Source organism: Capsicum annuum, chromosome 2, assembly GCF_002878395.1.
Source record: "Capsicum annuum cultivar UCD-10X-F1 chromosome 2, UCD10Xv1.1, whole genome shotgun sequence".
Lineage (NCBI taxonomy): Eukaryota > Viridiplantae > Streptophyta > Magnoliopsida > Solanales > Solanaceae > Capsicum > Capsicum annuum.
Genome location: NC_061112.1, coordinates 3,939,636 through 4,083,814, shown reverse-complemented (window position 1 = coordinate 4,083,814; position 144,179 = coordinate 3,939,636). Strand labels below are relative to the sequence as shown.

At 36.7% G+C, this 144,179-nt stretch overlaps 2 protein-coding genes and 1 long non-coding RNA gene across 5 annotated transcripts; 1 reads left to right on the top strand and 2 right to left on the bottom strand.

Moving 5' to 3' along the window:
- The first annotated feature begins 51,631 nt into the window (after positions 1 to 51,631).
- On the top strand, positions 51,632 to 112,351 carry LOC107853230 (cationic amino acid transporter 4, vacuolar). 3 transcript variants are annotated; one of them, XM_016698226.2, is made up of 15 exons: positions 51,637 to 52,025; positions 68,972 to 69,173; positions 69,382 to 69,466; positions 71,236 to 71,370; positions 71,484 to 71,602; positions 71,676 to 71,772; positions 72,964 to 73,136; positions 73,225 to 73,291; positions 79,730 to 79,888; positions 79,977 to 80,089; positions 80,172 to 80,242; positions 96,666 to 96,765; positions 110,960 to 111,072; positions 111,833 to 111,908; positions 111,993 to 112,351. In XM_016698226.2, exons 1-15 carry the CDS (start codon positions 51,902 to 51,904, stop codon positions 112,141 to 112,143), a joined length of 1,785 nt encoding a protein of 594 aa, XP_016553712.2. In that variant the 5' UTR covers positions 51,637 to 51,901; the 3' UTR covers positions 112,144 to 112,351. The 3 variants fall into 3 exon arrangements, with proteins under 3 accessions (XP_016553713.2, XP_016553712.2, XP_016553715.2); XM_016698227.2 differs by lacking the exon at positions 111,833 to 111,908 and having other exon boundaries at positions 51,632 to 52,025; XM_016698229.2 differs by lacking the exons at positions 71,236 to 71,370; positions 71,484 to 71,602; positions 71,676 to 71,772.
- Positions 112,352 to 120,267: 7,916 nt separating this feature from the next.
- On the bottom strand, positions 120,268 to 126,238 carry LOC124895915. The gene is made up of 10 exons (XM_047406461.1): positions 126,225 to 126,238; positions 125,933 to 126,186; positions 125,559 to 125,635; positions 124,848 to 124,924; positions 124,503 to 124,653; positions 123,114 to 123,271; positions 122,816 to 123,022; positions 122,082 to 122,214; positions 121,909 to 122,013; positions 120,268 to 120,646 (listed from the first exon to the last, which is right to left on the bottom strand). The coding sequence occupies exons 1-6, from the start codon at positions 126,236 to 126,238 to the stop codon at positions 123,197 to 123,199; spliced, it is 648 nt and encodes a 215-aa protein (XP_047262417.1). The 3' UTR covers positions 120,268 to 120,646; positions 121,909 to 122,013; positions 122,082 to 122,214; positions 122,816 to 123,022; positions 123,114 to 123,196.
- A 71-nt stretch (positions 126,239 to 126,309) lies between these two features.
- On the bottom strand, positions 126,310 to 128,010 carry LOC107853232. Its single transcript, XR_007050749.1, has 3 exons — positions 127,640 to 128,010; positions 126,499 to 126,626; positions 126,310 to 126,425 (listed from the first exon to the last, which is right to left on the bottom strand). It is a non-coding gene; the product is annotated as an uncharacterized LOC107853232 (long non-coding RNA).
- Positions 128,011 to 144,179: the final 16,169 nt, after the last annotated feature.

The following is a 144,179-nucleotide window of genomic DNA, read 5'->3' as shown; positions in this document are numbered from 1 at the left end:
CGTGATCGAGGTAACTGAGGCTGAACTGCTTTAGGTCTCAAGATTCACTCCATTTTCTTCCATTTGATCCCTTTTTGAGATTGAGACCTAAAGCACTTAATAGATACCTGCAAAATGTGGATTTAAATGCACAAATATCCACATTTTCTTCATTTCACCTTCTTAATAGATACCTGCAAAATGTGGATATTTATGCATTTAAATCATGTTGATATCTTATTTTTTTATACAAAACATGGTAGTGTGCATAAATGTTTGGTTCCAATGAGTGTTGAAATCACCACTCATCACTCATAATGATATAAGATGTAAAACACAAAATTAGAAACAACACGAAAACAAGTACAACAAAGGAAAATGAAGCAATAACGTGAAGGACATATAGAATGACACAAGAGAAGGAATACAAGCAAACCACAATATACTAAATTGAGGTCCTTGAACTTAATCTGACTACAAGAACCAATTCTCCTATGAATACCGAGAGGGACATTGAACCCTCATAACCTCCGTTTCTAGACAATCCGTAAGCTCCCAACAAACTTAACATAAACACTCGCAAGTGTATTCCAAAACATATCCAAAATTATCTACCTAAAAAGGAAAGAAAACTAGCTATTTATAGACATGGGCTATTTATTACACAATGGGCCCAAAAGTGACCCCAAAAACTATTGGTCCCCAAAAGGGACCTAAAGCCTAAACATAACAAAGTAGTATTCATTCTTATGATCTCCTCATGTGGGATCGCAATATTCCTCTTTGTCCCTAAACCGTGGCCATGATGCACTTTCACTTGTATCATTCTTTCTTTCTTGAAAAGAATTTATCCTCAAATTCAAGAGTTCATCATGTTCAAGATAAAGGAATTTCGAGGAGTTCTTAGAAGTGGTAGGGAGTATAACATATGTAGCCAAGTAAAAAGGAATGCTAAGCTCAACTTCTTGAAACTAAACTTCCTCCCTCGGCACTTTGTTGGCTAGAAAATATTTAAGGGTAAGATCCCTATTACATGGATTCACATCAATCTCCACATTTTCATCAAAATCACCAACTTCTTCCTCATGTTCCACTTCATGTTTATAGTATGGATCACCTTCTCAAAGTATGATGGGTCATCTTATTGGACACTCACTCATTTGGTGACCCCATCCTTGACATTTAAAGCATTGAGTACCCTTTAGATTAGGATTACCTCTTTCTCTAGGTAGATACTTTGGATCACTCTTCTCAATGGTATTCTTCTCAAAAGTTTTCTTAAAGTCGAAGCCTTGGCTCTAATTAGAGGAAAATTAATTCCCCACATTACGCTTAGTTGCCTCCTTATCCAGCTTGATATCTCTCTCTACATCAATAGCTACATCTAAAAGATCATCCACCAGGTAAACTTGTGTATTGACATTCAAGAGGTAATCTCTTGATTCAATCCTACCTTAAACCGAATCTTGGTATGCTCTTCATCCTCGTTGTGATCAAGATTCAAGAGTAGATTTTGAAATTCATTATAATATGCTTCAACACTCTTTTCTTCTTGGCTCAAATTGTACAACTTGGAAAGCAACCATTGTCTACATCCCTCCGGTACATACTTGACTCTCATAATGGCCTTCATAACATCCCATGGTTGATATTGAACTCCATGAAGGATCCCTTGTGTTCTCTTAGCCAATTCCCACCAAGTCAAAGCATATCCTTCAAATTGAGCAACGGCATAGGTCGTCTTCTTAACATCGGTCAAATCATTAGCTTGGAAGATCCTATCACATTGTGACTCATATTTGAGGTACCCTTCAAGATCACCACCTCCATGAAAGCTAAAAAGAGTGACCTTGATAGAATTAAGATCTATATCATGACCTCCATATCTACCTTAGTCTATTGGGATATGCCCTTGTTCACCATATCCATATCCTCCATCAACATGTCCTACAAACTATCTTTGAACTCCAACGGCTTGGTTTGGTGGCATTTGGTATAGTGGAATTTAGTTAAGTGGAGCTTGGTGTGGTGGATTCGGATTTGGTGGCCTTTGGTAATATGGTATTTGGATCAAGGGTACTTGATAAGGTGTGTAGTAGGGTGTATTGAGGCCTTGTGGGTTCAATCCTTGAGGAATTTAGTAGTTTAGAACTTGAATTGGGGATGTTTGATAGGGTGAAGTGAGGATTTAGGGAGCTTAGGTGGTGTTTTGGGGCGTTTGTTGGTTGAATTGTAGTTGTAGGGCTACATGTCATGAAGTTTGGTCGGTAGTGGTAGTGTTAGGCAAGGGAGCACTTACTTGTGGGGAAGGGTAGAACATATGGTGGAGAGTTCTGGGAGAAAGGATAGCCGAAGTCTCTTGAACTTGTGAACTTGAGGATGCTCGAAGGTGGAGTTGAGGAGTAGCATTGGAAGAATTATTGTTTCCTTCCACACTCACCATCCTTCCATCTAAATTTGTCACTTTCTTCTCCAAAATGTCAATTTCTCATTCATGTCTTGTCGCATCCCCATTATTGCCTCGCCCAAGGTGTCAAAGCATTCCCCACTTGAATTAGGTAGGATTTAATCATTTTCTTCCATAGTACCTATCAATAAGACACTCAAACACAACTAGCAACAAAGTTAAAGTTAGTGGAATTAACACTCTCAATCAAAGTGTTTGGTTTGGCTCACAATTTAGCTCAACTTATTGGTCTCGGTTGCTTAACGTATATGACTCTATTAAGATGTGAAGGACTTAAAGAACTTGAATTTCAAGTGCTAAACTAAGTAAACAAAAGATAAAGAACGAAGGTACACAAGAAACGAAAACACAAAAGAAGAGCAAACAAGAACTAATTGAACAACTAAGTAGATTACAGTTTAGTTGTTAATTAGTTTCAATTAAATAGTTGAGCCTTATTTAATGGACTTTTGAAGTGGTGAAAAGTGTTTTATAATTTGAATTGATGTTGGAGAAGTGTTGAATTGTGTTCGGGATGCGTTAGGGCTGATTTGCGCTCAATTTGAGGTGTTCTGTGTTGAGGTGTGTTTGGGGAGTTGCTGTTGCAGGTGGGGTGCATGTACATCACACCTTGGAGGCAGGAGGACCTCACCCTACTGGTTTGAGGTGTGTTGGACCTACTTAAGTAGACCAAGAACACCTTGGGCGCAGATGCAAAGCAGGTCACCCGCCCTTCTCTCTTGAAATGGCCCTTTTGCCCTCTAAATGGTCCCTCTTGTACTCTCTTGTGGAATATTCTTAAGGTACTTGTACAAACACTTTTTTACACCTTTTTCTTGTCTTTTGAGGATCAAAAAACCACCTTTTGAAGAAAATGCCTCTTGAAGATTTGAATTTCTCCAAGAACACCAACAACTTCAAAATTCTCTAACTCTTACCCTTGCTCGGAATGCGGTGAATTTTGAACTTAGGCTATTTTCAACCTTCTAAACACATTCCAAGCATCAATTTCCTCAAATTCTTAACTAAAAAATTCAGATTTTAACTCCACCTTCAACCTTCAAACTTGAGCTTCTCAACAATGGTAGACCCTCTAATTCACCTTCGATTGAGCTCAAATTCAAGGTTTACACTCTAATGGTGTTAGGGAACAAGAATCTAACAGAAATACACAAGAAAATAAACAAAATCAAAGACTCAAAATTTGACCTAAAGGCAAAAACGTGAATAGTGAAATTTTTTTGGATTATTTTTTATTTTTCAACACAATGAGGCCCAAGACTAAAATCGTAGGAACGATTCTAAGCTCGGCTCTAATACCAAATGATACAAGACGTAAAACACAAAATTGAAAACATCACGAAACAAGGACAACAAAGAAAAATGAAGAAATAATGTAAAGGATAGATAGAATGACACAAGAGAAGGAACGTAAGCAAACCACAATAAACTAAATTGAGGCCCTCAAACGTAATCCGACTACAAGCACCAATTCTCCTACGAAGACCGAGAGGGACATTGAACCCTCACAACCCATATTTATAGACAATCCATAAGCTCCCAACAAGCTTAACATAAACACTCGCAAGTGTATTTCAAAACATATCCAAAATCATCTACCTAAAAATGAAAGAAAACTAGCTTTTTATAGCCATGGGCTATTTATTACACAATGGGCCCAAAAGTGACCCTAAAATCTATTGGGCCCCAAAAGTGACACAAAGCCCAAACATAACAAAGCAGTCTTCATTCTTCCGATCTCCTCATGGGGGATTGCAATATTCCTCTTCGTCTCTAAATCGTAGCTATGATGTACTTTCACTTGTATCACGTAATGTCCATTGAAATGATTTATTAAAGCTTAGTGAATGTTACTTCAAACTTGGAACTCCTACAAATCAACAATGGAAGTAAGCTATTCCTCCTCTTAGAAGGTCTCCAATGTATTCTTCACCCAAACTTTATACAATATTTTCTTCTCCAAAAATAGAGTATGAACTCAAAATCTAAACCTAAAAAAATTGGGGAAGATGGAATATCATTTGACTTAGGGTTTAAGTCTTTTTACCAAATATTTGAGATCAACCATGTGTATTTCCAGATTTCCCTTGAGCTTTCATTTTCCGTTAAATCACGATTGCGCAGTTCTGGCAGCGACCGCCGCTATGCGACCGTGAATATCTTCCACAGTTGCTTGACTTTTGCTTGACTATCGTGACCGCTGTCACCGGTCCGCGACTGCAGTAACTGAGGTCAGTTCCTGCTCCAAGTCTTCGATTGCACTTTCCTTCTCCATTTTGATCATTTTTAGCTCCAATCCACATCTTTTGATCTTATCATCTCTATACCGGCAAAATGTGGATAATAATGCATTTAATCATAATTATGTCTCATTAATTCTCTCAAAACAAGGTAATATGCATGAATGTTCAGAGTAAATAAGTGGTCGAATCACCACTCATCTACACCCCCAACTTAAAGCATTTTCTTGTACTCAAGCAGCACTACCTCTTACCATGAGACACAATTATTTATGCCCAAACTTCATGCCTTAAAGATCATAATGACTTCAACTTTGGTCACTACTGCAAGTAGCTCATTGCACATGGGCTAAGCTAATTTTCACTACTCCCCTCATCATAAGATCACTATCAAAGGATACACAAATATTCAATGAGCAATCAAGCAACAACAACTAATGCTCTAGAAGTGACTCACTTTTTTACCAAAACTAAGCTATACTCCATTTTTCTCATTGTTCGGGAGGTGACACAATCACCCACCAACTTGTTCATATACCAACCTCATAAGAAAGAGAATTCCACTCACCAAACTACCAAATATGTAACAAGGAATTATAAGTGCAAAAACTCTCTCCCTCGCAAAAGAAATATCTATGCAACAAGTATCATACCATAGGCTTGCCCCTATTTTCACTCGCCACTACAAAGAAAGTAAATGGTTGTAAATCTCAAAGGACTTTCAAAGCTTGTAATGTAGGATTGGGTTAGGGTAGGATATCATTTGGAGAAAAACATGGCTACTACCTTTCTTGAACACTTACGTCATATTATTCAATCCGCCTTTTTGACTATGGGAAACTCCTCTTTGTTTTCTGTCTTTTAACATGCCTGTTTTTTTGCTTTCTTTGTTCACCCATCTTTCTCTCTATTTCTTTTTCTTGCAATTTTCATGCAATTCTTTCCTTTATTAGATCCTTTCTTTTTCTATTCCTTTATTTTCAACACTTAGGCACATTCGGCACTTCACTAATAACTTTGTGGCCCCATACTTACTTTCACCAATCTTTCCATGCCCAACTTAGGTTTTTAGCCTCAAGTTGCATTTTCAAGTTCAAAGAGGGTATAGTTTAAAAGAGGGATAAAAAGAATGGTTCATGGCTTGTAATATGTTTGCCAAAGAAAGGTTAAAAGGCTCAAAGTGGGTAACTAGGGATTACAATTATGCATGTGTAGGATTTTTAGGCTAAGTGGGCTTCCAATGTCACAAAGATGGCCTAAGATCATTTCTCCAACCAAATACAATTAAAATTAGCTTTGAAAGACTAATGGGGCAAGTTTAAGATGTCACAAGTTATACATGAGATATATACAAATTAACTCATCAAACATGGTGTGCAAACTTGCCAAGGAGGCTCAATTGCCCCTCCCGCTAGAGACTAAAATGGAGTATCTACATTGATGTAAATATATTGACAGCGACTGCCTTGCTCCTAAATTGACGTATAAGTTGAGTATTATCAGAATTATTTAGTGGTGACATCCAAGCTATACCTCCACTCTAAAGATGATATGATCGTTACAAAATATAGTAACCCAACAGAGGTTAGGTTCGAATCATAAAGGGATACGTGGACTCGTGGCTCTCAGTTGTTGTAATCAATGGGCAGATCTGGAAAAGTAAATGGGTGGTTTTAGTATCAAATCAAACTAGTAGAAACTATCAACTTCGATTGTAATTATTCGTGAGTGAACACTAGGATTTTGTTCCCCCATCTTCTCAACTTCGTAGGCTTATCGAGATTTGTTGAACCAACTCGATGCCTTGCATGCAAAATTGATAAGTTTTATACCTTCTACAGTCTTTTGGACGAGCAGAAGGATTTTACCCTTTACCTTTTGAATCTCAGGATGTCGCTTTACTAACTCTTATCTTGATTATAGTTAACTATTACCTTTTGAGTCTCTAGTTATTAGATGAAATCTAACCATTTTACTTAGATAATACCAAGTAGTGTGGAGCGACAGTTAAACTCCTAATTACTGTTGTCATTATCTTTTCCTAGTTACTACTTCTCTTTTGGTGTTAGTAGCAATAATCTAGGTGGGATCCTAACATTTGCAACTACTAAAATAACTATTAAAGTAAATATAATACAATGCATGCATGGGTATCGGTTCAGAACAACAATAGCCCTTTCCCCTACTTCGTCAATCCGATAGCGTTTCCACAGCCCTAGCTAAGGGTTTTTAGCTGCTTATACTTATGAAGTAATCAACAACATTCATGATTAACAGAATAAGATAAAATTACAATAATAAGAAGTGAAAACCCAAAACCACAACTGAATTAATCAACCAAAATCAATACAAGAGAATTTAAGCCAAAATTGAATCTCGAAATCAAAATATGTTTGTAAGAATCAAGAGTACGTCCCTTCTACTAAAAAACACATAAAAGGTATTTATTGCACATCAGGAAACCCTAAAACCAAAGCACAAATAAAAAAGAAGAAAAAAAAATTAGTGTCTACATGGGGTCTCAACATGCGGCCAGGCCTTGGGCGCATGTGGTATATGCGGCCTGAGGCTGGGCGCATGTGGTGACCGTATGTGCCCAGATCAAAAATTCCTGTAGGTCTGCTCTCAGGATTTTCGACTGTTGACACATGCTTTGCCCACATGCGGTCCACATGTGTTACATGTGGTCCGCATGTTAACTTAGCAAGTGCTGGAAGTTATTTTTTCATCTCTTCTTTAATTCCCGCATATGTTTTGGTCATGAACAATTCAAAAAGTATCACAAACACCCATTATTAATCATATAAGTAGCCAAAAACATTTTTTCCCCTTTTTCACGAATTTAGCATCCAAAATCTAGTTTCCTTCAAAACATACCCAAAATGCATCATATCTAACAAGACAACCCTACAAACTTGCATATTTTCCTCGTTTTAAGCATTGAAATTGCTATATTTCTATAGCACATCAATACCTTTAACGTAAAACATTTGCATGTCCTTGGTAAACAAAACAAAACTAAACATGACGCTTAACTAGGAGAATCTATGTTATTCAAGGCAGTCAGTCAACACTTTAACCTCAAATCATAACACCCCCTCCTATCTAAATTTTTCAAAACCAACTATGCATAATCATGAAGTACAACAATTTGACACAATGGGATCAAGGTATGGAATTACATTAGCAACAAACAACCATGTCTAAGTACATGTTGCATTATCCAAACCAAGTAAGCAGCTAACAATAAGACTCAAAATCCCTTACAACAAAGAAGTCCCAATCACTCATATGAAATAATGCATATCAATGCATGGACAGTCAAGAGACACTCACAATCAGAAGACAAGTTCCAATCAATGTGAATCAAATACCATAGGCTTGCCATTATTTTCTTTACCTTAGCATTCAGACAGTCAAGTTAGGATCACTGTAGGACTTTTCTCGGCTTGTAATGTAGGCTTGGGAAGCTGGTATGGTACATATGAACATATCAAGTGACTAAGCCTCATTGCACGACACTAATCTTGGGTCTCACTTATTTGCCAATTTTCTTTTTTATTCTACCCTTATTTCTCCCATTTTATTCTTTATTGCACATTCAGGTTGGGTAAGGTCTTTTAATCTTTCTTTTTCACTTTTTTTTCAGAGTTTTTCTTTTCTTTTTCTTTTTCTTTTTCTTTTACTTTTTCTTTTTCTTTTACTTTTTCTTTTTCTTCTTCTTCTTCTTCTTCTTCTTCTTCTTCTTTTTCTTTTTCTTTTTCTACCATACCTAGCCCTACTAACCTTTTTGCTTACTTTACACTTCTTTATACCCACTTTACGTCACACACCCTATGAAAGCCACCCTCAACTTAGGTGATTTATCTGAGTTTGAGGTACACAATGTCCAAGGAGTACTAGGGTTAAAATAGCTTCATTGTATCACAAAATAGGAAGGTGAAAGGTGAAAATAAGAAAAATAGGTTATAAGGCTCAAAATTAGGGATCAGGGGATACTATTTCATATTATGAAGCTCATTTAGGCTACAAGTAGACTAAAATCAAAGACGGCCTATGAACCTTTCCTAACCAACTATCCTTCAACCTAGGCAAGACTAGCCAGTCAAGTTCTGAATTCAACACACAAAGGGAACTAAGTAGCATCTCACACACATATAGCATAGAGTCAATATCACGAGCAACTACCTATCCGGTTCATGCAATTCCTAGCAAGTGATTATCATGTTTCTAATCCTAATGCCAAACAATATCCATAATGTTCACACATATATACATTCACGCAATTCTAAAATACAATTTTTGGAGGGGTATCAAAAATCAATCAAAATATGACTACTGCCCTAAATACTTTAAAATCTCATAATTAGACAAAACCACAACATAATATGAGACAAAACACAATACGACACAAATTATCCTACACATAATGATTCTACAATCATACCACGGCCAACAAGAAAAAAAGCATGGCAATAAAAACCTGCGGCAGCTATGGTATATCCTACCTCAACTAAAAACTGTGCATTATCCCAGATGTGCTAAAATAATATAAAACAAATGAAATGAGGACATACCTGGGATGCACTAAGCGTCTGTGTCATGATCTTCCCTAGATAAAGGTATATCTACTGGCGAAGGCTATGTGGTGGTGGTGTACTACAAGAGAATGCACCCTCAGCTAGCTCAGCACACCTCTGCCAATCAACAAATGCACTCTCTACTGAGTCATTGGTGGCCCTTTTCATGGATTGCTCATATGGCATGACTGGATTCTGCAGGTCCTCCTCTCGGTCTCTCTTGGTCCTAACTACGGGGACCATCTCATCATCCTCTACAAATAAATCAAAGTGTGAGAGACCACGCGAAGGTGATAGTTAAATAATTGGGGGACCCTTAAAAGCATCCATCCGTGAGTGCAACTTAGCTCATAGCTCTGACATCACAGCCCAGTGCACAGACTATAGTCTAGCCTCAGTAGTCTTTAGTATAGTCTGGATACATGGCCGGATCTGCTCATATAATGTCGCCACTTCGGTCTTAATAATCAATAGTCAAGTAGCCACCACCTATATTCTCTCCTCAAAACCTAGTATATCAAGTATACTAGCCTCTGTAACAATAACCTCATTAATAGTGTCCATCACAGACTCCATTCGTATATCATCTGGCTGCTGCACTATCGTGCACACATCAAAAACTACTTATTTACTATTCAGTTTGAAAGTGATCTCCCTAAGTCCATATTAATGAACACCCTAGCAATGGATAAGAAGGGTCTACCTAATATAATAGGGGCTTGAAAATTCACCTCATAATCAAGAACCATGAAATCAGTGGGGAACATAAAAGATGCCATCCTCACTTCTACATCACATAAAACACCCAGCAGTTTCTTTGTTGATGAGTCAACCATCAATAACTTTATGGATGTAGGTTTGAGTTCCCCCATCTTCAACAACTTGTAAACTACCAGAGGCATCATATTTACTCCTGACCCTAAGTCACATAAAGCCTGTTTAACATTAAAAGGCCTAATAAAACATAGAATAGTTACTGCCCCGAGGTCTTCCTTCTTTTCTACTAGCAGAAAGGAAAGGGTCATATCATAAGAATGCATATGATCATTGGGATCAACAACCCAATAATCACCACTATCATACGCAAAATCATCATCACCACATGTCAAATTCTCAATCTTTTCCTCAGGTGTCTCATCCCTCTCAGTGTTATTGATCTTTAACTCCTCAATAGTAGGTACAGGGGGATCATTAGTAGTGGAAACACAATTAATGGTGATATTTAGACAATGACTGATATTTAAAGGATTTTGCATTATGTTACTAGGGAGGGCACCTGGCTGCCTTTGATACAAAGTGGCAGACATTTGCCTAAACTGATATTCCAACAGCTTGATAGTCCTTTCATGAGACTCAAACTTCTGGGTCAAACAAAAAATATCATCCGTGATCTTTTTAAGGCAAGCCTCCTGACTTTCTTGCCCCTTCACTAGTTTTGTTAACATTTCTTCTATTCTTGATTCCGTATCTCATCTGCCAGGTGAAATGTACCTGTCTCCCTTATCCTTGTAATCATTTTTTCATCTTTATTCACCATTACTGTTTCAACTTCGATCTCTATATCTATCATCATAGTAGTTCTGACCTTGGTTTTCTTTATTTTGGGCTCGAAAACCCTCCAACTGATGATCCAGATACCTAGCATTCTCTTCTAATTAAGACTCATAAGCTCTGGAAGTTGCACCATGTGCTTCTACTTCATGAACTTTCCCAAAATTCATAGTCATGAACTGCTTTACCAGCAACCCAAGATTAGTCCTCAGTATCGCATTCTTACGCCACAGAACCATCAACTACTCTTTGGTCATTGATGCCACCAAAAGCATAAGTTCCAAAACCCCTCTCAGCCTCTCAAGTTTTCCACCCTCGATTAGTGAGAGAGATCTGGTCTAGAATATTAGAAGATACTTCTCAATGCAATCTTACAAGCACTCCTCCAAAGATAGTGTCTACCATGGCTATGGAACTGATGGTCTTGGCCATACAGAATAACTTTATTAAGTTCATCCCTAAAATTCGATTGTTGGGCACCATACTCTTGAACCTAAACCAAGCCTCATACATGGACTCCGACTACAGCTACCAATAATTATAAATCTCATACTTAAGTTGTAACATCCTGGATGGAGGAAAGAATTTGTTCAAGAATTTCCTACGCAACTCATTTCACGTAGTGATAGATCCTCTTGGAAGTTTTCCCAGCCATAAAGATATTTCTCTAGTAAGTGAGAAGGGGAAAAACCTCAGTCTAAGTGCCTCTTCATCTAACCCAGGTACGGTATATAAAGTGCAGATCCCTATAAAATTTTCCAGATGCATGTTTTCATCATCTGTAGGCGACCTCACAAACACACCCTTCAGTATAAGAGTTGGTTCATAGCACTTGGGATATTAAACTTGACATTAGGGGGTAAAACAGGAGGAATAATGGCACAAGTCTCTACCGTATCAATGTATCCCATATCTTCTTCATCGTCTACATATAGATGCATATACTGATATGTTGGGATCACTTGAACATGGACAGCTATAGCTCTATTCTGATTTCTACCGAGTGCTACTCGGTAGTTTTTTCTTGTCTTTGCTCAACTAGCTCTGCCTTCCTAGTTATCTGTTAAGCTTCTTCTATTTCCCTCCTTTGTTTAGCAGCTTATGCTAAAAGCACCCCTATCCGCTGATAAAAAATATCTTAAACTCCTTTTGGAGGAGAGGGGCACGTCATCACGAAACCCTTAAGGAATATCATCTTTTTTCTGTTCCATCATCCTACTAGGTATTTGTAAGATTCTCTTTGGATTCAGATTCACTAGGAGTAAGGGATTGCCTCTACATCATGTGTTAGGCATACACCAACATATACCCAACTAAGAACAAAAAAAAATAAGAACCCAAGAATTGTAACCACTTTAACTCACAAATCAACACCGTAGTCCCTGGCAACGGCACTAAAATTTGGTGACGTCCAACCTATATCTACACTCTGAAGATGATATGATCGCTGCCAAATATAGTAACCCAAGAAAGGTTGGGGTCCAATCCCAAGGAAATATATGGAGTCGTAGCTCTCATCTATTGTAATCAATGGATGAAACTAGAAAAGTAAATAGGGAGTTTTGAGTATCAATATCGAACTAGTAGCAACTATCAACTTCAGTTGTACCAGTCGTGAGTGAAAACTAGAATTGTGTTTCCCCTGGCTTTTCAACTCTGTAGTCTTATCGTGCTTTGTTGAAACAACCCGATACCTTGCATGAAAAATCGATAAGTTTTGTACCTGCTACAGTCTTTTGGATGAGCAAAAGGATTTCATCCCTTCCCTTTTGAGTCTCACGATTTTGCTTTATTAACCCTTATCTTGATTCACAGTTAACTATTACCTTTTGAGTCTATAGTTATTGGATGAAATCTAACCATCTTACTTAGATAATACCTAATAGCATAGATCGACAGTTAAACTCCAAATTACTATTGTCATTATCTTTTCCTAGTCACTACTCCTCTTTTAAAGTAAGTAGCAATAATATAGGCAGGATCCTAATGTTTGCAACCACTAACATAACTATTAAAGTAAAGATAATACAATGCATGCATGGGTATCGATTCAGAACAATAGTAGCACTTCCCCTACTTCGTCAATCCACCTAGGTTTCCACAACCCTAGATAAGGGTTTTTAGCCTCTTATACTAGTGAAGTAATCAACAACATTCATGATCAAAACATAAGATGAAATCACAATAATAAGAAGTGAAAATCCAAAATCATAACTGAATTAATCAATCAAAATTAATACAAGAGAATTCCAAGACCAAAATTGAATCTCAAAATCAAAATATATTTGTAAGTATCAAGAGTGTGTCCCTTATACTAAAAAACACATAAGGGGTATTTTTAGTATATGAGTAAATCCCTGAAACCAAAGCTCGAACGAAAAAAAGAAAAGGTTTGGTGACTATATGTGATATCCATATGCAACCTGGCCTTGGGCGCATATGCTACATATGGACTGAGGTTGGGAGCATATGGTGACCGCATGTGCCCAGACCAAAAATTCCCATAGGTTTACTCTTGGGATTTTGGACTTTTGATACATGCTTTGCGCATATACAGTCCACATGTGCTACATACAGTCCGCATGTTGACTTATTAAGTGGCGAAAGTTATTTTTTCAACTCTTCTTCAATTCTCGCACATGTTTTGGTCACGAACAATTCAAAAAGTGTCACAAACACTCATTATTGATCACATAAATAGCCAAAACCATCCCTCTTTTTCACAAACTTAGCATACAAAATCTAGCTTTCTAAAAAACATACCCAAAATGCATCATATCTAACAAAACAACCTCAAAAACTTGCATATTTTTCTTGTTTTAAGCATTGAAAGTGCTATATTTCTATAGTACATCACTTGGCTAGTTTCAGACCTTCAATAATGGCTAGGAGTTCAGACTGAATGGGAAAGGCATTGTAATGGTTTTAGAGTATCCCAAAACTCAATCTCCCAAGTGATTATGAAACACTTCACCCAACCCACCTATTCTATTGTAGTTTCTATAGCTCTATCAGAGTTAAGTTTATAGGTCCCTTAGCTTAGGGGTTCCCATTTCAAGTGTAAGATAGTGTTATTGGTGGGGGCATTGTTGAGCTTTTTGGCTATGCAGGAAAATTTATTTACAATCTGAATAGCTTGGTGGACATTAATAGGCTCTCTCTTATGTTGGAAGAGGTTATAATTCCTATTTAGCTAGATACACCATAGAGTAAAATGAATGACTTTATCGCAAGTGAGCCACTGGTTGTAAGGAATATTCTTTTATTTTTAATAAAGTGGCATGGTAATTGTCTAGGGTTAGACTGGAAGAGTTTAAGGAGTGGAAAGTGGAGTTTTTAATGGCTATCCTGGACTAGAATGGGGAGGTATTGGAGCATTGGAAGAGAATATGGTTGATGTCCTCCTTATGGGTGTCACAAATATGATAAAGGGGGTTGTTAATAATCCCAATGCGTGCAAGAACTTGCTACTGGGATCTTTTTATGATAGAGCATCTAGAAGAAAGTTTTTATCTTATTAGGAACTGCCAGGTTCCAGATCCATTAAAAGTTGGGTTTGGTATGGTTTTGATTTCTGTTGTGGCTTTTTTCTATTGTCTGGTAGGCAGTTTTCATAGAGAAAGCCCCATTGCCATTCCTATCCCAATACAACTTATTATTGAGAGTGTTGTTTTAAGGTATGAATATATTGTGAATGGCATTGGAGAGGTCTTATGGCAGTTGGATAGATACGGTCTCTAAGTTCCAAGCATCATTAATATGATATCCCACAGCTTCATCTTAGTATCACATGAGTTAAGGGGGTCATGGATATAAGTTCTGATGGCTTGGTGATTGGGAATCCATTTATCATTGAAGAAATTAATTATGTCCCCAATATGTGGGGTCTATCTGATATTGTTATTACAAATAGACCAGCTTTGCCTGATGCAATTTCAAGTTCTGAAGGTCATCTTTTTCTTACTATTAAGAAGTCTACGGTACTTATTGAAAAGGATTCTGGACCAGAGGGCAGTAGGATTATGTTACATCCTCCAAGTTAGGCTAGCATGAATGGCTATATATTTTTGGCAGTTTTTCCTAATGCCTAATCCCCCTTCCTCTTTAGTAGAGGTAATGGTATCCCAGTTGATGAGGTGAATCTTTTTTTTCTCAACAGTGAAGCTCCAGAGAAATTTCCTTTAATTTGGTCAATGAGCTTGGTCTTTTTTTACGCCGTTAGATGAACTGCAAGACATGGATAGGGATGCTACTCGGGGTGCCTTTGGTAAGGACAATTCTGCCTATCATATTAAGCATCTTGGTTTTCCATCCGATTAACCTTGTGCATATTCTCAATGATGAACTGAAAGTCTGCATGAATTGGTTTGGAATGCAGGATAGGGAATCCAAGATGTTTCCCAAAGTTGGTGCTAGGTTGGATGTTGAGAATAGATAAGCAGGCATTGGCAATATGGATATTGTAGTTGCCTGAGAAGATACAGTTAGATTTGCTGAGGTTCATATTTTGACCTGAGGTATCATAGAAAGTATTAAGGGTTTGGATAATATTTGAACTATCCTCAGGGGTGGCTCTGGAAAATAGCATCAAATTATCAGCAAAGAATAAATGAAAGACCTTGGGTCCTATATTGTATATGGAGATAGGTTTCCAGTGATGGTTCTTGACTTAATCATCAATTGATCTGGAAAACCTTTCTATACAAAGGATGAAAATGTAGGGGGATAATGGGCCCTTTTACATGATGCCTCTCGAAGGGTAGAAAGGAATGGTCATATATTCACTTACCAGTATAGAGAAACCAGAGTTAGAGATACAGGACATGATAAGGGTGATGAGCTTGGTTGGGAATTTGAAAAGGATAAGGGTTTATCTAATGAAGGACCACTATCCTATCAAAATTCTTTTCCAAGTCAATTTTGAGGATCATGATGCAGATCTACCTTTCATTTTGGAAAAGTGTGTGATGAATTCCTAGACAATGATGACATTGTTAGAAGCTCTTCTATTAGAAAGTAAACTGGCTTGGCTGGGACCAATAATCTTACGCAAATAAGGTTTTAGTCAATTTACTATGATTTTGGTGATCAACTTATAGATTATGTTACAGAGCCAAATTGGTTTGTAACTCTTAATGGCGTTGGCATTAGCCACTATAGGGATCAGACACAGTGGGGTTTTATTCATTTTAGGATCCATCTGACTAATGTTGAAAGCATCTCTACAGAAGGAGATAGTTTTTCTCCTACTATGTACTAGTATTTCTAGAAGAAAAGAGGGTGAATTTCATCTAGCTAGGGGCTTTGTGAGGCTTGAAAGAGTTGATAGATAGTAGGACTTCAGAGTTCCTAAGAGGCTCATCTAAGGAAGCCTGATCTATTTAACTAAGATAGGGACCTGTGCACGCTGTGCTTTTCTTAGGAGAGGGAATAGAAACTAGGTGCTCAGTGGTGTAAAGCTCAGAGAAGAAGGAAGAGATATGGACATTAATATCTTATTAATCAGTTAGCCAATTGTCATCATACTTCTTGATAGAGTTTATTCTATTTCTCATTCTCCTATTTAGAGTGGAGGCATGGAAGAAGCTAGTTTTAGAGTCTCCTTCATTGAGCAAAGTTATTCTAGACTTGGTTTTCCAAAACTCTTCCTCAAACTTTAGGAGGTCATCATATTAATGCAGGAGGTCCTCCTCAAGGTTTATGAAGGTGTTGTGAGGCAGATTAGGAAACTTTTGGATTCTCTTAATTCTAGTAACAACTTTTTTCATATTCTGGAAAATATTACCAAAATTAGAGGTATTCCACTGAGAAGCTAGGGATTAAAGTTTCTGGATGGAGTTGATAAGGGAAGAAGAGATGGGAGAGAAGGCACTTTTGATAATATTGGAAAAGGTGGGGTGGCCAGACTACATGGGCTCCATTCTCAAAGTCCTACGACCCTCGGGACCCTAAGAGAAGAGTCTAATCAGTATAGGGCATTGATCAGATTTAGTCCTAGGCAAGTGGGTGACATAAGTCTCGAGGTATTTGGAGATCTAGGAGACATTAGGAAAGCACCTATCTAGCCTTTCAAAGATAAGGTGTTGTCTATTCTTAAATTTTTTATTGGTCCAAGTGTACTTACTTTCTTGATATCCTAGATCAACCATATTACAGTGGTTAAAGAATTGTCTCAAAAGGTCAGCTCTTATTATTAATGTTATTTCCTTATAGTTTTTCCTTGTCTTAGAGAACTTCATTGATGTCTCCTCCAATAAACCAATCTTCAGAGTAGTTTTGGGACATTATTATGAGGCTATCCTAGAGAGTACTCCTGGAGTTAAAATCAGTACAAGTATAGATAGTTGAAAGGAGACACTTATAAGAAGAGGAAAGTACCTTCACCATGGCATGGATGCCTTGGGGGTCAATGAAGATGTCTTCAATACTGAGGGTATCAACTTTCCATATGATTACTATAGCTCTAAAATGGCCATTGGCAGCAACTTGGAGCTGGTTACCAAACCCTAGAGTCTTAGTGATTCTTTTATGGTCAGTCATCTTTGTTTCCAATAGAATAAGCATGGAAGTCTTGTAAAGCTTCACCATAGCAGTACAGTGTCTCCTAAAATTAGCATTATTTACCCCTCTAACATTCCAAATAATGAAGTTCAGCATAAGGATTTACTTGGATGGGGTTAGAGCTAGTTTCTTCCTCTTCCCTAGGTAGGGGGATGTCACACGGTGCTTGAGGCTACAAGTAGCCCCAAGCTAACCCTTTGAGCCTGTTTCTACTAATAACACTCATTTCAAGATGAAATAATTCAAACATTAGCATAGTCATATCATATAAAAGGAAATATGAAGAAAATGCTCGGTCCAAACGACCAAGCAATACCGAAAACCTCAACACAACCACAATTTGATAACTAGTCTGACAGCCTCTACTAAACCATGAACTAAAGAGCCATTGGGACAAGTCCCCAACTGACTCAAAATGAACTAAAAGTAAAAAACATAGTCTCTCAAATGCAAAAATGTGTGAAGATAGGTCCTCAAACCATGAGGACTCACCACTGTTGGAATGTAGATAAAGGTACTCGAAAGCCACTGACGAGGCTGGGACTGAGCACCACCTACATATAAGATAATGTAGCACATAGACGTATATGTGGATCAGCACTTGGGAATGTACTGAGTATGTGGGGTTGCATATATTTATATAAAACAATATTAATACTCTTTAATCAAATCATGCATGCAATAAGTAATGACTCACAGGGCTTGAATAAGTATAAAATGTAAAGCTCATGAATCATGTAGAATGGAGCATGTAACACAAATCTCCTGAGTCATCATAGTTTAACTTTGAAATCAGTAATCTTCTCTTATTCTCATCACCCATAGGCTAAATGAAACTTTAAACAATACTTTCAACTCATTCATATGTCTCATGGAGAGTAAAATTCTTTAATGCTCAAGGACTCATAACTCTTTTGAACTCAAATACTTGGAATTCGAAATCATATAACTTTGGAACATACTTGAAAGCATTTCATTCACATTACGAAAAATCTCATTTCAACCTTTAGGAAAAAATACTCATATCAAGGGAAAGTATTTTAGTTTTAAAGGAAAATATCTTATCTCAATGGAAAAATACTTTAGTTTAGGGAGGTAACTGATCTCGAAGTTTAAATGTCAAGGGAGGTTCTCTTAACCAACATAAACCATGTGAGCTACATGGAGTACAATGTTTTGTCCTCCTAAGGAAGAGACCCCACATTGGGAAGTAGCGTCATACTCTTTGCCAAGGAGTATAACCTAGATGTAGTGATCACTAAACAAACTCGGACTTAGGCCCAATATCAACTCGTCCTTAGGCCCAATAATAATCAAAAACTTGGCCTCAGGACCAACCTATATTGGCACGTAGTTTTGGGGTAAGAAACCATAGTAACTTACCCGCTCAGTGCTAAATACTACTCCCTTTAGATTATCTGCGCTCATCTCATAAAAATCCACTTTTAGGAATAATCTCATGGTTCACCACGAACCCAATAATCAAATCTATACTCTCATGTAGGAAAGTGGATTTCAAAGCTCAATGACCATTAGGTCAAAACATTCCTCAACAATCTCAAAATACTCAAATCATGGGTGCTTAAAGCACAAGAGTTTATAAAATCTCAAGTCTCAAGTAGGGCTTAATAAACCATAGTTCAATCTCAAGTTAAAACTCATCAAATGCATAATAGATAGCATATAGATTCATAACTCATGTAGAAATCTAGAAGTTTCAGCAATTTATCTCAACATACTCACATACTTCAATGTTTCAAACATTTCAACTATTAACTTCTCAAGGATTAAAATCATGGGGTATAGACCCAGCTGCAATTTCTCAAGAAAATATGTAGAAATTATGTCATTAGACTCTCAATTCAAGGGAAACATCAAAGGTTTGCAACCAATAACAATGGGTGAAAAATCCCAATTCAATTTCTGTAAAATCTCATAAATTACAGAGAATTATAGTTTAAATAAGCCTTTAGGTACAAGGGTGAAAGGATTACCCTTGTTCAAAACCCCACATACCTTGAATTAGAAACTTTGGATGAAATCTCGCTTTTGGGACTCTATTCGTACTCTTGAATTAGGTTTCTTGAAGCCCTTGACTTGGGAACCTTGAATCTTGACTCAATTAAGAAAATCTATGGTGGATTCTTAAGATTCTTGGAAGAGGTTTTGGATGCTTAGGGTTTTTGTTGAGAGAAAACTTGAGAGATACTTCACAGAATACTTGTAAATGACCTTGATTTGGTGTTTGCACGGTTTAAGAGGCTTGGAAAAAGTCCAAAATGCCTTTTTTAATTTCTGTACGAAGTTGAAAAAATTGAACTAGGAACCTAATTTCATGGGCCACTGCGACGCGCCACTATCACGGTGGCTCACTGGAAATTGACAAATGGGAATCTGGGAGTCACCGTGACACGGAGCCATCATGTTGTCCCATTAGTTTGGACCTGGAACTTCAGCGCGATTACGCCAGACCACTAGAAATTGACTATTGGGAAATTGGGGTCCTTCGCAATACACCACTATTGCGGAGTTCCACTGGAAATTGACAATTGTCAAATAGACCCTCTCAGCGACGTGCCAAGCACCAAAATGACGTTGTTTTACGACTAGAACTTAAATTAGCCATAACTTCTTACCAGGTTATCGGATTTGGGCGAATCTTATATCAATGGAAAGCTTATCAAATTTCCCAGGCAATAAAAAGTCAAAATTGGGGAAATTCTATATGGTTAACACAATACTCAGTTAGGAAGTCACTTCTCAATCTTTTAGGGTTGGAATTACACTTCACTTGACATGCTCTAAGGCTCAGACTACGAGGGAACTTTGTGGGGTCTTACATAGGGTGGGGAGTCCTTGAGTTCTATGATTTCCAGTTTCACTGCCAAAGGGGTCTGGTCTTTTTCCTCCCTTAGCATTAGTGAGTATTTCCTCAGGTTGATAGGGCAGCATACTATAGTAGCTTCTCTTATAAATTTTTTGAAATCCTTCAGAAAGGTATTTTTTAGAGCTGACACTTATGCATTTAGTTTTACAAGGCCTTCTACCATGTCCTCCAATTCCTTGTTGCATTGAATTAGAGAGTCCAGAGGGGTGTTTTTTATTTCTTCTAAGTTTTCTACCAAACTCGTGTTCCCTAGATGTGACAGTGATCCTTGGGGAGTCCAAGAGATGAACTATGGGCTCACCAAGGGATGAAGGGGGGCTGAGTGGGGAAAAATGAGAGGTTGGAGAAGGCTTAGGTCATCAAGGCATTGAAGTCTACTAATGACATTTGATTCATTTGCCCTTGTGCCTGACCAAATAATATGGCCTGCATCCAAGTTTGGTTTTCCATATTCATAATTGCATGGCCTATCTCTTTCTTTATCAGATTTTCCAGGTAAGAGGGGTCCTGGATAATTATTACCATAGTTTGATTCCCTATTATAGAGTTTAGGGTGATAGGGAAATTGTGAAGAAAAATCTCCAACTATGATGTTGGCACATGTTTCAAAGGTAGTGGGGTTGATACAAGGAACAGTGGTAGAGAGGAGTTCATATTATCCATTAGTTGTGAAGGAGATAGTTGAATTAGTAGTATGAGAAGGGTGTGGATGGTTATTCTTTATTTTATTACTTAAACTAGTAGTTTGGTTGGTGGTGGGAGAGTTAATGGATGTGACTGTCGCCGCCATATCCATTGATGAGGAATTCTGAAAAAAAAATTTATTGATGAAATGTCTCATTGGGAGACGAAATGGGTGGCTTCCATCTTAGATTGATGTGATAGCGTGCTACCCTCTGAGGGGGTACTAGGGTAGGGGTTATTTAGGCCTACCGTCTGATCAGAGCTAACCTTAACACTTCCCATAGTAGATTGGGAAGTCAACACTTTTTGGGGTGAAGTATTGGTAGTGGACCCAACTAGCAGAGTAGTTACTCTTCTTTTATGTTGGGTCTCCTGATTATGCTTAAGAGGTCCAATAGGGCTCTAATGGTTTGGCCGGCCTTTCCCTAAATTATTTTTTAAGGAGTTCACCAAATAGGACATAGGGATGAATTTACCAGTAAAAAGGTTGAAGGATTTCACATATGCGTTCACTTTATTCAAAGTCTTACCTAGTGTTATGGTAAGTGATGTCTTACCCTTTTTCAGCGACTTTCTCTGTTTGAATGGTACGGTCTTTCATAAGTCTTCCTCCAAGGGTTTGCCATTTTCCTCCGCATGCTCCAATGATATATAGTCAACTTATTATTTGAGAGTTTGGATCTTACAGATCTTAATTGTGTGACCCAAGCACCCACAACCCGTGCACAGCATTTCTTCTCCCTTATAAAAAAAGGTAGCCCAGTGCACTAAAGCTACCACTATGCGGGGTGTCCAGTGAAGGGCCCACCACAAAGGTGTATCATACGCATCTTACCTTGCATTTTTACCAGAGGATGTTTCCAAGGCTTGAACCCGTGACCTCCTGGTCATATGGCAGCAACTTTACCAGTTACTCCAAGGATCTCCTTCTCCTTCTTCCTCGTAAATCACCTTTTATTTATGGTTCTTGATGGTGACTGATTTTTTCACCAGGATGTTTAAGGGTAATTGTATGCAGATCTGCGCATACCTTCCCCTTAGTGTTGCCGAGGTAGAAGTATTTATCTTTAATAGACCTCCCAATTTCTTACCGATCCTTTCCAGTAGTTATTTGTCATAAAATTCAATGGATAGTTGGGGTAAACGGGCCCAAATGGCCTAATGATTGATTGTTGAGCTCTAACGAGCAAAGTTTGGCTCCCATCGTCTAACTGAAAGAAAGTTTCCCAGAATGAACCACGGGCTGCCATGGGGAGTTGGTCTTCCATGGAGAGCTTTATTGGAGTTGTATTTCACTATAAAGAAGTCATAGGCCAGATCTATAAGGTTAAGTGGTTCATCTGGCTGCCTCCATAGTTTGATTAGCTTGGTTTTGAGGTACTGATGTAAAATTTTCCTTCCACTCAACTTCACAACAACCGATCAATTCTATGGTTGGTAAATTCTCGCCCTTTCCACTTCCGTGAGTAAAATGGGACATCTGAATTGTCTATAGGGATCAAATTTATTTGGTTCTTTTCGTAGTATTAACTATTTAGGTAAAGTTTCTTACCGGCAAAGACGTCCCTAAAGAATTGAATTTGCGAGGTGTTGTATTCCATAATGGATCCCATTGCTGGTGGGTCCGGTAGTTTAGTAGGTGAAGTTACTATGTCGGTGGGGTTAGAAGGGGTTATTCTGACTTTTGACATCTTGTGGATAAGTGCAGAGTTGTGAAGTGTACCTTGGGGAACTTTTTATTATTGTTGTTTAATTGATGTATGAGTTGGGCTTTTATGATTTGCTTCCTTTGATTTTTAGTTAGAATTGGATAAACTTCTAAGTTTGTTTGTTGCTTATGGTTGAGGGTCTATCGAAAACAACTTTTACACCCAAATATTGTAGGTTGGGCGTCTATCTATTGTAATTTTTCTCCATTGTATGATTCTATAACCCTCCAATTATGTTAACCACCTAACTAGAGTTCTAAATAGTCAATAATAGCTTCAAGTCAAGAGGACAAGTTCTCAATATTTATATCCATATGTAGTGATGTGGTGATAACATAAATGAGGATCAATTGTTATCATCTTTCACTTAAAATTGAGTTAGTGTCTGGCTTCAGTTTACTCTTCATCTTTTGATCCACTATCACCAACTCATTTATAGGTAATTATCTTCTTATGGTTTGACTTTTTATGATACTGTTATATCATGACCTTACATAGCAGGGTGTGGAGGATATGAATTAGAATAGTAGATTAGTATATAATAGAATGTCAGGTCAACCACTCCACCTCCGCAGTCTACGTTGATGAACTTTCTTTAGGTAATGTCTCTTAAATTCTATGGTTCTAAAATGTTCTTTTATCTTTTCTTTCATGATCCATTCTCTTAATCCATAGTCTGCACGTCGTTTATCAAATTTTGATTAAACTAATAATGTTAGTCTTTGTTATGTTGGTGGTAGGACAATAATTTTTTTAATATACAAATCAAATTGCTACTTATTATAATAATATTAATAATAACAGCACAAACAAATTACCACTACCATTCTCAACAATCTTCTCTAATTTGTCTTTCATTTTGTTTGTTATTAAAGTTTTGCCTATATTAATATTATTATCTTAGAGAGTTTTATAATACCATCCGAAGGTTTCTACAGAGGAATAGTAAAAGTTAATTGTATGTTTTCAATTCATCATGAGATTTGTAGTTTTTTAATTATTATATTTGTGTGTGTTTCATGTATTAAAACCAACTGAACTTTTGAGACGTTTGGCCAAATACTAATTGTCACTCAATTTAAAAAAAAAAATTATTGGTCAAACATAAGTTCTTTCTGACAAAATAACTTTTTTTCAAAAAAATTATACTATTTGAAAAACATTTTTCAAAATAAACTGATTTTAGAATTTCGATCAAACACTAACTGGTTCTCCGTAATACATTTTTTTAAAAAGCACGTTTGATAAAAATACACTTTAAAAAGTTGATTTTAGAAGTTTGATCAAATACCTATTGGTTCTCAGTAATACATTTTTTTAAAAACACTTTTTAATAAAAATACACTATAGAAACACTTTTGTGTAATATTGTATTATTTTTTATTTGTAATAATATTTATAATATTAAATATTCTCCATATATATATATATGAAAAATACTCAGAAAAATACTTCAACTTTGTCAGAATTTTTCGTTGAGCATACTAAACTTTATGGGGGTCCTATTACCTCCCTAGATTTTTTTTCGTATTTTAATGGCATATATCTGCCCACTTGGACCATTGCGCGTAAGTCACATACATTGAGCGGGTGAGAGTGATAAAAATGTTATAAACCTTTTTTTGTCAAATAACCCCTCAATTTTCATTATAAATCTTTATTTTATTGTTTTCCATTAAAATACTCACATAATCGTATATATACTCAGCATATATACACACTCTTCACCTACAGTGAAGACACTGGCCATACACACACTGACATAGAAAAACGCATGGACACACTCACATATTAGAGAATACTACACACACAGTGATACGCACACTATCGGAGAGAATTGAGGGAGGGAGAATCGAGATACGAAGAGACACGGTGAGAAATTAAGAGAAAACAAGAAAGGAAAACAGGGAAACATAAATCACTGATTTTGCGATTTGAATAAAATTATTGAAGAAAGTTTTTTATTTGAATTTGAAATTTGAGTTTTAGATACAAGCTCTGTTTTTGCCATTCTTGATTGGGGTTTTGTCGATTTGAATATAAAACAGTAACTAAAGATGCTTTCAATTTCTTTGGTCTTTTGAATCTTATGCTAAAACTTCATTCTCAAATAAGTTTTTTTCACCAAAATCTTGATTTCTAATTATTGATTCCTATTTTGATGGAATTGAAGGATGACCCATTTGGTGTGTGTGCGTTTTGATATTGAGTCAAATTGATGTAATTGAATTGGGTGTAATGAAGATGACCCATTTGGGTGTGTGTGATAAAATTGTGTTTAATTTCAATTCAACAATGGAGCAACCATCGTGAATAAAATAATATGAACTAAATAAAAGCCAAATTTCAAGAATTAACAATCAAGATTTTGGTGAAAAATGACGAAAAGTGATGAAAAGAATAAGAACGGAGAAGAAAGTAAATAAAAATTAATTTGTTGTATTACCAGTGTTGTTTGATGTTATTTTCTTATTGAATTTGTAGTATTACCAGTGTTTTGAAATTATTTGTAGTATTACCAGTGTTGTTTGTAGGAGAAATATGATTGTAATGGTGAAAATGATGAAAATGGAGAAGAAAGAGCGCGTGTATTACACCTCCAGCCGCCAAAACTGGGTATAGCATTTCGAGTGGGGATAATAATTCCACTTTTAAAAAGTCTAGGATTAATAGGACCCCCGCAAAGTTCAATATGCTCAACTAAAAATTCAGGCATTTTTCTGAGTATTTTATATATATATATATATATGTATAATGAGTATTAATGCAGACTCCTACATATATGGAAAGAACAAATTTCAATTAACCCAACGCTCCTATATTAATGTTCTTTCTATAGATTTTGAAAACTAAGGTCTTTATTTGATTTAGGTAGGAAATTTTAATATTTAACACATCCAAATCAATTAAAATTTTAATTATATTAAACGAATTCCTATAATACTATTTAAGTAATATTTTAATCAAACTTACTAAAAACTTAAACTTTTACTTTTCTCTTATTTTGGTTGTCCAGAAGAAGTTCCAAGAGAGAAATTCAACCGACCCTACAATCCGTTTCTTCTCCAACAAATCAATCAACTGCTCTCTCTAGATATAATCTAAAAACCCATAAATCCAATCACATAATCCATACCTTTTTTCTCAGATCCATAAGAAAGATAAATGTGTGGCGGAGGTAGGATGCAATGTTGTGTGCGTAATAGCAACCCAAAATAGTTGGCATTTATTGACTTGATACTCCCATTAAGAAAATATTTATTAGGAGTTTATTTTACTAAATTAGTTTTATTAATTATACTTTGTAAATATAAATTTGAGTATATACAGTTTATGTAATCATTTAATGATAAGGATGGTATTGGAAAAACATAATAAACTTCTCTTGATTTATCAATAAAAATTGAAATAAATATTTCTAGCAAGAAGACCAACAAAAACGAAACGGAGCGAATAGAGTATTTGAAAGTAAGTTGTCCTTTCTTTGCTATAAAGAGACGAATTATGGCCTAGAAATTGTTCGTGGTCTAGAAATTGATAATGTTTTCATAACATAAGGGAATCTTAAGTAGTAGTATATGGTTTTTAGCACTTAGAGAACGTGATGTAATTTATCATATTTGTATTTGTGGCATTGTGCAGAATTTTCGATCACATTACCATGGTCAACAAGGAATAAGATAGTATTAAGAGCATAAAAAAAGATATCAAAATCATCCTAAATTATACCGAGAAGTTGATTACACACTTAAATTAATATACCGACCTAGTATACACTTATTGAAAGTGAATTTAGTATCATCCTAAAGTTGGCATGGAAATAACATTAAATAACAAAAGAAAAAAAGGCACGTCTACTGAAAAGAAAAGAGCCAAAGAATACTTTTTACCCTTCCTACATTCTCCTCCTTCTTCTTCATTTTTTTAACAGAAAAGGCTCAAAAATACCGCTGAACTATCCGAAATAGCTCAAAAATGCCTTTCGTTAGATTTTTGGCTCAAAAATACCCCTTCATTAAATATTTAGCTCAAAAATACCTCTTCCTCTAACGGAATTCGGAAAAGGATCAAAAATACCCCTGAACTATCTGAAATGGATCAAAAATACCCCTCTGTTAAATATTTGGCTCAAAAATACCCCTCCCTTAACGAAATTAAATTATTTCGATTATTTCGTTAATTTGTATAAAGTTCATCATTTCATGTATATTTCGTTAATTTCTTTAACTGAAAAATTATATTTCGTTAATTTCTTTAAAGATTGAAGAGATGTAAAGTGAAAATACCTTTTTAAAATAAATGTATGTTTATTTTCCAAATCAAATTCAACCAATTTATATTATAATTCAAATACGTTTTTTCATTATCTTATTTTTAAAATTAAAAAAATACTTTTATGTAAAAAAAATTAAAGTATTAGGGTTAAAAAGTTAGGGTTTAATTCAATCAAAATAATTTAATTTCGTTAAGGAGAGGGGTATTTTTGAGCTAAATATTTAACAGAGAGGTATTTAACAAAATTAAATTATTTCGATTATTTCGTTAATTATATAAAGCTCATCATTTAATTTATATTTCGGTAATTTCTTAAAGTGAAAATTTATATTTCGTTAATTTCATTAATTTCTTTAAAGATTAAAAAAATGTAAAGTGAAAATACCTTTTTAGAATAAATGTATGTTTATTTTTCAAATCAAATTCAACCAATTTATATTATTATTCAAATACTTTTTTTCATTATCTTATTTATAAAATTAAAAAAATACTTTTATGTAAAAAAAATTAAAGTATTAGGGTTAAAAAGTTAAAGTTAAGGTTTAATTCAATCAAAATAATTTAATTTCGTTAAGGGGAGGGGTATTTTTGACCCATTTCAGATAGTTCAGGGGTATTTTTGATCCTTTTCCGAATTCCGTTAGAGGGAGGGTATTTTTGAGCCAAATATTTAATGGAGGGGTATTTTTGAGCCAAAAATCTAACAAGGGACATTTTTGAGCTATTTTAGATAGTTCAGGGGTATTTTTGAGTCTTTTTTGTTTTTTTAATCACAACCATTCCTTCCTTGCTATAGTTGATGGGAAACTGATTTTTTCATGAAAGTTTTCAAATAAAAAAAAATAAGATTGAGGGGTGGAATAACCGTCGGTTGAAAAAAAAATTGATGAGACTTTTGAAATTGATCCAACCTTTTTGCACCAACCATCAAACTCGTCAATTCGAGCATCAATTTTTTAATTTTTTTCTATATTTTTGCTCTTTTCCTGTGAAATGTTTCTATGGTTTGCACAAAATTCAATATCTTAATACATTTTTTTTGTAGATCTATCTTTTCTCAGTGTAAAAATCCTCTTTAAATTTTGCTCAAATAAATAATAGTATATTGAAATTGCTCAAAATCCTTTCTGGTGTCGGTAGTAAAACTGGTGTGGTTAGGCATGTTGATTTTTGATATCGTGATAGTGTGATATTTGATGATGGGTGGTGTAATTAGACGATAATGGTATTGCAAATTTTTCTGTTGGATAACAAATAAGATTAAATTGGATGAAGATGTTGCTTGATTGTGCTGATTTTGTATCAACAATGGAGGAAGAAAAGATGACACTATGATGGTTCTTCTTGAGAATGAGCATAGACATTCGGTGGAAAAAAGATTGAGGGTGAGGGCAGGGAGGGGGGGAGGGGGAGATAGACCCAAAATAATTTTAAAAAGGTGAAAAGGTACAAAAATTACACGTGTGGCTTGGATTTACTTGGCAGTCGCATGTAAATCACGTTGAGGTGTATGAATGACTTTGAGTGCTTAAAGGGGCTATAATAGCAATACATGTGTAATAGGTCGCCACATTAATTTAGGTGCTGAATCAACTTTTTGGGTATGATTTAGGATAATTTTGATATCTTTTTTAGAACATCAAAATGTGTTGCCTTCCTCAACCAGTCATATACCAAGAGAGTAAGTCCTTACACATATTGATTTAGTAAGTTACTCCTTTCAGCTTGGGCTTTTCTCGGTTTGGGTAAATGACCAATTCAAAGCAAAAGTAGAAAAAAATCAATAAATAAATCATTTTAGTTGGTTTGATTTAACATCTTTAAAAATCGATAATATTTGGTTTGATTTTAATTTTATTCAAAATAATTGAAATAACTGAATCGATAAAGGAGAAGACAAAGTTATTGAATTGACGTATTATGGAGTTACAGATTTACTTAGGAAACACTTATCAATTTTCCTTAATATAATAACTACTCCCTCTATTTAAAAAAGAATGATCTGCTTTTGTTTTAGTCTGTTAAAAAAGAATGAACCTTTTTTTGACAGTACATTAAATCTAACTTTCCACTTGACATGTTTAAGACTACAAGACTAAAGACTATTTTAGTACATTTGACATAACTTTAATTCAAAACTACAAGATTCAAAAATTTTCTTTATTTTCTTAAGTTCCTTGCCAAGTCAAAATATGTCTTCTTTTTTTTTTTAAACCAGAGGAGTATATGTTTACAAATAAGAACATGTTAAAAGACATAGTGGTGAAGATTGAAAGGGTCCTAGAATGGTGGAGTGTACTTAATTAAAATTATGACTATTAGATTTTATTTATTTGTAAAATGAAACAACTCGACAAAAATTAAGGACCACAAATTTGAAGAACAAAAATTAAAGACATCCCAAAATAGGGCAGTCCCACAAATAACCCATAGTTCAATACACGATTACCTAAAAATTAGGATACATAATCAATGCATGTTCATTTTTTCTTCTTTAAAGTTTTTTTAAAAATAATTTGATTTTTCAGTATAGTTTTTTCGAAGTTTGAATTAATATGATTGTATCAATTTAAAATAAATGAAGCTAAAATTATACTACTATGTAGAATTGTTTAAGACTAATATTTGAAATTTTAGAGAAATTAATATATCTACAACATTATAATAACAATAATTTATTATTTGTTTTCTGTCAAAAAATTATAAATACTGCGATTATTAAGATTAGATTATTCGTTGGCAAAACTCATTCAAATTTAGAATTAGTTTTAATTTTTATTTAGTCCGAAATGAATATAATATAAAAAGGTTAAAACTTGGATCGATCAAAGAGTGATCAAAAGGTGAACTTTCTCGAGATCAACTTGATATATCAAGTTTTGACGATCAAACACATCATGACGAGGTCTAAAATTCTAAGTTTTGAAGTTATTAAAAAAATTTAGGAAAGAAGAATCAAAAGAATACTACAAAATTGTCTCACAATCTTGATAAATAAAATCACTTCCATTTATTTATTTGGTGATTTGCAGTTTATTTTTGACGTGTGTGAGTGCATATAAATATAAATATATATATATATATATATATATATATATATATATGTCAAAATTCTTATTTAATTAAATATACGAAATACACGTACAACGCACGTGCCCTACACTAATTCATATAAAAATGCAAACACTTACACTTTGTTTGGATGGTGGTTTGCCATGGTTTCATAATGTATGGTGTTGTATGGTATGGTATCGTACTGTACAGTATAGTACAATACAATGTTTGGATGAATAGTATTATTCACTGTTGATTAATAACAGTTTTGTTGTTTGGTTTGACGGTATGGTACTGTATCATAACTGATAAGTTTACTAAAATGACTGTAATTATTATAAATGTTAAATTTATCAGTTAATAAAATAATTTTCTTCCTGCTAATCTGTCACAAATTATGCCATGTAAATATATTAAGTTATTAAATTCATGTAAACTTTAACAAAATCAATCTAAGAGTAAATCAAAATAAATATAGTCGGATTCATTTTTTATAGTAACACATTTTATTTCCTTTTGGTATTTTAAAACATGACCATCAATGACAAGTATAAAGTCGGAATGCATCTTTTGTGTATGCTATGGGTGTGTTCAGTATGGAATACGAAAAAAAATTATAGAAAAAATATTATTTCTTACTTATTTTCTTGTGTTCGTTATGCAAATAAAAAAACATTTTTTAAAATTATTTGTATATATTTAACACAAAATAATGAGAACGAATAGGATAACGGGGGTGGAGTAAGAAAGAAATTACTCCCTCAGTTTCAAAAAGAATAACCTAGTTTGACTTGGTACGGAATTTAAGAAAATGAAGAAGACTTTCGAATCTTGTGGTGTTAAATTAAAGATATGTCAAATATACCAAAATATCCTTCAACTTTGTGGTCTTAAACATGTCATGTGAAAAGTTGAAATTAAAAAAGCTGTTAAAAAAATGCAGTCATTCTTTTTAAAACAGATTAAAAAAGAAAATAAGTCATTCTTTTTTAAATGAAGGGAGTATAAATCCTTTATTAAAAAAAATATTTGGGGGTAGGTTAGTGGAGTGGTAAATCGAGAGTAGGGTTAGGGGTGGGGTATTTTTTTTTTGATTTTTTTAATAAATAAATTAAAATTTTCTTTTAGGGGTGGATGCATGGGAAGGGGGGCTGGTAGGAGGTGGTGGTGTGGTAAGAATTTTTATTAAAAAAATAAAAAAAAATTGATTCGAGAAAGGGGCTAGTAAGTGGTGGGGAAGGGGGAGAGGTAGGGGTGGGTGAGGGTGGGGTAAGAAAAAGTTTTGAAGTTATTTTTTTCAAATTGAGGTGAGGGTTTGGTAAGGGACGGGGTCAGGTTAGGGTAGGGAGTAGGATAATAATGGAATTTTTTTTTAAATATATATATATATATATATTTGGACTGGGAGAGATAAGGGGAGGGGAGTGGTGGCTCATGGGTTGGAGAGGGTAGGAGATGGAGTTAAATAATATAAGATAAAAGATAAAATGAGATTATATAATATTAAATAAGGACATAATAAAAAAAATCATGGCATACCACCAAATCTTGGTTACAAGGGTTTTCATGCTTACTAAAGGAAAAAGGCATCGTTTCCATCCCAAACTATAGTCGAAAAGTCGAATCCACACCTAAACTATATAAGTGATCTATTACACACCTTAACTATAAAAAAGTGATACTTTTTACTCCCTAGATCTGACGTGGAAAATACATAATTATTTAAATAATAAATGGCGCGTTTAAATTAAAAATTAATGCAAAATTTTTTTAAAAAAAAATAAAATACTTCTCCCCCAACCCCCAACATCCATCTCCCCACCCCCACCCCCAAAAAATCATCTTCTTCATCACCCCCACCCCCAAACTCGAGAATTTGGGCCACAGGTGACAAAAGAGTTTTAAAATGAGGTGTAGATGACACAAGTCTTAATTATTAGGTGGAGGTGACAATTACTTTATTATGGATTAAGAAAGTTGAAAAAGTTTGAAAATAACCCACAAGTTTTTAAATTTATACTTTGATCCAAATGTTAGCCTATATAACGGAAAACGGAGGGAAAAAGGCGTCTTTCTCTCTTCTTACCCTTTATTGATTTCTCTCTCTTAGTGATTTTTGTTGTTCATTGTTGCTGCTGCTTCATTCATCATCTTCTGCTTTATTATCATCATCTTCTACTTCATTATCATCTTCATCTTGTTCTTATTGACCATTTGTTGTTGTTGTTGTTACCGCTACTGTTGCTATTTGACCAATTTCTTAGGTCAAATTTTATTTCTAACATCACTTTCCACTTTGGCATTACTTCATAGGAGACATTGGTAAGTCAAATTATGGTTTTTAGTTGAATTTGTTATCTAGGTAACTGCTATTGTGTTATTGTTTTCCAATAATGGAGAGAAAAATCTATCTGTTTAAACAGATAAATCATCTGTTGCGATAGATGAGACATCTGTTTCAAAGGAAGACTGATATGTTGGATTCATGTTTAAACAGATGGCTCATCTGTTGCAATATTTGACATATATGTTGCAACAGATTAGTTACCTGTTGCAACAGAACCTGAATATGATTCCAACATAGGTTACAACAGATTAATAATCTATTGCATCAGGTAAGTCATCTGTTGCAACAGGTTAATTATATGTTGCAACTGTCACTCATCTGTTGGAATCAGCTTCAAAGGTGATTTAGTTATAATATCAATTCCAACAGGTGATTCATCTGTTGCAACAGATATTCAGACCCGTAACATGAATCCCAACAGGTAAGAATCTGTTGCGACTCATCACTTACCTGTTGCAACAGATAACACATCTGTTGGGATTCATTCACGATACTATGAAATCACTATCAACTTTTTTTAACAAATGACTTTATTTAGGTACCACTAATGGAGGGATTAATAACAATAGGGGTGGATTGTCATGATCATTGGGTCAAGAAGAGCAATCGATATGTATGGCGTTGAAAGAAGGGTGAAATGCTAGAGATGATAGCTACGACAGTCCAAAGAGATGTTTCGTATGATGATTTTGTGAACTTAATCATCAGCTTTTGTGGACTGAATTGTCAACCGGAAGAATTCGCCATCAGCTATATGCATAGCTCCTTTGAAAATCAGAGGGTACTGCCTTCCAAGATAATCGATCAAGTTCGGTTGCGTTCTTATCTAAGTGATTCAACCAGGCCGGTGTTAAGGGTGTACATGGTTGAAAAGATGAGAGAGAATGAGAACCAACACATAGAAGAAGAAGAAAAAAAAAATTTCTTTGATGATAGGTTGGATGATCTAGATATGAATATTTCAGATGATGATCAAACACCTACGCCCATTGATATGACCAATACGATGTGCAGTTCTTCTCAATCGACATAATTTGGAAATCTTCAAGACAATGGGTTCGGCTTTTTTATTGGAATGTCATTCAAGGACAAGAATGAACTATCTAACACTTTGTTTATTTCTTGCGTGAAAAAAAAATTCAGAATAAAGAAGGTGATTAATTCGAGCAGTGTCTTTTACTTTAAATATGCTAATTCGAACTGTAAGTGGTGGTTGAGAGCGGTAAAGTACTCAAGTTCTAACAGATTCGTTATTCATAAACATGAAAAGCATCACACATGTGGTTCAGAGCACATCTTGGGCCAAAATCCTCATGCCACGGGAAAGGTCCTCGGTGAATATTTCAAGAGTAGTTTCCCCGATGGCAAAGGCCCTTCAACAAGGCTTATGGCCAATCAACTCCTTACGGATTTGGGTGTCCTGCTCAGTTATTGGAAGGTATATATGGCCATGGGGATTGCCAAGGACCTGGTTTGGGGGAGACTCGAGCATGGGTATGAAGTCTTGGATGCTTACCATTACATGATTGAGTCCACAAATCCCGAAAGTAATACGACATTGCATCTGGATGAAAACGGAAGGTTCACGTACTTTTTTGTATCCTATGGTGCTTGGATTCAAGGTTTTCGACATTTGAGAAAAGGCATAGCCGTCGACGGTACCTTCTTAAGGAGCAGGTATAATAGAGTTCTACTAGCGGTGGTGGCGCAGGATGCGGTGAATCACATCTTTCCTGTCGCTTTTTGTGTAGCATACAAGGAATGTAATGCCTCTTATGGATTCTTTTTGAACAATTGCGACGCTGCGCTGAAGATACCGAAGAGTTGTGTTTTGTATCGGATAGGCATCTAAGTATTCCAAAGATGGGTTCACTTTTCTTCACTTCAGCTTACTTTGGTTGTTGCATCAGGCATCTTGGAGAGAACATTCAAAACAACTATTACAACGAAAGGGTCGTCACCCTTTTTTATAGAGCAGCTAAAGCATATAGTAAAGAGGAGTTTTTAGACCATTTTAATCAAATAGCGGATGTGAATCCTAAGGTAGCAGAATTTATTGTACGTGTCGGTTTTGAGAGATGGAGCCGGGCATTCTGTCCAGCAATAGGTACATTCTTATGAATTTAATGTCTTGTTTGATTTACAAGTTTAGTTTGATGTCGTACTAAATGATTCTTTTCTATAGGTACAATATTTTGACATCAAACATAGCTGAATCGGTGAATTCATTGTTTGGCGATGAAAGAGAATTTTCCATCAAGGCTATGTTTGAAAGAATAAGCGAGAAATATAGCAATTTTTTTAACGAAAGGCATGTGCAGTTCAAGTGCCCAGAAAAAAAACCCTATTTGTTCTCAAAATCGAAAATAAAATATCAACAAACATTATTTTGGGGAATAGGTTATTCTCTCATAAAATAGCAGATTACAAATTCCGTATCACCGATCATGGTGATGTTGCCACGGTCGATCTTCAAACAAGATCTTGTACGTGTAGAGTTTTTTACTTGGACAAAATAACTTGTCCATATGCTATGGCAGCCCTTCGAGCTCAATACAGCCATAAATATGGACCTGAAATTTACGAGCACTCCTCTCAATATGATTCAATGGAAAAATATGAAATGCCATATAGTGGGCATATTACTCCGGTGCCTCCTGAAGAATCTTAGGTTGTTCTAGTAGAGCTTATGGGGAGATTAATACCTCCTCCATATATTGACCCGAGTACTATCAAATCGGGAAGAAAGCCATATAAAAGGAGGCGTGGAGTTGGAGAATCATTTTCATCAAGAAGAAATAAGTGCTCCATATGTAAGTGCCCTGGCCACAAAAGAACTACATGCCCGAATCATAATCCACCATGATCGTTGTAATTGCAGAAACTTGTGTTGTTGTTTGTTTGTTTGTTGTGGACTTTTATATATTTAACTCATTGTTGTGAACCTAATGTTATCATTTATTATATATAAAATGTCTTTTTTTCAAATAACTTGTGCATCAATAAAATGAGGCAAAACATGAACTTAAATAACACAGCAGACCACAATTATTCTCAATAGTTGCACAAACAACTGGAATGCTTTCCTCCAACAGATAAGAATCTGTCAAAACAGATGGTTAATCTGTTGAAACCCAATAGATGACCAATCGGTTCCAACTGTTGAAAGAACTCAAAAGCCAAAATTGATAGCGCTACTAGATTCAACATTGCCTCCAACCATCGACATGTTAACATGTATTAGATTAGAAGAAAATAGAATGAAAATTGAATAGAAATTAAAACGCCAAAGTCTGACTAAAAGTACATTTTTCATTAAATGAAAAGTAAAATACATTAGGTATAGATCCAATATAGAAAAATTAAAATACATACACTAAAAGAAAAAACACATTCTAATTATTATTATCATCATCATCATTAATGACAGCCGGCCAATCAACTCGCAGCAGCAGGGCTCTCATCAGCCTCTGCATCTCTCTGAACATTGTCGCTCTCACAGCGACCAACTCGCTCTGCAGGTCATTAACCTGCCTTTGAAGTTCCCGCACTGTGTTGCATAGAATAGCAATATCCGAAAAAGAATCAGTCATATCTAGAACACGCATTAATTGACAAATGTAAAGAAAAATGTTCACAATGTAATACAACGTATACGACCAACTGGTAAATTTACACCAGAAAAAAACTTACCTCAACGAGAAAGGAATATGCTCTTTGAAGAGAAGTGGTTGAAGATGTCACACAAAAGGAAAAAATGCAAGAAATAAATAGAGTTGAATAAAGATTGAGGGACCTATAATATAATCTGGATGTGTCAGGCCAAAAGGCAGGACTGTTCAGCTCCATTGTATTAATTACATTCAAACTAGTGGCATTTTATTTTCTGTGAAAAGTCGCAACTTTTTCTTTTACACTAATTACTTCTTACTTTTTCATAGCGGTTTGAGACTCGATAAAAGCCGTTATTATTGAGTTGTTACAACAGATCGTCCAGTATTTTTAATAGATTTAGCATCTGTTGCAACATATGGATAGATTGAATGTGCAACAGACGACTGTCAAAACAGATTTACCATCTGTTGCAATAGATGGTTTGTATATACAACAAATAAGACATCTGATGCAATTTATGTATAATCTGTTGCAACAGATGGACAGTATGTATAAGTTAGAGGAGATGTTTTGATATCTTCTGACAGCTGATTCATTAGTTTCAGTTTCAACAAATGAAGTATTCTATTCATTAGCTGTTTTGAATGTGTGAGATAAAAAGTCTTCACCTCTTTTTAATAGTTCCTCCGTTACGTATTGGTTGGGTCCCATGGGCTTGGCACACCAATTAATAAAAATATAAATTAGATAATTGTTTTACCAAATTGACCTTATTAATTATGATTAGAAAGTATAAATGTGAATAATATATTTTATGTAGTCATTTAATAATAGGGGTAATCTTGAAAGAATATAATAAAATTCTCTTGATTTTATAAATAGGAAAACTAAATTGAAACAAACATATTGAGAAAGAAGTAATCACATGCGTGCAGATTTACCCTCTGTTGCAACATATAGATTATCTATTGCGACAGATGGACCATATATTTTGAGGAGATGTTTTGATTTCTTTCAACAGCTGATTCGTCAGTTGCAACATATGGAGATTTCAATTCATCAGCTGTTTTGAATATGTTAAGATAAAAAGTCACGACTCTTCACACCTCCATTTTAATAGTCATCACATTCGTGCAGATGAATAAATAACACTGACATGTCCTGATGGGGTAGGAAGAATACGATGCATACAATGGATCCCATTTTCATGCATACGAGTTATATATATTATTGATCAGGCTACCGTGAAGACACATAAAGTGTAATGATTTTGTGAATGCATTTTTTTACTGATGATTAGACACTAATCCTTCAAACAAGATCCTGAATTGTATAGTTTAGTTTGATAGGTGTGAACTGATAAGGCTTAAGGGTTCCAAGACGGTGGTGTCGATACCCGGTTACAATTTAATGACACGATTCATGCACATGTTTTTGTGTCAAGTTTGGGGAAGGGTTCAAATTTTTGGCGGCAGTATAAATATCCAATAGTGATTGGACCGATTTTAATGGCACAATGGACTTCTTGAAAGGCCTCCGAAGCCTCGTAATGCAGCAAACAATGATAGAACTAATAGAAATTCTCCTGGTCCAAATTTATATGGATGGATTGGTGGAGGAGACTATTATACAGCAGAAGGTGTTTGGAAGAAAACCTGTGCGGGAAGAGGAAGGTTGAAAAGGCCATATATCATCTTAGTACTTGTTTAAGAGGATACACAGGGTCAATTCCTCTTGACCATTCTTCTTTTTCTTCAACGACTGATGGATTTTCATTTTTGGATACACTTTCACATTCGCATCTCATCCAATTTTTTTATTTTTTATGTCAATTTTATAAGCTAATTTCGCTACACTTTCCTTCTGACCCTGTGTATCCTCTTAAACAAGTACTAAGATGATATATGGCCTTCTCAACCTCCCTTTTCCCGCATAGGTTTTCTCCCAAACACCTTCTACTGTATAATAGTCTCCTCCAACAACCCATCCATATAAATTTGGACCAGGGAAATTTCTATTGGTTCTATCATTGTTTGCTGTATTGCGAGGCTTCGGAGGCCTTTCAAGAAGTCCATTATGCCATTAAAACCGATCCAATCACTATTGGATATTTACACTATCGCTAAAAACTTGAACCCTTTCCTAAACTTGACACAAAAACATGAGCATAAACCGTCATTAAATTGTAACGGGATATCGATACCACCGTCTTGGTCCCTCAGCCTTGCCAGTTCGAACCAAACAATCTTAACTGTAAAATTCCATATCTTGTTTGAAGAATTAATGCCTAATAGGTAAAGAACAAACATTAACAAAATCATTGTACTATATGTGTGTTTTCATGATAGGTTGATCAGTAATGTATACCTCTCACATATGAAGTGGTTCCATCTGCAAGTAGCTTATTCTTCCGAACCCATCTTTACTCTAGCCTTTAATGTTGGCTGGGAAAAAGTGGATCCAATTTCACTTCCTTTTGTCTGCAAACAAGAGAAATACATTTGATGTCAAACAAGAGAAGAATAAAAAGAACATTACAAAAGGGTAACACAAAATTGAGTGAATCAACAGATGACCAATATGATGCAACAGATTACCCATCTGTTCAACCAATGAGGCATCGTTTGCAAAGGATGGATGACAAGTTGCAACAAATAGGCCATCTGTTGGAATAAATCAAACCAGCCTTGTTACTGGTTTGATTTCTTCAAAAAATTGCTCCGTCTGTTCCAACAGCTGATTCATCAGTTGCAATAGTTGAGAAAACTGTTGCAACACCACCACCAACAACATCAATAATGAAGAAACAAACAAAACAACACCATATGTTCCAACACCATCCACAACACAAACATTACATATTCCAACACAACCACCCTCTCCAACAACAGCACCACCAAAGTACCAAACAAAAGACATAAAAAAACTATACTGATAACAAGGCTTTTTAAGTTCTCCCAATAGATGACTTTTTTCACATATTTTAATAAAAACAACGGTTTGTTCATTCAAGACTTAAAAGTCACCTTTCCTTCAATTTTCTCAATAAATAGAAAATTGGTAATGGGTAAATCATTGATAGCAACAGATGTAAATAACTAATTTAAATAACATACAAAGAAGAAGACGAGATGAAAAAAGCGACTTTGAACCATACCTGCAATATCAAAAAAGCAAACGGATCAGAACATCCAGTTTAGTCAAGAAAATATATTGATTGGTTGAGATTCCAAAGGATCCTCATCCGAAATAAGAGATAAAAGAGAGGAAAAAAGAAAACAACAAAGATAATTGAGAATAAAGAATAAAGAATAAAAAAGATTTATGAGTTAAGTCAAGTCTAGACTACTTTATGGCTGAAGGAGAGAGAGTTCTAGATATGGGGGATTTTAAATATTCATTAATAACTTTTGAGGGGCACGATGAGACCACCACATTGAAAAGACCAGATAAGACTACTCACTCAGGAGATTTTTGAGTTATCAAAGTTGTACCGAGTAATATTTTTTACCGCCTTAGGGAAATACCTAAAGTGCTTTATAAAAAAGGATCAAAAAACATTTAAGTACAACAGATGACTTAATTTGTTTGATAGTTTACAACAGATTCGTGATCTGTCACAACAAATGACGTAATCTGTTTGATAGCTTACAACAGATGCGTAATATGTTGCAATATATTACCTAATCTATTTGATTTGATCCAACAGAAAATACATATGTTGTAACATGTTGAACATTTGTTTATAGATAATTTCAATTGAGTTTATATGTTAGATTAAAACCTTAATTAAATGTGAGTTCTCATAGGGTCAAATACAACTTTAATTGAGTCTTTTGGCAATTTTATGATGAGATGGTACTGCATTCCTCCGACCAGAGTCTTCGATCGATCACTCTGAGCCGAGCCGATTCTTACTACCTCATATGTTAGACTAATACCTTAATTGATTAATCTAGAACTAGGGTACTAATACCTTGATTGAATAATCTGGGACTAAGGGTGAGTTCTCATAAGGTCAACTACAACTTCAATTGAGTCTTTTGGCAATTGCATGATGAGACGGTACTGCGTTCCTCACAACTAGAGTCGTCGATCAATAACTCTGAGTCGAATCGATTCTTACTACCTCATATGTTATACTAATACCTTAATTGATTAATCTAGGACTAGGGTACTAATACCCTAATTAAATATGGGGTTAACTACAACTTCAATTGAGTCTTTTATCAATTGCATAAAGAGACGGTACTGCGTTCCTCCCAACCAGAGTCAGCGATCAACCACTCTGAGCCAAACCGATTCTTACTACCTCATATGTTAGACTAATACCTTAACTGATTGATCTAGGACTAGGGGTGAGTTCTCATAATGTCAACTACAATAGATGACAACGCCTATTTGATAATTTACAACAGATGGGTAATCTATTGCAATATATGAATCAATTTATTTGATAATTTATAACAGATGGGTAATCTATTACAATAGATGACTTAATCTGTTTGATAGTTTACAACAGATTTGTGATCTGTTGCAACAAATGGCTTAATCTGTATGATAGTTTACAACAGATGTGCAATATGTTACAACAGATTACATAATCTGTTTGATCCAACAGAAAAGACATCTGTTGTAACAGGTTGAATATTTGTTTATATATAATTCAATTGAGTTCATATGCTAGACTAATACCTTAATTGAATGTGAGTTCTCATAGGGTCAACTACAACTTTAATTGAGTCTTTTGTCAATTGCATGATGAAATGGTACTGCATTTCTCCCTACCAGAGTTGACAATCGATCACTCTGAGCCGAATCGATTCTTACTACCTCATATGTTAGACTAATACCTTAATTGATTAATCTAGGAGTAAGGTACTAATACCTTGATTGAATAATCTAGGACTAGGGGTGAGTTCTCATAAGGTCAACTACAACTTCAATTGAGTCTTTTGGCAATTGCATGATGAGACGGTACTACGTTCCTCCCGACTAGAGTCGTCGATCGATAACTCTGAGTCAAACCAATTCTTACTACCTTATATGTTAAACTAATACCTTAATTGATTAATCTAGGACTAGGGTACTAATACCCTAATTGAATATAGGGTCAACTACAATTTCAATTGAGTTTTTTGTCAATCGTATGATGAGACGGTACTGCGTTCCTCCCAACCAGAGTCGACGATCGATCACTCTGAGCCGAACCGATTCTTACTACCTCATATGTTAGAATAATACCTTAATTGATTTATCTAGGAGTAGGGGTGAGTTCTCATAATGTCAACTATAATAGATGACATCGCCTATTTGATAATTTATAAAATAGATGTGTAATCTATTGCAATATATGACTCAATCCATTTGATAATTTACAACAGATGGGTAATCTATTGTAATAGATGACTTAATCTATTTGATAGTTTACAATAGATTCGTGATCTGTCATAATAAATGGCTTAATCTATATGATAGTTTACTCAGGTATATAATATGTTGTAACAGATTACATAATCTATTTGATCCAGCAGAAAAGACATTTGTTGCAACAGGTTGAACATTTGTTTATATATAATTCAATTGAGTTCATATGTTAGACTAATACCTTAATTGAATATAAGTTCTCATAGGGTCAACTACAACTTCAATTGAATCTTTTGTCAATTGCATGATGAAACAGTACTGTATTTCTCCCGACCAGAGTCGGCGATCGATCACTCTGAGCCGAACCGATTCTTACTACCTCATATGTTAGACTAATACCTTAATTGATTAATCTAGGACTAGGGTACTAATACCTTGATTGAATAATCTGGGACTAGGGGTGAGTTCTCATAGGATAAACTATCGATTAATCTAAGACAAGGGGTGAGTTCTCAAAGGGTCAACCACAACAGATGGCAGCACCTATTTGATAATTTATAATATATGGGTAATATATTTCGACATATGATAATCCATTTGATAATTTACAATAGATGGGTAATCTGTCACAATAGATGACTTAATCTATTTGATAATTTACATCAGATTCGCAATCTGTTGTTACCTAATCTAATTGATAATTTACAACAGATGAGAAATCTGACGCAACATGTTGAACATTTGTTTTTTACAATTTCAATTGAGTTCATATGTTAGACTCCTAAATTGATTATTCTAGGACCAGGGGTGAGTTTTTACAGGGTCACCTTCTAGAGTACTCGGTCAACTACAACTTCAATTATTTTTATATGGTTTTAAAAATTATGCATATATTTTATGATTTTAAAAATAATTAAAATCATTTTGGACCAAATTAACATTTTTAAAACTACTTGTCATTCTTTTCCAAAATACAAATCAACCCATACAAAACGTTTCATCATTTCAAATCTCAAGGTCTGGCTCTTTCTCTATCATTCTCACTCAACAATACAGTACAGACAATAACTACTCAACAAATTTGCTCAACCCTCCACAACAAATTATTTTTCTTCTCATTTCCGACCACATAGGTATTATTTTCGACATCATTCTTGCTTGTATCAGTTATTTTTTTTGTCTTCGTAGGCAACAGAGTTCGAGAAGAGCTCTATATTTTTTTTTTCTAAAAAATAAGGGTTTTTAAGTTAATGATGAAAAATAAAACTTTTAGTTGTATTATCTTCGAGAATGGGTTTACAATTTTGAGTTTTGATGATAAAATCGTAGGAAGAACTCGAGAAATCCCTAGTTTCCATCGCAGTGTTCCGTTGACTGTCATGGTATAGTTGGATGGTGTTGGTGGTGGTAGTGGTGGTGGTGTTTGTGGTCGTTGTGGTGGCACCGGTGGTGGCATTGGTTGGTGGTGTTTATGGTGGTGTCGGTATTCGTGATGTTTGTTTGTTTTTTGGCATTAGTTGATGGTGTTTGTGGTGGTGGTTGTTGGTGTGTCGGTATTCGGGGTGTTTGTAATGTATTTTTTAAAATATATTACATCAACTGTAATGTAATTTTTGTTTTTCTTTGTCTGTAAGCAAAACATGTCTCCCAAAAGAAAATAAAGTGAAAGTGGATCAACGTCTGACCACTCAAAAAATAAGGCTACAGTACAGAGGGATTCGGAGGAGCTTCCTGAACAATCTCAGTCAGAAAAAAGTGAAGCTGGGGAAAAATGTGAAAACAACGTTGAGGGAGGTGGACAAGGGTCCATGGATGGTGATGAAGAAAATAAAAATAAGAAAGAGGAGGAATTGGAGAGTTAGAAAAAGAAAGAGGATGATCATCAACATGATGATAATGGATCACCGATGGGGCGTGAGTTAATATCGACATCCCAGCATGATCCTGTCAAAACTTTTAGTATTGACAGGTTTGAAGTTGCGATGCCGATAAATGACCCAGAAGGAAAATAACTAACTGGTCAAATTGTACTTAAATGCCAAATGGGTAAAACTTTTGAACATTTTATGAAAATTATGAAGAACGAAAACATAGGCGGACTTTTTAAGAAGAGCTGCTTTGGACACTTTCTTGAGCTGCTTGAGGACCCCTCTGCCCGTATCCATTTCCCTATGATTATGGTATATAGTCTTCTCAAGCGCAGGATCAAGTACACGGGGGATGATAAAGATCCGGAGGAGGGGGAAAAAAGAAAATGGATGAAATCTGGATCAACTACTATGGCATGCCTGTTTGTTTTGGCTTGCAAGAGTTTGCCATAGTGACGGTCTTGAGATGTCATCGTCCAAAAGGACCACCACCCCGCAAAAGATCCAAGGCAAGAAAATGTAAGGGAAAAATAGATGGGTTGTTTGACATTGCTCGACGTGGCTACAAAGCATCAGATTTATTGACAGATCTCGAGGATAAAATCATACCAGAGCAGTACAGGGAGCAATTGTACTTAGTTTGGTTTGCCCATTCGGTTATATTGGCAAGAGACGTCAACAAGGTCATAAAAGATAATTTGTTGGCGCGTGCTGAGGATTTTGATAAATTCAACAATTATCCCTGGGGATATGACAGCTTCTACTTGACTGTCCAATATTTACTGACAAAGTTATCCTCAGGGATGACTACATTATACGGTTTTTCTTGGGCTTTCATGGTAAAATTAATCACTAATTTTACTCATCCATTAATTTATATTGAATATAGTTATTATGATTTTTTTTGCTTGCTTCCTGTTTACACTTTTTAGGCTTGGGCATTTGAAGCCATTCCTTCCCTCCGAAAGCAGTTAATGGATTACTCGGATGAGGTTTCTCATCCAAGGATATTTAAGTGGTTGGCTGCAAAGAGCAACACCAATATTAAGGAGGCTGATCTCTTTAACCCTTCGGATGATGCAGTACGTCTTCTTCAAGTAAAATAATTCTACTCAAAGATAAGAAAGATATTGAACAGATGTTATATCTGGTGTATGAGATATTATATTTAATGCACCAGATGGGACATCTGTTGTGATGGGGTATATCTTGCATCAGATTACCCATCTATGGCTTTGGTTCTCTGAACCCGACTCCTAAAAGGTTAACCATCTACTGCAAATTATGCAATAGAAGTTTAATCTGATAATATATCATTCATCTGTTGCGACGTACAAAATCATCTATTGCATAATAGATTACCTGTCTAGTGCAGCTGTTGCAACAGATGATTGGTATTTTGCATCATACTATCCATGTGTTACTCTGTTTCTCTGAACCAGACTCAAACGGATTTTAACCAAATACTGCAAAATATGCAACAGATGGGTCTTTTTTTTAAAAAATGTAGCCCAACTGTGAAAATTATTATATTATATGATTTAAATACATCTGTCTTTTTTTTCTTTTTTATAGGTTGTGCATCCATGGATCGTGCCTACTGAGGAGGAGTCAGTGATGACTTCTTATATTACTTTAGTGGGAAGACCTATTTGATAATTTCCATAGATGACCTAAATTTTACAACATATGTCTAAATCTTTTTGATATTTTCCAACAGTTACGCTTGAATATCCATGTGCTCGTCGACAATAAGCCAGTATCAAATACACACACCACCATAAAAATTTCAGCAATTAGGCTTCAATATCCATATGCCCAACAACACCAAACCAGTAACAATAACGGCAACAATGTAGTATCTTCTTGCTCGATTTTGTTTCTCTTTATAAGCCTTGACTTTGTTCAACAAACCCCAGATTACACGATTTGCTTGTGAAGGGTGTCGTTCTTCATACCAATCAAAGTAATTGCATCCACCCAATTTCTATAAAAAAAGAAGAACACAATTACAACATAATTACAAGTCAATAATTAATCAATCAATTAAATAAAAAATTATTACCTTTGAAATCTTACAAGTAAAAAGCCTACGACCCGGATTTTGTTGAATCCAAGAAGTCTTTAACAGAGCTTCATGATCGCACTTACAATATCGAAAATCTTTATCACAAAATATAGTGGAAGATGCACTCGACATTGTCAAGGTCAATTGGAAAAAATAAAAGTAATAATTTGAAGAATTTGGATAGATAAAAGAAGATGACGATGAAGAAGAAGATTTGGGAATTTAGGGTTAAATTTTAGGAGGAAGATGAATATACAAGACAATGGTGGGGAAAAAATGACCATTGGGGGCCAAATGACGGCAAGTCAGCGAAATGTGCCACGACTGACACTAACACATTTGATGCCTATTTTATTTTACGTGTTTAAAATGAACATGTCTACTTGATGCCTATTTTATTTTAGGTGTTTAAACCGAACATCGTCGATGGGTTGTGCCTTTTTTTATTTTAATTCACTTTAACCTTTTTATACGTAGTGGAAATTTTTTATGTCCAACGAAAGTTGAATTTTTATAATGCAATAGATTCTCCATCCGTTGTAACAGTTATCCTACCTGTTCTGACATATAGTTTATTTGTTGCAATAGGTTGGTCATCTGTTGCATTATCTTGATGTTTTTATCTAAAGTCTATTTGTTACAACAGTGAGAAGAACTGTTTGATAAATTCCAATAGATAACCTACCTGTTGCAATATATGTATAAATCTGTTCGATTATTCTAATAGATGTGTCGTCTGTTGCAACAGATAAAGTCCATCTGTTGCAACATATGTCTAAATTTGTTCTTTTTTTTACAATGGATGTGTCATCTGTTGCATTATCTTAATGTTTTTATCTAAAGTCCATCTGTTGCAACAGTGGGAAGACCTATTTGATAAATTCCAATAGATCACCAAACTGTTGCAACATATGTCTAAATCTATTTGAATTTTCCAATAGATGTGTCGTCTGTTACAACAGATACATTATCTGTTGCAATATTTGAATCTAGTATTCTTTTTCAATTAATAAGTTCAAATATAAGGAATAAATAAAATTTGTAGACAAAATAAAATAAATCGAAGCCTTCATAAACTAGCTGAAATAAGTCAACGAATAAATGAAATGTAAAAAAATTATTATGAGTACAGATCTCAATAAATACATCAACAACAATTTAAGTATACTGCCAAGGATTACTTTGACAGGCTCAATCTATAAAGATCTATTCAGTATGGACAAGTTGTTCTTCATCCGGTGCTATGAAATTCGGCTTTGCTCATCGTAGATCTTTATTGTCGCTTGCGTACGGTTTCTGCGCTTTCTGTTCTTCGTATTTTCATAAAAAGAGTAGCATATTATTAATGTTGTTTAGCAGTAGCTTCTTTTACATCCACCTGGATATCCAGAATTAGTCAATGCTAATCACGGAGCTACAACAAAACAAAAAAGGATAACTTATCTCTTCTAGCAAATCAAACAGGTCTTACTCTCATTTTAAATTATCCTAAACATATTATATTTTTGTTGCAACAATGAATCAACTGTTGGGATAAATTTCTACATGAGGAAGACTTTGTGTGATAATTTCCTACGGATGAACTATCCGTTGCAACATATGAATCATCTATTGCAGCAGATAGGTCGTCTGTTGGTACAAATAAAAGCTGTACGAAGAGTTGTTTGATTTGCTAAAACAAACGAGACATATGTTGCACCAGATAAAGTATCTGGTGCAACAGGTTAGTCAACTGTTGTAACAGATGTATATATCTGTTTGATAATTTTCAGCAGATATGTCATCTGTTGAAAAAGATATGTGTCTATTTGTTTTGTCAGTTGGAAGACATAATATATTCACCTTCTTCAGCTCGTGCTGCTCTCCTTTGGATATTGTACGTTGCTTAGTGCAACACACAGATAGAGGAGTTGCAATTTTGCTTTTTTGGATGCCTGATAATGCCCTGGAAATCACTCTCTTTCTCCTCTTAGCCCTAATCTCTAATGGAGCGGATGAAAATAAAATCCTCTTTGATGGAATGAGGCCCTTCTTAGATATCAATTCCTTTATAGAAGCAGTTAATGCATTAATAGCATTAATCACTACATTATGTTTCGCCCTGCAGTCTTGACATTTGCATGTAGAACATTCGCTGGGAGAGGCAAAATCTGTATAACCAGTATGATCATACTCATAATGGTTTGCTTTAAATACTGTGAGAGGAGCATCATTAGCACCAAAAATAGCACTACTACTACCACCAACAGCTCCATCAACAACAACAAGCCCACCCTTCAAAATTATTTTTTTTGCAATGGTTCTTGCTCCAAACAATTTCATTTTTATTCTGTCGATGACCTTAGGGTCCGATAAAGTTTGCACAGACTGTAAAGTAAGAAAAAATGGCATCTTCAACTCTCGATTGGTCGGAACTAGCGACGGATGCACATTCTAACATAAATCATTACATATATTAGAATGATGATTAGATCATTTAAAAAAACATTAATTAAAAGAAAAAATTAATTATAATTATACTTATTGCATCCTTCGGGGGGTTGAAGAGATCAAGAAATTTTGCATTTTTATGAGTTTTGGCCGATAACCATCTCAAGATTCTTGGACAGGAAACTCATTCCTAGTAGTTCACTTGTTGTCTCAAATAAGGAATGACTTCAAACGCCCAAGCCTATAAAATAATGCCAATAAATCAAAACCATTATTGAGCGAAAAAAATGAATGATATCATAATAGAATAAAGAAACATTTACCATGAAAGCCTAACTGAAGCCATATAAGTTGACTGTCTTTGGCGCTAACGGAGTCAACAAATATTTGACAATCATTTTGAAGCTTTCATACCCTTATGGATAGCTGTTAAACGCCTCAAGATTCTCGGAGAGCTTTATTAAACCGAGGCTTATGTTGTTGTTAACGTCTCTCGCCTAAAGAATATTATGTACAAACCAAACCAAGCACAATGGCTGTTTGTGCTTCTTTGAAAGTCCTTTAACTTTCAACGCTTCTATCAAATTTTTGTTTTTGAAGCTTGGACCAACAATGGACACCAGGTCATCACGATCACACGACTTGCCTTTGCTTTTTTGGGTGTGCGGGGTGCTTTTTTTTGGGTTAGAATAGGTATAACTTGAGAAGGAGGATAACATTTTAGTCCAGTAACTAGATCAAACTCCTTCCAACCAAAACAAACAGGCATGCCACAGTAATTTATCCACACCTCATCCATCTTATCTTTGTTTTCATACATAAACCTACGCTTGAGAAGTTCATATACCATTTTCATTTGAAAACGAGCATTGTTGTCCTCCGGCAAATCAAGCTATTTTCCAAAGCAGCTATCCCTAAAATAAGCATCCAATTTTTGTTCTCAAAGTATTTTTCTGAAGGCGTCGAAAGATTTTCCTATGGCTGACTTAACCACGAAATCACCCGCTAAATCTGCGGCACTATCACACTGAATTCTCACAGAATAATGATCAATGCTGAGGGCTTTGACCAGCTCTTCGGTAGAAGGGTTATTAGCATTTGCATCATCTCTTTTGAAATATTTCTCCTCCCCGTGTTCATCATATTCTGCTCCCGATTGAGATAACGCTTGTAAAATAAGCTCATAGAGTGGTAGATGTAGCCTAGCTGCTTAACAGGAACATAAAATAATATATTATTATTGATTAATGCATTATTAAAAAGGGATAATAGTAAATCAAACAAGCAAAACAGTAAAATAACAGTTGCAACAGATCATCGATCTGTTGCACCAGGTCGTATATTTGTTGCAGCATATAACCAAACTGTTACAGCGGATAAGTAATCTGTTGCAACAATACAAAACATACCACTCATCTTTTAAGACAGATGAATGGTCTGTTCAACAGATCACACAACTGTTGTGACATCATCTGTTGCAACATATGAGTGATCTGTTGGAACAGTTAAATAATCCGTAGCAACGTTTGAGTAATCTGTTGCGATAATACAAAATATATCACTCATCTGTTGAGAAAGATGAATGATCTGTGCAACAGGTCACACATCTGTTGCAACATATGAGTGATCTATTGGAACAGTTATCAATGGTCAATATTGTTTAGATTTCTTCCTACATAGGGTTGTCTATCGCGGCAGATGAATGATCAGTTAGAAAAATCAAGTCTTGGACTTTTTCTGTAGGAAGAGTTGGTAGGATTTTATCCAACAGGAGGTTCATCTGTTGCATCAGATCATTAATCTGATGGTTCTTCCATTGCACCAGATGGTTAATTAGTTGCATCAGATTTTTTATCTGAAGCTTAATCTGTTGCAACATATGGTAAATCTGTTACATCAGATTATTAATCTGTTGCATCGAAATTGTATCGAATGGTTTCTTTGGTGCATCAGATGGTTGATCTATTGCATCATATGATGAATCTGTTGCATCAGATGGTTAATATGTTGCACCAGATGGGTAATCTGTCGGAGAAAACAGTAACATGATTTTGTTAAACAAAAAACAACAATTTCACCTTTTTTACCAAGAATAAGAACAGAACAAATCAAACCAAATTGTCCTTTTGTTTTTATAAACACAAACAATAAAAATCAAACTTCAAAAATATGCAACAAACAATAAAATATCATAATTCACTTCGAAAAGAGAAGAGAAAAGAAGAAATACCAGAAATTAGGATTTTATTCAGACCGCATTTCAAATTAGTGCAACAAATATTGAAATTGTTAACCAATATTATAAGAGAAGTTGGCTCAAGTTCCTCGTTTTCTTCAAAACTAAAAAGGCCATAAATTTTTACCTGTGAAAGAAGAAAACGACCGATGAAGAATTCGAAGCTGTTGTGGCCGGAGAGCAAGGCTGTCACGTCGATTAAAGTCGAAAAGAACTAAAATCCCAACTATTTGTAGTCAGATGTTGAAGTCGCCGAGGATTGAAATAAGAAATTTGGAGAACAGTTAGTTGGGAGAGAGTTGAGAGAAGTTGTCGAGAGAGGGATGAGAGACAGGTTGATTGAATTGAAGAAGGGAACTTGAAGCCCAACTATTTATCGTCGGGGGTTGAAGGGAGAAATTTTGCAGAACTGTTGGTTAGGAAAGAGTTGAGAGAAGCTGTCGAGAGAGAGGAGAGAATGGTTGATTTGGATTGAAAAGGGTGTGGGTTGGGTTGATTTGTATTTTTGAAAAGATTAGAAAGTTTTGAAAATTTAATCAAGTCCATAATTAACTTGATCAAGTTTCCTAATAATGTTTGACCCTATCTGTTGGTCAATGTCACCAATCCTTCATTCAAGACTTAAAAGACACCTATTCTTCAATTTTCTCCCCAAACTCCAACCCCAACCCCAAACCATTTTCTTTTTCATCACCCCCACCCCAACCAACACAGTTTCTTCATCACCCCACCTCCAAATTCTAACCCCATCCCTAAAAACATAATTCATCCTCCACTTTCATCGAATCAATGCCAATTTCACAATAAACAAAATCAAATTGTATTTGATGTTTAAACGGGCAAAATCAAATTTTATAGAAAAAAATATATAAATTTTGTAGCAAGGGTATTTTTTGGTGAATTCTCGCTGGAAAAGTCGAATTCATCGTCGACTTCCTTCTTTCTGTCTGTTAATTATTAATCCATCCAAAAATGGAGCTTGATACCATATTAATTTTTTTTAAAAAAAAATTATAGCTGAAAAACAAATATAAAAAGTACGAAAATGTGTTGGTCATTACCATTTAAAACACAGAGGTCAACAGTCGAGTGACTATTTTTTGAAACAATAATGACCATTATAACCGAGATTCTTTTTTTTTAAGAAAAAACGATGAGTTACGGATGAACAACATTGTTATAAGAAATTAATTGTTATGGTAATTTTGTTGGTGAGATAAAGTTTATGGTGGTAAATATGGTGTAATGGAGGTTTTGGACATTGACAACAATGGAGGTTTTAAACATTGAAGAAAAGGGGAAATTTTTTTTTTTTAAAAATAAAAATTTATGAAAATAATAAATTTATTATTTTTTCGGATTATGCTGACGTGGCGCTGATGTGGTGCTGATGTGACAGCGCGTGTAAAACACCATACCACGTGCAAATGGTGTAATGCTTGACAAAGTGTAAAAAGTATCATTTTTTTTTATAGTTAAGATGTGTAATAGTCACTTATATAATTTAGATATGGATTCAATTTTTCGATTATAGTTAAGGATGGAAACGATACCTTTTCCCGCTTACTAAATAATGAAATTAAATCATATCATACCATACATTATAAGAAACAATAACAAATTCTTAATAACCATACCATACTGTAGCATGAAAAACCACAATCCAAACGATGTGTCAATATTTTTGATTTAACAAAATCACGAAAGGCGATTGCGTTACTATTACCTCTAGAAAAAAATGTTAGTATAAAGGAAATTAAGTACTACATGATTAGTTTGGGAAGATAATCCTCATCAACTGTACTTTATTGACGACAAAACTACAGACGAAAAGATAAAGAAAATAATTAAGAGAAGATCAAGGGTGGGCCTAGAAGAGTGGAGCTGGGACTTGGCGAACCTCCGAATCCGTCAACGAAATCTTCCAATTTTCCCGAAGTAATAAAAACTGCTTGCCAAAGGCAAAGACTTGAGATCGTTGAGATGATGGAGAATGGCGGTGCATTTGGATGTTTGTTTAGGAGAAAGCCAGTTGATGCTGCAAGGCAAAAACCTGCAACTCAACAATTGGCCAGAAAACTCTCCCTTTTCGACCTTACTGCCATTGGTACGCATATTTTCATTCTGCTAAATTTAAACTTTGTTGATGTCCCTTTTGCCATTGCTCATAGAGAATCGGAGCAAGTAACTAAACATTATAGCACCATGTCACGGGTTCAACCCGTGGAAAAAGCAGCTTGAAGAAATGCAAGGTGCTGCAAGGTAAGGGTCTATATGATAAACCTGCGCTGCCTTCCCAGACCCGCGCATGGCATGAGCTTTATTGCACCGGTTGCATTTGTTTTAAAGAAGAATAAATTGATGAAAAACACAATGTAAAGTCTACCGAAAACCACCTCTCTTCCTCCAAGGCAGTGGTAAGGTCTGTGTATGCTTACCCTCCCAGACCCCACCTGGTGGGATTACACTAAGTATGTTGTTGTTGTTGATAAAAAACACAATATAAGATAGTAACATTTGAAGAGCCTTTTTTTTTTTACAATCCTTGCAATCGAATCAAATTGGGCAGAGTTCCAAGGGATTGAGGGAAAGAACAATCCGTCATCAAATTCTTTCAAGGACGAAAAGAGAAGAAGTTGAAATGCAGGGATGGGATAAACAAGGATATCCCATTTGATGGGATAAACAAGGATATCCCATGGGATGAGATAGACAAGGATATTTCATGGGTTGGGATATCCCCTGGGCTTAGCTACCCCACCTTCTATCCCATGGGATAAATGCAGGATTATTTTACCCTACATTTGGTTTGTGGGATAAGGGATCACAATCCCATGGAACGTACTATAATGGTGGGATTGCTTCTAAGGGATAGCTAATCCCATCATTTTAGTACATTCCATGGGATTGTTATCCCAAATCTCACCAATCAAACGTGGGGTCAAATAATTCTGCATTTTCTCATGGAATTGCTATCCCATCCCGCATACCAAACAAGAGAATTAATAGAATAGGGTAAAATAATTGTGCAACTAAAATTGGCAACTGCTCAAAGCATTACTACTTTCCAGCTGCTTCCTTTTTCCAAATTTTGGTTATGACGTTACCAAGAAAAATAAGCGTGAACTAGCTTGAGGTAAATGGATTTAAGAAAATGAAAAATTTCAGCAACAAACTTAAAGGGAAAAGCTACTGCAGAAAATGTAAATGAAGCTGTACTTCTACTGATAAAGAAAAGAAATACCTTTACCGACTACTATTCTCTTTTCCGATGAGAGAATCAGTGGAGAAATTGTGTTTTTGTGATTGACGAAAATCTTAATTTACGTTCATCAATATGGAAAACAAAGTTTAATTTACGGCAGGAGACAAGTCCACAGAGAATCAGTCAGCAACAGAAATATGGTTTGAATGGGTGGGATATGGGATAAGTCTGATAAGAAGAATGTTGATGAGCAGGAAAGCTTTGCTGTGGATATGCATCTTCCTTCATGAAACATCGAAAGAAGGCCGAGCATGTTTAATAGGTGGAAGACAAGGGACCATTTTTCCACTTATTTTTGTTCTTAGAATTACAGCAGTCTTGGGAGATTTATCTGCATTGTGAAAGTACATGAGAAAAGAGGCCGGAGGTTACATCTCAATGTGGGATGGGGAGATAGTGACATTAAACTAGAAAGATTAATACATACTTCATAGAAGTTGACCAAATATACAAGAGCTACAACTCAACAACAACAACAACAACAAACCCAGTGTATTCCCACTTACGTGGGGTCTGGGGGGGGTAAGATGTACGCAGTCCATACCTCTACCTCTGCTGAGGTAGAAAGGCTGTTTCCGAAAGACCCCCGGCTCAAGTAACGAGATATCGCACAAACACATAGTACAGCACAGAAGCAGATGACATAACATAGATACGGCACCCATAAGGAATATAAAACAGAGTAAAGCATGAATGCAGGAATATAAAGCAGAGGACAGCACAACTCAATATACTTTTTTCTCAAACAGTTCAGGTGAGCTAATTGACACCAACAAATGGAAATATCAAAGACAATTCACTTGGTGGGAAGCCCTACTAGAATTTCTGTTACTAACTCTATCATCCTTTGAACATGTGATTATTGATAAACTTTCGAACAAACTTGTGGAGATCACCTTAAGAACTGAATCAGCAAGTCAGTGAGCAGTAAATGGAATAACACAATCACCATTTTAGAATTTCTTGGTTTCCACTTTCTGTTTGAATTTCCATTTTCCAACCAAAAGGATCGTGGAGGAAGTTATGCAACGCTTTAGATGTGAAAAAAATGCAACCTTGAAGGTTAGTTAGTGGACTGCAATGTTGGTAGTTGTTCATGTGGACACAAGGTTCGAATGGGTTTGGGTAAGAATCATCAGCTTGCCTTTACACCCATGGTTGTCTTAAACCACGAAAGAAATATGAGATAAATGTGGAGGATGGTTGGAGACGGAGGAAGGGGCGACACATAAAACCAATACAAGACGGACCTGTATATTCAATTCTGTAAGTGGTTGAAGACTTGAAGTAGAAAATGAAGGCCTGATTTTCTTCTCTGCCAGTGGGTGTGAAGCTCCGATCACTGTAAAGAGGCCTTCTGTGAGCTATTAGGAGGTGGACTCTCTAATTCTTACGGGAGCTAGCTTTTGTAATTAAGGGCACAAAGCACGTGGGTTCATAACTGGAGATTTTACAACAACATACCAGTATATTCCTACGAAGTGGCATAAATGGAGATTTTAAAATTCTAAAAGAGGACCACAGGGGATACAAGTGGAGTGAAGCTATTCAATACTTCTAGGCCAATTTACGGCCAAAATACCTGCAGAAATGCTCATCTGTTTTTAAATAGACCAATCTTATTAGATAATCAAGTTAGACCGATTGAGAGGCGACAAACTTCCACTTTTGTGTCGAAATAAAAGCTAACTTATATTCAAAGTGGGCTGAAAACTTTCTAGTACTAGCTTTGTCTTCATTGGAAAAAGCCGACACCCACGAGGATCAAATCCAGGTGCCAAATTAGTTACACCCAATCAATCATAACGAGGATCATGAAGTGATGAATTGTGAATGGAGACAAAGACATGGTGATGGTAACCTCACTAGTTATGTCTTCGCTAAGAGATAATCAGTTGATGATGCTGAATAGTTCTCAACAACGGGAGGTGGAAGATGTCATCTCTTTGGAGAGCCATCATAGCAGAGGAGGAAGCCCATCTTTGAGCTTATAGTGTTCTGAATCTGAGCAAACAGTATAGGGTGGATATCCAAGGGTGCAAATGGGAAGCTTTAACTCTATGTACGAAGATTGACAAAAGTTAGTGGTTAGTCAAGCATTTCTCCCTTATTGTGAGAAATATATGAGAAAATTATTATTGAATTGTGTATATACATAATTACATTGAGACCCTATTTATAGACACTACATTATAATCCTTTTCCAAGTAGGATTTTATATACTATTCATGTTCCTACTCATATTCTAATACTCCCCCTCATGCTGGTTCATCAAATTATATGTACCTTGCTTGATACAAATGTAATTAACGAGGACGGTGAGGACGGGCGAGGGACTTGGTGAAAATATCTCAGGTTGATCACTTGACTTCACAAATTTTGTAATAATATCTCCTGAGAGTATCTTTTTTCTGACAAAGTAATAATCAATCTCTATGTGCTTAGTCCTCTCATGAACACTGGATTTGATGCAATATGAAGGGTTGCTTGATTATCACACATAAGTTCCATCTTACAGGTATCTCCAAATTTTAGTTCTCTCAGCAATTATCTGATCCAAACTAGCTCACAAGTTGCTGCAACCATTGCTCGATATTCTACTTCCTCGCTAGATCAAGCAAGCACACTTCGTTTCTTACTCTTTCAGGACACCAAATTACCTCCTATTAAAACACAATATCCAGATGTAGAACGTCTATCAGAGATGATCCTACTCGACCAATGATATGCTCATGGCCTCAATTCTCAAAGAGTAGTCTTTTACTTGGAGCTGACTTTATATATTGCAGAATACAAACAACTGCATCCTAATGACTATCAGAGGGGGAAGCCACACTGACTTACGACACTTACATGAAAAGATATGTCAGGTCTAGTTACCGTGAGATAATTCAACTTTCGACCAACCTCCTATACCTTCCTGGATCACTGAGTGGTTCCCCGTCCCGGTGGAAATTTAGCATTCAGATTCATAAGAGTGTTAATGGGTCTACATTCTATCATTACTGTCTCCTCAAGAATGTCTAAAGCATACTTGCTTTGAGAAATAACAAAATCTGATCTGGACTGAGCAACCTCAATAGCTAGAAAATATTTCACTCTGTCGAGAGTCTTTATTCTGGAAATGTTGAAAAAGATGTTACTTCAAATTAGTGATAACATCTTGATCATTGTCGGTGATAACGATATCGTCTAACATAAGCCACCAAATAGTTCACAGATTTGGTTCAGAATGCCGCTAAAACACTGAGTGATCAGCTCCACTACGAATCATGCCAAACTTCTGAATTACTGTGCTAAACTTCCCAAATCAGGCTCGAGATAACTGTTTTAATCCATAGAATGACCTGCGCAATGACATCCAAGGCTACTAGACTCTCGCGAGCAACAAAACCAGGTGCTGCTCCATATAGATTTCTTCCTCAAGATTACCGTGCAGAAAAAACATTCTTAATGTCCAACTGATAAAAAGACCAATGACGAACGATAACCATAAATAGAAAAAACGGACAAATGCTATTTTAGCCATGGGAAAGAATGTGTTACTATAATCAAACCCAAATATCCACTTATATCCTTTGGCAACAACGCGAGCCTTGAGCTGATCAACTTGACCGTCCAGACCAGCTTTGACTACATAATCCAATGGCAACCAACAATAAATTTACCTGGAAGGGAAACAAGCTTCGAAGTACAACTTATATGTAAAGCAAAGCTTTCATCAATGATAGCAGTCTGCTTTCATCCTGAATGAGAAAGTGCTTCACCTATAATCTTAGGGATGGGAACAGAGGACAAAAATGATACAAAAGCATAGTAGGGTGATAATGGACGATGATAACTCAAGAAAGTATAATGTGGGTTAGCATTACGAGTGGAACATATACCCTTTTGAAGTGCAATTGATTGGCTAGGAGGAGGCAAGTCTGTGGTAAAAGCAGCTTCCGGCGCATGACATGAATCATTTGAGACTAATGTTGGACGCATATAACGATGATAAGTCAGAAGTGGTGGCACTGCAGCTGGAGATGTAGAAGTAACCGTCGATTTCTCAAAGGTTGGTGCGGGTAAGACTGGAGGTATGGGTAAGACCTCAAAGATATCTAGATGATCAAAAGATGTATAGTAAGATTGAGATTCAAAGTGTGACATCGGCGGACATAAGGTAGTGACGAAGATCAAGTGAATATTCATTTAACGATACCTTTTTTGAACTCGAGAGTAACCAAGGAAGACACATTGGAGAGCACGAGGGGCTGATTTATCTTTTCCTAGGGCTAAGTTTTGAACAAAACATGTGCTCCCAACGACACGAGGGGGGATAAAGTAGACATGCGACTAAGAAAACAGTATGGAATGGGGGTTCTGATTCTGAATAGAAGATGATGACATTCTATTAATTAGATAGCAAGATGCGAGGACTGCATTGACCCAAATGCACAATGGAACATGAGATTCAATGAGAAGAGTACGAGCAGTCTCAATGAGATACCTATTCTTCCTTTCTGCTATACCTTTCTGCTGAGGGATGTACGAATAGGATATCCGGTGAGTAATTCCTTAGTGAGTCATAAACTCCTGAAACTGGGAGAATAAGTATTTTAAGGCATTATCACTACGAAAAGTACGAATAGAAACACCAAATTGATTTTATATTTCCTTTTTTGAAACTAGTAACATATATTCTTCAGCATTAAGGGTATGGCCACCTCCAAAAGTGTGATTACATAGATAGCTAATTACTAAAGGCCTAGGAAGTCCACTCTCTGTATTTCATCTACTATACATTGCTCTTTACTCCATAAACATAGAGTGGAGATACTTTTTCTTTGATCTTTTGAATGGAGTTTGATCTTCCTTTGAAGAGTCTTTCATTCCTCTCTTTCCATATAGTCCACCATATGCAAGCTGGCACAGTTTTTCACCATTTCTTCTAGCTTTTGCTTCTTCCTCTTATGATCCAACCGCTCTATAAGTCAGCAGTGTGCTCTAACATTGTCCAGTTCTCCCGGGCAGAGTGACGAACAAAGACCAGATTTGAGAAGTTACCTTACAATGCGGGAAGAGATGACTGTTTGTTTTATTGGCCTCCATACATAGAGGGCATATGGATGCTAAATGAAACTTTTCTTCTAAAGTGCTTCATGAGTGAGGCATGCCTTTCTTACTATCAACCAGGTAAAACATTTCACCTTAGAGGGTGCCATGCTTTTCCAGGTTGCTTTCCATGGTCCTCTACAAAAGCGACCATCTGTATGGTGTTTCCATCCAATGTATCAGAATCATCGGTTGTCCCTATGAAGGTTCCTATTCTGCCAAGTAAGGCAACAACTCTTTCCACCTCCCAATCATTCAAAAGTCTTCTAAAAATTAGGTTTCATCCCTGAATTGTCCTGATGTCTTGTATTGTGATATTCTGGTTAGCGTTGATGTTGAAGAGACTAGGAAAAGCCTTTTGTCGTGTACCTTGCCCATCCTAATTGTCCTTCTAGAGAAGAATCTTACTACTATTACCCACTTGGTAAGTAATATCCCTCCCTACGTTGGTCCAAAGAAATCTGGGGGTTCTCCATAGCGTAACTCTTAGGTATCTCATCAGTGCACCACTGTCCATTTTGCCTATACTTTTGATGAATTACGTTCTTCCACAGAGCTGGTCTGTCTTCAAAATATCTCCACAACCATTTCTTTAGCGGACTATTATTCTAAAGCTTTAAGTTTCTAACCCCATACCTCCATGCTCCTTGCTCTACTGCATTATGTTCCATTTTACCAGGTTCAAGCCTTTGTGTTCCTTGTTTCCATGCCATAAAAAGTTTCTTCTCAATCTGTTAAATGTTTTGCGAACCTTGTCATGTATAGGAAAAGTGATATCATGTAAGTTGGTAAGGAGTCCATAACTGAATTGATTAGGACTAGCCTGCCTCCCAGGGATAGGTACTGTGACTTCCACAAGGCAAGCTTCCTTTTCGTCTTCTCAATGATGTTATCCCAAATCTCTAGTGCCTTGTGTTTTGCTCCAGTGGAAGTCTCAAAAACTTTTGAATATAGAAAATTACTCAAAACGATCTTTCATTTCGAACACCTAAGTACATCTTGAAAAATCATCAATGAAACTAAAAAAACAACAAAATCCTAAGGTTGGACTAATTTTACTAGGATCCCAAATATCAGAATGAATAAATGAGAAAATAAACTCTGAAGACTCTTAATACTAAGTGAAAATGTAGCACGGGTGTGTATCTCAAGTTGACACGACTCGTAATCTAATGTGGATAAACTTGACAAACCAGGCACCATCTTTGTAGTTTGGACAGACTCAGATGTCCCAAACGTTTGTGAATTAGGTCTGGAGAGTCTGTAACAAAGCATGCTGCGAAGGAATTTGAAGAGGTAAAATGGTAAAGGCCTTGTGATTCATGTCCTGTGCCAATCGCCTGTCCCGTATTGCGGTCTTGTATTAGAAAAAATCATCAAAATAGTTATACTACAATGAAGAGCACGTGTCAAATGACTAGTAGATGCAAGATTGAAAGGACAACAAGTGATGTAAAGAACAGAGTCTAGAGCGATGGAAGATAGGGGCTTGGCTTGTCTTTTTCCTTTTGGTTTTGTTTGGATCCCATTGGCTAAATTAATAACAGGAAGAGATTGTGAATAAACAATATCAGATAAAAGTGATTTGTTATCGAAAATATGATCAGAAGCACCTGAGTCCACGACCCATGATCCAAGGGTACTAAACTGTGAAACACAAGCAAAAGAATTACCACCAACAGAAGCATCATGCTGAGCATCCGAGGCTACTTTTGGAAACATTTGTTTATTTGCTTGATACTGGAGTAACTGATCATATTCTGTCTGTGCAATATGAGCATTATTGGATGGTCGATTAGGCTGAGATGTCTGCTTACTTGCTCGATTCCGAAGGAACTCATTGTATTCCTTTATAGCAATAGGATCATAATTGGGTGGTGGATCATGCAAAATATGACGTCCTAAGTGTTTCCAAGCTTATGACAGTGACTACACTTGGATCGAGATTTCTAGAACGACATCCTCCTTGCCGATTCTCCATAGGCTGGTATGTTCGTTTTTCTATGGTTTGAGATACGAGAACAAATGAGTCAATGGTGGGTGATGAAATTACTTTGTGATTTTGAGGCACGACAAGACGAAGTAGATGAGAAACTAACTTATCAATTGTAGGAATTGTTGGACTAACTAAAATTTGATCACGTACTAAATCATAGTCAATAGAAAGTTCAGCAAGTGTAAGAACTAGAAACATCTGTCTGTGCTATTCTTGTTTTTCCACATCCACAGTGACAGGCATCAATGTTTCAAATTCCTCCATGACTGCTTGTACCTATCCCAAGTAAGACATATCAGATTCTTGTTTCCTTAAGTTAGTCATTCGAGATATTATATCATAAAAACGAGATATGTCATTAGTGTATAAAGCACGAGCCTTTTCCCAAACTAAATAACATGTTTGAAATGGGCGAAACAAGGGCATCAACTTGGAATCAATAGATCGCCGTAAGAGACTACATAATTGAGCGCCAACCTTCTCCCATTATTCTTTGGCTTTGGCATTTTCTTCATTAGATTTTGCCTTTTCATCTATCACACTAGCCTTGATCTTTTAGTGATCTTAGTCACCTTGACCTTTGCAACACACCTCAACCGAGGAAGCCCAAGCTAAATAATTTGAACTTCCCATTAACGGTTTGGAAGTGATCATAGGACTTGAACTTCCTATTCCAGCATTTTTGGAGCAAAAAAATCATACTCAAAAGGTATCTTGTGAATTTTGACTTGAAAACACCAAGAAACAGAGATCCGAACGTCTGATATTGCTGGAGAACAAAAAATATTTGATGTCCACGGAACCTTAGAAATCATCGGAACCCTAATTTTGCCGATCGAAATCAGGAAAAAATTGCATGAATGTGGTCGTACCTGCATGATTTCGACAGAAGAAAAATTAAGAAAATAGATTGGAAAAGCTCTCACTTGCCTGCGCGTGAGACAGATGGAAAAAAAACTCATTGTCGTCGGTGCGTGTGGTTCTTGTCGGTGTTTGGTCGCCTGAGATTTCCGAGCCTCGTGGTAGTGTTGGTCTTCACACAACACTTACCAAATAGAAGATGACGCAAATTAGTCACCGAAAATTGACGCACATTGATTGAATTTTTTTTTCTGAAGTTTCTCACCAATGCTCTGATACCATGTGTGAGAAATATATGAGAAAATTATTATTGAATTGTGTATCTACATAATTACATTGAGATCCTATTTATAGACACTACAGTACAATCCTTTTTCAAGTAGAATTTTTTATACTATTCCCATTCCTACTCATACTTTAACACTTATGATAGATTGGGGTTCTAGTATGGAACATTTATCTGTTTCCTTACCAATATTATTTTTTTATGCTAGCATTATGTTGTCCTTCAATTTTGTTACTATGTTGTTTCATTTTAAAGGGTAAGAAAAGTTACAACTATACCATGTCGAATTTTGTGTTATATAGAAACTTATCCCCTTCCTATGTAGCTTTTCTTTCTCGATTATTTGGAATGGAGATATTGAGAAATGTGTAGGATGCTTTAGACGTTCCTGAGTAGAAGAAGGCAGTTCTATAGAAGATGAATGCTCTTGAGAGACATGAAACCTGGAAAATGGTGGAACTGCCACGTGGAAAGAAAATAATGGGCTACAAGTAGATATTCACCATCAAGTTTAAATAAGATGGGTTTGTAGAGAGGTATAAGGCACGTTTGGTAGCAAAAGGGTTCACTCAGACTTACGAGATTAACTATCTTGAGACATGTGCTCGAGTTGCCAAGTTGAATTCAATTAGGGTTCTTCTGACCATTGTTGCCAACCTTGATTGGCCTCTTCAACAACTTGATGTGAAGAATGTGTTTTTGAATGGGAAACTCGAAGCGGAAGTCTACATGGATCCTCCTCCGTGTTTTGAAGAAAGATATGGAACTAGAGTGTGCAAGCTAAAGAAATCTCTCTACAGGCTCAAACAATCTCCAAGAGCTTGGTTTGAGAGGTTTATTCAGTTTGTGAAAAAACAAGGGTATGCTCAAGGGCAAGCAGATCTAGGGTGGGCATAAAATATCGAAAATTGAATTATTGAACCGAACTGAAAAATTTGGTATTCGGTAATCCGGTATTTGGCATGGTATTTGGGAGTAAAATTTCAAAATTATGGTATTCGGGTTTGGATTAGGTACAAGATATTAATATCTTTTGGTATTCGGTATCTATTGAATATTGAATTATCAATTAAATTTTATATACACACACAGAGAGAGAAAGCCACACAAATATGTGGGGTTCTAAAGAACCATGAAGGTTGAATCATAAAGCTTAAATCATAGATCCGCTTACATTCATTACGCCAGCAATTTATATAACTTAAACTCTACCATTAATTACTAATTTCACAAACAAAAAAGGGAAAGCATTCTACTATATTATGCCTAAATATACCAAATTCAACATTTTTCTTTTTAATTTCCAACATACAGTATATAACTAATGGAGCAATAAACTGATTTAGTAATAATAGATATAAATCCTCCATTGTTACCAAAAGTAGCCTAATCCTACACTTTTGCTTTATACAATTTACAATCAACAAATTAACAATAGATTTATCATACTCGCCCATCCCATTTTATGTGGCATACTTTGATTCGGCACGGAGTTTAAGAAATAAGAAAAGACTTGGTAATGTTTACCAAATTGTCCTTTATTAAAAATGTACTACTACTATCTTTAATTAAGTGAGACCAATAAGGGCAAAAGTGGAATTGTGTCCTTAAATAGTTACGAAATGAGGAAAGATGACATTCTTTTTGGAACGAACCAAAAAGGAAATGACGACACATAAAAAGGACGGAGGAAGTATAATATAGGGAAATATCTAATTGACCCCCTTACTCTGCGCTAAAAGCAAAACCCTCCTTTCCTCTTTCCCAGCTTGTGTTTTACCTTTATGATCATAGTGAGTTTCACTTTAATACGGTATTACCAAATATCATACCGAGTTGATGTTTAATTTACGGATTACCGAATTACCGAATTGAATTTTAAAAGTATGGTATTTGGTTTCTACTTTCAATTATCAATTACCGAACCCGAACTCTGAAAATACCGAACCGAATACCAAACACCTACATCTAAGCAGATCATACATTGTTCTTTCAACATCCTCTTGAGGGAAAGACGACAATCCTGATAGCTATGTTGCGCGGACTCTTCGGTTTTGTCGCCGAACCCGTCTCGACGCCACACTGACAAGGGTGCGGGTGCTTCTTTGAGGTGAAATGAATCCGGATACTTTGACCAAAATGAAGAACACATTTGAGGAGAAAAATTGAGATTCGATTTCTACGCCTTACTTTTTCCAAAATAACATAACTCCTAATAGTACTGATTGAAAAAATAAAACTAATTGCAAAAGTAGCTAAAAAGAGTAAAGCAACATAAAAGCTAAACCTAGAATATCTTTAGAACTCTATTTTTATATTATTTTAATTTTTTTTTAGCTGAATCATTGCACCTGTATCCATACTCGGATTCGCACCCCCGAATCTTAAAGTTTAAATTTTGCTGAATCCGACTTTCGTATCCCCACTCATCTTGGATACCAACACCCGAGTCCGAGCAACTTAGTTTGATAGTGTATGTTGATGATATCATACTTACAACGGATGACTTGTCTGAAATGAAGAATTTGAAAAATCAGCTAGCCTTGGAGTTTGAGATCAAAGATTTGGGTCAACTAAAATATTTTCTTAGCATGGAAGTAGCGAGATCAAAAGAAGGCAATATGGTGTCACAAAGAAAGTATGTGTTGGATCTTCTAAAAGAGACAGGGATGATTGGTTGTTGTCCAACTGAACCACCAAATCATTGGTTGTCGTCCAACTGAAACACCTATTCATCTGAATATAAAATTCGGAAATAAAAAAGGAAATTCAGTTGACCAACGTTAATATCAGAAACTAGTAGGGAAGTTGATCTACTTGTCACACACTCGACCTAATATAGCTTTTATTGTAAGCTTAGTCAGTTAATTTATGCACTCTCCAAAAGAAGAGCACCAAGAAGCGGTCTACAGGATTCAAAGATATCTAAAAAATTCACCAAAATTCAGTAGGTAAAGGATTGGTTTTCAAAATGGGTCAACATAGGGGCATTGAAAGCTTTACATTTGGACAGGTTCCACTGCTGACAGAAGGTCTACGTCTGGATATTGTACATTTATATGGAGCAGCTTCAGCTTACTGAGGACATGACCCTAGATAGGAAGGCGTGGAGGTCTAAGATTAGGGTAGAAGGCTAGTGTTAGTGTGTGGGTTGTAGCTAGCAATCAGGAGAATTCTTGTGTAGTCGGATTTAGTAATCATAGGTCAGTGTACATAGGTGTCTTTGGGATGTGAGTGTATGTCACTACTAGGTGGGTGTCCTATTTTCTATTGCTTAGTTCCTATTTTTCTTATTCCGTGTTGCTCTTATTTCCCGTATTTCATATTCCTGTGATTTTATTCTATTATTTTCTATTCTTTATTTCGGTTATGTCATCCATCCCCTTATTTATTATCCTTATCTTGAGCCGGGGGTCTATCGGAAACAACCTCTCTACTTCTTCGGAGGTAGCAGTATGGACTGCGTACATCTTACCCTCCCCAGACCCCACGCTGTGGGAATGCACTAGGTTTGTTGTTGTTGTTGTTGTATATGGGGAAATCTTGTGACTTGGAAAAGTAAAAAGCAGAATGTCGTAGTCCGCAACAGTGCTGAAGCTGAATATCAATCTATGGCTCATGGGATCTTTGAAATGATTTGACTCAAGAGAATGATGGAAGAACTGAAAAACGCATTTACTCTACCAATAAAGTTGTACTGTGACAACTAGGCCGCCACAAAGTATTGTTCATAATCCAGTTCAACATGATAGAACAAAGCATGTTGAAATGGATAGACACCTCATAGAAGAGAAGATTGAAGAAAGAAGTGTATCCATGCCTTTCGTCCCAATAAATCAACAGATTGTAGATATTTTCACAAAAGACTGTTTAAAGCAAAATTTGAAATTCTTTTAAGCAAGTTAGGCATGACAAATATTTACATGCCAACTTGAGGGGGAGTGTTGATTCGTAAATATCTAACTACGATTGGGTCTGATTTTGTACGATCTAAATTGATCTGATAAAATCAGATCCGATATACTATTAGATCAAATAAAATCAATCCTTGATTCTCAAATCACCTAGAATCAAGGGATTTGATTGCTAGTTAGTTTGTTTTTCTTTTCTATATATTTGTACCTCTATAGATGAATAAAATAGTACATTTTTGGTATCAAAACTGATATAGTTAGACCAAGGTGCCATATCTTTACATGGTATCAGAGCCAGGTCCATCCCCATTTGGGCTCTCGGTCCACACACCAGTTGGGCCCTGGGGTGATTGAGGGGTGTTAGTGCAGGTAAAAGTCCCATATTATTTGGGGAATGAACCGATGGTCTGCGTATTTGGACTTGGGCAATCGTCCCTTCATGAGCTAGCTTTTGGGGTTGTGTTAGACCCAGGTACAGTATCTTAACAATATTAATCGCGAACAGTTAGTATCTCTAAGATATAAATTTAAAACTCTTGCTTAACGAGACTATGGAGCATCTAAGAGAATTACAAAAGACACGGGTATGAAACCTTGAAAGAAAAGACACAACAATAACAACAACAAAAAAAAATCCAGTATATTCCCACATAGTGAGGGCTAGAGAGGGTAAAATGTATGCAGTCCATCCCACTACCTCCGAAGAAGTAGAAATTGTTTCCGATAGACCCCCGGCTCAGGCAAAAAGACAGTAAACAAAGTTGTAATAAAATATGAAATAAGATGAAATAACAGAAATAAGACACCCACAAAGTAGTACTATACACTATCAAACCAAAAGCACACCTCACCCAAACCCTCCTAACTAGAAGCTCCAACCTATGTACAAATCCCTACGACCACTAGCCAGGCTATACCAAAACACTCCTATCTACTGGCTACAACTCACCTACCCGCACTAACCGTCTATCCTGATTCGCGTCCTCCATACCTTCCTATCTTGGGTCATGTTCTCAATAAGCTGTAACTGCTCCATGTCACGTCTAATCACTTGAGAGGCACTGACGCCCCAGTTCGTAACTGCTCCATGTCACGTCTAATCACTTCCTTCCAATATTTCTTCAGCCTACTTCTACCCCCTCTTGAAACTATACAAAACTAACCTCACACTTACGAACTGGGGCGTCAGTGCCTCTCCTCATCACATGCCCAAGCCATCTCAACCTCCCTTTCCTCATCTTGTCCTCCACCGAAGCCACTCCCACCTTCTCCCGAATAATCTCATTTCTACCCCAAAAAAAAAACTCTTGCCACTCTAGTGAACTCGTCAACTATTAGCTTCATCCTCAACAATAGTATCTGCATGGACATACAGATAAGGAGTGAGTTATACGTAAATATAACACAGTAAGATCCTAAAGCCGCCCCTTTGAGTACCCTTGGAGCAAGTGTAAGACAATGCAAGCAAATGAGCACAAAATAATATGCACGTGAATTATATCCTAATGTAATACTCAATAAGTCCAAAGAAATGTTCAATAGGCACATTACATATCCCAACACAATCTACACTCAGGACTTATCATAAACGGAAGTGAAGGAAATTAACACAACATCCTGGTGGAAGAGAAGGTTCTTTGTCAACAGATTGTATAAGTGGGGTGTATCTGTAAATGGATGAAGGAAAATGGGGCCATGGAGTGTTGTGTGGAAGAGTGTGGCTCCTACTAAAGTGAAGTGTTCTGTCTGGTTGGTAGCTAGAAGAGCCTGCTTGACTCATGAAGCATTACAGAAAAGGGGTATAAACATAGCTTATAGATGCTTACTCTGCAAAGAGGCACTGGAAACCAACAAACACTTATTTTACATTGCAAAGTAACAACACAAGTACGGGCTTTGTTCTTCAATTTAGCTAGCCTAAACTGGTGTATGCCAGAACACACAGCAGACTCATTGAGTTGTTGGATCAGAAGGGGGGGAAGAAAGTGTCAAAAGAAGTGGTGGAGGACGGTACCTACTTGTATATGGTGGAATATTTGGAAGGAGAGGATTTTTGAAGGAAAAGAATGCTCAATACAGAAGATTAAATGGGCGGTAACTACTTCCTTAGGTTTTTGATGTAAAGAACAAATTATAGAAGAGGAAATCCAATTAGTGGATTTCATAGTTTCTTTGCAAGTATTTCTGTTTTTTTTTTCCTTCTCTGTAATTACTTTTGGAGGTGGCCAGCATAGCCCTGAATGCTGAGGAATACAAGTTACTAGTTTCAAAAAAAAGAAAAAAAGAAAAGGAAATTAACACAACACCCTGACAGTCCACAACAACATTTATAATGCCCCATACTACGGCAATATGTATAGGCCCCTAACATGTTATGGCAATGAACGCCTGATACCAACGCCCATGGCAAGATCACGCCACACCAAATTTCACTTATTAAATACTTTTACTGTTTTTCAAAATATAATACATTTGTGGCTTGTCAAAGACCACTAATTCTGTCAAGCAGACGCATCAGTGACCACTACTTCTGTCAAGCAAACGCTTGTCTTATGCATCAGGTGGACAAAACACTTTCCTAAAGCAGGTTTTGAAAAGTCTGCAAGCCGTCTTTCATGTTTTGCGGTATTTGAAGTCTGATCTAGGGAAAGATCTACTCTTTTCCCAACATATTCACCTTCAAATAGAAGCCCTCACTGACATGGATATGGTTGGATCTCTAGATGACAGAAGATCTTTATCCGGTTACTGTACACTCATAGGAGGTAACCTGGTCTCCTGGAGAAGCAAGAAGTAAAGTGTAGTTGCTAGATCAAGCGCAGAAGTTGAATATAGAGCTATGACCTAGGGTGTTTGTGAACTTTTGTGGTTACAAAAGCTACTAGAGGGATTGATATTGTTTGAAATAGGAAACCTTTCCTTGTATTGTGACAATGAGGCTGCAATCTGTATAGCTCATTATCCAGAGAACATAACATGTTGAAATTGATCAACAGCTCATCAAAGAAAGAGTTACAAGTGGTATCTTGAGTTTGTTTCATGTGTCGTCAAAAAAGCAACTAGATGGTGTGCTGACCAAAGGCCTTGACAAATGGACTTTCTATACACTAGTTTGCAAGTTGGGCATGTGTGACTTCCTTGCACCAACTTGTGGGGTGGTGTTGATTGATTGATTTCTTAGCTGAACTATAGGAGTAAATTGATATAGTTGATATTTTATTGATTGTATGTGATTATGTAATATTTCTTTTATTATTTAGTTGTAGGACTTACTGTATAAGTACCCATTGTTGTGCGATGTAAATTCATCAAGAAATACAAAGAAGCTTCTCTTCTTCTGGAAATTTTCCGTTTCAGTTTGTGGATCTTCTGTCTGACACCTTTAACTTTCGCTGAAATGATCGAGTGGTCTAGTAAATTTCAAGTGCGTTTTTGACAATGTATTTACTAATTGCTTGCTTTTCATTATTCCCGGGGTAGACTGCATGACCTTTTGCTTTTCAAGTAAAACTAGACAGACAATACTTAATTCTGATATCTTTCCTTACTTTTTCTTGATATAATCTCATGTGGACAGTGACAGTTGATTTTCAAGCATCACTGATATTTGATTTGTTAACCGTACTTCTGTCAGGCGTTGGAGCAACCATAGGTGCTGGAGTCTATATTCTTGTTGGGACAGTTGCCAGAGAGCACACTGGACCTTCTCTCACGATTTCCTTCTTTATTGGTGGAATTGCGGCTGCTCTTTCTGCATTTTGTTACGCAGAGCTTGCGTGTCGCTGCCCATCTGCTGGAAGTGCATACCATTACTCATATGTCTGCATTGGAGAAGGGTAAAGAGGACATTCCTTATCATGTCAAATCTATCCATATTGTTTCTCAACATTTTGATTGGTGTAAATGTTTTAAAATGAAAATCATTGCTAAGCCAATTTATTCAGAGTCTGTTGTATAGTCAATCCTGAAAATCAATTTCCATGGTTTCTCTGCATAATGGGATATCATCAGTCTGTAACCACTAGAAAATGTTACTCTACTCAGGGTCGCATGGCTAATTGGTTGGGCTTTGATACTCGAATACACTCTTGGTGGTGCAGCTGTTGCTCGTGGCGTAACCCCCAATTTGGTGGGGTGGAATGTCTTTATTTATTTATTTTTACTTTTTGTATAAACTGGGTCTTTCTGCTTTCACTCTTTTGATTAGAAACTACTTCTTCAACAAGCCTCCTCAAATACAGGCTTGATTCTTCTTTCATGGGTCAAACACATGAAAATTCTATGATAATGGTTGGTGGTGAAATTCGAACCCAGCACCTCTGTTTGCTCTGGTACTATGTTGAGTTGTGTGATCAGCTCTTTTGAAAGTTTAAGATGTTAGACACTTTTTCTAATTGATTATATCTTCCTCCCCCCTCCCAAAAAAAAAAAAAAAACGCATGTGCGTGCCGAATATTTTCCATTGGCCAAGCACGTGAATTTTTATTTTATTAATGGATGGTGATGAGACTCGAACCAGGACCTCAACACACATTTCTCCTCCTCTTCTTTGCCGGTAATACAACATCAAGAACAACAACATACCCTCCCACAAAGGGGGGTCTGGAGAGGGTAAAGCGTAGGCAGTCCATACCGCTACCTTAGATGAAGTAGAGAGGCTGTTTCTGATAGACCCCCAGGTCAGGACAAGTAACAGTATAACAAACATAAAAACAAACAATAGAATGGGATAACACACCATTGGATTATAAAATAAACAAGATACCCATAGAGTAATACTATAAATTATCTATCGGGAATCGCAAACATCACCAAAACACCAAGAACAAGAAACTCCAAGGCACACGCATAACACTACGACTACAGTCACAACTACTAACAAAGCACCCCTTCCTACTAGTAAGGACACACTCCTACCCACTATCCCTCTACCCTAATCCGTGTCCTCCGCACCTTCCTATCAAGGGTCATGTCCTCCGAAAGCTGTAATTGCTCCATGTCATGTCTAATCACCTTTCTTCAATATTCTTCGGCCTACCTCTACCCAGTCTGAAACCATCCATAGCCAACTGCTCACATCTTTGTACTGGGGCATCCGTGCCCCTCCTCATCACATGCCTGAACCATCTCAACCTCACTTCCTGCATCTTGTCTTCAACCGAAGCTACTCCCACTTTCCACCGAAGCCGCTTCCACCTTCTCTGTCGGTTATACTAGGTTAAAATTGCTTCATGTGTAGCATCCAATTAAAGATTATACCTTAGTAGGAGCACTTTTTTTAATAACATCTGCCAATGCCATACAATAACCCAAAAACTTTTATATTTGAGAATGTTCCACTTTATGAAATTTCAAATTTTCAAAATGAGAATCAGATTTATCAGTCTGAACCCGTAAGCTATCCAGTAGTTGAAGAAGCTTACTGTATTATTCACTTCACAATCAAGATTCCTTCTAAATTTCATTTCCTTGATTATTTCGACATTACTCAACTGTGGCCTGCTATCTGCAAAACTGAGTAAACCTGTCTTCCGGAAGAGTATCTCCCAGCCAATCATCATATCGGAAAATTATTCTCTTGCAATCCCCTCGCTCTAACTGGATCAGTTCCTTCTGCTCCTCCAATAAACTTTCTTATATTCTTCCAAAAACCCCAGCTATGAGGGAACTAACAGGATTAGTACACCAAAAATTGCTGGTACCATTTGTAATCTGAACAATTTTCTTCCACTAAGGACTTTTAACTATATCTCCACAATCACTTCAAAAAAGGCCTTTCTTCAGCAATTGTAATTTGTAATACTCAATCCACCGCCACCCCCCTCTCTCTGTTTTGCTTCTTGTAAGGTCCCCACTTCACTGGATGAAAGGACTTCTTTAACCTATTTTCATTTGCAGGCTTCGTTCTTTGGTGGTGTGGATAAACTGCCCTCAATTTTGGCTCGTCAAACCATTTTTGGTATATTAGTAGACCCTGGTGCTGCAATCTTAGTTATCATTATCACTGCCTTATTATGCACGGGGATCAAGGAGGTGCATCCTTTTCTCTCTAAATGAACTTCTCTTCAATTTCCTTTGTCTATTGTCTAACTTTTCTTCAATTGCGCTGTCATTGTACTCCTGCAACTGGAAAATCTCATATACAGAGTTCTCTTGCGCAAGCCATTATTACAACTATCAATATTAGTGCTTTAGGGTTTATCATCTTAGCTGGTGCATACCTGGGATGTAAGACTGGGTGGTCAGGTTATGAAGTTTCTAGTGGGTAAGTGGCTCTTTATGTTTTGCTGTCTTACATACCAACAACATTTGAACTGATGCATTTCTTGAGTTTCTAGGTACTTCTCTTTTGGAGTAAATGGGTTGTTGGCTGGCTCTGCGACAGTCTTCTTTTCATACATTGGTTTTGATATAGTTGCTAGCACAGCTGAGGAGGTATTAGCTTATCATACAAAGGCCTACCGTTTCCTTCACTAGTTCTCATGGTTTCCGCATGAGAAAAGTTGATTTCTTTATTTATTTTTATCTTTGAGTGCATATGATGAAAATATGAAGTTGTTCTAGTTATTATTCAATGAAATTTCTGCACCCAATTCTTAATTTCTGTATTGCATAAATCGCATAAATCTATAATTTCTTTCTAAACCTCGTACTTCTCCGTTACAAACTTGATTTCTTCCCATCTGCCTAAGCCTTGATGGCAGAACTACCAGGTATTGAGTATGTAAACTATGTGGTGGATACACTAACAAATAAGCCAATTCTTCTTCCATGAGGGACTTCAATGAAGCAATACCTCTATGGTGGGAGGTAATCGGTACCTGATGGAATAGTATCGCACACATGCTGGCCTGAGATTACTGCCATTAAGCAAAACATGGTCATATGCCTTATGCAGTTTAATTACTTGCCTATCCACTCTCATCCTAAAGTCTACTGATTTATTTGTAATCAAAGCCACATTATTCTTTCTTCTATTAGTAAAGCATTCTATGAGGGCGACACCATGATATTTGTGACCTTATTCTCCATCCTACTCTTAGCAGTCTCACATACTTCCTCATCCAAGAACTTCTTCGTCCCCTAAGATAATCTTCTTAGCAGGTTCACATACTTCCTCATCCAAGAACTTCTTCATCCCCTAAGATAATCTTCTCCTCAAGTTTTGACCTCCATTCCACATCTTCATTATAGGGTCATACATAGAATTCTTCATTTGTGGTCCCTCTCTTGCTCTTCTCACTAACTTTTATTTCTCCCACCCTCAAACTCCAAATCTCTTTTGCATCATAAAATTCCTCTTTTTTTGGGGGATAAAGATCCATAAAATTCCTCATATCAGCAATAGCCATCCAATAAAAGAATTTTGTGCTGCAATATCTAGTATAATCGGATAATGCTACGAATTTGTACATACATGTTTTCTTAAAGAAGCACTGGTGTAGAACAATTAATTATTGTGATTTTCTCTTCATCTGTACGACAGGTTTAAATATTTTTACATCTTTTTTGTTGGCTTAAAAGTTGCTGTTTGAATGGCTCTTCTGGATTCCGCATTACTGAATCTCAAGGATCTTCAATATATTTTTGTTGCAAATATGGACTTACTTACAATTGATGTAATAGGTAAAGAACCCTCAACGTGACATGCCTCTTGGTATAGGGATTGCACTATCAATATGTGCCATATTGTATATGCTGGTATCAGCTGTTATTGTTGGTTTAGTTCCATACTATGCATTGGACCCCGATACACCGATTTCCTCTGCTTTTGCAGGCTATGGCATGGAATGGGCTGTGTAAGTTTGTGACATAGCTTACCGTTTATTATTCTCAGTATGTACATTTTAGGATTTGTTTGAACTTGATTCCTTTGATGGCTTGCAGTTACATTATTACTGCTGGAGCTGTGACTGCTCTCTGTGCAAGTCTTATTGGTGCAATTATTCCACAGGTATTAAATCTATGATTATTTTTAGTTACAGAGTGTCCAGATTGCTTCAAGGGAACTAGACCAAGTAGGTTAGCAAATAACAAAAGTAACTACGGCAAAGTCAGTTTGACAACCAACAATTCTTTTACAATCTTGAGCAAGTTATAGACTAGCTGGATTAAATTTTTATCAAACTGAAACTGATTTGTCTGATGGAACATTTTTTATTAAACTGAGGAAAAAATGATGCATTTTGAAGCAGAGAGAATCTTTTTGATACGAGACGTAAAACACGAAATTGGACACAACACGAAAACAAGGACAACAAAGGAAAATGAAGCAATAACGTAAAGGATAGATAGAATGACACAAGAGAAGGAATGCAAGCAAACCACAATATACTAAATTGAGGCCCTCAAATGTAATCCGACTACAAGCACCAATTCTCCTACGAAGACCGAGAGGGACGTTGAACCCTCACAACCCACGTTTCTAGGCAATCCTTAAACTCCCAACAAGCTTAACATAAACACTCGCAAGTGTATTTCAAAACATATCCAAAATCATCTACCTAAAAATGAAAGAAAACTAGCTATTTATAGCCATGGGCTATTTATTACACAATGGACCCAAAAGTGACCCTAAAAGCTATTGGGCCCAAAAGTGACCCAAAACCCAAAACATAACAAAGTAGTCTTCATTCTTCCGATCTCCTCATGGGGGATCGCAATATTCCTCTTCATCCTTAAACCGTGGCCATGATGCACTTTCACTTGTATCATCCTCTCCTTCTTGAAGAGAATTTGTCCTCAAATTTAAGAGTTCATTATGTTCAAGATCAAGGAATTTCGGGGAGTTCTTAGAAGTGGTAGGGAGCATAACATGTGTAGCCAAGTAAAGTGGAATGCTAAGCTCACCCTCTTGAGGCCAAACTTCCTCCATCGGCACTTTGTTGGCTAGCAAATTTGGAACGGTAAGATCCCCATCACATGGATTCACATCAATCTCCACATTTTCATCAAGATCACCAACTCCTTCCTCATGCTCCACTTCATCGTTATAGTATGGATCACCTTCTCGAAGTATGATGGCTTGTCTTGTTGGACACTCACTCATTCGGTGACCCTATCCTTGACATTTAAAGCATTGAGTACCCTTAAGATTAGGATTACCTCCTTCTCTAGGTGGATACTTTGGAGCACTCTTCTCAGTGGTTTCTTCTCAAAAGTCTTCTTAAAGTCGGAACCTTGACTCCAATTGAAGGACAATTGATTCCCTACCTTAGGCTTAGTTGCCTTCTTCTCCAACTTGATATCTCTCTCAATATCAATAGCCGCTTCTAAAAGATCATCCATCCGGGCAAACTTGTGTATTGACATTCGAGAGGAAATATCTTGATTCAATCCTACCTTAAACCGGATCTTGGTGTGCTCTTCATCCTCGTTGTAATCAAGCTTCAAGAGTAGATTTTGAAATTCATCATAGAATGCTTCAACACTCTTGTCTTCTTGTCTCAAATTGTACAACTTGGCAAGCAAGCCTTGTCTATATCTCTCCGGTACATACTTGGCTCTCATAAGGGCCTTCATAACATCCTATTAGAATATGAGTAGGAATAGGAATAGCATATAAAATCCTACTTGGAAAAGGATCGTAATGTAGTGTCCTATTAGGAAAAGAATTGGAATGTCTTGTCTATAACTAGGGCCTCAATGTAATAATGTAGTTACAATAATTCAATAATATTTTTCTCTTATATTTCTCACATGGTATCAAAACTTCCACGATCTTGGTAAAGAATCAAAGAGTTTCCGCTGCCGGCGGGCGGCTATAATCCATATATGCCGCCCGTCTGGCCAATGTTTATGTTAGCAAAAGTTGGGTCACTGACTCACTCTGTATCTTTCTAGTGATTATTTTCTTATATCTTTGCATAGCACCATGCATCTGTCCGGTGACTACTTTTTCATATCTATTTTTCTTAGCACCGTACTTCTTTTCGGTGACTGTTTTCTCATATCTAATTTGCGTAGCACCGTGCATCTTTTCGGACTACTGTCTCATATCTGAGTTGCATAGCACCATGCATCTTTCTGGTGACTCCTCAGGTTTAATTTACATAGTTCCGTACGTCTTTCCAGTGACTCCTTAGATCTTTTTCAGTAGGGTCGTGCCATCATTCTGACCCTGCCCACATAATTTCTCTTTTCCTGTAGGATCGTGCCGCCATTCCGACCCTACTCATATAACTTCTATTTCTCAATAGGGTCGTGCCATCATTCCGACCCTATACATATTTCTCTTTTTCAGTAGGGTCGGAATCGGGTCATGCCATCATTCCGACCCTACACATATTTCTCTTTTTCAGTAGGGTCGTGTCATCATTCCGACCCTACCCATATACTTTTTTCTCCTCAGATTGTAGCCACTTTTCAGCCATCAAATCTAATAATCCGGCATGTGAGCATGTTTCGGCTGAGTTTTCGGTGACTTGCATGTTCAAGATCTACTCGTCTCTTGATTTCGAGATGACCCATATATTTTATACCAGTTTTCGGCAATTTTCCAACTACACATCGACTTTACGACAATATTTACTACTTTTCGGATCATTTTTTCAGTTTGTTCTGTTTCAATTGAGGTCTCCCAGACGTCCAAAGCAGTCCTAATCAGTTTTCTTGCAGATATCTTCACCAAGTCCCTCACCGATTCTCATATTAGTTACATCCATAACAAGCTTGGTACACGTCTTCTATGCACCAGCTTGAGGGGGAGTGTTAGAATATGAGTAGGAATAGGAATAACATCTAAAATCATATTTGAAAAAGGATTGTAATGTAGTATCCTATTAGGAAAAGGATTGGAATGTATTTTCTATAAATAGGCCCTCAATGTAATAATGTAGTTACAACAATTCAATAATATTTTTCTCTTATATTTCTCACACATCCCATGGTAGATATTGACCTCCATAAAGGATCCCTTGTGTTCTCTTAGCCGATTCCCACCAAGTCAAAGCATATCCTTCAAATCGCGCAACGACATAGGTCATCTTCTTAACATCAGGCAAATCATTAGCTTGGAAGATCCTATCACATTGTGACACCTATTTGAGGTACCCTTTGGGATCACTACCTCTATGAAAGCTAGGAAGAGTGACCTTGATAGAATTGAGATCCATATAACGACCTCCATAGCCACCTTGGTCTGTTGGGACATGCCCTTGTGCACCATATGCATAACCTCTTTCAACATGTCCTACAAACTCTCCTTGAACTCTAACGGCTTGGTTTGATGGAATTTGGTATGGTGGCATTTGGTTAAGTGGAGCTTGGTAGGGTGGATTCGGATTTGGTGGCTTTTGGTAGTGTGGTATTTGGATTTGGGGTACTTGATAGGGTGGGTCGTAGGGTGGATTGAGGCCTTGTGGGTTCAATCCTTGGGGAATTTGGTAGTTTGGAACTTGAATTAGGGGTGTCTGATAGGGTGGAGTAAGGATTTGGGGAGCTTGGGTGGTATTTTGGGGCGTTTGTTGGTTGAATTGTAGTGGTCGGGCTACATGTCGTGGAGTTTGGTCGGTAGTAGTAGTGGTAAGCAAGGGAGCACTTACTTGTGGGGGAGGGTAGAACATATGGTGGAGAGTTCTAGGAGAGATGGTAGCCGAAGTATGTTGAACTTGCGCCCTTGAGGATGCTCGGAGGTGGAGTTTAGGAGTAGCATTGGAAGAATTATGGTTTCCTTCCACACTCACCATCCTTCCGTCTAAATTCATCATTCTCTCCTCCAAAATGGACAACTTCTCATTCATATCTTGCCGCATTCCCATTATTGCCTCGATCAAGTTGTCAAAGCTTGCCCCATTTGAAGTAGGTTGGATCTCATCATCCGTTGCCATAGTACCTGATTTAATGGAGTTTTGAAGTGATGAGAAGTGTTTTAGAAGTTGAATTGATGTTGGAGAAGTGTTGAATTGTGTTCGAGATGCGTTGGGGCTGATTTGCGCTCAATTTGAGGTGTTCTGTGTTGAGGTGCGTTTGGGGAATTGCTGCAGCAGGTTGGCGCATGTCCAACACACCTTGGACGCAGGAGGACCTCCCCCTACCGGTTTGAGGTGCGTTGGACCTGCTGGAGCAGACCAAGAGCACTTTGTGCAGATGCAAGGCAGGTCACCCGTCCCTCTCTCTTGAAATGACCCTTTTGCCTCTAAATGGTCTCCCCTTGTACTCTCTTGTGGAATATTCTTTAGGCACTTGTACAAACACTTTTATACACCTTTTTCTTCACTTTTGAGGATCAAACAACCACCTTTTGAGGAAAATTTCCCTTGAAGATTTGAATTTCTCCAAGAACACTCAAGAACACCAACAATTTCCAAATGCTCCAAATCTCGGAACGCGGTGAAATTTTGAACTTAGGCTATTTTCAACCTTCTAAACACATTCCAAGCATCAATTTCCTCAGATTCTCAACCAAAAATTCCAAATTTTAACTTCACCTTCTACCTTCAAACTTGAGCTTCTCAACAATGGTAGACCCTCCGATTCACCTCCGATTAAGCTCAAATTCAAGGTTTAGACTCTAATGGTGTTAGGGAACAAGAATCTAACACCAAAACAGAAGAAAAACGACAAAATCAAAAACTCAAAATTTGACCTAAAGGCAAAAACGTGAATAGTGAATTTTTTTTGGATTTTCGATTTTCCAACACAACGAGACCCAAGACTAGAGTCGCACAATTCTAAGCTCGGCTCTGATACCAAATGATACGAGACGTTAAACACGAAATTGAAAACAACACGAAAACAAGGACAACAAAGGAAAATGAAGCAATAACGTAAAGGATAAATAGAATGACACAAGTGAAGGAACACAAGCAAACCACAATATACCAAATTGAGGCCCTCAAACGTAATCCGACTATAAGCACTAATTCTCCTACGAAGATCGAGAGGGACGTTGATCCCTCACAACCCACGTTTCTAGACAATCCGTAAACTCCCAACAAGCTTAACATAAACACTCGCAAGTGTATTTCAAAACATATCCAAAATCGTCTACCTAAAAATGAAAGAAAACTAGCTATTTATAGTCATGGGCTATTTATTACACAATGGACCCAAAAGTGACCCTAAAAGCTATTGGGCCCAAAAGTGACCCAAAGCCCAAAACATAACAAAGTAGTCTTCATTCTTCCGATACCCCCATGGGGGATCGCAATATTCCTCTTCGTCCCTAAACCATAGCCATGATGCACTTTCACTTGTATCATTTTCTCTCTCTTGGATTAGATCCATCTCTTTCTCCTGCGTTTTCAAGTGAATCAGGATGGCATCTCCTGTTATCTAGTCTAACCATGAACAGTTTGACCTTCACACTACCATTTTTCTACCTTTGTATCTTTCTCACTCGCTTCTTGGTTTATACTCAAGATTTTGTGGTTCCCTTCACGTCCTTTATCAAATCCCTTACTTCCGGTTATAGTTAGGACCTTGATTCACGGGGTAATGCAATCCTAAATTATAGTGATGAGAAACATAAATGAAAGGGCAGTTCTGGTGTATATGTCTCACTGAAAGAAATTTCTTGTTTGTCTTGGCAAGGAAGCTGTTCAAAATTGTAGTGCGCTATGTTTTTGGGGATTTCAAGTACGGTTGGGGTTTGGCCTGTGGGTCCCTTGTATGGCTGGACCTCCGACCATAAGTCAAAAATCATTGAAGCTTCATTCTTAAGTCTATCCATGGTCCCCATGTACGGTCCATAGGTCCAATGTATGGCCGTACCTTGTGCCATAACTCAACCCAGAATCTTCAAACTTTGTTCTTTCAATTCCTTATCAGCTCCACACTTGTGCAACGCCCCAAAATTGGGCCTTAACTCTCAAGTACGACCGTATACTTTTGGTTTGGGTCGAATTACTCACATTCAATGGGTCAAACCTTAGCCCGAAGGTACAAGGTGTTACAGGATTGGACTATTGTCTGCTTATATTATTTTTGGCAATCCTCTTCTTATGAGCAAGCTTTTAGTGTTGAATTGGCTTCAAGTTCCATTTTTTCTGAATACTATCAAAGTTAGACCCATCCCTATTCTTGGTTTATCCAATGTTGTGCCACCGTGCTATTTGTCCATGCTCCAAGTGTCTAACACTAGGCATGCAAATGTTCCACATTGGTTTAGGGAATAAGCTTTTGTCTCCTTATATTGTCTTTAGGCAATCCTTATCTCATAAGGTAGAGTTTGGAGTTGAGTTAGGCCCAAGGTGAAACTTTTTGTAGAAACAATTCTTAGCCTCTTTCTCTGATAAACTTTCTGATATTCTAAGATTCCATAATTTGGCCCCTCAACAAATCTAATATTTAGAAGATCTGTCAGCTATGATTTTTATGTTTCTTGGTGTGCGTAACTTCCTTTTGTTTTGTTCTTTTTATTTCCCTCTTTCTCTATGTGGCAAACAAATAGCCTCGAATACTGATGGCAATGGCTAGGGATGGATTGCTGCCATCATTCTTTTCAGACATCAGTAAACACACTCAAGTTCCTGTCAAAGGCACCATAGCAACTGGTATCTTTATTGCAATCCTAGCCTTCGTTATGGATGTCTCTCAGTTAGCTGGAATGGTAAGCTATAAGTAGGAAGACTTCCATGCTTAAAAGAAACGTTGGAAGAATTCAAAGAGAAGTTGGATAATTTGGCATCTTTTTGCAGGTTAGTGTTGGCACATTGCTCTCATTCACCGTAGTTGCTCTTTCAATCTTGATACTTCGATATGTTCCACCGGATGAACTGCATTACCTGCCATCTGACCAGCAATCGAATGTGTAAGTATCATTTGCACAATGATAATAAACTTGAGATTTATTGCAAAGAAGCTGAAGCTCTTCATAATTCTTGCAACAATAGTGGTCAACATCTAGATGCTCTTGGAACAGATATGGCTGAAAGACCTCTTCTTCAGAAAGATATAGCTCAAGGTATCTTCTCATGTTATTGATTGTTCAGTGAAAAGTTTATTTCAAGTTTGATGCTTTGTGACATACGTTGTGCATATAAAGGCATGCCAGATAAAATATTGGTTGGCATGCAATTACTACCCTGTCTTCTTTGTCGAAAGCTTTCTGAAAATTGTCTGACAATTACCTTCCTGTCAAGATTATAATTTGCTTCATTGGAATTCATTTTTATTATAAAAGTAATCTATAGGTGAGAGTTTGTCTTGCCCTATTTGGTCGATCTAGCTTGAAGCTTGTCCTTTTCATCTCAGTTTGTCTGCCATCTATCCTTTCAAGATGCTTAGGGAAGTTCATCATTCACTCCCGAGAGATTTCAGTATAAATCTTTTCTGTTAGTTATATGACATCTGAATCCTTTGAAAGCTGAAAATGTGCTTTGCCTAAACAAGTGCAGGTGCTTCTATATTGTTTCCTTATTTTCTGTTTTTCTTTTTTTTTTTTAAAAGATGTAGCAACAAGAATGTAAATAAACTCGTTTGCCAATATTTGTGCTCATCAGAAGGAATCTTTTAGATTCTTCTAGACAACCTAAGTTTCCTATTGATGATGCTCTCTCGTGTCTACCTATACTCACTTCACTAAGCATAATGCTAACAAAGCGTAGGAGCTAACCTTCATTTCTTTATGGACTGTATATGGAGTATCTTCTAAACCAGGCTTTATCTAAGTCTGTGTTCAGGAATGCACTCGTATCATCGCATTAGCCAGCCCCTCTCGCTGCGTGTGGCTGATGCGAGCCAACCTTACAGAAGCGGGTGCATCACAGGGTTATGCGAGATGCGAGCCGATGCAAGCGCATCATGTTGATTTTGTTCTTTGGGTCCTTTTAAATTTAAAAAAGAGTCCTTCATGTTTATTTTATGGTTTAAGGAGGAACACTTCAAACATACATAACAAGGGAAAGAAAGTTGCTACTTCAAGCCGAGTTGAGGAAGATGAGGAAGTTGAAGATGATGAGAAATATGATTTTTTTGAAGCTGGTAACTTTTATTTTAAGTAAACAAACGGTACAATACAAAGGTTGTACTGCAGCCATATTTGCAGAAGAAATCCAGATCCTATGATTCTGTCTATAATGAACCTAAGACATCAATAGTAGACACCAGATCATTAGACCAAATCTGGTTACACCAAAAACATAAGGTCAAGATAGTTTTATTACTCTATTTTTAGATTTTTGCATTATTTTTAGCCAAATCTTGGACCTCTATGCATACCTTGATCTGTATCCCCGAATCATAAAATTTAGATATGAAGGATCTAGATCCGCACCTGGATTGAACAGCCGCAACCGAGTCCAAGCAACTTAGGGCGTTACAGGAGTTGTTGGAGTTATCATTTTTGTTTTGTTTGTACTGGATATGCATGTATAAGGTACCAACACCTGTTTGTTTGCTTTGTACCTGCAGTTTGTGTCTGTCCGTCTCTTCTTCAGTTTATCCATTCTAGTATCCATCTACATTAATCAATATGTGAAGATCTCAAGAAGAAGAAAAAACTTAATTGTATTTCTTGATGAATATAGAACCCATGAGAATGGGTACTTATACAATAGATCCTGTTAGAATATGAGTAGAAATAGGAATAGCATGTAGAATCCTACTTGGAAAAGGATTGTAACGTAGTATCCTATTGGGAAAAATATTGGAATGTAGTGTCTATAAATAGAGCCTCAATGTAATAATGTAATTACAATAATTCAATAATATTTTTATCTTATATTTTCTCACATGGTATCAGAGCCAGGTCCATCTCCGTTTTGGGCTCCCGGTCCACGCACCAGTTGGGTCCTGGGCGTGAGGGGGTGTTAGAGTGGGTAAAAAGTCCCACATTGGTTGGGGAATGGACCTGTAGTTTGCTTATATGGACTTGGGTAATCCTCACCTCTTGAGCTAGCTTTTGCGGTTGAGTTCGGCCCAAGGTCCCTTCTTGACATGGTATCAGGGCTTTCACGATCTTGGTAAAGAATCAAAGAATTTTCGCTGCCGGCGGGGGCTATAATCCATATATGCCGCCCATCTGGCCAATGATTATGTTACCAAAAGTTGGGTCACTGACTCACTGTGTATCTTTCTAGTGATCATTTTCTCATATCTTTGCGTAGCACCATGCATCTGTCCGGTGACTACTTTTTCATAGGAAAAAGTCATCGTTTCCACCCTAAACTATACTCGAAAAGTCTAAGACACACCTAAACTATTGGAGTGACCTAATACACACCTAAACTACTTAAAAGTACAATTTTTTACCCCCTAAATTTGACGTGGAAAAAAATAATTATTTAATTAAAAAAAAGGCGTGTCTAAATTAAAAAATAACACAAAAAAAAAGAAGTTAAAATATTTCCCACCCTAGCCCCAATATCCATCTCCCTACCCCCACCCCAGCCCCAACATCCTTCTTCTTCTTCCAGCCCCAATATCCATCTCCCTACCCCCACCTCAGCCCCAACATCCTCTTCTTCTTCTCCAAATTCAAAAATTCCCAAACTGAAAATTCCAATTCCAATTCCAAGTTGCTAATGAGTTTCGAACGATTAACAATGGCTGAAATTCCTCCTTCTTCTTCTTCCCCCAATTCAATTCAACCATCAAACCTAATTATCGACCCCGTCGGAGCTGCAAATCAAGCAACTGCCGCCGGAGCTGCATTGTTGGCGATGAAATTGACGCAATTTCAGTGCCTTGCCCAGTCTTCACAGTCTGTAAGCATGTGCCGCACCTTGTCTGCTAAACAAGGTAAACATCAAGTTAGTAAAAAAAGATAACTTTTCTGCACATATAATTGGATTCCACTATGCAGAAAAGTGTATGATGGCAGAACAGGAGAGTGAACAGTATTAATCAGTTATAGTTACCTTAGGAAAGCGTAAGCTGTATTTGAGAAGCAAAAAAATGGAAGGTGAACGAGGGGAAGATGGTGTAAAACGATTGAAAAATCGTGGACTGTTTTTAGTTTTGCATTGAAGCTTTGGACTTCCAAGAGCTGACACCGCCTGAATAGCGGAGATAGGTGGTGGAGCAGTAGTGGTTCACCCCGCTGGAGCTCCAGAATAGCTTCACGCAAAAAATGCGTACAAAAGCTTTCAAAGTTCACAATTTTCTCGTTTTTTTTAATCAACAGATATAGAGAGGAATTGATATTGTGTAAGCTGAAACATCAAGGAGGATTTGGACATTGAAGAAAAAGAAAAAAAATTGACCTCATAACAATGGAGGTTTTGGACATTGAAGAAAAAAAAAAAAGTTTAAATTAGAAAGAAAAAAGAAAAATTTATGAAAATAATGAATTTATTATTTTTTTCGTATTATGCTGACTTGACAGGCTCGTGTAAAACACCGCACCACATGCAAGTGATATAATGCTTTACAGGGTGTAGAAAATTTCACTTTTAAGTAGTTTAGGTGTGTATTAGGTCATTCCAATAGTTTAGGTGTGTCTTAGGCTTTTCGGGGTCATTTGATTTGAGGTATAAAAAATCCAAGGGATAAGTTATCCCGGGATAAAATAAAAGATCACTTAATCCCTTGTTTGGTTGGATAGATTAATCCAATCCGGGATAACTTATCCCACCATTTTCCCCTTAGTGATGAGATAACTTATCCCATATACATGGTAGGATGAGTTATCCCGAGTAATACCGGGATAACTAATCCCGATATTAGTTATCCCGGGATAACAATTTCCCAACCAAACGACCCCTTCGAGTATAGTTTAGGGTGGAAATGATGATTTTTTCCCTTTTTCATATCTATTTTTCTTAGCACCGTACTTCTTTTCGGTGACTATTTTCTCATATCTGATTTGCTAGCAGCGTGCATCTTTTCGGACTACTTCTCATATTTGAGTTGCATAGCACCGAGTATCTTTCTGGTGACTCCTCAGATTTAATTTACATAGTTCCGTACGTCTTTCCGGTGACTCCTCAGATCTAATTTATATAGGGTCTTGCCATCATTCTGACCCTACCCATATAATTTTTCTTTTTTAGTAGGATCGTGCCATTATTTCGACCCTACCTATATAATTTCTCTTTTTCAGTAGGGTCATGCCATCATTCTGACCCTGCTTATATAATTTCTCTTTTTCAGTAGGATCGTGCCGTCATTCCAACCCTACCCATATTTCTCTTTTTCAGTAGGGTCGTGTCATCATTCTGACCCTGCCTATATAATTTTTTTTCGTCAGATTGTAGTCACTTTTCAGCCATCAAATCTAATAATCCGGCGTGTGAGCATATTTCGGCTAAGTTTCCGGTGACTTTCTTGTTCAAGATCTACTCTACTCGTCTCTTGATTTCGAGATGATCCATATATTTTATACCAGTTTCCGATAAATTTCTAGTGACAAATCGACTTTCTAGCGATGTTTACTATTTTTCGGATCACTTTTTTAGTTTGTTCCTTTTCAATTGAGGTTTTCCAATCATCCAGAGCCGTCCTTATCAGTTCTCTTGCAGATATCTTCACCAAGTCCCTCACCCATCCTCGTGTTAATTACATCCATAACAAGCTTGGTACATATGTCTTCTATGCACCGGTTTGAGGGGGAGTGTTAGAATATGAGTAAGAATAGGAATAACATATTGAATCCTACTTGGAAAAGGATTATAACGTAGTATCCTATTAGGAAAAGGATTGTAACGTAGTATGCTATTAGGAAAAGGATTGGAATGTAGTGTCTATAAATAGAGCCTTAATGTAATAATGTAGTTACAATAATTCAATAATATTTTTATGTTATATTTTCTCACAAATCCTAAACTAAATAAAGAAAGACAAGATCATATAATCAATTTCTAATCAATTATATTCAATACAATATCATTCTGCTCCTATAATTAAGCTATCAGTATCAATCAACACTACCCATCATGTTGGTGCAAAGATGTCATACATGCCCAACTAGCAAACCAGTGTATGAAAAGTATGTTTGTTGAGGCAACAACAATAACAACAACATACCCAGTATATTCCCACCAAGTGGTGTCTGGGGTGGGTAAGTCTGTTTGTTGAGGCCTTTGTTAAAAACATCAGCTAGTTGCTTTTCCAATGTCACATGGATCAAACTCAACATACCACTTGTAACTTTTTTCTTTGATGAAGTGTGATCAGTTTCAACATGCTTTATTTGATCATGTTGGACAGGATTTTTAGCGATACTAATTGCAGCCTTGTTGTCACAATACAAGGAAAGTTTTCCTTCTTCAAACAATCTCAATTCCTTTAGTATCTCTTGTAACCACAAAGTTCACAAACACCTGGGTCATAGCTCTATATTCTTCCTCTGCGCTTGGTCTAGCAACTACACCTTCTTGCTTCTCCAAGTGACCAGTTTTCCTCCTATGAGTGTACAGTTACCGGATATAGATCTTCTGTCATCTAGAGATCCAGCCATATCCATGTCAGTAAGTGCTTCTATTTGATGGTGGCTATGTCTGGAAAAAAAGTAGACCTTTCCCTAGAGCAGACTTCAAATACCGCAAAATGTGAAAGACGGCTTGCATATGAGGTTTCAGGAATCATGCATGAACTGACTCACCAGGATAACTGAATAGACTGTGTCTGGTCTAGGGTGAGAGAGATAAATGAGTCTTCTGACGAGCCTCAGATATCTTTCCTTATCAACTGACTGTCCAACTCCACTTTGTATTTTGTGGTTTTTTATGATGGACGATTCTGCTGGTTTGCTACCTGTTATACTGTTTCTTTCAAGAGGTCAAGATCTAAGTTGCTCGGCCTTGGGTGAGGGTGTCCTATACGGGTACGGATCTAGAGGTCGGATCCTTCGCAGTCTCAATTTAAAGATTCAGGGATATGGATCTAGGGATGGATTCGGCGAAAAATAATTTAAATAGCTAAAAATAGAGTTATAAAACATAAATTATGAGATATTATGTTGAAAACTTGAGGAGAAAATATTGTTCAAGAAAATTCTGAAAGGAGATAAAAGGAAAAGCAATAACATAGAAATTTCTATATACAAGGTATTCCATTTTCTTTAATTTCACCTTAGCTTTTTGTTTTGATTACAGAATTTCTTAAATCTGTTAGGACTTTCCTAGTCGATTTTGGTCAAAGTACCCAAAATTAGTTGACCAGATCGGGTACGGATCCCACACCCACACCCATGTCGTGTCGACACGGGTGTGGCACCGAAAGTGAAGAGTCTGAGTAACTTAGGTCAAGATTATACTTTCTTTGAGAAATAAAAATTTCTCTTTTTGATCTAGCAACCTCAATTCCCAAGAAGTATTGCAGTTTTTCAAGGTCCTTGTTCTCGAATTCCTGTGCCAACAACTTCTTCAATCGGGTTATCTCCTCGTTGTCATCTCCTGTCAAGCCGGGGGTCTATCGGAAACAACCTCTCTACTTCTTCGGGGGTAGCAGTACACTGGGCTTGTTGTTGTTGTTTTTGTTGTTGTCATCTCCTGTCATTACTATGTCATCTACATAAACTGTGAGAAGAGTGAGTTTACCCTTTTGATGTCTAATGAAGAGAGTACGATCAACATTGCTTTGTTGGTAACCGAAGGAGATCATTGATTTGCAGAATCTGTCAAACCAAGTTCTAAGAGATTGCTTCAGTCTGTACAAGGATTTCTTCAGTCTTCATACCTTTCCTCGACTTTGTTAAGTACCAAAACCAAATCCAGGAGAAATCTCTATGTACACCTCTTTGTCTAAGTCTCCATGAAGAAATGCATTCGTCACATCAAACTGTTGTAAGTCGCAATCAAGTTAGCTGCACAAGACAAAATAATTCTAATGCTTTTTATTTTTGTAATAGGGGAAAATGTCTCTGGATAATCCACTCCATAAGTCTGATTGAATCCTTTAGCCACCAATCTTGCTTTGAGCCTTTCAATGGAACCATCAATTTATGTTTTACAGTGAAGACCCATTTGCAATCAACCAACTTATTGTCCTCTGGTGATGCAACAAGTTCCCACATCTCATTCTTTGTTAACGCCTTCATTTTTTCTTTCATAGCTTCGTTCCATTTAGAATCTGCCAAAGCTTCTCTCCAATTCTAGGGAATAGACACATAAGAAATAGACACGGCAAAGGCTCTATAGGAGGTATACAAAGAATTATAGGAAACAAAGTTAGATAAAGGGTGTTAGGATGGGAAGGGTCGGAATAGGCCTACAACCTGAGATCCAAAAAAAATTCTGGGAAGAGTCACCAGAAAGTTGTAGATCTGGCCAAAAAGCTACCAAACCAAAACCCTAATTCCAGTGATCGGAAAAAGTAAAAAAATTGGTAGGAATAGGCTCAGAATGTTTCAGCGACCCCAATGGAAAAGAAAATTCCAAAAGGAAATGAATGGAAGGAGATTGTGTTGCGGACAACCAACAAGAGAGAAAACTCGACCTCTGAGATAAAAACAGAACCTTAGTGCGTCGAGGGAGATAACTCACCTCAAAAAGGCAACTATAACTGGTACGATGAAGATTTCAAGAAGAAGAAAAAGCTTCATTATTTTTCTTGATGAATGTACAACCCATGAGAATGAGTACTTATACAATGAGTCCTAAGACTAAATAAGGAAAGACAATATCACATAATCAATTCCTAAACGATTACATTCAATATAATATAATTCTACTCCTTTAGTTAAGCTATCAGTGTTAATCAACAATATGCGCTCCTGTTATCATCATAGTTGGTTGCTTGAAATCCTGTTTCAATGCTGTAACAGGATCTATGTTATCCTTGTTAACTTCATCCTCTCAACATCTTTCAATAGATTGAGCATTTAACAACATTGAAAGATCATCAAAGATTCCCAATTCTGCTGGATACCTGTAAATCAGGAAACAATATTAATGAGCAAAACAATCTCCGTGTTATCCTCCCATAGGATTTGAACATGATGGCCTGAATTGTCTCTCTGTTCACTGTGTAGTCTTCTCATCTTCTACATGATTTAGCCCTTAGACAGGGTTAGTTCAACTTGTAACTGTAATCTGTCAATTTTGCTGAATGATCTCTCAAGTTGAGAGTTATGTCATTAAATAGAAAGAATTCTCCTTGTACACCCCTAAAGATCAGCCATGAATCCCCTAATATCTGCCAGGTATCCCCTAATATTTGTCATTACATCTCTAAGAATATCTCCTATATCTAAGTATTAAAAGCTATTTACATAAATATTTACAAATATTACACATTTATAACTGAAATCTGTATGCTGAAATCTGTCCAGCTAATCTGGCTATCACTGAAATCTGTCTAGAAAACCTGCTGGACAGATATATGTCTATTATCCTAACATCCCCCCTCAAATTGATGCTGGTGAATCAAGAAGCATCAATTTGCCCATTAGAAACTGATGGCGTTGCCGGGCCATGGATTTTGTAAACACATAGGCGATTTGAAGATCACTAGATACATGTGGAAGAGTAATGACTCTCTTATCTACACATTCTCTGATATAGTGACAATCCACTTCAATATGTTTGGTCCTTTCATGAAAAACCGGATTGGTGACAATCTGAATAGCACTTGTGTTGTCAGCGTGGAGAGGAGTGGGATTACATTGAGGAAATCTAATTTCTGCAAGTAAACCACGAAGCCAAACAATCTCGGAGAAAGCAGTAGACATTGCTCGATATTCAGATTCGGTTGAAGATTTTGAAACACGCTCTTGCTTCTTGCTTTTCCAAGATATCAAAGGATCTCCGAGAAACATGCTCCAACCCGTGACGGAGCGACGGGTATCAGGACATCCAGCCCAATCAGAATCACTAAATGCATTAAGCTGAATTGGAGAACCACTGGGAAAGAATAATCCACGAGTAGATGTTCCCAAGAGATATTGAATGATGCGACGGACAACGACCAAATGTAGATGACGGGGAGCCTGCATAAATTGACTCACTTGAATTGCAAAAGAGATATGAGTAATAGTAAGATAATTTAGGCTCCCAACTAATTGCCGATACAAGTTGGATCAGGAAGATCTCCTTCCTCACGATGATACTTTACATTCAATTCCAATGGAGTATTTACGGAGGAAGATTTTTGAAGACCAGCCAAAGTAATCAAATCTTGAGTATATTTTTGTTGGTTTGAGAACACACCTAAAGAATCATAATGAACTTCCAACCCTAAAAAGTATGTAAGAGTACCAAGATCTTTCATATGAAAACAATCCTTTACCTGCTGTTTGAGGCTCGTGATAGTGAAGAGTCAGTTCCTGTGATAATAATATCATCTACATACACCAAAAGAAGAACACAACCTACAGATGTTTGTCGAAGAAACAAAGATGAGTCATATTTGCTCTGCTCAAAAGAGAATTGTAGCAAAGGAGACCGGAACTTGTCAAACCAAGCTTTGGGAGCTGGTTTTAATCCATATAAAGATCGCTTCAACTTGCATACATCTGATGTAGGTGATGAGAACAAACCAGGTGGGGGTTTCATATAAATATCTTCTTTGAGATCACCATGGAGAAAAACATTTTTGACATCCATCTGATGAAGATGCCAATTTTGTGACGCAGCAATGGCAATAATAGTGCGCACCGTAGTCATTTTTGCTACAGGTGCAAAAGTCTCCTCATAGTCCACACCATACTCTTGTTTGTTTCCAAGAACCACTAGTCGAGCCTTGTACCAATCAAGAGTTCCATCGGAATGAAGTTTAATTGAATAAACCCATTTACACCCAATTGGAAAGACATTTGAAGGACAAGGAACAATGTTCCATGTGTTATTTTCTTTTAGAGCCAAAAGTTCCTCTTTCATTGCTTTCTGTCAACATTCAAGCTTGGAGGCTTGTGAGTAACCTGTTCGAATAGACATGGTGGATAAAGTAGAAGAAAAACTATACCGTTTAGGAGGATGAGACACTCTCCTAGATCGCCGAGGGGGTTCAAGAGGAGCAGACCTTGAAAAAATTTCAGATTCTGGTTGTGGAGCAGTCTTAGGTGGCGGATCCGTTTCGAAATGGGGTAAAGTTGGCTGACGTCGTTCATAGTAAAGTTGGCTGACGTCGTTCATACACCAATCCAGTTTTGAACCGCTTAGAATAAAATGACAAATCCTCAAAAGTCAGAATAAGAAGAGAAACAGAAGATGACTCCACATTGGTGGGAAAGAAATACTGATTTTCAAAGAACACAACATTTCTAGAAACAAGAAATTTGTTAGAACTTGGATCATAACAAATAAAACCTTTGTGTGAAGTACTATAACCCATAAAAACAGATTTAGTAGACTGAATAAAAAGTTTATTGCGTTGAGAAGGAGGTAGGTGCACAAAACAAACATAACCAATATATGAAAACTATGGTAGTTAGGATACTCTGTGATAAATACGATAATATGGAGACTTAAGATTTAACACTTTAGATGGAAGTCTATTAATCAAATAAACAACAGTAGACAAAGCTTCCACCCAGTATTTAGATGGTACAGATGACTCAATCAATAAAGTATGAGTGACATCTAAAAGATGACGGTTTTTACGCTCAGCAACCCCATTTTGTTGCGGTGTATATGGGCAAGAGCGTTGTGAGATGATCCTTTTCTCAAGTAAGAAATTATTGTATTCGTGAGACATATATTCTCCACCAGAATCAGATCTTAGTATTTTGATACAAGTGGAAAACTGATTCTCAATGTAAGCCAAAAGTTTCTTGAATATGGAAAACACTTCAAATTTGGATCGAAGAAAATACACCCATGTAAACCGACTATAATCATCTATGAATGTCACAAAGTACTTGGAATAAGAATGTGAAACAATTGGTGAAATGCCCCAAACATCACTATGAATTACATCAAAACACTTTGTAGCACGACTACCAAAATTAGGAAAAAGAAGAGTTTTACTTTTGCCTAATTTACAAGTAGAACAATCAAAGGAAACTACTGAAAATTGATTTTTATTTCCTAATAGACCAGAGTTTGATAAATGAGACAACACAATTGAATTAGCTAGACGCTTATGCCAAACCTCTGCCTTACTAGTTATAGGAGTACAAGCACACGAGGAATGGAAAAATGTATAGGAAACAATCTTCCAACTTTATGGCCCTTCGGGATTATCGTCCCCACCACCTGATCCTGCACAAGGCAACCATTACGAGAAAATTTCACATCACAATTGTCATCTACTAATCGACCAACTAAAATAAGACTAGTGGAGAGCTTTGGTGATCCAAAAACATTCTTGAAAGTTTTGAGTAATATCCCCAACTTTGGTAATAGGTAAATTACTACCATTGACCACTTGAATTTTTGAGAGACCATGATACTTACGAACATTTTTTAGCTCACTAGATGAGTTGGTCATATGATTGGAAACGCCAGAATCAACAAGCCAAAGATTAGATGGAATATTGTTACCTTGTAGCCCCAAGGCTGAAAGGGCTGACACAATCATTTGTTTTACCATTTCAGGAGTAAGAACTTGTTCAGTTACTGGAGTAGCAAATTGGTTATTAGTTCCTGTTGAATATAAGTTATCAGAAGTGGAACCATTTATCTCCGCTTGGAAGGCATTGATCCTACGATTTTGAGGACTTGTGGGACAATCCTTGATTATATGCCCGTGTTGTTTACAATAATTACAAAACTTCTTACCACGATTGCTCGCAATATGGCCATATTGCTTGCATCAAAAACTGGTCTCTCTTGCTTTGCTTATAAACTGCTTGTTATAGAGACAGATTCAGCGGGTAGTTTAGCATAAATAATATCAGTAAATTCAGCCCATAAGTTCTGAAATCTTGAGAAATAATCTTGAATGAAGAGACCTCCTTAATTAGCAATTTTATGCTCTAGCTGAAAGCGCCTTGCGCTATGGTCTTAGTTGTAAACCTTTTGTAAGTAATCCCACATGGCCTTTGCTGTCTTGTATGACCTGAGATTAAGAACAATAAGAGGGTCAATGGACCCTAAAATTCATGTCATCGCCCGAGTATCTTTAATCTTCCATTGACCGAGCTTTGTAGGATCGGTAGGAGCAGGATCACTCCCATCTATATGTCCCCATAATTCTTTTCCGGTGACAAATAGTTGAAATTGAAATTCCCAAGCAGAGTAATTTTTTCCGGTGAAATGAACATGGAAGGACTCAAACTGATGTGACGCCATGTTCTTGACTAGCTAAGGGAAATAGAAACACAATGATACCAGAATGACCAAGAAGAAATTCCTAAGATGCTTAGGACAAACTATTAACAGTAACAATAGGCAATAAGCAGAGCCAAGACTTTCAAAAAAATTTTTGAAAGGAACCACAGATGAGAGAAACTAAGAATTAAAGCTGAAAAGAAGGCTCTGATACAAAGTCAGTTTTGCTGAATGATCTCTCAAGTTGAGAGTTATGTCATTAAATAGAAAGAATTCTCCTTGTACATCCCTAAAAATCTGCCATGAATCCCCTAATATCTGCCAGGTATCCCCTAATATGTGTCATTACATCTCTAAGAATATCTCCTATATCTAAGTATTAAAAGCTATTTACGTAAATATTTACAAACACTACACATTTATAACTGAAAACTGTATGCTGAAATCTGTCCAGCTAATCTGGCTATCACTGAAACCTGTCCAGAAAATCTGCTGGATAGATATATGTCTATTATCCTAACATAATCAACCTCCTCCCCTGTACTTCCAGCTCCTGAAAATAGCTAGCCATTATATATCCTTGTTCTGAAGCGAATCTAGCCAGATAATCAGCTAGTTGTGCGGACTCTTCACTATCGGTGCCGCACCCGTGTCTGTTTCTCCAAAATATACATTACTTACTGGAGAATTAGACACGCACCCGCTGACATTTTTGAAGAGTCCGAGCAACATAACTCTAAACACATGTTTCACAGATACATTCTTATTGCCCATGATTCTCCATATCTCCTCCTCCATAAGGTAGGGTGGGTGTTCAGTATTCGGTTTGGCATTTCAAAGTTCGATTTCGGTAATCGTTAATTGAAAGTAGATACCAAATACTGAATTTTGATGAGATATGTTCATAATTTGTTCAACATTTGACATGCTAGCTTTTAGGGAAATCACATATGGAGGTTAGATCTCCGCTCTCAAGCCGTAAACATTATGAATTTTGCTTCACAGGTCAATCAAGACGTCCAAATGACTCAATGTTACCCATATATATGGTAAACAATTCATTAGGAGAGGGCTTTCAATATTTGGTTCAGTATTTTCAAAGTTTTCGGTAATTCGGTAACCGGTAATTAAAAATAGATACCAAATACCGAACTTTCAAAGTTCTGTTGGTATGGTAAATCCCAATTAGCTTTGGTACTTCAGTTTTTGGTGATTTATGCCCATCCATAATTATTACCAAACCCCTGTTGCCTTCCAAAAGCAGCTTCAACCCCTGGTGTTTGATTCAATTTCAACTTCATCCCCAAGTCTGTTTGGTTTGTATCCTGTTATCATTGTTATCTTGTTGATCCTCTACCAAGTCCACCAATGTACCAATGGTATTCCTTGTTCTGTGCCTTCCCTAGATGTATTTTCTTTTCCAGAGGATCTGTTGTTTCCTATATCTCCTTTTTGTACAGTGACCTCCTGGGTCGTATCACTGATCTTCCCGTTATTCCTTCTATCCTGTACCACACTCCATCTTTGTATTTCTTATGCTTCCTACAACCTTCCCTGACTTTAATATCTTAGCCTGAATTTGCTTATCCTCAATAGGTTTCTTCCCTTCAACAGGGTCCCCAGCATTCTCCTTTGCTTCTTCCTCCTCCCTTCTTGGACGAAACTCAGGATGAAGGATCCGACATCCCTGCATATCATGGTTCTTTAACTTGCATTGTGAACAATATATTAGTACATAGTCTGTTATCAGGCTTTTCTCCTAGGAAGTAATTGTATTTAAGGGTGTGATGGTCTTATAGGACTTACTTTAGTAGATGCAAAGCTTATAAAGAGCAATAGATAGATAGGCATGTGTTCCTACTTTTATGGATAGGTGGATGGATTTTTTTCTTCTTTTGATCAGGCAGATAGCTGGATAATTTCTTGGCAGAATGATGCTAACACTAGTAAAACTTGGCATTGTTTTTGCGCATACTAATTGAATGATTGTTATTATTATTTATTAAAAGGAGGGGAGTTGGATAGTTCAGGATGGTTAGACCAATATTCGTCCAGGATAAGGAGAAGTTCCTGTGCACGTCCCAAGGCGAAAGCAGGAATCAACACCGACCCCCTTGCATCAATGTTGAATGTATGACATCAGTGAAAAGCTTCTCTCTTATCTGACATGGCATATGGAGTTGAACACCATAAGTTGATTCTATAATGCAAATATCTGGAGAAAATTGTGGGATCACGGCCGCGCGGATATGCCTGTCTTCTTCACGGGAATAGTCTCCTGTATAAAAAACTCGAACACCAGCAATGTCAACCATAAACATGGCAGCACCAAGGACATGGCTGTCAGTATAACACCAAAAGCGAATACCATTTACTTCCAGAGTCTGATGGAAGTCAATAACCTCAATTTTGTTCATGGAGTTACTAATGTCATTTTCATCAAACAACATTAGTAACAACTGAGAAAGAACCCACAATTCAACTATCATCCAAGGTGTGAGAAGCTGTGAATCATACACATATGCTTTGCTGATGATCTGTTAATGTGCTGCAGGGCTGATGAGATATCAATTAAACTATTATTCAGTACATTCAACCAGTTTTCTGCTGTCTCAGGATTGCATGCCAATTTAGACAAAAGTTCACTGTACATTGCAGGAGTGGATGCTGCTTTCAAGGAGAAAATACTGGTTGACTTGGGACTGATCCTAGGTACTTTACCATTTAAGTACTTAGGGGCGCCTCTATCAACTAGGAAGTTATCAATACAACAATGCATGCCAATTGTGGAAAAAATGATTGCAAGGGTAAAGTGCTGGTCATCCAAACTCCTCTCCTATAGTGGAAGATTACAACTAGTAAAGAGTGTGTTGTTTGAAATGCAAACCTACTGGGCTCAAATATTTCTCTTACCTAAAAAGATCTTAACACTGGTTACTACAGTCTGCAGGACATTCTTATGGACAGGCAGTAATGAGTTCTCTAGAAGAGCCTTGATTGCTTGGGAGACAGTATGCATGCCACAAAGAGCAGGAGAACTTGTGATTGAGCTAATTAGGTGGAATAAAGCTGCACTTTGTAAGCTGTTATGGGCAATTGAACAAAAACAGGATAGGCTGTGGGTGCTTTGGATACATACCTACTACATAAAAAACAAGAGTCTGGATACTCTGCAGGTTCCAAAACAGGCCAGTTGGTTAGTAAGGAAAATCTTTGAGGCAAAAAAATGGCTAAATGGTGTGGGAACCGTCTAGACAAAATTACAAGCCATTAGTGGACCTACAGGTTTCAGCATTAAAAAGGGCTATCTGAGTATGTTACCACAATACCCTCAAGTGACATGGAGTAGGCTGCTTGTGATGCAGGGTCAGATGCCAAGACAAAGATTTATCCTATGGTTGGCACTTCATCAAAGACTAAGCACTGCAGATAAAGTTCTGAAATGGGGCAAGAATATAGCTGCTGAATGCGTGCTATGCAATGGTCAAATCATGGAAACTCATGCACATTAGTATTTCGAATGTACCTACTCTGCCAGGATCTGGAAAGGAATGCTGCAGTGGTTAGGATACAATAGAACACCTGGAGACTGGTACCAAGAGGTAGAATGGTTAAATTCAAGAATACACAATAGCAGACCCCAAGCAAGCATTCTGGGATTCTATTATGCTGCGGTTGTGTATCAGATATGGGCTGAAAGAAATGCTAGAAGATTCAAGAACATAGCCAAAGAGAGCATACAAAGATTACAAGAAATTGCAGTACAGGTACATAGTGCTGGACAACACCACCTGAAATGGAGGCCAAGACTGCTGCAACTGAACAAATATCCTAGCTGATTAGTGTAGAGTCTTGCTATTATTGGGTTTAAGATGATGATATTATAATGTAATGCTAAAATTCAGTAGATATATGGGAAGATAAAGTAATAGATGTAGGAGTGGCCAGTCTGAGTCCCAAGAGACTGGTAGAAATGTAACGATTATACTTTTGGTTGAGTAAAAATTTACTGTTTGACCAAAAAAAAAGGAGGGCAGGGGGAGGAGAGAGAGATATGTAGTCCTCGTGATTACTTTAGGAATGGTTTCCTATGCTTTTCTCTTAAGACTGGCCATTGCTGGTGCTTATCCAAATTATTGAATTGAGAAACAAATACTATTTCAGATGAATCTCTGCGAGTTGCATTCTCTATATGAATTTCATACCACAATTGAAGTTACTTTAAAATCCTCCTTTCTGAATCTGTTGATTCAGCAATTTCTTTAGTGGTGTGTAATTTTGTATATTTTCAAGATAAACTCAGGAAAAGGAAAACTGCTGCTTGGAGTATTACTATGGTATGTTGTGGAACTCTTGTAGTGGTAGCTGCTATTTCAACTGAAGGTCTATCCAGGTAAGGAAATTCAATTCTCTAGTCTTTGATAAAATAATTGACAGATTAATGTACAATGTTCCTCTTCTTTTATTACTAGATAAGGCTTGCCCCTGCTATTCACGGGCCCAACATTTTGAGTTCTTATATGATTTAATTTATATTTAATTTTTAGTTGCATCTTTGGTTTGAACAATATTAACAGTTTATAGTGTTCGATTTGTGGCACAGTACCACAATTGAAAAAATAAATGAGTTTGAACTCTTATTTTGCATTTTTATATTACAAATGATTAAGCCTGTTACCAGTCGAGTATATTACTCCACACTGATTGAGAAGTGAATGGGAAAAAGAAAAAAGCAAGTAATCTACTCAGCAACGTCTCCATACTGAAAGTCTTGCCAAATTTGGTTTAGCATGCCTCCCTATCCCCATAATTCATCATTGGTAGCTGGCACTGTAAAAATGATATAAAATAGAAAATTTAAGTCAGTACCCTGTTACTTATTGACAAGAATGAAAGCAAAAACAGAGAAATATATATTTTTGGGACTCAGAATTTTTAGAGTGGAAGACATCAATAGTCTACAAAAATAAAAACGCCCATTAATTTGTTCTGTCCACATTATGTATCAACATCCAAAACAAAGTAAAATTAAGCTCTTTGTTTATACTATTATCATAATATACTTTTTTGTGATAAGAAATCTAACACAAAATTTATAGTTGGAAGGTATTTTTCCAAAAACAATATGAAGTGGTTAATAAGTCTAGACCAGTACCTTCATAAACCAAATAATCATCATAACAAAAACATAGTTTTCACCTCTGATATTCAAACTTCCCAAAAATGTTGTCGCATTCTTGTCAGATCCTCCAAATATACACTACTTTTAGAGGACCGAACACCCACCCATCACATTATTGATGAGTCCGAGCAACATAGAAGTTTTGACTATAAAGAAAGTCTTGGAAAACATGCAAAATTTTATTTCGCCTACTTTCACTTAATATGTCATGTTCATTCAAATGCATTGCAAACATAGCAGATCTCTCCAATTAAACAATATTCAAGAATTAATATTGAGGAAAAGCATTATATCAGCTACAAGAATTTACACCACTTTTTTAGATAGACGTGTTAACATCTCTAGATCAAGTAAACCATGATCTAATCTTGAATTTTCTCAGATCAACAATTGTTAGTTCATTAACCTTCAATTAAGGTAACATTTTAAGCATACAATACAATTTTTTGTCATGAACTCTCAAGTATACACATAATGAAGGTTGTCATAATGTAGTTCTGGTGATAAAAGAATATAATAGCAAAAAAAGGTACTTTAACACCACCTGTTATCACATGAAATAAGTTTAGTAGGTATCAATATCAAGAATTTTTCATTGAAAAGTAGTACTAACTTTTACAGCTATATCGTATCACAAGAAACCAAAAAATCGGACAAAGTATAAACAATGTATCTCGAATTCATTTGGTAAAACTAAGAGAGAGACAGAGGGGGGGGGGGGGGGGGGGCAAGAGCGCTTAGCTTTTTGAAGCCAATACCACTGTAAGGCCATAAAACTACCAAAGCATGTTAAGATGCGTATGAAATGTCCTACCAACTAATAAGATATCTTGAAATGTAGACAACATATCATCCGGTAAAAGATTTAAGTACTCTTTCTAATATCTCCTGTTTATTAGATTTTTACCATAGCATTACATTATTACTAATTAATTGATTTGAAGTATAAAATTTAAATTTTTGGCTTCGGAATACTTTAAGCAATATTAAAAAAAAAAGAAAAAATTATCTTTTCGTAACTTCATTTTCGAAAGTGTAATTTTTAAAAAGGTAATCCAAACCAAAATAGCATAAACCTCCCACAGAGTTGGCTAAGTTGTTTCTAATAAGCTAATCGTCAGGAAGGAATAAAACGAAGTGTAATGCAGTAGCCTCATATTTAAATTAAAATCACACATATATGTTATCTCATCAGAAAATAAAAGGACACAATTCTTAAAAAATTCTTTCTTCTTATCAGAACAAAAGTTGGCAAAAACAACAAATGTGGTATGAAACTGAAAGAATTAGATACTTAGGTATGTGTCAAGTCTTATGAGCTCGTTCTATGAGAAAATAATCTCTATATAGAAAAGAAAAGTCAATGAAAGTTCCAACTAGGCAAAGACTTGTGTAAATAATTCTCTCTTTTTCCAGTGTTATACTTCTAATTTCTAGTTACATAGAATGAAGTGAGACACATTTAGTAATATATTGTTAAAGGGCATATTGCACCTCTTTCAATAGGTTATTATTAGAGTTTGAGAAAATTGAAGATCACGTGATAGGGACGAAAATCTAGCAAGAACAACAAATGAAATGGTAGCCAAGCTTAATTTGATCAATCAAGTACAAATAGAATCAATAAAAGATCTTTCTCACACGTGATGTCTTAAATTCTTTGTTATGGCACAGGGTGTTCGATAAAAGTTTGTACGAGATGAAGAAAAAGAGGGAGTAAGAAGCTTAAAATGATACTTCTACAACAATTGTTCATTTATCATAAGTACTCATGCTATCTGAGTCAAGGTCATTAAACATACCTAAATATATTTTGCAAAATTTTTAGATTAAAGAACATCATTGTCTAAACTATTTTCACAAATAATTAAAAAAAATGGGTTACTTGGTCATCTAAGCAAGCAGATAATCAAAGCAGCACTTGCAAAACTCTACAACCTTTAATATTAGAGTTCACATTTAGATAAGCCAAATATTTAGTTTAAAATTCACAACTTTCTGCTCAACCCACTATGTGAATTCAATTTGAATAAACATACACAAAACAACGCTGTCCTCATTTATGCTAAATAGTTTAACACAAAACAACGTTATCTTCATTTATGCTATATAGTTTACAAAATAAAAGAAAGCAAGTACCGTTACCTCTTATTCTTGACAAGGCTTATGCTTTATGGATTTATTTATATTGATTTTGCTAGCAATTTTGCTCAACATAAGAAAAAATTGTATTTTTCTTATTGATGAACTAGAACCATGTATCAATACCATGGAAGTTATCTTTTTATAGTTGGGCAAAAACGTAAACTTAAGTGGTCAATCAAAGAAGTTTATGAAAAAGGTTTAATTTTTTGTTGCGATATAATTTGTTTTTCAAATTTTGACTTATTTGTGATTTTGTTTTGGTGGTTGTTGTTGGAGTCCCACATCGGCGGGTTAAAGGGTCCTTAGTCTCTTTATTTGGTCTTGGACAATCCTCCCTTCATGAGCTAGCTTTTGAGGTTGAGTTAGGCCCAAGGTCCATTTCTTTAACATGGTATCAGAGCTTCCACGATCTTGGTAAAGAATCAAAGAGTTTCCGCTGCCGGCGGGCGGCTATAATCCATATATGCCGCCCGTCTAGCCAATGATTATGTTAGCAAAAGTTGGGTCACTGACTCACTCTGTATCTTTCTAGTGACTATTTTCTCATATCTTTGCGTAGCACCATGCATCTGTCCGGTGATTACTTTTTCATATCTATTTTTCTTAGCACCGTGTTTCTTTTTGGTGACTATTTTCTCATATTTGATTTGCGTAGCACGGTGCATCTTTTCGGACTACCGTCTCATAGCTGAGTTGCAAAGCACTATGCATCTTTTTGGTGATTTCTCAGATTTAATTTACATAGTTTCGTACGTCTTTTCGGTGACTCCTCAAATCTCTTTCAGTAGGGTCGTGCCATCATTCTGACCGTATCCACATAATTTCTCTTTTTCAGTAGGATTATGCCGTCATTCCGACCCTACTCATATAATTTCTATTTCTCAATAGGGTCGTGCCATCATTTTGATCCTACACATATTTCTCTTTTTCAATAGAGTCGTGTCATCATTCCGACCCTACCCATATACTTTATTTTTCCTCAGATTGTAGTCACTTTTCAGCCATCAAATCTAATAATTTGGCGTGTGAGCATGTTTCGGCTAAGTTTTCGGTGACTTTCATGTTCAAGATCTACTCGTCTCTTGATTTCGAGATGATCCGTATATTTTATACCAATTTTCGACAATTTTCCAGCAACACATCGACTTTACGGCAATATTTACTACTTTTCGGATCATTTTGTCAGTTTGTTCCGTTTCAATTGAGGTCTCCCAGATGTCCAAAGCAGTCCTTATCAGTTTTCTTGCAATATATTCACCAAGTCCCTCACCGATTCTCATATTAGTTACATCCATAACAAGCTTGGTACATATGTCTTCTATGCACCAGCTTGAGGGGGAGTGTTAGAATATGAGCAGAAATAGGAATAGCATATAAAATCCTACTTGGAATTAGATTGTAATATAGTGTCCTATTAGAAAAAGGATTGGAATGTATTGTCTATAAAGACGGCCTCAATGTAATAATGTAGTTACAACAATTCAATAATATTTTTCTCTTATATTTCTCACATGGTATCAGAGCCAGGCCCACCCAGTTCATTATTTCCGATGTTGGGCCCCCCGTCTTATATTGTCCACACTCTAGATGTCCAGTCCTGGGCGTGTGGGGGGTGTTGGAGTCCCACATCGGTGGGTTAAAGGGTCCTTGATCTCCTTATATGGTCTTGGGCAATTCTCCCCTCATGAGCTAGCTTTTGAGGTTGAGTTAGACCCAAAGTCCATTTCTTTGTCAGTTTTTTGCCTATTTTTCCCTTGTTGGAGGTTTGAAGGCAAACCCTTGAATCTAAGGGGTTTAGGTTGAGTAGGTCTAAGACGAGTATTTGGATTGCAAGTTTAGCGACTCGAGGCAAGAGGACGATGTGGTGGTGAGGCTGGATTCCCAGGAGGTTTGAAAAGGGGATAGTTTTAAGTATCTTGGGTCTATGATCAAGGGGAATGGTGAGATTAATAAGGATGTCACTAATCGTATTGGAGTAGGTTGGATGAAGTGGAGGCTCGCCTCGGGAGTGTTGTGTGATAAGAAGGTGCCTCTTAAGCTTAAAGGCAAATTCTATAGAGTGGCAGTCCATCTGACCATGTTGTATAGAGCGGAGTGTTGGCCAGCCAAGCACTCCCACATCCAAAAGTTGAGGGTGGCGGAAATGAGGATGTTGCGTTGGATGTGTGGGCTTTCTAGAGGGGACGGTTAGGAATGAGATTATTCAATAGAAGATGAGAGTGACTTCGGTGGAGGACAAGATGCGGGAAGGAAGACTGAGATGGTTTGGGCATGTGATAAGAAGGGACGCGGGTGTCCTAGTTCGTACGTGTGAGAGGCTAGCATTGGATGACTTTAGGAGGAGTAGAGGTAGGCCGAAGAAATACTGGAGGGAGGTGATCAGACATGACATGGAGCAGCTACAGCTTACTGAGGACATGACCCTAGATAGGAAGGTTGGAGGTCGCGGATAAGGGTAGAAGGCTAACGAGCTAGTACTATTAGGACTGTGCGCATAGGTGCCTATGGTTTGTGAGTGTTTGTTACTTCTACGCGGTTGTCCCTTGCATAATTTCTCAGTTCCTATTTTCTTATTGCGTGTTGCGTTATATCTCGTAGTGCGTATTTCTCTGATTTATGTTATATTATTCCTTACGCCTTATCTCTGTTATTTCTGTGTCTGTTATTTCTATTTCTGTTATGTCATCCATCCCCATGTCTACTATTTTTTATCTTGAGCCAGGGTCTATCGGAAACAGCCTCTATACTTCTTCGGAGGTAGCGGTATGGACTGCATACATCTTACCCCCCAAGACCCCACTTTGTAGGAATACCTATACACTGGGTCTGTTGTTATTGTTGTCCCTTGTTTGTACTAAATACGTGTTGAATTGAAACAAAAGAGATGAAAGAACCTACTTAGTTCTTAAAAAAGATGTAAGTACAAATTCTTCTGGAGCAGAAGGCGTACATGAAATATTTTTATGATTGATAATTTTTCCATTACAAAATATGGTAAGTCTCTGTACTTGAAAGCAATTCACAAAGACATGATACCAAATACAATAAGATAAAACACTATAAATTATGCTTAGAAAATAACTCGATGGATCACTTTAGATACTAACACATTGTAGATGAAATAGGCTTCTCACTAAAGCAATTGCAAATGATTAGGTCCTCTGATATTTCATCTATTAACTAACATTTAAATCTTTTCCAATTTCACATGTGTTAAAACAAATAAACAATAGGAACCCAACTGCTTCTATACTATCAATTTTATACGTTATCAGATATATAGTAGATGTTATTCTTGCAATAACTAATTCTCTGCGGAATCCTAACTTAGGACAAACAAACTACTGTCAGCTAAAGCTAATTAAATGTTTCAGTTATCATGCTTAATTGAAAAAAATTTTAAAATATAAAAGAATGCACACAACACTCACAGAAGTTACATAAAAAGTTAGAGAAATTTGAGTGCTAAAACTGAAACTAAAGCATACCTGAAGTGGAAACAGCCAAGAAGATGAAGAAGAACAGTCTTGAAATGATGAAGAAAAAGTTCATGCAAATTAATGAATATTGCTGGAGATATGAAAGAGTTTTTTAGGAATGAGAGAGATGAAGTAAGATGCTTCTACAGTTGTCCTCAACGATATTTTGTATGTCAATTTACCACTTTACCCTTAGGATCCATACATGAATAACTTGGTTATTCATGTATTAATTTTATACATTGTTTGGTAAGCATGGGAAAAAAAGTTATTCACGTATTAATTTTATACAATGTTTGGTTGGTAGGTTTCCAAATGTTGTGTAAAAGTTATTTATGTATTAATTTTATATGGTGTTTGATTGTGTTTTTGTAATCCTGCATAATTAATATTTACATAAGTTATGAAGGAATCTATGGAGAAAAATGAGCCCATAGACCCTCTCAAGTTTTTAATTAAAAAAAGGAGACAAGTGGGGTCCTACAATATTATTAAGTTAAAAGAAATAAAGTCGCTTAAACAACTAGGACAGTTGTTCGACAACTGGATTACAACTTTGATAGTTGTTGAACAACTTTAAAAAGTTGTCGAATAACTTTGATCGTTGTTGAGATAACTTTTTTAGTTGTTGGAGCGAAAATATTTTTAAAAAAAATGAAAAAAAATTCGTCCCTTTTACCCAATTTTTAAGACTTGAAGGACTCTCACCTAATTGAGTAACTAGTTTGTCCCTTTTAATAGCATATCCAGAATTTATGTATAATTTTATGCGGGATAGAAGGTGGAATAAGTTGTGGGGTATTAGTTATACATGACTTAAATAATAAATTTACAATTTACCCCCATCAATTCCCTTTTAAATTATTTATTTTATTTTGTGTCTTTGTTTCAATTCACTGGCAGTAGTGCATTGCCGGTTTTTTCTTTGCTTTTTTTTTTCTAGTTAATTCTTTTACTTACTGCCAGTTTTTCCTTTGGAATTTTTCTTGTTATTTCTTTTATTTAATTGCTTTAGTTATTTTTTATTCGCTTTATTATTTTTAACTATTGGTATTTATTTATGTTTTTAATGTGTTATTTATAGTTGTTAATTTGTAACTATTTAGCTAATCTGTTTACTTGTTTTAAGCTAATTTTTTTGGTTAAAATCCATACATTTAATAATTTTTGCTTAATAAACTTTAAAAAAAATAAAATCTCACTATGAGTGTAATAAATAAATAAACATTTTGAAATTAAGTAGAAATAATTCATGTAGTATAATTCCTACATAACTTTAATACCTATATAACTAATACCTGCAATCCTGCATAACTAATTCTTCCATAAATAATACCTGCATAACTAATTCCCACGTAACTAATACCTGCATAACTAATTACTACATAACCAAAACCTGCATAACGTTAACCAATAAGCAAACGACCCCTTACTGATTGAGCTTAATTTCAGTTTTGCCATTGGTAGTTCTATTGCTCATCTTCTTTAGAGTAGTAAATCTTTTTGCATCTTAGATAAAGCATATAATGGTGGTTATAAAAAATTATAAAAATATATGATCCCTGCCTGAATAAAACTTCTTGAATCTCAAATTTACGGATCATAAAAAAATTAAAGTGTCATCCTAAAGCTCCTATTTTTAGAAATTCTGGAATGCTGTCTTAGACCATTTTCAGGCTTTATGCCATGCCCATGTTACTTGGATACTTCCCAGGTTAGGTGCTTCTTTGGAGCCTACAAAGCTCGTCCCACATTATGAACCCATGGTAAAGCAAACAGTAGAGAATAATTCAGCAACTTTGTTTTCCTTTTGGTGATGACTTAAAGGGCTTTGGTGAGGGGTGGTATTGGCGAAGATTGGACATCTTTGTTTTAGACTTCTCTCTATTTATTCAAGTTGGAGACCCAAAGCTAAAAGGATTTGGTCTCAGAGATTGTTTGGATTTGCTTTTTAAAAACAGCTTATAAGCTAAAAGCTAAAAGTCATAATTTGGGAATAACCAACTTTTGTCATTTAGCTTATTTATGGGCCTAAAAGTAAGTGCTTAAAAGCAGTTTTCATCTTTCCCAGACACCGCAAAAGTTGGGAAAAAGCTTAAAAGCCAAAAACACTTAATGAGCCAATTCAAACACCCTCTTACTTGGCCTGTAGGCATATAAGGTTCCACCGATGATGACAATGGTGGTTGATGATTTAGCTTTGTCAATCACAAGGGTAGAAAGAAATCTTCATAATATTAGCCAAGTGGCAACACAAGGACACTTATTATAAAGGGTGGGCAGGCACGTCCAAGTGAGAGATGTCAAAAGAAGGAGATTTGTTATAAATATATTACTATGTATATTGAATGTCTACTTTACCATATATAGTGAATGTCTATTTATGGAAAAGTTAGAAATCCCAAAGTTAGTTTTCCCTTATAAATAAAGGGGTTTCCTTCATTGTAATTCACGCCTCAAGAATTCCTCAAGAGAAATAAAGAGTACTCTCTCTTCTCTCGTTATTCTTATTGTTTTTACTTTATATTTCATAACATGTTATCAGCACGAGAATCTGCCAAAACAAGGTGAGATCATAAGTCTACAGGTAATTTTAAGGTTAGTGATTTTTTATGTTATTTGTCTTTTGCTGCTAATGATATAATTATTATGGGATTTGAGAAAAAAATAATTGATTTGGAACCACTTATCCTTTATATTTGTTCATGAGAACAGTATTGTTAAAAGATATGATGATGAATTTAAATCTCATCTCATTAAGAAGATAAGACATTGGGTTAAAAGTTTCAATGCACCATGATGATGAGATGTTGGGTTCAAGTCCTATCGAGTTATAGCCTAAGACGCCTTTTTATATGGGTAAGATATTGATTTTGAATCTCAATACACCATATTGATGATATTATGATGGCTAAGACAAAATAATGGGTGTTCGTGAAAAGTCATGAGACATGTCCCATTGATATGCTTTATTTCTGAAGTGAATGTGATAGCAGTGCATAATATGTCTGAAAGAAGACAAGTGATTGATGTACGAATATAAGCGTGAAAGGACAATATGATAATAATCATTAAAAGTGATAATATTTTCATACGCTTATTATGACTATAAGATATGGTAGAGAAAAATTCTCTACATTATATGTATGCCTCGATTTGCTCATGAAGTAGCAATAACATAAAAGAGGTTATAAGCTATCAAAATTTGATAGGCTTAAGGCACAATTACATTCCCGATGAATGAAAAATTTGATTGTTATAAGTATAGTTCCATTCCATGGGGTGAATGTGATAATATCTAGAAAAGCTTATCAATACAAACGTGCACTTAGTTGTGGTGGTATCATAACTCACCTCCGAAAGAGGCAGAATAATTGAGAAGAGTTATTTTGAAATTTACTTCTAAAGTAGTAAATCTGAAATTTATTCATAGAATAGTAAATCTGAAATTTAATTAAAAAAAGTATGTCATGGTAAACTTGAAGCTTACTAGTATAAATGTTCATAAATTAACATGTAAGATTATGACATCCCAAAGACATGCATTGTGAGTATTAAACATATATTGAAGAACTAGAAGATTCTTCAAGAATTTTTTATGCTGCTTGTTCTCGTGATAAGTTGGTTGGACCAACAAATATTGGGATTTGATCTCCCAAAATCTGAAAAGTATAAAAGATGAATATGGCCCGTTCACCAATCATGTGATCTATTAAGATGCATTGATATAAGATGATCACTTGTACGTTTATTGTCAACCTGCAGTTTGACATTCATAAAGTTGTTGCTCAATAAAACTGAGTTAAGAGCATAATTTTCAGATTGTGTAATCAAGACAAATTATCTTGATAATGTCGGTTTGGCATTGAATTCCTTCGATAAATAGCTGAACCATTGCTAATGAGAACAAAAACTTCATGTGTTGATTTGAACTATTATATACAAACGTATTTGTATGCATCAAATCAATAAATTATGATTAATTTCCCTTCAAAGTTGGTTCTGAGTCAGGGACCACATGTTGTCCATCTAATAGTTTTGATGTTCGATATACGATTAGTGAATATACCATAATGTACAAAGATGGATTCCTCAAAGAAGATGAAGGATGTGTGTAAGTTTTTCCAACATAAAGGGGAGATTATAAGCAGTTATAAAATATGTTAGGAATTATCATCAGATCCTCATTCAAAAGATAATTCAAGTCAAATGTCGAAAGCCTATCATATTTAAGCTGCAAGTGTTCCTATTTTGTGTCGAAAGGGAAAAGTCTATGCATGCCTGAAGCGTGGTAGATCAATCGATTTCAAATGAAATAATCCTTGAAAAGTATATGGAGCAAATAATCACAATAAGAAGGCAATGTGCTCTTGAAGAGCCTACGACATAACACTTAATGAAATAATGAGATAATAGCTATTCATGAAGCAAGTCAAGAGTATGTGTGGTTGAGGTCCACGATACATCTCATTCGCGAAAAAATGTGGTTTGAATTATGACAAAGTAGCCACTTTTTTTTTTACGAGGATAATGCGGCATGCGCAACACAACTTAAGGGAGGACTCAAGGAGATAGAACGAAGCACATTTCGCCAAAGCTTTTTTATACACACAAGCTATAAAAAATAGTGATATTAACGTGCTACAGATTCGTTCAAGCGACAATGTGACTGATTTATTCACCAAGTCTCCTCCAATTACAACTTTCAAGAAGATGGTTCACAAGTTCGGGATGCAAAGGTTCAAGGGCGTTCTCATTAGGGGGAGTTAATACGCGTTGTACTCTTTTTTCCTTACGAGATTTTGTCCCACTGGATTTTCCTCGTAAGGTTTTTAATGAGACAGCCTATATGCGTATTGTCAGAGATATGTACTCTTTTTCCTTCATTAGATTTTTTCCCTGGATTTTTTATATTAAGGTTTTAACGAGGCATATTATCTATTAATTAGACATTCAAGGGGGAGTGTTATAAATATATTACCATATATAGTGAATGTCTACTTTACCATATATAATGAATTTCTACTTTACCATATATAGTGAATGTCTATTTATGGAAAAGTTAGAAACCCCAAGGTTAGTTTTCCCCTATAAATAAGGGGTTTCCTCATTGTAATTCAGCCCTCAAGAATTCCTCAAGAGAAATAAAGAATTACTCTTTCTTCTCTCTCCATTCTTCTTGTTCTTTATATTTCATAACAAGATTAAAATTTTAATTCAAATCAGAATTTCATCCCAGAATCATAAGTCAGTGCCGTGCAAGTCTAATTGCAGGCTCTTTTTTTGGAAGAATACATAATGGGAAGTGTATCTTGGGCCCATCTCTAATTAATAGTATTAGTGTGGATCGGTCCAAAGAATCGAATGCTCCCAAGGTTTTGAAAACAATATTTCAGCGTGAATAGAATGAATATAGGCCCTTCTTACTCAAAAAAAGAAAAAGAAAAAGAAAAAGAAAGAATATAGGCCCCATTATTATGGATCTTTATAACTTTATGAGCCTCAATAGAATTGATATACCTAATGTGGTTTCTCTTGACCCAGTGAAAATTGAAATCAAAGCCTCAAGAGAATTTACTTTCATCTTCTCTAAAGTTGAATGGGTCAAAAGTTTCAATTGAGTTGTGGATCTTTCTAACAGAATTGAAAAAGATTTTTGAGGAAAGCTCAGACAAGCAAATTCAACTTTTACATTAGAGATGCAAAATGAATGGACTCTCATAATCAATACTCATGCCTCTGAGATTTCAGAAGGCCGGACTGAGATTATTAATGATTCTAAATGAGATGGTGTTAGAGAGATGCTACCTAGTAGAAGATGAAGTAAATGCTTCTATTAGTCCGAATGAATCTTCCAACTGAAATCCTCATGTTGCATGGTATGAAGGTGGCTATGATCTTCTCACTGAAATCCTCATGTTGCATGGTATGAAGATGGCTCTTGGTTATCGAATGGTTGAAAGAAGCGGAGATTTTGTAGTGGGTAAAGAAACACTTATTGAGAAGGTGCAAGAAGTTAGGGATACAACCAACAACTGGGAATTAGATGTCCTTGAATAGTTTCTGAGAATTGAGAAGGAAAGAATAAAACAAGTTTGACCAAATGAGGGAGGAAAAAGGGTGATTTTGCACCGCTCAGGAATAACCTCATATCCCTTATTTCCTTTTGGTGCACCATTCATGTGTAGGATTTTGGGTGACATTCCTAAAAATCATATCTTCGTGTAGGTTTTCTACTTTTTTTTGTATACCATTTGTATACGGGTGTTTATGCCTCTATGATGCAATAGAAAAAGGGGGGAGGGGAGGGGGGGGGGGTCATGTACATAGGTACACACTTATAGTTGTACCCCCTGGAAGGCCTTTAACCGGCACATAATGAGCACCTAACCTCATCTAGTGAACCAACTGAACAATCATTCTCATGCAAACAGTACATAATAATATCCATGTCATAACTACGGAATAAAGTATCTTAACAAATAACCCAATAACCTATAGTATAGGTCATGGAATATCTAGTAACTATGTACAAAGTCTGGGAAGCATTTTCTACATCGGATAAGTCTCTGACAACCTCCAACATTCCCCTCCCCCCCTCCCTCCCTCTTTGACGACCTGATTTTAGGAAGGCCTTTAACCTGCACATAATGAGCACTGAACCTCATCTAGCGAACCAACTATCTGGACAATCATTCTCATGCAAACCGTACAGAGGGAATGTAATAATAATATCCATGTCATAACTGCAGAATAAAGTATCTTAACAAATAACCCAACAACCTATAGTATAAGTCGTGGAATATCTAGAAACTATGTACAAAGTCTGGGAGGCATTTTCTACATCGGGTAAGTCTCTGACAACCTCCCAAACATCCTCAATAGTGAGTACAAACAAATATGGGGTACCTATAGGCTATAGCAGGTTCCATGGAGTTTAGCAGCCAAGCAATCACCATTGAGTTTCTGAACACCCCCCCGCATTCATTCTTAGGGTCTCCTGGTTCCAGATTTCTCATCTCTCCAGTTAGGTGCTCAAGTTCCCTCAACCATCAATCGCCAAATGGACGGACAGCAACGATTCCAAATAATTCTTTCCGTTCAGCCTATGAGAAAGGAGCTAAAAGGACAAATGAAGAATCATCACCTTGGTTCATTGTTGTCTCAGCTGGAATTTCGTTAGCTCTTGACTTTTATTGATGCTATTGAGTGACCTTACCCAACAAATGCAGTTTTAATAGCAAAAGCAACTATCTGCTCCGGTATCATGTCAGTTTTGGTACCAAAAATGCTCTATTTTATTCATCTGTAGAGGTAAAAACTTATAGAAAAGAGAAAAAAGACTAGAAACTAGTCTCTTCATTCTAGGAGATTTGAGAACCAAGGGAGGATTCCAGCCAGATTTAATTTTCTAGAATACTTAACAACCTAGCAAATCTGACTTTATCAGATCCATTTAGATCCAGCAAATCCAATTTTATCACAATGGGTCATAATTGGATATTCACAGATCAACAGAAGTTTATAAGATGCTTTAATCATATCTTGAGACATGATTGGAGCTCATGGAGTGTTAGAACACTATTGCCTATATTAGTGACGAAACCTGTACTTTAGCTCAAGAGTTTATTCTTGATGGCTGCATAATATTTTTCCTAGAGTTTATTCATCTTGCAGGATTTAGTGTTATTGTTACGTAGCGTTCTTTCTTTTTAACCTCTTCAGTTTTTGCCAAGTAAATGTTTGGTATCTTTAACCCTATGAATTGCTCATTGTGTCAGCATCCTGTGCTTTATATTGTCTGGAATCGGTGGTATGGTTGTAATTTGCTGTTTGACTCTGCTCCATTCTATCGATCAAGTTGACACAAAAGAGAGGCTCACAAAATCAGGAGGTATTGCTAAAGTTTTGTAATATTTGCAGTCATTATTACATGTCACTCACTTATTGTATCCACAAGCATAACTCTTTTAATTGGAAATATAAGTAGTCTACTGAAGAAGCAGGCTTCAGTTATACTAAGATAAAATATGTTTTTACGATATTATCGTGTTGAATAATAGTAAGGCTCAGAATTTCACACTTCCACTAGACTTTATCTTGCAATGGATTTGAAGTTTGTATACATTCAATATTCTATGAGCCCTTTCTGGGACTAGCCGAATGAGTTCTTCACAGGATGCCTGTAAATTTTTTTCATTCATCTCAAAGTAGTGTTCTTTTTTGATAAGTATTGAGCTTTTGGCACCTGATGTATCACTTTGTCTTTTGATTTCTTAGACCCAATAGTATTGACTGTTTTAGATAACCTTGGTTATTAAATCTTGTTCATAGACTGAAATATGATCTCCACTGCAGTACTTAATGAGAAAATAAAAAGAAGAGGGTCATTTGCAGTGCATCTTGCTGGAAAGAAACTTGGTTTAAGTCAATTTCATATTTTCCAAATTTCGGATTTCTTGTGCAAAATCTCAAAGCATAACCCTTGCTTCATATCAAACAAGTACTACGAATAGAGAGAGCATGCTAAAGAATTTGCACATGAATTCTCTTTTTATTGCTTTCTACTACACTGGTTAGCTAATTATCTGGTTGTTGTCCTAAAAGTGCATCACAATGTCGTTGAAGTATTTCCAATCTGTTGATTTTTTCAGGTTTCATGTGCCCATTTGTGCCTTTCCTACCTGTAGCCTGTTGCCTTATAAATACATACTTACTAGTAAATATTGGGTATCCTCGTATTCCCTTTTCTTATCTCAGGAACTTGTGAACTAGTCAAATATGCATGCCAATTACTAACAATGCTAACTGCAGGGCTGAAACATGGATACGTGTTTTAATATGGCTTGCTGTGGGAGTTATCATATACATATTTTACGGCAGAGGACACAGCTTATTGCTAGACGATGTTCGAAGGCCTACTACACGTACTGATGATGACCATGCGGATACTACATTATCTTAGGCAGGCAAATCTCATGTATCAATTCTGTACAATAAACTTAAAAGAGTATCAACTCAAACTAGGCATAAACTGTACTTGTGAACTGTCATTGTAAGATGGAACAATTGCAGAAGACATGATACTGATAGCCATGTAATGTTATGTTTATTATCATTCAAATTACCTCGTAGAGGAAAATAATTGCCAATGAAAAAGGAATTTCTTTGTATGCGCTGATTAAAGATGAATTTGGTTCATAAGTTTTGGGTGAATAAAGTTAGGTGTCAGTTTTTTCCCTCTGGAAAACTGATGTCTGGGCTACTTAGGATTTACACAGGAGGATCTAATGCATGTTAGGCCTCATTTGTTTTCATTTAATGGAGGTTTGAATCTAAATGGTTCAAACCATAAGCCATTAAGGTAGTTATTTCATGCATTTTACCTCAATTAAACATGGGGTAAGCTCATTCTAAAATTAATTCAGGGATTAGTTATCCCTTATCCTTTACCACACGAGCGCTAAGTACATTTTCGTTCATTAAGATCTACGCACTTACTTGGCCTGAATGGGTCTTTACCATTGAGATTTAGAAGTGTCTTAATATCATTAGCACCACTTGATCCACAATCACCCTGTCACCACCACTTATTATTTTTGTCATCACAATCACCACTACGATTACCGTCGTCAACAACCAACTACCATCACCAATTACCATCGTCGCCAATCATCCTTGTCAACCACGCCACACCTACCACCTCCATCACTATAATTATATGTAGTGCCGCCACCATCACCACCACCACTATAATTATATCCATTTTCGCCACCACCTCTACAACCACTATCAACTACTACCACCAATCCCTACTGCGAACCAACACCATCACAACTAGTACCACTGCCAACTACCACCAACACGCCATCAACTACCACAAATTCTTCAGTTACTGCCATTATGATTTTCACAATCTGCCACCTCACCACTGTCAACCACTACCACTAGTACGGTCAATGATCTTGGGCGTATTTATACGTCCAAGTACCAACATTTACCCATATTTAGACTTGTTCTATGAGCTAAAACGTGTCAATTGTATCGTGTTTGAGCTATAATTGTATTCTCTAGCTAATGGGCATGATTAGTTGTTGCAGGGCTCGATTGTGATAAGATTGGACGCGCTTTGATGCATTAATAAGGAGATTTTAGACTATGGAAGCACTTGGAGTGACATACTGAATGCAAAGACACTAGAAAAAGATTCGGAAAGCATGGAATGAAGTGGAGAAGTAAAAACAAATAGAAATTTCTAGTGAGGGTCCACAATAGCCCCGCGCCGCGGAGGCTGATTATTTCAGGATATCAATTTTCAGTGAGGATCCGCGATAGCCCCGCGCTGCGGACCCTAGTGTCCGTGATGACCTGGTGGCGTAGTGAAGAGTAAAATACATCCAGTTGTGCCCCACTATAAAAGGAAGACTTAAACATAAATTGAAACACCTCGACATACGTACAACAAAGGCAAAAACAATTACGAGAGTTCTCTTAGGGTTCTTTGAATTTTCATCTTTGGTGGCTCCAACTCTGGTAGCTCCAACTGCTCCTGCTAGAGCAGAAGCTTGACCTGTTCGTGAAGTGGCAATCCCACTTACGAACAATGTTACTGATAGCATCCGTAAGACAGATACAAGTGGTCGATTTGAATTGAAGAAGAATATGGTGCAACTCTTGCACTCGAGTGGGTAGTTCATAGGTTTATCTCACGAGGACCTAAACCGGTTTGAGCTCAGCTGTAACTTGATATCCTTGTTCGAAAAAAGAGGCTAAAACGCCATTTATTCTTCTACCTTTTTGTATTTAACAACTTGAATCTAAGTTGGCTGAGAGGAGGCATTTTGAGTCAGAAATTGAAAAGGAGCTTGTGGCTCATAAAGCTAATGAAAAGTGAGACATAAGCTATTACAAGCTTTAGGAACTAAACTGTGTATCAAACACTAGAACCCCTAAGACCCATAATAACAACACCACACTCTTATGAAGACCTCAAGGGAACCGGAATCCCTAAGCAACCCTCATTTCTAAACGGGTAACCAATGCAATGATTCTATATTGCCACAAGTGAATCCACACTTGCATAAGTGATCCCACACTTGTAAGACACTCTAAAAGAGTATTCTATCAATATTCACCAAAGTTGCTGAAAAATGACCTAATGAAAGCTATTTAAAGTCTTCGGCCCTTAATGAGAGGCTACACTGCATAAGAGCCTCTATGTTTCATGCAATGACAAAAAGGCCCTTAATGAAAGACACAAAAGGGGAGGCCTTGGAGTGTAGACTTAGGTGGCTTTGGAGTATTTTGAAAGCCTTCTTCACACTTCAAAAGGGTCAACTAGTGTGTGACTACTCTCATCACTTGGCAATGGGACTTTATTCGAGTCACAAGTGCTAGCACTAGGTGGACACAAATCATTCGTACGAGAAAAATCAATTTTGTCATCAATAGGATCAACTAGTGCGTGCAAACTTACAACAAAAATTTGTTCTTCATGCAACGTAACAACACCAAGAGTATCACAAAGGGAAGAATCATGCCATTCTCTTCTAGGCAAACCACCAATTCCATCCACTTGACTACTACTAGGCACATCACAACATTCTAAGTCTATAGGAGTGTAGGAGATAGCATTGGTACCTTGTAGCTCATTTGGAGCATGCTCTATTAAGTTATCCAACTTTCTTTCATTCTTTCCATTTTTCTTTCAAAAGATCCCAATCGGCTATTCATGGTAACGACAAGCTTTTCCATGAAAGAACTAGCCAAACTAGGTATTTACCCTTCATCCTCCATTTTAGCTATCAAAAAATGCGAAACAAAACAAAAAAAAGCAACAAATTACGATTAGGAAACAAAAATCAAACTCACAATCTCTCAAGCTAACATCTTTGAAATGTCACTCAATTGGAGTTGTAAGTATTGGTATCCCATTTATACTCCAATCCTTGGTTCCAATTGTGGCTTAAGTCGGAATAGATTCTTGTTTAAAATGACTCAAATAAAAAAATGTACGGACTTAAATCAAGAAACTACAACGAATTACAAAAAGATAAAAGCACACAAAGAAAGGTAACACGAAAGAAATGGACTCAAACAACTAATTCGCACCATAGTAGATGATTACTAGCTGCTAATTAGTATTAGAATCAAACAATGCAACTAAAGAAACAAAGAAAAGAAACTTAGAATCTAAAATTTTGAGCTTAAGCACTTTCGGTGATAACGTGGCAGCCTCTCATTGGTTGTTGAAAATTGTCGAAAGTTTTGAAAAATTTTTCTTGTTTTCAATTTGTATTGATCAATGTTCAATTGGAAGAGTGTATTTTCGGTTTTGGGAGGGAAACAACAAGACTTAGAGGCTTCTTAATGTTCAAAAAGGCTTGACTTTTCTTTCTCCCTTCTGGCAAAACACCTTTTGAAGCCTTTGTCCCTCTTTCCTCTTTTGTAGGACTTGGGAAGACCCCTTTCTCTCTTTTGGTAATAAGAGTTTTTAAAAGTCTTTTGGCCCCCTTTCTTCTTTTATAATAGTCTTGGAATATGTTTTAGGACTAACAAGACCATACCTTCTTTCTTCTTTGATTTTAGATCAAACAAACCACTTTCTCTTCAACAAGATATGAAGATGTTGAAGAACACCAAGAACACAACTTTGATCTTGGAGTTCTAAGGTTCATGTTGTACCTCCTAAACATCAACAACACATATTCAAGCTCCAATCTTCAACAACAACATCAACAAAACATTTTTAAGCCAACAATATTCAACAACACATTTTTTTATAAGCTCAGGATTTATATCTAGACTCAAGTAGTATTAGTGAAGAAGAACCTAACACTAGAAACAATCAAAACATACAAAAGAATCCTAGATCTAAGTTCAAACTTTCGGCCAAGGAAAAACAATAAGAATAACAATTTCGGCCAAGGTACAAAATAAGAACAACTATTTTTGTGAGATTTTTGGATTTTCTAGGCAACAATCCCAAGAGTGATTTTGTTGGAACAAAATCAAGCCTTGCTCTGATACCAAATGATACAAAGCAGTCAACAAATACAAGAAACAAGATGAAAACAACAACACAAAGGAAGAAAACACAAGTCGGTTACAAGACAACAAGAACAACACCAATGATTTGTAATAAAGAAAAGGATAGATAGTGAGACATAAGCTATTACAAACTTTACGAACTAAAGTGTGTATCAAACACTAGAACATTTAAGACCCACAATAACAATACCACACTCTTACGAAGACCTTAAGGGAATCAGAATCCCCAAGCGACCCTTGTTTCTAAGCAAGTAACCAGCGCAACAATTCCACATTGCCATAAGTGAATCCACACTTGTAAGACACTCTAAAAGAGTATTCTATCAATATTCATCAAAGTTGCTGAAACATGGCCTAATGAAAGCTATTTAAGGTCTTAGGCTACACTTATTACATAGTTAATGACCAAAAGGCCCTTAATGAGAGGCTACACTCCATAGGAGCCTCAATGCTTCATGGAATGACAAAAAGGCCCTTAATGAAAGCCACAAAAGGGGCGGCCTTGAGTGTAGACTTGGCTTTGGAGTGTTTTGAAAGCCTTTTCACACTTTAAAACTTGTTCTCTTGGTTGGGCAGCCGCCAAGCTCTAGTCTTTACGTATTGGCCTCCAATCATATCCTTGAACGCTAAGATGCCCATCTCGACTCGTATCATGAATCAAATTTCACAGGGGAATCCTAAGTGGTATGCTGATGCAAGAAGTGCTCCAAAGAAGGTTGTAGGTATGTTGGAGGTTGATCAGTTTAAGGCTATATCAACTCAGATTGCAGCATTACAAAATCAACTAACTACACAATTCAGTAACATGAATCTTGGGGTCACACAGTCCATACCACCACCAACAAATGTAGTTCATCAGGATCAAACTTGGTGTGAGGTTTGTGGAAGTAATGATCATATAGCTGATGCTTGCACAACTAATCCAGAGTCTGTTAAGTCTGTTAAGTATGTATGAAATATGAATCGACACAGACAACAACACTTTGGTAATACTTATAATCCTAACTGGCTGAATCACCCCAATTTTTCATGGGGTTAAAATCAGGAACATATGCAAATCAATACCATGGGCTAGTAGGGTAGAATCATCAGCAATATATTGCAAAGAATCAAGCCACAACTTAAACGAGCAATATCGAAGAGATGCTGAAGCAGATTATGGCTGCTCAAGCATAGTTGGTAGTAGATGTGAAGAACTAGCAGATGATTACAAAGAACTTGGAGGTTCAAATGGGTTAGACTGCAGGAGCACAGAACACTAGACCTCAAGGAGGTCTACCTAGTGATATAGAGCCAAATCCAAAATAGGTGAATGCAGTCACTACTCGGAGTTGGCTGCAGCTGAAGGTATTAGAACCTAAGCAGGTGAATTACAAGGCTACTGATGGTGAAACAGTAAGAGATAAAGAGAGCTGAATAAAACAAAGTTGAAAGCAAGGGAACCAAGGTGGAAAGTGTGATGCCACCTCCACCTTTCCCACAATGGTTTCGAAAACACCAAGAGGAGGCTTGTTACAAGATGTTTATTGATGTATTGAAATAGATTCACATTAACTTGAATCTCATTGATGCTTTGCAGAGTGTTCTGAAGTATGCTAAGTAAATAAAGGATATCGCGGCCAACAAGAATTGCTTGACTGAATATGCTACTGTGGCACTGACTGAGGAGTGCATATCACGAATCCAGAATTGGTTGCCCACAAAGATGAAAGATCCAGGAAGCTTCACCATTTAGATTATAATCGGGCAATCAATAAGTGCTCGTGGTCTATGTGATCTGAGGGTAAGCATTAATCTTATGCCTACATCATTATTCAGAAAGATGGGGCTAGGCAGCCCAAGACACACCACAATTTTTTTGCAAATTAGCTGATCGTTCGCTTGCCAGACTAGATGGTATTGATGAAGATGTATTGGTGTAAGTGAGGTCACTCATCTTCTCGATGGATTTTACTATTCTTGATTTTGATGCTGATCTGGAAGTTTATTATCTTGGGATGTCCCTTTTTAGCAATCGAGCATTCATTGATTGATGCAGTTGCAGGATAATTGACTATGCATTCTCATGACAAGGTTGAGGTGTTCGACATGTACAATCAATTGAGTTGCCTGCAGTATATGAAGAACTATCCGCTATCACAGTCTTGGATCTTGAGTCTGACTTTCACCTTATTACGTCCAAGGATCTCTTGGAGCGAGCATTAGTGAGATATGATCTCTTAAGTGATGTTGAAGCAGTTGAAATGGTACAACTTTAGGATTTGGAAAGCATTATTACTAGAAAGACTGAATTTGAACCGTTGAATAGACCAATTGGTCCCTCTCCCAAGGCATCTATTGATGAAGCACCAAAGCTAAAGCTCAAAGATCTACCCTCTTATTTGAAACATGCTTTCCTTGGTGAGGATGATACTTTTTCTGTGATTTTGTCTACAGGTTTATTTGATGTGCAGGTGAAAGAGGCATTGACAGTACTGAAGAGAAAGAAAAAGGCAATCGGATGGCAAATGTTAGATATCATAGGAATCAATCGTGCCTTCTGTATGCACAAAATATTTATGGAGGAGGGATATAAAGCAAGTGTGAAACATTATCGAAGGCTTAATCCTGTGATGAAAGAAGTAGTCAGAAAAGAAGTCATTAAGTGACTTGATACTGGGATAGTTTATCTCATATTCGATAGTAAATGGGTCAGCCCTGTGCAATGTGTTCCAAAGAAATGAGGGATGACTATTGTGACCAATGAGAATAATGAGTTGATTACAACTCGTAAGTGACTAAGTGGAGGATTTGCATAGATTACAGGAAGTTGAATGATGGCACTTGGAAGGATCACTATCCCATTCCTTTTATTGATTAAATGCTGGTAAGGTTGGCGGGACAAGAATATTACTTCTTTCTGGATGGGTATTCAGTCCATAACCAGATAGCCATAATGCCAAAAGATCAGGAGAAGACCACCTTCACCTGTCCTTATTCCGTCAAAAGGCCTATCATGGTAAGAAAAACAACCTTACTTTCACCAAACTCGAGACTAGGGGAGCATCCTAGGAATTCGATGTATTACTTGTCATCATCATCATCATCATCATCATTACTTCTATCAATTTTATCATCCAATTTGATTTCCTTTTTTGTGATCTCTTCACGTATGCCCTTTGGTCTTTGCAACACACAAGCAACTTTTCAGAGATGCATGATGGCTATCGTCTACGATATATTGGAGGATTTTGTCGAGGTATTTATGGATGATTTTTCCATATTTGGTAATTCGTTTGATGTGTGCTTGCAAAACTTAGACAGGGTCTTGGTTCGCTATGAAGAGACTAAACTCATATTAAATTGGGAGAAGTGCCACTTTTCGATCAAGGAAGATATCGTCCTTGGTCATAAGGAGTCACATAGAGGACTTGAGGTGGACAGAGCTAAAGTGGAGGTCATTGAAAAGCTACCATATCCAGTGTCAGTGAAAGATGTGAGAAGCTTTTTTAGTCATGCGGGGTTTTATCACTACTAGAAATTACCCCTATGGTGACGGTTGTAAAACCGTTGCAATAAGATAGGAAAAAACCATTGCCATAGCTCTACCGAACCGGTTCAGCAAGCGTCCTATAGATGAGCGTTGCGATAGGTCTATGACAACGATTTATGCGACAGTTGTCTGAACAGTCACCATAAGTTAAGCTATGGCAACAATTTCATACAACCGTCGCCATAGCTTGACCTATGGCGACAATTATTTTTCAACTTATTGAGACACATATTTTTATCTATTGCAACGGTTACTAACCGTTATAATAGAAGCTATTGCAACGACATTAAACCGTTGTAACAGGACCTATTGTGACACTTTTGTTATTCTGTTGCAACGTTTTTTGAATACCTATTACAACTATTTCATTATTTATTGGGACGCCTATTTTCATCTATTGCAACGACACTTTTGTTATTCTTTTGTTATTCTGTTGCAACACTTTTTCACCTATTGCTATGATTATTGCCACATGTTATTAAACTGAAACGATTTATATAAAGTCACTCGTATTAATGTAAATTTTTATTTATATACATAATAAATTATAACACAATATATACACAGCACAAAACAAAATCATTCAACAACAATCTCATAATCGAAAATATGCAACTAGTTTGAAACCACCAAATCCTCTCTTTAAGGTAAAGGAGAATAAAGAATAAAAACTATAACTCAAACTCTTGAGTTCTTTCACATTCTTCTGCATAATTGCTCGGTTCTCCTCCAACATCCTGATCCTTCTACAACTAATCTGAGATTGCACCTGAGAAAGTGTCTGCATGCATTTTAGAGCATTTGCAGTTTCCCTCTTGGTAGTAGGTCCATCAACAAGTGATTTGAGTCTGACAAGTCCTCTTAAAGCCATCAACGCCCTCCTAGCCTATAAATGATAAACCAAAACAATAAAAATAAAAAATGCAACCAATTATTCTACATTCTCTGAAGTCACAACAATTAAATGAGATGAAACTGGATATACTGAAGTTTTCAGAAGTCATATTACCATATCCGAAAAACCAGTCGAAACAAAATGCAAGCAAAAGCATACCAGATAACCACGAAAAGCAGTCTAAACTTTGACTACGGCTACTTTCTCTTGTGATTTGCCAGAAAATTGGATCATCATATTTAAAGAGGGTAAGTTGGACGATCGTGTATAATACCATAATGACCAAGGAAGCAAAAGCAAAAGTAAAAAGGAAATAAACAGGGTTCTTCACTCCAAAAAGACTTCAAAAGAGCATAACTTATTAACATACAATACCATAACAATCGCTTGATACTTTCTAATATGGTACAACCCATTGGTACAGTCCAATAATATGCAACATATTAGTTATAACTGAGTTTATATCTAGCTTCAGTACCAAATACCAACTGAGTTTGATATGTCAAAATGAAATGCAACTACTATTCTTTCTCTTAAGTCATGGTATGATGTTCTATTTCAAGAAGCCGTAGAGTGGCTTCTCTTTCACTAACTACCAAATTCCCAGCTACACTGCCTCTTCCTTTTCCCTTTTGCTTTTTCTTTTCCTTTACCAATTCCACTAGGGCACTTCTACTATACTTATACACAACAAATACAAATGTCTTAGAACTATTACGCCCCAAGTTTAAAGTCTTAGACAAACAAAGAAAGAGAGAAAAAATGAGTACGCCGGCGTTGCACCCTGTTGAGGCTCCACCGGTGACTAATGTTGAGGCCTGGAAGACATATGCAGTACTTATAGATGTTTATGCGCCTCAACAGAGCATGACAATAAAACACTCAATAGTTATTGAATCCATCCATCCATCCATCTAATGTTGGTCAGAGTTGTGATACTGGCTCTTCCAAAATATAGGTTCTAGGCTAACTAATAAGATATTGAACGGTAGATATGCACACAAAGTCACCATATCACTATCCAGATGAAATTTTCCTAAAATCCTACCAAAAAATTAATAAATATTTATATAAAGTTCAATGTCTCTTCTCTTTTTTTTTTTTAGAGGAATATTATACTTGGCAGGTTAGATATGTTATTCACACATGGCAGGATAGGTATGTCAAATTAATATAATTTAACATATCTAACATGCAACGAATAAGTTCTAAAATTGTAATAAATCATTTTCGATAAGTTTTACATATCTAACCTTGTTAGATTGAAGATCTTTTGTTTCACTGATACGGCGTTCTGGAATTCCTTGGAATGCAGAAGCCCATAAAGAAAGAATATCAAAAACTTGATCCTCAAGTTACTGCATAGAATGAAATAGCACCATGAGAAACACAGGAGAAATTGTATCTACAAAATCAATTACTGTACCTCTTTTGGCATGCATGCAAGCAGTGAGGATAAGAGCATCCATCCAGCCTCCTTTTCAACAGCTGCTGCCATAGGATTCCTACTTGATTCTATTATCATTTTCTTAGACAGTTCAAGTACTGATCTGGGCAACCTGCATAAGGTCCCAAAGAAAACATAAGATAAGATAACAAAAGTATGTAAGGACATGAATCAATGCTAAGTCTAACAACCATAGAAAATGCATCTAATTGGAAAGATAAGGAAGCTAAGCAGGGGCGGCTCTACCTTGTAAAAAAATAGGCAGCCGCCTTAGGCCCCCAAATTTGAGGGGCCTAATTTCTTACAATAACATAAATATGTTTTTTTAAAAGAATTGAATATTATTTATAAAAAAAATATTTTTTTATAGAAAAGGAAAGAATTATTAGAAGTTCATATATCTAGAGTACTGTCTCAAGAAAGATTAAATGCATTAATTATATTATTACTTAAAAAAGAATAATTAGAAAAAATCGATTATATAATTTTGAAAATAGAGTTCATTAAAAGAAAGTTATTTTTTTTCTTAAAATTGTAAGGCCTCCGTTTGATTTTCGCCTTAGGCCACAAATATGCTTGAGCCGCCCCTGAAGCTAAGATAATAGCCCAAGAAATAAACATGATGTTATTTAAACCAGATTGAGTTACCAAGCCATCAATCAATGGAGGAGACAAATATACTTGGGAATACAGAGGATAGCAGAGAGGCTTACCCAGTAGGAACATAGTACTCTGGCCATTTTTGTCACACCATCTTAGCCACATCATAGATGATAGCATGATGAGACGAGCAAATGAATCTTCCTTCTGCCTTGGGATGCTCATACAAGAATATATGAGCCTCACAAAGATCATCCAAATGCACATATTGACCTTGTTTAATGATGCAGTAGTGAGCTTCATTCCCCGCACATCTCAATCTGATTAAGGCCATGATTGTGAAAATCTGTTATTTAAGTTATTATTGAGATTAAAGTAATTATCTTTTGTACATTATGATCAACATCATACCGGTAATTAGTGAAAGGGCAGTGATTAAGCTAGGTGGCAATGTAGGTGTGATGAATGGACCAACAACCAGTGGTGGTATGATGCTAATGAATCAATGTTATTCTTTTAGCTTCTTCCATTGCAGCCTTCTCTGCCAGTATCTTGGAAACAAAATACATCTGCAAATGAAATTAAATTCACAAGGCAAGATGATAAAAATACTGTTTTCTGTTACAACACACACGAATATGCACTACAAGATTCTTATTGGTGTAGATGATGGGATATCCTTTACTCAACCATATTTTCCTACTAGGTCCTCCACACTTTGTATACATACCAGGCTTTACCAGAGTAGCAATACAAGTACAATTTTATCACCAAAAATCGTAATACCAAAGGAGAGATGATGATGATAAATGAATCCCTAGCACAAAGATCTTCTACCAATTTTCCAGAATAGAAGCAGCAAAGCCTCTTCTGGGATTTTTTTCATTTGGATAATTCATCTGGATTCATGGCAGTGGAATCTTTTAGTTTAGGCAAGTAAAGAATTCCATCCAATTCACCTAGTTATTGGAGAAAATCTTATTTTCCAAAAGATTAAGAAGAATGTAATATCTGAAACACGGACTACTCAGCAACACAATCAAACAAAATGTTTGCTCCCTAATCTCACGTCACACTTCAGTCGTTTATCATTGAGCAGGGAGAGAGATTTTAAGCAAAAATTAGAGAATACAACCAAAGACACAATCAAACAAAAAGTTTGCTCCCTAATCTCACGTCACACTTCAGTCGTTTATCATAGAGCAAGGAGAGAGGCTTTAAGCAAAAAATAGAGAATACAACCAAAGACACAATCAAACAAAAAGTTTGCTCCCTAATCTCACGATACACTTCAGCCCATTTATCATTGAACAGGGAGAAAGCCTTTAAGCCAAAAATAGAGAATACAACCAAAGCCAGTTGGTTCTATGAGACAGTCAAATAGAAGTTACAGATAAAACTTTAATGAAATGAATGTAATGTATCATTCCCAGAGACTTCAAATAGGTTCACATTAAAGGTTTAATTGTTAACACAAGTGCTACCACATACTCTGGAATAAGATGGATGAAAGCGCTAACCAAAGAGTTCGAGGCATTTCACAGCGGTACATATGGTTGGACAAATTGAACACAAAATGTGAACACTACGAATATCTTGACATGGCTTCCTCAATTTTCTTAATGACCATACTCAGACTGCATCCACTCTCAATAGATTTTACTACAGCTCTATGTACTTGCTTTTGCCATTTCAGCAGATTATAAGATTGTAGCATGACCACCTTGCTTGATTTGACATTTGTTTGAAAACATCGAATGTTGCATTACAAAAGCAAAGAGTTACTAGACAAGCAAATACCTTTAACCAGAGAAAGACCTGTGCCACAGAGAGTGTGGGTTCTAGAAGAACACTGATGCTCCGAAAGAGATTTTCATCATTTTCTCCACCTTCGGCCTCTCCATATATAAGAGCTTCAGCGGCAATCCCAGCAAATAGAACCATGCAGTACCTGAAAAATTTATTTTTAATTACCTTGGTGCAAGAAACTGTGTTTCTTGATCTCCTTTGTTATGGAGATTTGACGAGACTTTGCAAAGAACTAAATAATATGGCATGTAGAAAATTGAGAGAGCCAGTTCCAGCATAGAAATGTATTTTGTCCAGGGAATAATCGTAAACAAAATAAGTGACTAGGACATCCACCTGTCAAATGCAGTACCACTTAACCGGCCTTCAGCGGGCTTATTTTCAAGTTTTTCATCCCAAAACTGTGTTCCTGCCTGCATGAAAGAAAAATAGAAGAAGATCACAAGACAAAGTGAGCAAATTTTAACTTGTTCAAGTTCCAAAATGGGTCCACAACCTTATGTGTGGAAGACAACTTTGATTTCCAAGAAAATAAGAAACTGAAGCTCTCACTATTTAAATTGTAAGTTTCTCTCATGGAACAAGGACAATCACTACTGAGGAAAAGGAAAAAATTGAGGGATGCCTACATAAATATGTTGCACTGTGCCATGTCCCCTATTCTTCAATGAGAAATACCGACAAGATAACTAACTGCAAGAGTGTACGCTGACACATAGTCAATCCCTAAATTTGGAAGCTTCTAGAAGCAACAACAACAAACCCAATGTCATCCCACAAGAGGGAAATGGAAAATAAGAAAAATCTGTATCATGTCATGGATTATACTGTTGTACAGTGTGTGGCATCTAATGAAATACTATTTTGTGCATGTTCGGTCAGAAATAGATGTCTTGAATTCCCATCTGTTTGCCTTAAAAGACTTAAGGAGAAGGGGAGGAGCAGTTATCTATGTATTTGTGGTCTTTGTTGGCTGTTAGTTTAACAAGTGGTTCAGCATTACACTGGGAACTAGAGAGACAATAAGAAGGATCTACAGTGACATACCTGTCCTTGAATGCCCATCTGCATTGCAACGATTGGGTCTAAAATTACACCACGAATTGGACAAATCATCAGGTATGCTGCAGTTATATCAAAGGATATATGAATTACTATAAGAGGTAGGTTTACAACTTTACTTTCCTTCGAATGTTACAAACAATAAAGACTGATAGTAATAAACAGGATAATACTGATATTCTGAGCAGTTGTTGTTGGGAAAACAAGCTGATGATATCTATGGCAAGTCATCGTATCGAAACTTAAATATCCAGAAGTACAGGTTATCCTAACTTAATATATGAAAGATGGATGAATCAAATTTCTAAAGTACTTTCATTCTATTGCAGTAACTTCTGTGTTGCAGAAACATGGTTTACCAATAAGGAGATGGCCTGCTTCATGAACACAAATTCGACGCTTGTAGGGAGGCCAGAAGCTGGAGATTTGTGCTAAGCAAGACCCACCAAGTAATATAGCATCTAGAATGGCAAGACCCAAGACTGCAGAAATGTTAGCCCTAATATCTATTCCTTGGTTCAGCAGAATTGAGACTCCAGCAAACAATGTAGCCAAAAGAAAGCTAGACGTTCCAGAAATACCCCACTTCTTTGGCGAAAGTTTGGTCACTGAACTACAGAAGAGTTAAAAAGCATATTATTAAACTAGTACATTTTCTCCTTCATAATTCAGAAAAAGCAAAACCAGATTTTATGTCGAATATTCCATGTAAAACATGCAAGTTGAAACAACTTACGTGCTTCAGAGAGGTGATTGGATTAGCACTGACCAGGGAGGAAGCTTTCGGTGCCTTTGTCTTTAAGATAAGCTAGCACGGCCCAGTCTCCTCAAATCTCGTAAGTCTGCAGAAAGCTGAACAACAAAGGAATTAAAAGAGAAATGTTAACAGCAATAGCATCGCGACATCTACAGAAAGCATGCATACTTTTCAAAGGTTACTGTATGACCCAGTGATGGGTACTCGACATGTTTGTCCCTTCATACGTTTTACTGCACAATTCATTCCTAAAAGCAAAGTCTAAACCACCTCTAAGAGCACCTAATAGCACCCAACTGAGCAAAAGAAGGAAAAACAGAAGAGGAGATAAAACACTAAGTACATAAGTAACATAATTACTTCCTACTTATTGATTGAAATAATAATGTGTATAGATTTGATTGTGGTGCCTGTATGTATGTATTTATGCATACTCCTCGAATGGTTCTTTTATCTCGTACAATTTTGAATAGAAGGGTAGTCCAATATACTACGCGTTGGTACGCTTGAGGTCCAGGAAAGGGCCAAACCACAAAGGTCTATTGTACACAATCTTACCTTGCATTTCTGCAAGAGATTTTCACCACGGCTTGAACTCATGACCTCTAGCCACATGGCAGTAACTTGATCAGTAACTCCAAGAGGCCCCTTCTATCTTGAACAATTCTGAATATAAGTGTAAAACACAAAATATTGATGACCAAAACTAGCTCAAATTTTTTACTTCCCAGTGCTCTCTCAAAATCTCCTCTACAATTACAACAATATGAAAGCATATACTCCAACCCCTAGCAGTCCAGCATGACTGACAACAGCAGCTACAAGTTAACTATAGTTACACCATCAAGACAAAGAAGAAAGAAATAATGCCTCCACTGAATCAAATAGAGTTCCTCTTTATGGCAATGATATAAGTATGTCGACGCAACTATATATATACCAACAATCCTTTTTTTTTTTCAATAGATAACATTAGATGGAATTATTTTAAAACCTAAGCATACTGAAAATATGTACCAAAACATTAAACATAGCCAAAAAAAGATAAAATTGCAGAAAGATTAAGACCAAAAAAGAACAATATGGTGTTACTCTACAATCATAAATATCAAAACTAAAAGTAAATACATGATAAGAGGCAATCGACACAACAATATATACCAACAATCCTTTTTTGTCAAGCTCCATGACTAGTACTTCTGATTTCCAACTCATTTTCAAATCATAAAGGAGCATCTGCTAAAAGAAAACCCCAAAATAGAAACTCATAAAATTAAGTCAAAATTATCAGTTACAAGAATACACTAACCTTAAAATCATCAAATAAAAAAAGAAAATCGTAAATTAGCTCTGAAATTAAAGTGCAAATTGAAAGCTGAAATCGAATTGATGGTGTGTCGTCGGAGCTACTGGTGGTGTGTGGTCGGAGCTACTGGTGTCGTGTTGTGTGTGGTCATCGGAGCTGGTGGTGTGTCATGTGTGGTCGTAGGAGCGTACCGGTGGTGGCATGTGGTCGGAGCGTATGGCAGTGCGTGGTTGAGAGTGGGGAAATATTTAAGTCATGGAAAATTTTCAATATATACTTCTTTAATTTATGTTATATATTATTTTAATTTTTGGTGGATATAGTGAAAATTTTGGGAGGGAAAAAATACAGCCGATGCAATAGCATTTTTGTGTCAATTAAGTGTTGCCATAGGTGGCTTTATGGCAACAGTTCATGCAACCATTGCTATAAGTAACCCTATTGCTATGGTTATTCATCAATAGCAACGGTTATAACACAAAATAGTTCAACTAAAACAATTTTTTTTTGCAACACTTAGAAGCATTGCAATATATGCTCTATAGCAATGCTTTTAGAAGCGTTGCCAAAAGGTTTGTTGTAATAGGGGTAATTTCTAGTAGTGTATAGATGTTTTATTAAAGGCTTCTCAAAGATAGCAAGTCCCATGTACAAAAAAGAGTTAAAGTTCGACTTTGGGGCTGAGTGTCAAAAAGCATTTGAGAACTTAAAAAGAAGATTGACAGAGGCACCCATTTTGTTTGCTCCTGATTAGGCATTACCGTTCGAGCTGATGTATGATGCAAGTGACGTGGCTGTTGGAGCAGTGTTGGAGCAGCGCAAAGATAAGGTATTTCACTCTATCTACTATGCAGTAAAACTTTATATGCGGCCCAGGTCAATTATACAGTCATAGAGAAAAAGATGTTGGCAATCGTCTATGCATTTGATAAATTCAAAGCATACTTGGTGGGCACAAAGGTAATTGTTCATATCGATCATACTGCCATCCGGTATTTGTTCAACAAAAAGGATGCAAAGCCAAGGTTAATCAGGTGGATTCTTCTGCTCCAAGAATTTTATTTAGAAGTTCATGATAGAGAGATCTTCTATTATGACCATTTATCGAAGATTGAGAGTTATGCTCATTGCTGAAATTACATTGTGTATTCGGGAGGAGTTTTCGGATTAGCAGTTGATGGCACTGGATGTTGTAGAGGTTCCTTGACATGCTGATATAGTGAATTTGCTGGTTACTGGTATGTATCATCTAGATGCCATAAGTCAACAGAAGAAGCTGTTCCATGATTCCCACTCATACATATAGGATGAGCCTTATCTGTTCCAACAAGGTGCTGATAGAATTGTGAGAAGATATATTTCGCAAACTGAATCCAAATAGGTGTTGGAAAGTTTTCATTCATCACCTTATGGAGGTTATCATGGAGGTGAATGGACAACAAAAAAGGTATTACATTTTTCTTGGCTCATATTGTTCAGAGATGCTATAGCATATGTCAAAAATGTGATCAATGCCAGAGGATGGGCACTCTCTCGAGGCGCCATGAAATGCCCCTGAATAATATTCTTGAAGTTGAGATTTTTGATATATGAGAGATTGATTTCATGGGCCTATTTCCACCATCGAATGGGAATCTGTATATTTTAGGGGCTGTAGATTATGTGTCCAAATAGGTAGAGGCTGTATCACTCCACACTAATGATGCTATGGTGATGATGAAATTTGTCAAGAAGAATATATTTTCTCGTTTTGGCACACCCAGAGCAATCACTAGTGATAGGGAAATGCATTTTGTGGATCATTGGTTCAAGAACTTGTTCTCTAAGTATGGAGTCAAACACAAGGTGGCCACTGCTTATCATCCACAGATGAGTGACCAAGTGAAAGTATCTAATAGAGAGATCAAACAGATTCTGCAACGTAAGGATTGGTCGGTTAGGCTGGATAATGGACTATGGGCATATAGAACAACCTATAAAACGCCTATTGGGACTTCTCCTTATTATTTGGTGTATGGAAAAGCGTGTCACTTGCCCGCAGAGCTTGACCATTAGGCTTATTGGGCAGTGAAGAAATTGAATCTTGATCTAAAGATATCAGGAGAGAAGAGGCTGTTGCAATTGAGTGAACTCGATGAGTTTCACTTATATGTGTATGAAAATGCAAAATTGTATAAAGAAAAGACCAAAAGATGGCATGATAAGCAAATTATGACTCGAGTCTTTGAGCCCAACCAACAAGTATTATTAGTTAATTCCAGGATGAAACTATTTCTAGGTAAATTAAGGTCCAAGTGGTCTAGACCCTTTGAAGTTGTGAAAATGACTCCTCATGGGGCTGTTGAACTGTGGCATGAGGACAAAAGTGGTACGTTCTTGGTAAATGGGCAGAGAGTCAAGCATTATTGGGCAGATCATGTGGACAGGCACAATACGTCCATTACATTTAAAGGTGAATGAAGATGAGTTGATCGTGCCACAACATTAAATAAGGCGTTGCATGGAAGGCAACCCACAAATGTAATGTAATAACTTAGTTTATTTCTTCGTTATTTGAAAAATAAAAATAAAAAAAGGAGAAAAGAAATTAAAAACACAAAAAGATGTGTCGAGCCATGATCCAAACTATCGCTAGGTGGGAGGCAATCCACTTTTTCTTATGTATTTCTGTAGATTTTGTTGAGAGTGTAGGAATGAGCAACTTCATGGAATGAGGAAGAACTAGAAGTGAGTACATTTATGTTCGGGTGGCTATTAGGTGCGTAAAATATGCTTTGAGTTGAGGAAAAATGAAGGCAAGAAAAGGGGGATAAAATTCCCTCGAGTGCACAAAATAGTAGCCCTCTACAATAGCCCTGCGTCGCGGAGCATAGCGTGGAAACCAACCTCCGCAAAGCAGAGGAGGTCTATTATGGGAAATTTAATTTGAAAGTTGGGGTTTAACTCGACCCAACCTTTTTTAACCCCTTTTAACTCTAACTCCCCTTATTTCATCTAACCTTAACACGATGCTCTCCCCTAAATCCTCTTTGAATCTTCAAAGCGCGACACGCCAAGAAATAATCCTCAACTCCTCTTCATTACTTCAATTTGGGTAAGTGCTTAAATGCTTCTATTATATTTTACTCACCTTTAGTGGTTGAAAAACTCACCCTATGAACTAAGTGATATTATTTGTTAGAGTTCTTGTTTAGTAATGGGTGCACAAGTAAACACCCAATTGTGACACTTTGTGTACGTTAAATCATTTTGCCTACACATGAACATGACTTGGTAAATTATGCTTTGTAATGTGATTTTAATTCATGTTTTGGTGAGTGTGCTGAGTTAAGTTATTGGAATGACTTCTATTTCACTTGTTAAAATTAAAATTGGGCATGGTGATTGTGTGGATGTTCACTACTAATATGAGTTGTGAGTTGTATTAAGGGTTGTGAAGTGAAATTCTTAGTGCTTGGAGTATGTAACTTGGTATGCATTTACATGGGTATGTACATAGAAGACCTCATTAAAGTCAATCAATCATTGTGGTCATTGTGTATATAAGTAGGCTATGATGTTTGATATGGTGAATGTGTGTATTTGATTTTAGTAAGCCTATAACAGGGTACATTTTGCACCCTAAAAAATTATCTTATGCAGACAGATGCTTAAGTCTTACATATCTGTATGTTGAGGTTTTGTATGCAAACCAAGTAAATCATGGTAACTCATAATGGTATTTGAAATGTCTAATTTACACAAGTGGGTTCCATGAATCATAGTCACACAAATAAATGAATACACACAAAGCTCTATCAAATGAAAACACTATGAGTATCATGTTAAGTTCTAGCTTTAGAATGTTGGGGAATTCTATTATCAATGAGTAATAGTTGCATAGGAACTTGCATAGATATAATCACACTTTTTTTATGAGATAAATTAAAAGAAAATGCTGATTTGATAATGTTGTGAGGATGAAATACCTTGGACATAAATGGGTGTATGCTTGAAGCATGAGTAAAGTGATGCCCAAGTGGTTTACTGTGGTTGTGTAGATGCTATGAACATGAAATGTTATTGAGAAACAAGGGGAAGTCTAAGTACTCTAGTTCACATCTGTAGCAACCATGCTAGTAACTAAGTTTGGGGTGGTTTTTACATCCTACCACACTTAGTGTTTGCTAGTTCAAAGTGATGTCTTGCCTAACTTATTTGTGCCTATTATGAATGACAGGTACTAAGGACCGCAGACAACCAACAGGAAAGGATATCGCTGGCCCATCTGAGCCATCTAAGAAAAGGAATAGGCCAACTAACTGGGTACCGAGAGCTCCTGCAGTTCCCCCGAGCAAACTATAGATATAAGACCAGATCGGTAGAAGAAGCCAACAAGAAATGGTATGCTAAGCACAATAAGACAAAATATGCCACAAATGAGTTTATCAATCAGGCGACCTTACTGAGGGAGTACCCTAGCATGGTATATAGGTTGGAATAACTGTATATGAACTTTATATTTTAGCAGCCCATAGAGTGCAACTTGCAGCTCATCTAAGAATTTTATGCTGATTGGGACCCCAGGGATCCCAATTCTGAATTGAAAATTCGTGGTTAGGTAGTAACTTTATCAGACCATATTGTGAATGAAATTCTAGGCATCCCCAAGGAAGATGCAGTCCTTTTGAGGCAGCTGAACATTACCCCTCTATATGCAGACATCATACACCTGTTGTGCAAAAATAGGTTTGCAGCTAGATGGACTCGTCACAAAGATAGTGGCCTCCACCTGACATTACCGTATGCTTAAATGAACATAGAGGCATACATGTAGATGATTCTATTTCCTGATTCTAAGAAAACACATGACAGATGTTACACGTGCTAGGGTCTTCCAGATCTATGATTTGATGAGGAAGGGTATTGAGATTAATGTAGGTTCTGTGATTTTGTCCACAATAAAGAAAGCGAGCTACTATCAGGGGTGTATATATGGATTTGGTGGATTGCTGACTAAGTTTTTGCAGAGTCAAGAGGTTGAGGAGGAGGTGCTAGATTATAGGCCATTAGTAAACACGCACCCTATTGATGTGTCCAAGACTAAAGGACTAGATATGACTTATAGGATGATGCTTACTATGCCGAGCGTCAGGCTCTAAATGATAAGATTACTGCACATATGTCTGGGCTACAGATACTCCAGCTGAGAGTAGGGGGTAAACCAGCTATGAATAAGGATATGAGTGTTGTAAAGTTAGATTACCCTCTCGATAACCGTGCTTGGACTTTGCTGCAGATAGGCCTAAAATTTGTAGAGCCTATTGATGATGACGTGCCCATAAATAAGGAGCTAAAGATTAGAGATTCTGATATTGAGTAAGAGAAAGAAGAGGTAGTAGATCCAGATTTAGGAGAAGAGGCATACAGTCCAGATGTCGATGATGATATTGTAAGACCCCGCAAAATTTCTAAGCTTAATTCAGTGCTATAATCTTGTCAAGGGCTCCCAAACTTTAGCTAAGTTCCCAGACTTATCTTATTTTTGGTCTCGCCACCTTAATGTCCTTTAATGGTTTGTATGTTTGTTAATTCATGATCAGAAAGGTCAATAGGTGTTCCCGGATGAATTTCGGATTTTTTGGACCTCGATTAGACCATGTTTGGTGTCCCAAAATAGTGGACCAATGAAATCTTGGCGCGTCGCGTTGCCCATCGCGTTGGTTAACATTGTTGCAGGGACTGCCAATGAAACCACTGAGGCTTGGCGTGATCATGGCGCGATGCGTCGGGTATCGCATCGATGCCTAATTTTTAGTCATTAAATGTTCGCATTTTTAAGAGCAACAAGGTCAATTTCTCACCCCTATATCAACCCAATAACACGTAATTCAGCCATTTTCACCCAAAATATACTAGTTTCTCTCAATTTTTCTCAAGAACAAGTTTAGGGTTTTCAATTGGGGATTCAAATTCAAGAAAATTCCACCGTCAAACTTCATAGAATCAAGAACTAAGGTATGCATAGTGTTCATTCATGGATTCTTTCCATCCATGAAGTTCAAGAATCAAGTTTTAAATCATGTATTGTGAATATTTGTTTGTGGGTTGATTATGTTCATGAGATTATGATGATGTGATTCCCAAGCTAAAATATTTATGTGTTATTTATGAAACTATGTTAATGTGTGGCTTGAAATCTATAAGTTTAGTTGATTCATGGAGTTTTGCAATGATACTTTGATGATTATGCCTATGCTTTAAGTTGTGCATGCAAGGTGTTTGATAAAATGTCGAAGGGGCTAGAAATTATGCATCATATCTTAATTGTGACCCAAATGATAAGTGCATGCTTTACCCTTATGATCACAATGGCTTCTATAAGTTTAGTTGATGAAATTATGACATGTTTATATGCTTTTCCATTCATGTATAAGATTATGATAACCATGTACTTTATGAAATCCCCAACTTATTGTATTATGGATTGTTGATGTTGGTCATGTATTCAAGAATGTCATGCCTTGTTAGTTTCCTTCTATCGATTCCTGGGGGTACTTGTACCTGACAATTTAGTTGTGTGACTAGAGCCAGTGTCATGTTTTCAGGATATCTTCAGTCAAGCCTGGGTCAGTAGAATTCAGTCAGTCATGTAACTCAGGAAAACTTAGTAAACTCAGTAATCCCAGTAATCTCAGTAGTGTTCCATTAGTCAATAGAACCTAATGAACTTAGTCTAGTTCAGTTCAGTTAATCATATTCAGTATCTATTCAGATGGGAGTAGGATTCAGCACCAAGTGAGCCCAAGAATGGAAACTCACCTGTTATTAGAAGGTGTGATTCTTAGAAGTAATCTTTGCACTCCAGAACTACGTAACCAGTGTAGGTAGAGACATCAAACCTGCTAGATGAGGAATGAGGTGGCTTAACCTGTTATATAAGGGTCCCACCATTCTTCTTAGAGTACCTGTTAGATGAGGGATCACTCACAGCTTGTCCTTACCAGTGGCGCGATATTGATACCCTTCCAATTGGGGTTACAGATTGGACCCTAACTCAGCTATAATGGCTTATTAGGGGAATGTCAGTTAAATGACTATTTCCCACAGTTACAGTCTTAGTCTTAGTCTCAGTAATAGAACTCAAATAGTTCTACAGAATTTAGGACTGTCAGCTACGGTGAATTTAGTATAGTACGAAACCTAGCTAGTTCCATCAGAACCTAGACTATCGGACATAGTCACTCAGTATCAGTTATATCAATTATCAGTAACTCATGTTATCAATATTTAGACTCAGTAGTCAGTATCATCATGAATTCAGTTACACTCACTCATTCATGCATATATTCTCACGTTCATGTTATACAATCAGTTAGCATTGTTCATGCATATGAACCCTTGCATTCAGCCTACCTCACTTGCATACCAGTTTATTCAATCGTACTGATGTATTTGCATAATGGTGTTTTATACCATAGGTTCAAAAGTACGAGCTCTAGAGCATCAGTAGCATTCCAGTCTCAATAGTCAGAGTCAGCAGTGAGTCCTTATCCTTCGAGGACATGATCATTACTTTATTTCTTCACTACTTAGTTTATTTCAGTAGTTAGAGTTGGCTGGGGACATGTCCCATCAACTCCTTATTTAGACAGTTCAGTTTTAGAGGCTTTTCAGACCACAGTATGTTCAGACAGTTTTGTTTCAGTTTGTTTTAGTATTGATATACCGTACTTTCAGATGTTATGTTTTATTAGTTTTGAACCTTATGGCCTTTCAACCTTTATTTCCGTATTTATACAATATATTATGCAGTGCTCAGGTACAGATATTAGTCATGGGTTAGCTTGTGGCCCTTCGGGGTTATGAGCATCGTGTAGCATTTTGGGTACCAGATTCAGGGCATTACAAACTTGGTATCAGAGCCTAAGGTTCAATAGTGTCCTAAGAAGTCTGAAAGCCGCATCTAGTAGAGTCTTGTACATGGGTGTGTTGCACGCCATATTTATGTTCAGGAGTCTATGAGATGTTTTAGGAACAGTTTCCTTTCTTTCAGTATTCATGTCGTACCAGTGAGTATAATCTCAAGTTAATCTCTCAGTCTAATTCTTTTCTAATCTCTCAGTCTAATTCTTTTCTCTTCCGTTTATAGAACATGCCTCCCAGGAAGAGAACTGAAAATCAGTCAGCCCCTCAGCTTGAAGATCCTTTGGGCGAACATGTCTCTCATACAGAGTTCAGAGCTGTATTCACTACTCTTGGTCAGTCAGTTGCTGCTCAGAATAAACGACCAGTTGTGGTTCCGGCCAACCTAGTGGTTAATTCAGCTGCTTCCAGGATTTGGGACTTTACCCGAATAAATTCTCCATCCTTTTTCGGGTCTAAGTCAGATGAGGACCCTCAGAAATTCCTTAACCATGTTCAAAAGGTTACGAACATCATGGGGGTTATCGCTAGTGAAAGTACTGAGCTAGCTGCATATCAGTTGTAGGATGTGGCTCACACTTGGTTTAAATAGTGGAAAATAGAGAGGGCTAGAGATGCAGGGCCTATTGAGTGGGAGGAGTTTGCCACTGCCTTTCTTGATAGATTCTTTCCCCTAGAGATGAGAAAAGCTAAGGTGTTGGAATTTATCAACCTCAGGTAAGGCAACATGACGTTCAAAGAGTATTCTTTTAAGTTTACTTAATTAGCCAGATATGCTCCTCATGTAGTGGCAGATAGCAAAGCCAAGATGAGTAAGTTTGTGTCAGGGGTAAATAATAGTGTGGTTAATGAGGGCAGATATGCAATGTTGATTAGTGAGATGGACATAGCCAGGCTTATGATCCATGCTCACTAAATAGAAGAGTAGAAGATTAAGATGAGGGAGGAGCAGAATAAGAGAGCAAAGACAGGTAGTTTTAACTTTGCTCAGCCTAAGTCAGAGGGTGGAAGTCGTTCTCAATTCCGCTTAAAGTCACCCTTTACAGCTCCTTCCTCAGCCAGTGCTCCGGTGCCAAAATTCAGAGATGGCAACAGAGATAGGGCGCCAGGCTCTAAGTCTCAGGGCAGTATTAGCAGTGCCCAAACTTATCCTCTTTGTCAGACTGTGGTAAGCACCATCAGGGTACTTGTAGAGCTGGTAGTAATATTTGCTTCAGATGTGGCAAGCCATACCACAAAGTCAGGGATTGTCCCCAGCCAGGTCCTCAAGGTTAGCATAATTTCCTCCAGCTCAGTCTGGTCGCCCAAATCAGCAGGGTGCCTCTTCCAGTGCTACTAGTGGGCAATACCCAAACAGATTTTATGTTTTTCAATCCCAACAGGATCAGGAAAATTCTCCTAATGTGGTCACTGGTACGTTATAGATCTTTCATGTACACGTCTATGCTTTGTTAGATCTAGGAGCTTCTTTATCTTTTGTTACTCCTTACATAGCAGTTGATTTTGGAGTCAGTCCTAAAATTCTAGCAGAGCCCTTCTCTGTCTCTAACCCAATGGGTAAAACCATCATAGCCCGATGGGTATACAGGAACTGTCTGGTTATGATATTTCAGAAAGTCACTTTAGCAAACTCAGTTGAATTAGAGACGAATGATTTTGATATCATTCTCGGCATGGATTGGCTTTATTCCTGCTATGCCACAGTCAACTACAGAAATAGAGTTGTCTAGTTTTAGTTTTCGAAGAAACCTATCCTAGAGTGGAAGGGTAGTACTTCATCTTTCAGAGGTCAGCTTATTTCCTACCTTCGGGCATGAAAAATGATATCTAAGGGATGTGTCTATCATCTTCTTCGAGTTGAGGACACTAGTTCCAAAACTCCCAATCTTGAATCAGTCTCAGTAGTGAATGAATATTTAGATGTCTTTCCCGAATATCTTTCTGGAATTCCTCCCGAAAAGAAAAGAGACTTCGACATTGATCTTCTTCCTTGTACTCAGCTTATATCTATTTCTCCATACAAAATGGCACCAACAGAACTCAAAGAATTGAAAGAGAAGTTGAAGGATCTCTTAGACAAGGGATTCATCAGACCTAGTATGTCCCCGTGGGGCACACCAATTTTATTCGTGCGTAAGAAAGATGGTTCTCTTAAAATATGTGTTGATTACAGTCAGCTCAATAAAGTCATGGTCAAGAACAAGTATCCACCCCCCAGAATTGATGACTTATTTGACCAACTTCAGGGTGCCAGTTATTTCTCAAAAATCGACCTCAGATCAGTCTATCATCAGCTCAGAGTCAGAGAATGTGACATTCTGAAAATAGCCTTCCGTACTCGGTATAGTCACTTTGAGTTCCTAGTTATGTCTTTTGGTCTTACCAATGCCCGAATAGCTTTCATAGGCTTTATGAATAGTGTGTTCAAATAGTACTTAGATATGTTTGTCATAGTCTTCATAGATGATAGTCTGGTCTATTCCCGCAGTGAGCGTGATCATGCAGACCATCTCAGAATCATGCTTCAGACTCTAAAAAATTATCAGTTGTTCGCCAAATTTAGTAAGTGCAAATTTTCGCTAAGATCTGTAGCATTCTTTGGTCATATTATTTCTGGTGATGGCATTAGAGTTGATCCTTAAAAGATCGAAGCGGTAAGAAATTGGCCTTACCCTATTTGTCCATCATATATCAAGAGTTTCTTGGGTTTGGCTGGCTATTACAGATGGTTTGTTGAGGGATTTTCATCTATTGCATCCCCTATGTCCAGATTGACTTAGAAAAAAGTCAAGTTTCAGTGGTTAGATCCTTGCGAGAAGAGTTTTCAGGAGTTGAAGACTCGACTCACCTCAATTCTAGTTTTGGCTCTTTCGGATGGTTTAGATGAATTTGTAGTGTATTGTGATGCATCCAGAGTAGGTTTGGGTTGTTTCCTCATGCAACATAGTAAGGTCATAGCCTACGCTTCCAAACAGCTTAAGCCTCATAAGAAGAATTATCCGACTCATGATCTTGAGTTAGCAGCAGTAGTTTTTGCCTTATAGATTTGGAGAAATTATCTATACGGTGTTCATAGATCATAAAAGCCTTCAGTATGTATTCTCTCATAAAGATCTCAATCTTCGTCAGAGAAGGTGGTTAGAGCTCTTGAAAGATTATGACATGAGTGTTATTTATCATCTAGGCAAGGCCAACGTAGTGGCCAACGTGCTCAGTAGACTGTCTATGGGTAGTGTTGCTCATGTTGAGGACAGTAAGAAGAAGCTAGCTACGAATTCCACCAGCTTTCCAGACTAGGTGTCCGCTTAGATGATTCAAAAGAGGGTAATTTATGGGTTCAGAGTAGTTCAGAATCATCCCTAGTTTCCAAGGTGAAAAAATCAAGATAGAGATCCTAGTCTTGTTAAGTTGAAAGAGTCAGTCAAAGATCAGAAAGTACAGGTTTTCTCCCAAAGGGAAGATGGTGTTCTGCGTTGTCAGGGTCGTCTGTGTGTCCCAGGTGTAGATGACGTAAGGCAACAAATTCTTACAAAAGTGCATGGTGCATACTAATCTATTTATCCAGGGACCACTAAGATGTACCACGACTTATGAGAGATCTATTGGTAGAGTGGGATGAAGAGAGATATTGTAGAGTTTGTAGCTAAGTGCTCTACATGTCAGCAGGTTAATATAGAGCATCAAAAGCCTAGTGGGTCCATACAGGAGTTCAATATTCCTATTTGGAAGTGGGAAGAAGTGAACATGGACTTTGTGATGAGTTTGCCTTGTACTCGTTATCAACATGATTCAGTTTGGGTCATTGCAGATAGAATGACCAAGTCAGCTAACTTCCTTCTAGTCCATACCTCCTATTCAGCTGAGTATTACTCCAAACTCTACATCAGAGAGTTGGTCAGATTGTATGGTGCTCTGCTATCTATTATCTCAGACAGAGTTACTCAGTTCACCTCTCATTCCTAGAAAGCATTCTAAAAGGGTCTTGGTACCCGAGTTCACCTCAGTACAACCTTTTATCTTCAGATAGATGGTCAAGATGAAAGGACCATTCAAACCTTGGAAGATATTCTAAGGGCGTGTGCAATTGATTTCAAGGGTAGTTGGGATGACCATTTACCTTTGATTGAGTTTGCATACAACAACAGCCATCATTCCAGTATTCAGATGGCTCCATTCAAAGCTCTCTATGATAGGAGATGCAGATCTCCAGTTGGTTAGTTCAAAGTTAGTGAGGCCTCAGTTATAGGGCCTTACTTAGTATTCGATACTTTAGAAAAAGTCCAGTTGATCAGAGAAAGACTTTGGGCTGCTTAGAGCTGACAGAAGTCTTATACAAATGTGCGCAAAAAAGATCTCGAGTTTGAGATTAGGGATCATGTATACCTGAAAATCTCTCCCATGAAAGGAGTGAAGAGATTCAGCAAGAAGGGAAAGCTCAGTCCCCGATATATTGGTTCCTTCAAAATTCTCAGTCACTTCGGCAAGGTAGCTTATGAGCTCGAATTGCCTTCAGATCTAGGCTCAGTCCATCCAGTGTTCCATGTCTCCTTGATAAAGAAGTGCATAGGTAACCCAGCAGTTGTAGTCCCTATAGAGGGCATAGGCATTCAGAAAAATCTCTCTTTTGAAGAGATTCTAGTCGAAATCCTCGATTACCTGACTTCCAGACTGAGGAACAAGGAAGTTCCTCTAGTCAAAGTTCTTTGGCAAAATCAGTCCATTGAGGGAGCTACTTGGGAAACAGAAGCAGACATGCGGACCAAGTATCCTCACATCTTCTCCACCAATTCAGACTCATCCCAAGGTAATAGCTTTCCTTAAAGTTTATTCATGTTTCATGTCCAAATTTCAGTTATAACTTGGCATTTATTTTTATGCTCAAATTCTCATTATAAACTCGATATTAAATTACCATTGCATATCCAGTCATATGTTCATGTATTATGTCAATCACACATTCATGCATCAGATATGCACCCTCATTATGAGAAACTCAGCTTATTAGAAATCTCAGTCATACATTTATGAATTAGTTATGCATGCATCAGATATGCATGTTCAGTATGATACATTCAGTTCATCAGTCATGTAATCATGTTCCAGTTATTCATGTCCGATATGTACTTAAGTTATATTTTCTCCCCTACCAGTCAATTTTATTCGTGGACGAATGTTCCTAAGGGAGAGATATTATAAGGTCCCGCAAAATTTCTATGCTTAATTTAGTCCTTTAAGCTTATCAAGGGATCCCAAACTTTAGCTAAGTTCCCAGACTTAGATTATTTTTTGCCTTCGAAAGTTGACAATATCATTTCACCACCTTAATGTCCTTTAATGGTCCGTATGTTTGTTAATTCATGATAAAAAAGGCCAATAGGTGTTCCCGATCGAGTTTCAGATTTTTCAAACCTTGATTAGACGACGTTTGATGTTCCAAAATAGTGGACCAACGTGATCTTGGCGCGCCACTGAAGTTTAGCACCAACGCTTTAAAATCAATATTAGCACAACTTCTTATCACCTTAACAAGAACCTTTTGCTACTACTGAGGCTTGGTGCGATCATGGCGCGATGTGTCGAGTATCGCATCGATGCCCAATTTTTAGTCATTAAATGTTCGCATTTTTAAGGGCAAAAGGGTCAATTTTCCACCCCTATATAAACCAATAACATGTAATTCAACCATTTTTCACCCAAAATATACTAGTTTTTCTCAATTTCCTCAAGAACAAGTTTAGGATTTTCAATTGGGGAATCAAATTCTAGAAAATTCCACTGTCAAACTTTGTAGAATCAAGAACTAAGGTTTGCATAGTATTCATTCATGGATTCCTTCCATCCATGAAGTTCAAGAATCAAGTTTTAAATCATGTATTGTGAATATTTTGTTGTGGGTTGATTATGTTCATGAGATTATGATGATGTGATTCCCAAGCTGGAATCTTTATGTGTTGTTCATGAAACTATGTTAATGTGTGGCTTGAAATCTATAAGTTAAGTCGATTCATGGAGTTTGAAGTGATACTTTGATGATTATGCCTATGCCTTAAGTTATACATGCAAGGTATTTGATAAAATGCCTAAGGGACTAGAAATTATGCATCATAGCTCAATTGTGACCCAAATGATAAGTGCATGCTTTACCCTTATGATCACAATGGCTTCTATAATATTGTTGTGCATTATAAATATTTTATAAAATGCCCATGAGACTAGTTGATGAAATTATGACATATTTATATGCTTTCCCATTCATGTATAAGATTATGATAACCATGTACTTCATGAAATCCCCAACTTATTGTATTATGGATTGTTGATGTTGGTCATGTATTCAAGAATGTCATGCCTTGTTAGTTTCCTTCTATCGAGTCCTAGGGGTACTTGTAACCGATAATTTAGCTTTGTGCCTAGCACCAGTGTCATGTTTTCACGATATCTTCAATCAAGCCAGATTCAGTAGAATTCAGTCAGTCATGTGACTCAGAAAAACTCAGTGAACTTAGTAATCCCAGTAATATCATTAGTTTTCCGTTAGTCAATGAAGCTTAATGAACTTAGTCCAGTTCAGTTTAGTTAATCATATTCAATGTCTATTCAGATGGGAGTAGAATTCAACATCGAGTGAGCCCAAGAATGGAAACTCACCTATTATTAGAAGGTGTGATTCTTAGAAGTAATCTTTGCACTCCAGAACTACGTAGCCAGTGTAGGTTGAGACATCAAACCTGCTAGATGAGGATAGATGAGGTGGATTAACCTGTTATATAAGGGTCCCACCATTCTTCTTAGAGTACCTTTTAGATGAGGGATCACTCACAGCTTGTCCTTACCAGTGGCGCGATATTGACACCCTTCTAATTGGGGTTACAGATTGGACCCTAACTCAGTTATAATGGCTTTTTAGGGGCATGTTGGTTAAATGACTATTTTCCACAGTTACAATCTTAGTCTTAGTCTCAGTAATAGAACTCAAATAGTTCTACAAAATTTAGGACTGTCAGCTATAGTGAATTTAGTACAGTACAAAACCCAGCTAGTTTCATCAGAACCTAAACTATCAGACATAGTCGCTTAGTATCAGTTATATCAGTTATCAGTAACTCATGTTATTAGTATTCAGACTCAGTAGTCAGTATCATTACAAATTCAGTTATAGTCGCTTATTCATGCATGTATTCTTACGTTCATGTTATACAGTCAGTTAGCATTGTTCATGCATATGAACCCTTGCATTTAGCCTTTCTCACTTGCATATCAGTATATTCAATAATACTGACGCATTTGCGCTATGGTGTTTTATATCATAGGTTCAGAAGTATGAGCTCTAGAGCATTAGTAGCATTCTAGTCTCAGTAGTAGGAGTCAGCAGTGAGTCCTCATCCTTTGAGGACTTGATCATTATTTTATTTATTCATTACTTAGTTTATTTCAGTAGTTGGAGTTAGTTGGGGACATGTCTTATCAACTCCTTATTAAGTCAGTTCAATTTTAGAGGCTTTTCAGACCACAGTATGTTCAGACAGTTTTGTTTTAGTTTGTTTTAGTATTGATATACCGTACTTTCAGATGTTATGTTTTATTAGTTTTGAACTTTATGGCCTTTTAGCCTTTATTTCCGCATTTATACAATATATTATGCAGTGCTCAAGTACAGATATCAGTCATGAGTTAGCTTGTGGCCCTTCGGGGTCATGAGCACCGTGTAGCATTCTAGGTATCATATTTGGGGCTTTATAGATGTGGACGATGCCTGATCAGGGAGTGCCACACCACTTCATTACTTAGTTATGTCTACAAGAACTAAAGACAGTGCTATATTATAAGTGTGGGGTGGTGATTCTCATTCTTCACACCTTTCATTTACTACTCTATCTTTTTGTTATTTATGGATGTTTATTTTATTGTTGTTGTGATGTGACTTTGATTGACATTCTAACTATTCAGTCTGTAATAGTTAGTAATTATGATATTGGATGACTTGGTAATTTATAGTGGGATGAAGAGAGATTGCAGAGTTTGTGGCTAAGTGCTCTACATGTCAGCAAGTTAAGATAGAGCATCAGAAGCCTAGTGGGTCCATGCAGGAGTTCAGTGTTACTACTTGGAAGTGAAAAGTTGTGAACATGGACTTCGTGATAGGTTTGCCTCGAACTCGTCATCAACATGATTTAGTCTGGGTCATTGTAGATAGAATAACCAAATTAGCTCATTTCCTTCCAGTTCATACCTCTTATTCAGCCGAAGATTATGCCAAACTCTATACCAAGGAACTGGTCATATTACGTGGTGTTCCTTTGTCCATTATCTCAGGTAGAGGTACCAAGTTCACCTCTCATTTCTGGAAAGCATTCTAAAAGGGTCTTGTACCCAAGTTTATCTCCGTACGACATTTTATCCTCAGATAGATGGTCAACCAAAAAGGACCATTCAGATGTTAGAAGATATGCTAAGGACGTGTGCAATCGATTTCAAGAGAAGTGGATGACCACTTTGCTTTGATTGAATTTGCATACAATAACAGCTATCATTCCAGTATTCGGATGGCTCCATTTAAAACTCTCTACGGTAGAAGATGTAGATCTCTAATTGGTTGGTTCGAAGTTAGTGAGGCCTTAGTCATAGGTCTTGACTTAGT

What these genes read in the sequence shown, in the direction of transcription:
- LOC124895915 (XM_047406461.1), bottom strand. An exon ending in AGCAGGCCATCTCCTTATTG is followed by an intron (nt 125,636 to 125,932) that starts GTAAACCATGTT and finishes ATATAACTGCAG; the next exon opens with CATACCTGATGATTTGTCCA. An exon ending in AGGTCTTTCTCTGGTTAAAG is followed by an intron (nt 123,272 to 124,502) that starts GTATTTGCTTGT and finishes TTTCATTTGCAG; the next exon opens with ATGTATTTTGTTTCCAAGAT.
- LOC107853230 (XM_016698226.2), top strand. Translation starts at nt 51,902, where the DNA reads ATGATGGAGAATGGCGGTGCATTTGGATGTTTGTTTAGGAGAAAGCCA. An exon ending in TATGTCTGCATTGGAGAAGG is followed by an intron (nt 69,174 to 69,381) that starts GTAAAGAGGACA and finishes TACTCTACTCAG; the next exon opens with GGTCGCATGGCTAATTGGTT. An exon ending in TTGGTGCAATTATTCCACAG is followed by an intron (nt 73,292 to 79,729) that starts GTATTAAATCTA and finishes GCAAACAAATAG; the next exon opens with CCTCGAATACTGATGGCAAT.